The sequence below is a fragment of the Prinia subflava genome, chromosome 14 (genome assembly GCF_021018805.1).
Source record: "Prinia subflava isolate CZ2003 ecotype Zambia chromosome 14, Cam_Psub_1.2, whole genome shotgun sequence".
Classification (NCBI taxonomy): Eukaryota; Metazoa; Chordata; class Aves; order Passeriformes; family Cisticolidae; genus Prinia; species Prinia subflava.
The window spans coordinates 20650055-20791284 of NC_086260.1; the positions used below are offsets into that span (position 1 = coordinate 20650055).

Sequence of the window (141230 nt, forward strand, 5' to 3'; positions counted from 1 at the left end):
ACATGGGATTTCATCCACTGTGTGATGACTCATTCATTGGTTTGGACTCTTTAGCTCCTAATATGTGACATATTTTTGATTATTGGGTGAACAGCATTTCTGCATGAGTCTAAATTAAATGAGGTGAAAGGAAATAATTAGTTGTTTGTTTTTGGAATCATATTTGTAGCTGAGTTTGTGCTGGTTCAGCTCTGGGCTTGTTCTAGCAATGTGCGCAAGGGCAGGATGAGTTTCTGTACACTATGGTGGAGAGGTGATGAACATTTCTGAGTCAGACATCTAAACATGCCAGGGGCGACTTTGCTTTGTTTCTGTTGCACAAGGAAAATCTTTGCAGTGATGGAGCATTTGATACTTTCTATGAACTTTAATGACTGCAACATTTCTTGTGCTGCTGCAAACAATTTGAGAAACTAATTTTATGAGTGATTTTGTAAAATCACTCATAAAAATCTCATGTTCTTTCTGTAATAATAAAGCTCCTAGGCTGGAAAAAGAAACACAAATCCTCAGAAAGAGCAGCTCAGCAGGAGCATACTTCAGCTGCTCTTGTTTCGGGCATGCTCTCCCCTCCTGTGGGTGCGTCATGTCCCATGAGTTCAGCAGGAAGGATTCGTGCACAGGCAGAAATACCACCCCCAGTAATGCTCAACTACATAAGGAAAATGAAAAGTTTTTTAAACCTTTTCCCCCTCTTCCTGCCCCCAGCTCTGAGGGATGGGACGGGGACCATGGGAAATGTCAGAATAACTTTGTCGCAGTGAGCCGTTGTTCGGGCTTACAAGTTTTCACAGCCAGGAGCCCTGCCAGCAGAAATTTATGCCTCCATTTCAGCGGTAACGATGCTTCCCAGAGCTGTCAGCCGGCAGCAGGGTGGGAGGCAGCAGCAGGGCGTGTGGAGGACTCACCATGACATAACCACATTCCTGCGGCATGAGAAGATACTCCCAGGCCGCAGCAGGGGCAGCACAGCCCCTTCCTTGCTCCCACCCCACCACTGCAATTCTCAAGGCCTGGGGAGCGTGAATGAACCCATCGGCTGCACAGGCGATTTAGGTGATTTTGGGGCATAATGGCTGGAAAGTTGCCGACTGGAAATGGATCTGGGGATGTTGGTTGACAGCAGCTGAACATGACTCGGCATGTGCCCAGGTGGCCAAGGCCAGTAGCATGCTGGCTGTATCAGCAAAAAGGTGGCCAGCAGAACCAGGGCAGTGATTGTCCCCCTGTACTGGGCACTGTGGAGGCTGCAGCTCAAACTCTGGGTTCAGTTTTGGGCCCCTCACTACACAAAAGACATTGAGATGCTGGTGTCCAGAGAAGGGCAATGGAGCTAGGGAAGGGGCTGGAGCACAAGTCTCCTTGGGAGTAGCTGGAGGTATTTAGCCTGGAGAAAAGGAGGCTCAGGGGGGACCTTATGGCTCTACAACACCTGAAAGGAGATTGTAGCCAGACTGGGGGGGGGGGGGGGGGCATGTCCTCGGGTCAGTCTCTTCTCCCAGGTGTAACAAGTGATAGGACAAAAGGAAGCAACCTCAAGTTGCACCCGGGAAGGTTTAGATTGGCTGTTAAGGACATTTTCTCTACTAAAAGCACTGTCAAGCACCGGAATGGGCTGCCTAGGTCAGTGGTGGAATCACCACCCCTGGAGGTGTTTAAAAGCCATATAGCTGTGACACTGCAGGATACAAGTTAGTGGTAGCTTGGCAGTGCTGGGTTAATGGTTGGACTTGGTGATTTTAGAGGGATTTTCCATCCTAAGCGATTCTATGGCTCTATGATTTCACCGCCGTGGGGTTTTTTGTAGGGATTTTTATCAAATTAAACCATAAGGCGTTTTGCTGGGGCTTGTCCGGCGCCGGGAGCGGTGGGGCCGGCGTGAGGGGCGGGCCAAGCGGGTTTCCGTGGGCCGGCAGGGGGCAGCAGTGCCAAAGACTGTGTGGGCCGGTTCGCCTGGAGGGGGGATGGGGCCGCGGGCATGGTGCCGGGCTGTGCCCGCAGGGACCCCCTTCCCACTTCATCAGTGTTCCTAGGAGCTATGAGAGCGGCTGGATCTGCCGGAAAGGGAAACCGATCTGCCCCCCTCAGACAGCGAAGCCATTCTCCAGTTGTAATTGACCTGTTTGCAACTGCTTCGTCACCCCCTGCCACTTCGTTACTGGAACTTTGCTGCTGTCAAGGAACCTGTGACAGGATTTCTGCTTTGCAGAAGGAAAATTTGCTGTTGCTGTGAGAATCGCAGAAAACTTAGCACATCACTGCCAAGGCTGGCGAAGGAACAGAAGGAAGGCAGCCTGTCACAGGACAAGGAAGGGCTCATCCGTCTGCGTGGAGCTTCTAGGCTCTGGGCTGTGGCTGTGTCACATGTGGTACCTGTGCCAGCTGAGCACCAGCAACACCAGTGTGTTAACAGCCAGATTGGTACTTTTCCCACAGAACTGAAGTCTTTCACTCTGGAGTCTTTCCACCTACTGCTCCCAGAGAGACAGAGATAACACAGGTGCGCTGGCATATGCCCCACTCAGCCCCATGCTGTAAGACACAGTCATACCAGCTGCTTGCCAGCCAGTGATGGCTGTGCCAAAGGAACAAAAGTCCGTGCAAAACAGAGGAAGAATTTTACATACCAAGTTCAACAAAGAGGACATATATCCAGAAGACAGTTGCTGTGCAGAGAGCAGGACAAAGAGACTTCTTGGGGGTGCACCTGGCTCTCCTGGTGCATCTTGCAATCTGGGACTGTTTCTGGTCCCTAAAGGAGCCGCTGCCATCTCCCTCCCCAAGCCTGAGCCTCAGAGAAGCCGAAAGCAAACAAGGGCCCCCAGAGGCACCTGGGTGGCCACCATGCTCTGCCTGTGCAAACACTCAGTGCTTTGCGGAGCTCCTGCAGCCCTGCACTGGAGACATCCTCACTGCCTAGCCCCTGTGGAGCTTCCACATAGCACAACTGGCCCCAGTTGAATCAGATCACCCCCATCCTGCTGCAAACCATGTTATCAACAGGGCTGTAAAGATAAAACCGTTTACCTGGGGCTGCTCTATCTATAATTTACTCTTCCCTGCCCCTTCTCTAAAACCACTATTGCAGCAGTGAGGCAGCTGGAACTAAGGCACAGTGGCCACCCTCAAAAACGGTTCTCAAACCATGCCCCAACCCTGTTCCCTTTTTACATTTGGCTCTTGCTCACTCTGATTAGTAGGACTGGGCTTGCCAGAGCTCTGGTTTTCCCCCTTTGTGTCATACCAAGCTCTTGGTTGGTATTTGAACGTAGAGAAGCAACAATACTTACAAAGGCAAGGTTCCTTGCTTGGAGTGCCATAGCAGATGGCTAATGTGAAGTGCAGCACCAGCTGGTGCAGTGCCTGAACTGCCCTTTGAAATACACAGTTTCTTGATTGAAAAGGGTCTATTTTTACTTTTTGGTCCTTTTAGACAGCTTGTGACTGGGCCCATTCTCAATATTATCTCCCATTTCAGAACTACCAGGCACACTCCTGCCAGGAACAAGAGGTGCCAGCTGCCCAGCTAGCTCTACCAGTAACACCTTTCTGATGCCAACTTTTCCCATTAGTATACCTTTTAGTAATTTGGGGGGGGGTTGGGGGTTTTGTGTTTGTTTGTTTGGGGGTTTTTTGGTGTTGGTTTGTTTTTTTTAAGCTGGTGATTTTGGGCCCACTTCACAAAATCCAGGAATCATCGTTTTTAGAAAAGCAGGAACCTGGGAATTGTGGGGTTTGCCCTACAAGCCAAAGGCTGAGCCAGAGCAGAGTAAGGATCCCCCCAGGGGAGTCTCATGTTTTTTTAGGGAAAGTATACAGCCAGAGAAGATCCTAGGAATTGGTAAGGCATTGACTGTGCCATGGGGTGGGTTATCTATTCAGCTTTCTTCCTCCCATTCTTAACTCCAGTTTCTTTGGACAAATCCTCGCTGAGCTGTCTCTGGACACTCAGCCCCCTAGTTCATGCACCTCACCCAGCTCAGGGTTTTCCTAACCACCACCTTTCTCTTGCCTACCCTGCAGTGGTGTCTTCCATTTGTTCTGGGACAGCAGCAACAACCGGCCATTTTCCCCCTGTTGGTGCTTCTTGCACCCGCACACCCGCCCTTCCTCTTCAAGGGTGTTGCTGGGCAGAGCTCAGCAGCAGGACATTGTTATGCTGCAATATACTCATTAATAGCAGAACTGACTAACAACTATGCAGGGGGAAGGGTGGTTGAGGCTGGTGACTGCTGGCCACGTCCCAATGCTTTTCTTCTGCCTTTTATCATTCCTAATTCTCACCCAAATCAATGTGATGTTGTCCACAGAGGCCTCTGCCATTCCCTCTGCTTCTGCAACATGTTTAAAAACTTAGATTCCTTTCAAGCAGAGGAATTCCCCCAAACACATGGCCTCACATGTACATGCATTTATGGAGGAAGTTAAATTCTCTAATTGCTTGACTGGATCAAGCGCAGGCTGCCAGCACTGCACTGAGCAGCAGAACAATGTACAGCCCTTGTGTCCTTATGCACCAGGCAAGGCTTATCAGCCCCTGTAGGGGCTAATAAAGCAGCTTTCAAATGAGTCAGTAGACTTAAGCCTTCTTTTATGCAAGAATTCTGTCTGGGAATATTTTTGTGAGAATGTTTAAAAAAGACAAAGGAGCATGACTTCAGCTTTTCACAGAAAGCAAATCCACTTAAAAGTGCTTTTGGGGTTGGTTTTTCACCATCATGAGAACACTGCAGTGGAGACAGTAGAAGTGAGCACCCAGTGTCATGCCTTTCCTGTGAAATAGCTGGGATGTTGCGTTTTCACTCACTCTATGCACTGGCATTCTCACCTCACTGCTGCATCTTGGGATGTGTGAACCAAACAGACTCCCCCTTTGGCTGGACATACGTCAACAATTTTGTTTATGTCACAGAGAAGAGTTTTGGTTTGTTTAAAAAATATACAGTGTTCCTCTGGAAAGCATTCCTTCCTATGCTACATCCAGCTGTCCCAAGGAGGAGCTTGGCTACTGCTCTGAAGCCAAACAAAACCATTCATCTGTATCTCAAATTACAACAGCTCCTGAAGAGTAACTGGGAAACACTTGGAATTCTGTGCAGTCCGTGAGCTCTGGCAGATGTAAGATGCTTAATTCCAACTTTACACTGTCACTCTTGCAAACGCCAACTCATGGAGTAAAAGCACAAGAAAAGAAATTCAAACCAGGAGAAAAATGGGTATCATCTTAGGAAGAGAGCTCTGCTTAGCCTGAGTGCAAACACAAGCAGTAAGTAAGGTTGGAAGTAAGCAGAGAAAATGCCTAATGGGGCCCGTGCCTGCAGTATCTGCTAGGGGCAGGAAGCCCTGATTAGCTGCACACTGGTGCATTGTTTGGGTTTGTATAGGATCTGACTTCCCAGGTCATGAAATCAGATCCTGAGTTATTTTTTAAATGAGCTGCTATTTCAAATTATTTTTCAACTTTATGTTTGATATGTCAAGTCAAATTTATTTGGGTAAGCTGTGTTTCGCTCTGACACCCACAGTGCAGCCATCACCTCATTCCTGGTGCTGGGGGCGGAAAGCAGGCACTGCCATGGGGACATTTGCACTGCCAGGCATTGTCCTCAGGTACCGACACAAATTTGTTTGGATTTTGGAAAGAGAGATGCTTATACATGGCTGTGAGTATGTATTTTTTCATTTAAAATCAACTTCACAAATCAGAAGTAAAATTAAACACCCTGCAGCAGTTTATCAGTCAGAAAAATAGATGAACCAAGAAAAAGAGATGAACTTCGTAACATTTCCATGGAAACAAGCAGCAACGGTATTTTGGACAAATGAATTAGGTGAATTCCTGCATGAGACACTCCCAGGGAATGCCCTGTCCTTGCTCTTTAAGTATGTGCTAGATGGATTTCAGTTTAATTGTCTCCTCTGATTTCAGGATAGCAAAAACCACAAGCAGCCTTGCTCTTGGGCTGTTTACAAAACCAGACCATTAAATTCCAGCTGAGAGTCTCCCTGGGACCCAAGGCAAAAGCAGCACTGCAAATTCTGGCAAAACACTGTGTTTGCCAGATGGATGGCTGCTTTTGGCGCCAGTTTCAGCTTCTAGATATATATCTACATATATAATGCAGCAAGAACTCTGTGCAGAAGTAAAACCATGTTCTTCCAGACATAGAGAGATGAAAATTGCACCAGATACAACTGCTACTGGAAGCAACTGTTGCCTGAATAGAATTACTGAATATAAATTTCAATGCAAATTCTAGAACAAACACTTTTCCAGCATATTTCTAGAGATTTCTCTGCCTTAAGACATCCCTCTGTTTGATTTGGACTGAACTGCTGCTGCAGGCTCTCTTATTGCTGTCTTCCTTGGATAACAGAGGAGGAAACAGAAGATGGAAAATCTCAGAACAAGTTGTATCAAAGGTCCTAGGCAATATCTGTATAATGCAGAGCTTCTTTGCCTTCCACAGAATTGCTGTGGAATAAAGAAAATGCAATCCATATGATGCAATCCATTTGATTCATGCTTTAACTTGAATGGCTTGTCTGGGTTTGGCTTCACTTGGTAGAGATTGTGGTAACAAAAGGAGAGGTTTAATGACTACTTCATCAATTGAGAAGAAACATTTCTATTGTCTTTCAGAACCCAGTAAATGGGTAACAGGTGAAGAAAATGTGCTGTGTTTGGAAACCTTTGATACGGGAGGCTGGGAGGACCTGGCTGCAATGCTGAGCCAGGCTCAGTGCTGCCAACTGCATAGCAATGCCATTTATGGTCACTTAGTCATGAAATCTCTTTGAGTTACTGTGCCTGTGGCTTCTGAAAAGGCAAACCTTTAACTACTGTAAGCCTCAGCTGCTGTATCTTTAGCATTACTGGGTGCTGGGTTAGTGGATGAGCTGCCCTACGGGGATGCGACGATTAGCATCTGCACACTGGTTTAAATGTGCTACAATTTATTTTATGGCATTTGTTATGCATGGCTTTTGTTTTAATGCTCAGTGCTGTCCTGTGTTTGGATAAAGCTATTATGTGCCAAAAATTTATAAATAAAATCTCCTGATAAATTTGTAAGGCTACCCAGGTGCTACAGCCCATGGCCCGGTTATTCTTTTTCCAAGCCTTTGCCCTAACAACTCACAAGTTCTGATGGCCCCAGGGTACAAACCTTCAGTGTGCTGATGCTTTGAAAGATACCTTTAGAAAAGATGGAGGCATCCTGTTGGCTTTTCACCACACATTTCTGCTGAGATATGATACATCTTCAAAGACACTTGTGTGGGGTTAGTTGTAGTTTGGGGAAAAAAGTGTCATTGCTCCTTGTGTAGCAGCACCACTGAAATCTTTAGAAGGTGACATTTCTGTTGCACAGATCCTCAGAGAGGTGATAACTAAAGCATGACCTGCCAGGGGCAGAGAAAAGTCCTACCTGCAAAGATTCAGCCTAAATGCTCAGTCATAGCCGACCCCTGCTCTAAGCAAAGTGTGCAGATTGTGGATTAACAGTTGAAATTAATTCCAATTCTTGTCCTCTTACAAAGCAAGCTGTTGCTGAACAATGTGTCAAGCAGAGAGCATGTACAGTCTCCCAAATTGCTGGGCTCTCTCATGTATGGCCCATGACTTGGAGGAATCCAAAAACATATCATCACATGAGACTGTGATAAGTTGATTACCCTGAAACAGACCTGACTTCATTAGTCACCCCATCATGTGCTGTTCACTGATGTTAGCAAGGGCCCATGCTGCCGCTCCCCACACCCTTCTGCTTTTGCAAAGCTAGGCTTCAACAGACTTTTCCTCAATGAAACAGCTGGTGTTACAGCTGCCATATCCCTCTGCTGTTAGTATGCTCCAAAAAATCAATTGCAAGTGTCCACCATGGAGCCCCATGGTACCATTCTAGGGCCCCCAAGGCCCTAGATTAATTAGATTAAATTTCCATTAAGGATTGTCAATGATCCCAAAAAGAGCAGCAACAGACCTGCCAAGGCCAGCCAACTTTTATTTACCTTTACAGTTTAAACCCTGCTCTTAATTTTTTTAAGCCTACCAACAAAGCAACTCCCTGTGAATTCAGAGACTTTAATGCCATATTCTGGTTTGAGCGACATTCTGCAGTGACTTTTTGCTAAAAATAGAGCATGGCGTAATGAATTGCCCTTACAGTTTATTCCATTTGTGAAGGCTGTATTTTCAAACACAAAATATTCTGAGCAGTTCCATGATAAAACAGTGAGTATGTGGCAGAGGAAACCTTCTGCTGCTGAATTAAACAGGGTCTTTTTAAATTCAGCCTTGCAGTGAATTACCACAGAGGAAGAGTATTTTTTAAACAGTGAAAAAAAAATCATTGCTGTGTTTTTACAACCTCTTAAAATAACCAAGAAAGCAATGACAGTGTTCTTCCTTCCTTGTATTTGCATCTAGCAAGTAAATTAAGAACAGAATGGAAAGATCCTTGCCATACAGGAGAAATCAAAAGAAAAAAGTATCTACCCCAGAGCCCAGAGTTGAAATCTCCCTCCCTTCTGCCTATATACATACATCCACACATCTACTCATATAAATATGCACATAAGGTATTTCTGCAAGGCATACATTAGTTCATTTGTAATAATATACAGTACCAAGATGGTATTCCAGCAAGTACAGATTCATGGGTTAGCTTGTTTTTATTTTTCTGTCTCCTGATGAAACTTCAAACACAGGTTCACTTGTGTTAAACTGTCTTCCAACTTCATTTCAAAGGAAATACAGTTTTTCAGGTCAAATGTGACCCCAAAAATAATCTGATCACAGAGCAGTACAGAGGGACTCCTCTCATCGGTAGATGAGACTAGGCATTGATGCCCAGCCCTGCAGTTGCTGTCACAGCTGGATATCACATTTGTGGCCAGGCAGGTCCCAGACAGGGCACCTCTCCTGATCTCAGTCACCCATGCAGACGACGGGGTGCCGTGCAGGCAGGGGCTGCCCCTCTTTGCTTCCTGTTAGCCAGAAATCTTGATCAGACCATAGCTGTGAGGGTCATCTGTGACTGGGAAGAAAGGATCAAAACAAGATCTGTTCCTCAGAGCAGAAATTATTTTGCTTTTTTCATTCTCTTCCCATAAAGCAGTCTTTGTTTCCCAATGAAACAAAGCATGTCAGGATGCAAAAGGCTGAATTCTGATCAACAGCCCTGTGATGTGCAGTGGAAGGGCAACTGTGACACAAGTTGCTGTATCCAGACCACCAGGACCCCACCAATCCTGCATGGTCTCAACAGCAACAGCCCCGACTGTGCCACTGCCCTTGTCCTGAGTCTGACAAGGTGAGCTGGGCTTGTGTCTGTGCCAGCGCTTTGCTGAGCACTTCACATCTGTTTTAGTGCCTCAGTGCTTCTGATGGGATGGATGGATGGATGGATGGATGGATGGATGGATGGATGGATGGATGGATGGATGGATGGATGGATGGAGTGGTGGAAAACCACTCAAAGAAACCACTGTCCTTATGTGTGCAGAGCATGTCATTGCACAGTATATCATTGTGATGAAAATTTTCTTTGCTGGGTCTATGGAAAAATGTACTTTTATTGAAAATTTTAACTAAATACACAAGTTAAAAATAGAGGTCCTACTACTAATTCTGTCTTTTTTCCTGTGTAATTCCTGTTCATTGCCTTTGTTAAAGAAAAAATAATGTCTGAAGCTTCAACTGTCAGCATGGCACAGGCACAAAATGATAATAAAGAGTGTGCATTACTAGGTGTGGGAGTGAAAAGGAACGGAAACTTAATCATTATAAGCAATCAGCTAATCTGGATGTGGAATGGTTGCTAAGGAGTCCCAACCCAGGCCAAAGTCAATAAGCAATTAGTATCTATTAAAAGATGAAGTATAGGATGATGGGAGAAAAGTCCTTGAGAAAAGGCTCAGCTCCATGTTTCCAGGCTGCTTTCCCCTGGGCTGGACAAGCCTGCACTGACAGCAGAGAGCTGCTTGCAGAGGCACAATCTGCCCTGGCTGCAGCATCTCTATGCCCTGTCTCTGTAAATTCAAGCTCCCACTTAATGTCAGTTTTTATTTTAATAATAAAAGCAGCTTCCTGCTGTTTGGCTCAGTAACTTGAGGAAAGGGCAGTGGCTGCTCTGCCATGAGATACACCTCAACATCTCAGTGTACTAAATCTGATCTCTTGATTTCTTTGATAGTTTTAAAACAGGAGGCAATGCTGATTAGGGAACAATGGAAGTTTAGATATAACTCCACTTTACCTCACCTTCATATTTTCTTTTTTCTTAATTTATTGTCAACAAATGCATCTAATATAAATTAGTCTGGGGGAGGGATCTATTAGGTCACTGGAGAGAAACCATGGTGTGATGGTTTAGTGCAGGCATTAGAATAACTCCTTTGAAAAAAAAATAATTGGACATCCGTATTCTAATTTTCTAGCTGAGAATGACTGTAGTAATTTAATTTATTGATCGTGTTTTAATGGATTTGTCTTCTCTGACAGATACCTGCACCTTTCAGTGTGGCAGCCTTGATGTAAATAGGTAGACACACACACACTTTGCTTGAATCGGTGGAGCAGCTCCTGGCAGCAAAGCCAATACCGTAAGTGCGTGCTGGATTGGACTCGAGGGTGAGCGGGTGGGCACACGCTTCCTTCGGGATAGGGACACACAGGGACACCTCACCACAGCTTGCAGCGACCCAGTGTCATGAGATGTCTCGGCGACCTGCAAAAATTCAGTACGCAGCAAGGCAGCTGGAGCGTTCTATTGACTCTGCTGACATCAAATGAGTCAGCGGCAAGTCACAGCCTTGTACGTCAGCAGGGAGTGGCGCACCAGGAAATCAGTCACAAAAGTGGGGGGAAAAGCAAAGAACCACCCCCCAGGAATTCTAGAAGTTCTGTAATTCTAGAAGTTTCTGTAATTTCCAAATGGCCGATAAAATCGTGTCTGTCGGCAGAGGTTGCTGTCCCTCTGCCCCATTGCACCTCGTGTGAGCACTCTCAACCTCTCCCGGCACGGGCCGTGCAGAATCGAATCCCCCCAGCCCAGAGGCTTGGCTCTGCCGGCCACCCTGCACAGCTCTGCAGGCCCGGCGAGGGGTCACCCACCCGTGGCTGCATCCACCCGCAGCCGACACACGGCTGGCAGCCTGACCTGTGTCGCCTGCGTGGGACTGTGGTAGGGGTTTGCGGGTGGGTCGGCGGCTGTGCTCCTGCTACTACTGGGCTTCATTTGTCTGTGGGACGAGGGGGCTGCACCCCAGCCGGGCACTAGCGCTAGGCCAGCTGCGCTCCTGCCCCTGTCCGGGAGCCGCACCCCAGCCCCGTCCGGCACCTCGGCCAGGTGAGTGTGGGCCCAGCGTAGCCCCTAGCCCATCAAGGGCTCGGCCAGGCCGGGCCGGCCCCCGCGGGCCGGTGCGGCGGGGCGCGGGGTTGATGCGGCGGAGGGCGTGCCACTCCCGGCGGATAAAGGCCGGGCGGCGCCGCGCAGAGCGGTTGGGCAGCAGGAGCAGGCACGAGAGCAAGAAAAGGGCCGCTGCTGCGCGCCGCGCTCTGCACTCCCTCCCTCCTTCAAGGCTGCCGGGCGGGGCGCGGGCGGAGCGTAGCGGATCGAGGAGGCGGAGCAGGACTGGCCATGAGCACGCAGGCGCGGGGTCAGGGCGTGCGGAGAGCGGCCGATCCCGACGGAGAGATGCCCGCCACCGAGAAGGACCTGGCGGAGGACGCGCCTTGGAAGCGGATCCAGCAGAATACCTTCACCCGCTGGTGCAACGAGCACCTGCGCTGCGTCAACAAGCGCATCGGTAACCTGCAGCATGACTTGAGCGACGGGCTACGGCTGATCGCTCTGCTGGAGGTGCTTAGCCAGAAGCGCATGTACCGCAAGTACCACCAGCGGCCCACCTTCCGCCAGATGCAGCTGGAGAATGTCTCGGTGGCCCTCGAGTTCCTGGAGCGGGAGAGCATCAAGCTGGTCTCCATCGGTGAGTGTGTCTCTGGCGGGCCGTTTCGTTGTTTTCTCGTTTTATTGTGTGTTTTCCTGTGCTGGACTTTTGCCTGCGGGAACCATGACGGGGCTCAGGGCAGTGGGGGCTGCGGGCTTGGAAGCTGAGGGGCTTCTGCTGCTTCAGTCTTTAAAGAGCTGTGTGTGCCGTGGGGCTGCCCCACAGCCCGGCTGTCGGAGCTGGCAGTGAGCTCCTGTCCTCAGCGTGTTCCTCTTGATCACCACTTCAGAGGTGAAGCTTTGCTTTCAGGTCTTTCCTGAAGAAACCTAGTGCCAGAGCGTGTTCTCTCCCTGTGCAGGCAGTTCCTCCAGGCACTGGCCCTTCCAGCAGCCCGGCAGGAGTATGCGGCAGGACGATGCCACTCTAGCTGGGCGTACCTGGGCTCTGGCAGGGTGCTGGAGTCAGACTCTCGCGGCTGTGTGGAATAGCTGCAGCCGTAGGTGGTATAGGAGAGTGGGGAGACTTTGCTCACCGCAGCCCAGTAGATGATGCCAGTGTTCAGATTAGCATTGATACTTGCTTAAGCACAGTTGCATGTTTTGAATAGAATTGCACTTTTCTTCTCAATCTTTCTACTGCGGTTGGTTAGGGCAGGAAATGTTCAAGGAACCCTGCTAAAGCCCAAGCAATAGGTGCTTTGAGCTGCTGCCACCCAGGCTGGCATGCGATTTGTCTGCCCGCACCATACTGGAGCATGCAGTTTGTTTATAGCTGGTTTGGAGACTGCTGGCATGCACGTCGGATTGCGGATGGTCCCTTAGGAATTCATTCGGTGACCGTTTGGGGAATAGCTCAGGTGTGGCCACAACTTGGTCTGTAAAGCAGTAATTTGAATGCCTGAGAGCTCTCTGGGAAGGAATGTGAATGCCTTTTCTAGCTCTTTGCCAGATAACTATACTGCTTCCTGATGACTCTGGCCTCGATGAATTGCACAGCTGAATTTGGGTGACTGTATCTCTCCTCAGTTGTCTAAAATGCTTGGCCAAGGTAAAAGCTGTTTCTCTTCAAAGGTTTTAACTACAAAAGCAAGAAAATAGAAACTTATCCAGTTTGGGGGAGACCTGGCCCTCTCTGGAAACCTGTAGCTGGGTACCCTCTTCCTCTCTACTAATGTGTAAAAGCAGCTTTGGACAAGTGAGGACTCCGAGTGTCTGATTGTCCTCTCTGGGCAGAACAGCTAATGTACTTGGCAGCTGGGAATGAAGCTGGCACTAATTATTTACTTAGAGATGGATTCCCTTTGCTCTCAGTGGGGTTTGAATTGCAGCTGCTGATTCCTGGGCTGAGCTTTTGCTAACATCAGAGCTCACCTTTCTGTGACAGCTGCTGGACTAGCTCCAACACCAGGCCAGCACTCGCCTCCTATTGTATTGTTTTCCCTAAAAAAATGTTGTTGCTCCAGCTGCCTTCCTATTTGTGGAACTTCCCGAGGGTGGTGGGTTTGGGAGATCAAGGATACTCCAGTCAGGTCTGGTTTTCAGTGACTTCCTTTTTAGAAAAGCTGCTGTGGCTGCACAGCTCCATTACGTGGTTAGGCTGAACTGCAGGGTGTCTGTAATCATTTAAGACATGTCTGTTTGTTTTACAGCTTACTTGCATTGTGTTGGCTATTAGAAAACCAAATAAAATTTAAAAAATCCAAACCCTGAGAAAACTTGAAGCTTTGAGAGAATGGAATGACTATGACTGCTACTGCTTTTGCCATATCCCAGCCTCTGCATGAAGGAGCGTACAGCTCCATCAGTGCTTTGCCACCTGAGCTGGAGCCAAGGAGTGGCACAGGAGCCCTACTGTACAGTCCTGGATGAACCGAGCCTGTTCTGAAAAAAAAAGTTATGAATGCCCTTTCCAAAAAAGACATTCTGAGTGAGCCTTGCAGTGTTCTGCTAGGTTGAAGGGCTGAAGCCCTCAGCACCTGTCCTGCAGGTGAAGTGTCCTTTAGGTTCGCTGCCTGCCCCTGGTGTGTTTTTCACTGCAGGTCCTGAAAAACTTGAGGCTTCCTTTTTGTTTCTACTCTTTAGTCTCTTTTATGTTGTTGAACAAAACCAGGGCCATTGCAGACCCTGGAGCTGAAGTGAAAAAAAGAAACTAGTAAAGGCTCTAGGTGGAAAAGACCAGGTTGGTCTTTAGGGCCTGGGGTGTGTAGGGCCAACTCTGAGCCAAATCAGCTGGGAAAACCTGACAGCTGCGCTTGCTGTACTTCTGGCATTAATAATGCCATCAACCTCTGCTAAGTGGATGCAGTGCCTGTTCCAGTTATTATTTAACTTCCAGGAACTTCCTGGAAGCCATGTGTTATGGCTCAGCTACCGCTGCTGTACTATAACCACATTTTAAAACCTTTCCAGTAGCAAGGTTTTGGCATTCAATGTTTGTCTTTTTGAAATAAGTCTGCCTATACACAGTGTTTGACCACAACCCTTTCTAGATGCACATTAGCAGCCCAACTTCTCCTACTGCTGTTACCCTTTGTTTAGTCCCTGCTCAGAGTCTTTTGCTAGTTTCAGGAAGCTTTTCTTCTAGGCATGAAGTGTCTTTACTTCAATGCAAAATTGACTGCATGTATAAATCTACTGTAGAAAAGGCAATGAAGCACACTGTGATTAGCACCATCCAGCAAAGATGGGAGTGAATGCTCTGCAAAAGATGATTTGGGAGCAGGTGACTACATGGAGCCTTCTGCTCAACATGAGTTGGCTGCTGTGCTGCTCAAGTGTTAACAAGTGTTAAGTCTAGCTTTTTTTCCTTGCCTGCTAGACTGAGATAATTGCAAATTCCTGGGTGCTGAGTGGCATGCTGCATAACAGGCACTGAGAGTAGGATGCCAGGAATGTAGAGCACAAGGGCTTTGCTCTTGGCTGGCGGGGCTGAATCAACACTACGGAATACTTATCAGAGAAGAGAGGGGAGTTGAAGCTAATTTGGCATTGAGCTTGTCCCTAGAAACCCTGGTAACTGGCAATAGGAGTCAGCTGATCTAGCTTAGAAACAGAGGAGTTGGGTGACTGAAGCCTGGCAAATGGTTTTGGGGTGAGATCTGCCAAGTTGCACCCAAGGTTGCAGCTGGCCGGTCCTAGGTTGGTACTCCACTGCTCAGTTCCTGTTGGCAGTGTTCTTATGGCCACTGCTCACCCAGCAGCCTCAGATCACTAGTAGAGGGAGGATAGTTGCCAAGCTGCCTTGTTGAGTAAAACTGCAGACTTGGGCTGCTACAGTCAGATTGAGCAAACTGAAAAATGTGGTTTCTCTGCCAGGCTGCACTTTCACCAGGTAAGTGAGCTGACTTAGCTTGCCTCACAAAGGCAGGATATGAAGTGGCAATGCAAGTAAATGGATGGGCAGTGGCATGTCTGCTGCCATGGCAGTAGGATCCAGTGCTGGCCTTGGCTACAGCTGTGTGATTTGTTTACAGATTTGTCTCTGTGGTGGTCCTGTGTCCTGCTGCAGTGCCTGCAGGGAGTTAAGCTGTTGCAGGAAGGAAGTGGATGAGGATAGTATGGGGCTATAATCGTGGTCTTTTGGTACTTGCCTCATGGAGAGTTTGGTGGTGGCATATCCCAGCTGCAGGACTACTGACTAAACCTAACTTGTGCATTGGGTGGGGTTTTGGTTAATGACCAAGTACTCGATGCACACACTGTGGTCTATAGTGTGCTTAAGGTGAATGTATCAAGATTCTATAAAGTCTGAGGACCTTTTAGAAATCTCATTTTAGGAAAATAGTTGAAAACCACCTTTCTTCCCTCTGCTGCTGATACATTAAAGAATGACAAAGCAAAACCATACATTTCCAGAGGGAAAATTGTAAAACAGTAAATGTGTTGTCCTATAACGCTTAGAGCTAGGTCCTTGAAAATTGAAAAAATAAAATATGTTTTCAACCTGTGTACATTTAAGTGTTCTTCTGCCTCACTCAAAGTTGTATTAACACATCATAAGGAGGTACACTGTCTGCCACTTATCTGTGACTTCCCTGGATGCTGCTTTCTGGAAAATATCCAGTGTGTCTTGGAAACAGATTTCTGCTTTTTGGAAATATGACACTCCTTCCACTTGAAAATAATTTTTGATAGATGGGCAGTGGACCTCTTTGCTGGAGGTGGCTTCAGCTTTGAAAGGTGTTTGGTCTCCTCAGGACCTTCTCTTTCAGTCGTTGGACTGCTGGTCTAATGAAAAAATGCTTTTGCCTTAGCTATGAGTTCCAAGTTACAGGAGACTTTAAGGTAGCTTACACAGACTGTTCTTGCATTCTTTTACATATAAGTGGAAACTTGTAAAGTGATCAAACTTCGGTAAAATTACTTAGCCAGTTAGACTAATGTGCTAAACAGCTTTTTCATTTAAGGCACTGAAGGCTATGCCAGCTATTTAAGATGGACTGAAATCTTAACTGCTCCATATTCTAATGCCATGTCCTGTATTGACTTACATGGGGATATTTAAATCTAAATGGGTTAGGATGACTTTTTTTCTACCCTTAAACTGTAACTTAAGAATGTGGTTAGGCGTGTGTGTGGTCATGCTGCTATATTGCCAGCATTGTTCTGTGTCTGCTTCAAGCAATGAGAAGTAAAACAATGGTCTCTGAATCCCCTAGGCTGCAGATGAATTCTCTTTTCTCTCTGCCCTTCAGAAAAAGACTTTGATGAGCAGCTAGTTTGAGTCCTGAACAAGGGTCTGCTAAGTTTAGACCACTAATGCATATTTAGCAAGCATACCACGGTGAAAGTGTGTTGCTGGTGATGCTGGAGTGAACAGCCTCTACTACTGTGATGTTTACCAGGTCCCTGCCACCAGCATCAGCTGGCCCTGTCTTCTTTTGTTGCCCGGCATGATAGCTCATGAATATGTCACTTGACTCATAAGTCATTACAGTAAAAAAGACACAGAGCTCAGTGAACTGATATTTGGCTCCTTGGTGTGATACCAGTGTGCCTGAAGAGCCTGTCACAGTGGCTCTTGCTTACAAAGCATTGAGTGTGACTCTGGCTGTTGGTGAGATAGCCAGGCTTTCTGTAGACAAACTGTAGGTGCCTGCGGGGTTTTCTTGCTTTTTTTTTGTCCTCTGATGTGGGTCATTTTCTAGAGTACCCACCAATGGGGAGAAGGAGTGCATTATGGTAGTAATGGGTACACATGGTGGGTGGAAGTAGGTGAGGATGGGTAGCTGCAATCAACTTGGATGTGGCAAGAAAAACGAAATCGGATATACCAAGTGTGTCTCTGCCGGAGGAAGGAAATCCTGGTGTAGCTAAATGTTAACTGCTGTGGGAAGACCCAAAATATACATAGAAAAGACTAGGGGAAGGCATCACCTACTCTTGTGTGGAGATCTGACCAGTGTGCTACAGCCTTCACTGCATGGTACTACTTAGCTTGTTGCAGGCTGAATTCCTACTGATGGTCAAAGGTGGTGGTGGAACAGTATGTGTCTTTAGGTGGTGTTTGAAGGAATAAGAGTAGCAGTTTCATGAAAATACTGTGTCTGTGAAACGTGCTAGCTGCTTCCGTATCTTTTATTGATTGCTGTACCTGTCTGTCTGTGTGAGTGGTAAAAGTGGATACTCACCTCTTGCAACCCCCCACCAGGTGGGGTGAGTACAGCTACCCTTGTTCTTCCTGGGAACTTGACGTCGGGTTTGGAGTTGAGTCAAGTGAGATCTGGGGTTCTGTGGAATGGGCTAAGCAAGCTCTGCCTGTTTATTTGGATTTGTGCAATGAAACTCTAGTGAGTTTTCTTTCCCTAGGTTCTGCTGCTGGGAACTTGGCACCAATTTTCTTTCCCCACAAGGCAAAAGTTTGTGTAGTTGCACTGCTGCCTGTTTGCGTTCCTCCTAAGGAAGAACTAGTGCTCTGTAATCTAATAGGGAGGACTTTCTTCTAGGTCATCATTAGGAAATAATTCCCAGTTCTGTACTGAAAAGCCTTGCAGTAAGTGTATCTTAACCACATGGTTCTCTGGGCTCTGATGTGGTCTCTAACCTGTCAGCCTCCCTTGGCTCTCTGTCCCTCCTGGAACTAACTTTGAATTTTGAACATGCCTATATAGTATCTGGTACATCACACTGAGGATTGGATCTGCTGTAGTGGGCTTTGGGTTCATCTAATGGATTGCAAATCCTTGTGTAAGCACTATTCTGCTGTAACCAGTTGAAGTCTCAACATCCATAGTGAGATGTGTGCAGTGTCTAGTTCCTACTGTGCTTGTACATGGCAACTGGGATACAACCACTGCAAGAATAAACTGGATTTTTTGTGCTAGTGAAAATAAGCTAGGCCACTTCAAACAGCAGCCAAATGAAGCTTTGCTCAAGTTCCTGAGGAAGCAAGGGTTGCCTGGCACATCCTCTCTTGTGGTGAGTAAGGCAGCAGACACTGTCCTGGGCTGCCTGGGAGTGGGCAGAGGGTGGAGTAGCTGAATCCTGTCTCCCGTGGTGTGATGGGTTGAAGTTGTTTGAACCTCCTGCTGATGATATTGTGCTTGAAAGAAAACAGCCATGTCTCCCTGAGGGGTTTAAGAATGCCTGCACAAACAGCTGCACTGTCTGGTTACTAGTGGGATGCTTCCTCTGAGTCAGGTGATGGCCCTTTGCTGTTCCTTACAACCTGGAGAAGTAGGCAACTAAACTAATGGGAAGGAACCAGTAAATACAGAAGGCAGTCTCTTACTTTAAAGAATAAATTCAGCAGATACTTCAGAGTTAATTTGTCTGGGTCACTGAAATACAGCAAATTTTTCTGATCAGACTGGTGAGTTGGTAGTGGCAGAGCTTTGACCATCCAGGCTGTGGCTTTTCTTGCAAAGCAACAAGCTGTTTTCATCTAACAGCAGCAGCAGGTTGCATGAACTCTCCTGCCAATGTTACCCAGTAACAGCACAAAAATGACTGTGGGCTACAATGACATCATGGGCTGTTGTCCCTTCTCCCTTGCTTCAGGCCATGCTGTAAATCATGATGCATTTATTTGTCAGAGCATTGAATTACTCCAGCATGAGCTGGCCAGGCTGTGTGGCAGCACAGTTCCCAAATGATGGGTCTTCTGCGGGTGAGGTGGGCACAGACTGCCCTGCTGACACTCAGCCTGCCTGCTGAGAGGGGCAAATTGGGCAATGCCTGCAGCACATCCCACTGTCACATCGCTGTGATCGGTTCTGGCATGGTGTGGGTGCTGCGCTGAACAGAGAGCCGCCCTCTGCTTTCCTCATGCTGCTGGAGTGGCTCTTGCTGGCTCCTGCTTGCCTGGGTGGGGTGCAGGCATTTGCAACACTGGCTACAGCCCTGTGCATGGCTGCTCTGCTGCAGAGCAGCAGCTGAAGGCACTGGAGACAACTGCTATCCTATAGCTGGTGTGCTGCCACCTGTCTCTATTGAGTACAGAAGGCATGGAAGTAACAACATGACTCTCAGCGTAGAGCAAAAATGAGAGCCATCTTTATTTTCTAAATTCTCTTTTTATACAGTACTTTGGTACAATTCATATGATTGGTTGTTAGAGCCTACACGTACGCATCCTTGCCAGTAAACAAGTTGGAAAAAACACTACCTGCTGACGGTTTTTCACTTCTCGAGGATTGTTATGGTTCTTCTTTTATTCTTCTCAGGCCACTTTCTCAGGCCTGTGTGAAGGTATTATGTGGATGATTTCACACAGACACCACTGCTGCTTGATGTCTACAATTCAGACCATTGTCGGTATCCACAGCCACCCACTTTTTGTGCTGAAATCTGTGTGATGAGCTCTGGGCTGAGCTGTTATATGCTGCTCTGAAATGCCAACTCCTATCCTTTGCATTAGTGTTGTGAGCATGTCTGGTCCTGGGGGCTGCCCCAACCTGACCTGGGAGTAGGAAGCTGGTGACTGCTCTCCTCTGCAGCTCACAGCCAACAGCAATTTCAGGCTACCCTGTATGCTTGTGGCTACCTACTGGTTTTTATTATTCTGTGGCCTCTCTTGTAAGGAGACAATGTATTCTGTATTTCTGAGCCTATATTAAAATGCACTATCATAGTTGGTGGGCCCAAAATGAGTAACTAGTGAGCTATGTTGTGTGTATGTTTGCGGGCCCTGCAGCAAAAGGCACAGCGTATAGAACTGTGCTAAGCAAACACCCATGATATGTGCATTTGAGGGCTATTCAAACACAGAAGAGGAAATACTGTTCCCTTTGGCTAGATACTAACTTGCTCTATCTGTGTTTCCTTTAATTGGTGTAATTAAATGGTTTACATTCCCTTTTCTCACAATAACCTTGCAGTAATAGGTGCAGCAGTTTTAGTGGACTTTTGCATAGGCAAATACTGGCAAGCCAGGTCTTGGAACTAGTTTAAGTCTGAGTGCTAAGACACTGATGGGTACATCCTGGAGGTGAGCTTTGCCTTTGCGCAGATCCTCCCTTTTTTATAAGGTGAGTGGTAGGAACACGTTTCCCTGGTCTCAGACTACAGGAGCAAAGAGCCTGATCTGGGGTATATGTGCAGGGTCCTGCATTTGTCTTAAATGCATCTTCCACACTGGGAACTGACAGTATAATAAATACACTTTTTATCCATCATGGTGTGAGACACAAATCTTGGATTTATCTCTCTGTTTTTGATCTTTGCTACAGAACAGGAAATGCTGGCTTGGTAAACAAAATTGGTGTCTAGCTTGCACCTTAATGTTGTGTCACCATCACAGCTAGACAGTCAGTTTCTGTAGGGTTTCTCTGCAAAACTAGAAGTAATTCTGCTTGTCGGTCTCCCAAACAAGCTGAAGTCTAGGCATCTTTGAGCCTCCTTCAGCAGCTGGATGTTCCTGAAGGGCTGCTGTTTGCTGATGTCAGTAGCTGTTGCTGATGTCAGTTGCAGTGACTCTCTGAGCCGTTGTCACTTGCTCAGACATGGCTTGTTATTAAATTCCCTAGTGAGGGACAAGTTGGTGTCCGAGCAGACTTAAAATACCATCTGTAGGAAGACTTGGGATGTTAATCGTGTTGTTTCAGCTTTGTTCCAACTGTCGATTACCACTGTGGTTGCATGCAAATATCCTATAGCTCATGTAACCACTAGAACAAGATCAATGATCTAATTAAAAGTCGAATAGAAACAGCTTTAGTTGTCTCTGGGGATTATTTCTTTTGGCAATTCTTCTAGCCATGTAGTAAAAATGCAGCTATGAAGAAGCAGAGAATCTAGGCTGGTGACTGCCAGGAAAATTTGTGGTGACACTTGAAAGGGCAGTGACTTCTGGTGCCACAGCCTGAGCTCACCAGTGCTGGACTGTGCTACTGTCAGAAGTCAGGACAAAGACATGGATACTTTTAGAGTGGGAGTACAGTAGGACCTCTATAGTGGTGCCACCTTAATGCTATCAGCACTATGTGGTTATGTGTTCCTGTGCTATTTAGTGCTGAATTATGTAAATTCCATGGTATTAACATAGGATGCAGCATATCTACTGAACAACTGAACAGTGACATTGAACGTGGGTGGCCAAAGGGAGGAAGGTAACTTGCCACAGCCCAATACAGCTGCTTTGGAGAAGACCCTAGCTTGCAGAGGTTGCTGCATGTTGATAAAACAGCTCCTGTACCAATAGTACTTCTCTAGCCTAATCTGAGTGCTGAGCAGGAGCAGGGATTTCTAGCTCAATCAGGGTGCCAATGACCGAGTGAGTTGTCTACTTGGTGAGAGGCCACAAAGTCAGGTGACCTGGGAGTGCCTGCAGATCCCCAAGCTGCAGTGTGCCCTGGGGCTCCCCAGAGCCATGCAGAAGCAGGTGCAGCTCCCACGTGGCCAGTTATGTTTTTTGCATCCAAAAAACATAGAAGAGCCTGAAACAGTCTTCTAGTGGTCCAGGTTCTCTACAAAAACATGAGTGAAGTAACACTGATTGCATTCAGCTCACAGCCACTGTACAGTGGGGTGGCTCAGCACTGCCCTTGATACTGTCACACTGGATGATCTATGGCTGCTCAAGGAGCATTGCTGAGCATGCTAATGACTTGCAGACATCTGCAGTTACAGGGATAGAAGCATATGCTACTCCTGGACAAGGGTATTGCAAAGACCTTGTCCCAGAGAATTAACTGCACTGCCATTGGAATTCTAACTGGAGTATATCCCAGTCTACTGCTTTCTGGAGAGAGGCAGTTTGGAGCTACTCTGCAAGGGTCATCTCATGGAGAAGGTTTGCTTTGCTATGAAAGTACTGTGAGATGGAAACTTGAGCGAGGAGCTGCTAGTTCAGGCCCTGTAAAAATGTCTGGGATTTCCTGGGTGGAATGCTTTGCTGAATGACTCTTGACTCAAACAGGGAAGCCCTCAAGTTAGTGGCATAAAGCCCTACTTCAACACTTCATATTTTGCTGTTGTTTTATAGCCTAGCTCTGAGTTCGGTGTTTGAGTAAAGAAATATTTCCTCTAGATAAATATAGATAAATAACTGAAGAGAACTATGTCCCTTTGAAAGGTTTTAATTGCAAAGAGAAAAAAATTAGCTGCTTCACATATAGTGCTGTAGCTATTGGTTGAAAGCACTGCCTAAGGCAGAGGAAGTTCAAATATTTAAGTTAACCAGCTTTATTACTTAAACACAGGCTTTAACAAGGCTGCAGAATATTTCTTACTTTACCTGTAAGAGAAGTAACTCAGACTTCTGAAGCAGTACCTGGTTAGCGAGAGTATTTAAGCTCAAATGTAGAAACTGAAAGAAGCAGCCCAGACTTCCTCTGGGAGTAAGATAAACACCTATGGGGCTCTTGTGTGTGGATGGAGGTACTAATATGCCAGTAAACATTTTTCATGGTGAAATGGAGGAATTGCTAAAAATGGACATCATCTAACCTGGTAGGTATCTGGAAGAAGTATGGGAGATCAGGCAGAGCAGCATAGCTTGTGAAGTTGCTGCAACTATTCCAGCTTTGGAAAAATTCCCCCTAGAGCCAGTGCTCTACATTTTTAGTGTTGTGTTAAAAATGTGAAATACAATAGGCTTGCAAATGTGAATAATGTGAGACTGCAGATTAAAAATGGGATCTTGCAGCTGGTGAGGATTTGGTAATTGCCTGCACCCTTCTTGGTCAGCATGCGTGTGATGAAGTGCTGTCCCTGAAGATTAGGGAGAGACCTGCAAGCTTGTGAAGTCTGGAAACATTTGTGTGAAGCCTTTAGTTGAAGGGTTTGAAGTCCAGCCTCTGGAGAGGAAAGGTAGTAAACCCCTGAGCACTGGCTAGTTTGGAGACTGTTAGCAGCCAGAGACTGTTACAGCTGAGCAGCTCCTGACTAAGTTGGGTTAGGCTGATGGTGTCAAATGAGCATATCTGCCTCAGCATTTTGCTAGGAGAGTGTGAGGATGGCCCCTGAGCAGAGCCCTGGCATGGCGCAGGAGGGCAGCTCTGAGGCCTGGGGCTGGCGAGCCCATAGCAGCTGGGGTGAGATGGGGACTTGGACTATTCAGGGCCATGCAAAACCCTCACATTTGAAGCAAAGCTTTTATGTGCAGGGAGTGAGTTTGAGTGGGAGGTGGGAGCTATATGGTTTGCATGAGTGGATGTTACACAGCTGGGACTAATGTGTGCTCAAGCTATACCATTAATCTCAGATGGTCCTCTTTCAGGCGCTTGGAGACCACTTGTGCAGACTCTGCCTCTGCAGATTCAGCACCATGTTCCCAGTTGTGAAAGCTCCTCTCAAAACAAATCTGTCTGATAGTGGGTGCTACAGTTGGATGAATTACCTGGGCCTCAAGCCAAGCATCTCTTCCTTATGTTAGCGGCTTGTAGCTGAAACTGTATAAACACAGCGCTCTTGTGGGGGGGTGTTAAACACACAGAGCTCACATCAACATGGTGCAGGGGAGAGTCTTGTGTGATGTGCAGATGGAAGTGTGTTTACGGCTGTGTTGCACAAGCTTACAAAACTCTGTTCAAGCTTCACTGTTTCCCCAGAAAGAGTGGAGAGCATTTTTCCTTCAAGATGCAGCACACAATGTTTTTTACTTAAGAAGTGGCCTTCCAGGAAGAAAGCAACCCCATTCCTTCTTGGAGAGGGCTAGTCATGGTTTCCCGTGGAGGGAGAGGATAGCTGTCTATATGTGAAAGTTCATGGGGAATTAAATCCAGCTGGCTTACAGACAGAAGCCTGAAGACATCTTCATAATGGTCATGGAAACGCAGCAGTGCCTTCCAGGCCATGCATGTGTTTGTAGTGACCGTGTCCTGCACATCCTTGCTTAGCATGCAGCTGCAAGAAAGCAGCCTGGCTCTGTCACTCCCTCCTGCTTGACACTTACATGGCAATGCTGTGGTGATGGCTGGAGCTTGAAGACAGGATGAGGGCTCATTTTGGGTGTTTCATATCATCACAGCAGTGCTTACAGGCGGTGGCCTGATGAGACAGTTCTGGTGTTGGAGTGTGTGGGTGTTGAGCTACTTCTTGTGCTGTATATTTCTGTTGAATGAGTACTATGTCTGAATGTCAAAATGAACTGATAAAATTCAGATTTGGAGGGTAACTCCAAAGTGCCTGTTCCAATCTGTACTGAAGGTACAATTGCATGTCATAGTTTAAGCCTAGCCAGCAACTCAGGCCCACACAGCTGCTCGCTCACTTCCCTGTGGTGGGATGGGGGAGAGGATTGGAAGAGTAAGAGTGGGAAAACTTGTGTGACAGTTTAATAAACAAGACAAAACAAGGCATTTATTCACAACTTCCTATGGGCAGGAAGGTGTTCAGCCATCTGTCACATGTAATGGTTACTGGGGAAGACAGGTGATATCACTCCAAATATCCCCCCCGCTTTCTTCTAGTTTTGTGCTGAGCATGGCACCATACAGTATGCAGTATCCCTTGAGTCACTGAGGATCTGCTGTCCCCTCTCAATTTCTTGTGCATCCCCAGCCCACTCACGGGAAACTGTTGGGGTGGGGTGAGAGGCAGAAAATGCCTTGATTCTGTGTAAACACTGCTCAGCAGTAACAAAAACATCCTTGTGTTATCAGCATGGTTTTCAGCACACATCCAAAACCCAGCCCCATTCCAGCAACTATGAAGAAAATTCACTCTGTTGCAGCCAAACTGAGCAGAGCATGTTAGAGTATCATTACCTTTCCTGTTGCTTCTCAGGGAAATGGTTGGACAGAGATGGCTGGAATAACTGTCATTAAGCTACAGAGTAGCATGGCACCTGGGCTTATATGCTTTGAAATAAAGCCTGCACAGAGCAGTGCTGTTAGACGCTCAGAATCGGATGATAAAAACTGAGACAAACCACAAATCTCTTGCAAAGCTAAAGTAACTGGCAGGTTACTTTCTGATGTGTTACTAACCCTAGACCACAAAATGTGCTCCAATCCTCAGTACTTTGGAGCTGCAGTGCAGAGTGGATTTGGGTTGAGCTGTGCAGGGCTGCATGAATGGGGATTTCCTTTGAACAGCCCTGTGCACAGTGAACCACAGTCAGTGTAGCAATTCTGGTTTCAAGTGGAAAAATTGAATCTTGCTGTATGTTGTGGCCAAGGATTTCCCCAAACAATAATCACTTCTGATAATTTCAGATGTGTTGGGTTTGGCTTCACAAGTCCATCCCTTGCAGCTTTTGTGCCTGGCATCTGCTGCACAGGAGATGTTAGGCAGCCCTATCTGAATAGGCTCATTTATCTTGGCAAAACTTTACATGCTGTTTCATATAACTACCTTGATCTCTTCACCGTGTGAATAAACACGTTGTTAGTAGCACAGAGATCACTTTGGTGCCTGGAAAGCTCTGCATTATTAGTTGCTTCTTTGGTCTTGCTGAGGCATCTTTTTTTTGTAGCCCTGTCTCTTGCAATTCTTTTATTGCCAATGCCTGAGATGCTGGAGGGTGGACCTTTTTGTTGTCCCCTGTACTGAAGATTGGTAATACTCATTCACTAATACGAGATACAGCACAGTGCTAACAGCTTGTCAACTAATGCCTCTCTGCCAGCCCCTGGGAGGTCTTTGCATGAACTAGACAGGTTTTTGACCTTGATGAGACCTGATGTAACCTGCAAGATTTAGGATTACCTTAATCCTACAGAGGTGGCTACAGCACTCTTAGGCTTCAGAGACAATTTGTAGCTTTGTTGTGTCACTTGGCAGTATTCTGACACTAGAGTTGTTTTTTTCAGTTCAGCCTTTCTGATTAAGGCTTGGCTTTCTGGTTGTGTATGCACAAATTGTGTTGTGTGGACATGCGTTTTTTTGTTTGCACATGTGAATGAAACAACCTTGAGTTGATCAAACTCTTAGGTAGATGTTTCTTGTGAGGTATAGACGATTATACATTAAAAACTAAAATTTTACTGTTTTGCTTAAATTGAAACTCGTTTTGTGTGAATTCACTAGAGATGTTGCTGACTTAGGTGTAGCTATCTGCTCTGATGGGAAGCTGAAGCCTTCCTGTGCCATGGCAGTAAAGGAAATGACTCCTGGGTAGTGCAGACCTGGCATAGGGTCATACCTTTTTCTCTCCTGTCTCATGACTGGAGGAGGGAGGTGTAGTTTTTGTCATGTTACTTGGTTTCAAAAGTTGAGCCAGTTGTTTCTCAGCAGAGTGTGACAAAGGCAGGAGGATGCCTTCTTCCCCCTCCCTCCATCATTTAACAGAAATCAAATTCTGGTGTGTTCACTCCCCACTGCAGGGACATTCCTTCTCAAGTTATTCCTGGATGATTAATTAGCACTTGGGTGCCTTGTGTTGTGCTGTCCCCATGGCTTCATGGAGCTTCCCTCTCACCCGCCTCTGAACCTGGGGCTTCTGGTTGTGAGTGTCTGTGTGGGTGCTACCCTGAAGCCGTTCTCTACAGCCCCATCCTATGCTGCCAAGTGCTGTACAGGGGCTTTCCCAATCCACCTGGTGTCTGTGAGGTTGATGCAGTCAGTCTTGGCATGCTGTCAGCTATGTTGTCCTGGAGGAGGGGGTGCTGTTGAGTCGACCTGAGTCTAAAGGGAAGCAGAACTGTCCCATGCTGGCTTGGGCTCCCTTTGCATAGTGAAGCATGAAGGCTGGCTGCTCTGCCGCCCAGCTTCCACTCATTCTTCCCTGCAAACATGGATCTTTGCCATCAAAGGGGTTGAATGTCACCTGCTGGTTCGGTGGTGGTGCAGAATGCCTGCACTGTCTGTCCCTAGCATAGGCATGTGGGAGCAGCAGTGTCCCAGCCACTCCTGGGACCAGTAGCAGCACTGAGGGGTGTTGGGATGAGCTCAGCAGCAGGGAATGTGCTTTACTGGTGCAGGGGCTGTGCTCACAGGGCTCATTGTGGGGTGGTTTTGGCAGTGATGCTGTGGGCAGCGTCTTGCTGTGGCAGGCCCAGAGCCTATTGTGCAGCTGGCCATGTATGGGGCGGGAGCTGCAGGTGAGGCAGAGGGGTTCCAGGATTGGGGGAACCCCCTTCTAATGCCTCCTGTCCCTCGATTGCCAGGTGCTTGGCTGTACCAGTTCTCGAGACAAGCCAGGGTTTTGGGGTCAGTGTGGTGCTGGCGCCCTGTCCCACCAGGCTGGCTAGGGGCTTGCTGGCTGTGGACAAAGCAGCACTCATGGCAACTTGCTGCTTTACAAAGGCTGAACATTCTGATGGCTTCCTTTCTTCCCCCCCGCCTCAAAAAGATCTCAGATAATGAGCACAGCATTCCTGTATGCTGTTCAGCTGGGTATCTGTGCTGTAGTCCTGCAGCTGTGAGTGGGGACTTGCTTGGCAAGGGAGCAGCCAGGTCTGAAATAGTCACTGTGAATGGCAGATGTTACTGTTCTGTATTGTATCCCTGCTCACTGTTAATCCCATCCCAGCAGCATGCCAGCAGTGAAGAGCCCTCCTGATGCTTACAGACAATATTCACAACAAGGGTTGGATGTGCACTAACACCTGTCCGCGGCTTTTCTTGGATGTAAGAGTAATGTGTTTACCTTCTCATATCCTAACTTCAGATATGGCACTTAAGGCACTAGAAACCTAGGTGTGTTCAGACTGAAAGTATTAAGGAATTTGATCATAAGCCGCCCGCAGTTTGACTTTTTTCCCCAACCACCTTAACAATTCCTAATCTTGAAATTCTTGACTTATCCTTCAAGCCCCCTTGGGTGATTTCAGTTTCTCTTGGAGAAGCTGGGTTGGTTGCTGTTGCTTTTATGCTGCTGGTTTAAACTTGCTTTGTGTTATGCCTTTCTCTTCTGGATGTGAGATGTGAGTGGTCTCTGGGTACCTACTAAGAAGCTGGGCAGAACTATTTTAATCTGTTTTGCTCCTGAGAGCTCCACTGGTTTGATTATTTGTGTTCTTTACTGTATTAAAAGTCTGTGTGATATTTTTTCTTGCCAAAGCTATACTAAAATAACTGGATTTGAACTTATTTTTTCAGTTGCCAGCTCCACTTCATGCGATCCTTTTTAGAGGCCCAACATGCACAAATAGGCAGTACAGGATGGTGGATGCAAGAGTGGCCTGAAGTTCTCTGACATAATTGGTTTCAAATCCAGTTGAAGTAAACACTATTTTAATAGTTGAAAACCCCCTGAAGTGTAATGTTTAATATCTCAAATATGAAGATTTGTCTCACAAAGGAATCTTACTACTTTTTTTTTTTTTGATAACCAGTCACCCTGATAAGCCTAGAAGAAAATGGTTTCCATCCCTTGCAAAAAAATAAAACCCCATATTCTTTTCCATCCTCCTGCCCATGCCCAGATCACAACTCAGTTACTGTTCTTACAACCCTCCAGTGAAAAGTCATTCCTTCTCTGGAAATTCTACCTTGTAAAAAGCTAAGTGGATCTCTGAGTGTACATGGTGTATCACTTAGACTTCCTTAAGAGACACTTCCTCAGGTGGTGAAATCCCTGAGGCTCATCAGTAAAGCTGAGGAGTGGCTGTGCCTTGGCAGGATGTGGGGAGCTCAGCTAGAAGCCAGTGAGCTGAAAGCCCAGAGAGACTCAGGTAAGCTGGATGCTGAGGATCAGTTGTCCTGGAGGTCACAGCACTGCCTGCAAATGCTGCTGAGAAGCAGAGATGCAGTGGGAATGGAGAATGTCAGAGTCAGAGGCTGGCAGGTCACAGCTAGGTATCCACAAAACCAGCCTGAGTTCAACCAGCTCTGTGCGATAGGCACAGCCAGTGCTTCCGTGGGGTGAGTGGACACAAGCGTTGTGCTGACCCTGAGGAGCTGGGATGTGGACCTGGGCTTAGCGGACACTGGAGGAAATGGTTGCAGTATGTTCTCAAAGCACAGAGGAACCCCTGTAATTGATTTAAAGACATATTATCTCTACAGAGGGTGTTGCTAATATCTTTAGCAGGCACTGTAAGCCTGTGAACACATACTGTATGATTCAGCAAAGAACTTCCTTGGGCAGCTTGCTCAGGTGCATCTGTATACTTCTGTTTGGCATGCAGCTCTGCTCAGTGTGGTGTTTTCTCTGTTCCAGAAGATTAAGCCCTAATCGTTGCTTAATTTTTCTGTCCCATAGCTGCTATAGCTATTTAACAATAGGTGAGAATAATTAGAGGTGGGGAAATACTCAGACACTTAAAAGACACTAAGATCTAGAATTCCTACAGTCTCTTCATAACTGATCCATAACTTAGATGAACTTTGTGTATGCTGTACAAAATTCCTTCCATGCCTGGAAATAAGGAGTAAGGGCTGTTGGTGAGACTTCTCCTTTGTTTGTATTGAGAACCATGGATTTGGTTTCTCCCTACATATAAGGCATAAAACAAAAGTTTATATGGAAGACATTAAAAAATGATGAGGAGTATGACTTTTTGGAAAAGGTGGATGCAAAGATGTTTGCAACAGTGCTGGCTGTGGTTTAACTTCTCCGTGTGAAAATCAACAGCAAGGCTGTGTGAGATAGTGAACAAGCTGTGTTAATTGCAGCCTCAACCATGAAACTATTAAAAAAAATAAAATTCACTACTCAAAAGTTTCTTTTTCAGTCCTTCATTTGTTTTGCAATACTTCCACAGTCTGTATGATTAGCTTGATTTACTAAGGAAGCTGTCTGCTTCAGTAGCTTGTTTCCACTAATTGTCCAGCAGAGAATGACTTGCAGCTCTGCTATAGGGCAGAGTTTAAGGAACATTGCCACAGTTTGGGTATGCTTAACCTGAATGCAGAGCAGACTTGCACATGAGCAGAACATACTAGTCACAAAGTTGTTTATAATGCCTTTTTTTTTTTAAATTGTAGCATTATAGACCTAATAAAGGCCATATAGTTCAAGCCACATGTTCCAAGTAGAATTTAGGGATTTCTACTGGAGTAGATAAATATGTGAGCTTCAAATCAGTGCCAGGTTTCAATGCTGGCAATGGCTCCTGGGGCAGCTGTAAGCACAAATGCAGAGGACCAAGCATTGGCAGTTTTCTACTTGTTCGGTTGGGTTGGTGAGACTGTGCCTTCTGATCACCCTGATTGGGGACCCCGGCTAGCAGGCACAGCAGTCAGCTGGGGACACACCTCAGTGCCCTGGGGTACCGAGGGGCGGCTATGGGCGTTACCCCATGCACAGGAAGGCTGTCGTCAGGAGAAAGCAAAAGCTGAAAGAGGACTCTGCACAGTGGTATCAATTCAGGTCTTTATTGGTGACTCCAGGGAGCCCCTAGACCCAGGAAATACAGACTGTGCAGAGAGGCTCTGACACATGGCTCAGAGCCAACAGCCCCTCTTACAGGGAGGAGGATACAAGAAGGGGAACCACTCATCAGCCAGTGGGAGAAGGCTGGGGAGAGAACAGGGTACATAACAGACAACAAGGGTAACCACTGAGGGTAGATTAGGGAAGGGATCCTTCCTTTCCAGCCTATCACTTGACCCCCTTCTTAGAGCCTTCTAGAATAAGGGAAGTATATACACCAAGTGATGGACAAGGGATCAGGGAGGGGGTATGAGGATTGACATATAAAGGGGTTGGTGCAAACTCTTAATGATTACATCATAGAAAGGAAAAAATCTTAACAAGCCAGAACAAATACAAACAAACCACAACAGGCTGGGAAATTTCTTGTGGCCCAAGCCATAAAAATAGCAGACATTTATCTCAAAATCGTCATGTTGCTGGCTCAGACTAGTTACACTGCTAGCTGAAGCCCTGGTACTTTGACATCTTTAGTTTTGCTTTGAGGACTGTGATTTCAACAGTCCAAGTGTAACCTATTGTATTAGTATTTTAGTATAGAGCAACAGTTATAAATCAGTTTGAGCAGTTGAAAATTGGTTCCTTTTCAGGATTGAGACCAGTGGTATGTACTGATGGCCTATGGAATTGCCATAATCCATTTTTCGGGCTGGTTGCCACTTAGTTAACAGGGTAATAAAAGTGGAAGAATTACAATCTAGACTCAGAGGTGTGATGGGGGAAGCAAGTGAGTTGTGGTTCAGCCTGTTTTCCTCTTCACCCTATTAGACAGCCACTTAATAGCTGACTAGGAAGCAGGATACTTCTACATAAAACTTAATGATGAAGGCTATATATAGGTGCTTGCTTATTCAATACTATTTTTGATTCTGTAGAACAGCTTAAGTTTGGCTGGCAGGTTTTCCCCAGCAGTCAGCATGTACATCATATCGAGATGCACCCTGCCAGCAGGACTGCAGCAGTGGGCTGACAGCAGCCCTTCCCTGCAGACAGCTCCTGCCTGCCTGCAGCTGAACAAGGGCTGTGTCTTGCTGATAGCTGCTGCTATTTTGTTGATGCTGGGTTGTCATCTGGTACTTCTAGAGGAGGAAAGCAGCTGGAGGTGGAGAGTTGAAATTAAAATGCATGTTGGACAGTGTAGGTGGGAAGGAAGATTTGTGTTAAATCTGAACTTGAGCGTTTCTGTGGCTTTTGCATCTTGCTGGTTCAGGACAGCATGTCTAGCCATAAGAACTTGCAGACTGTCTGAAAGTGGTCACCTTACAGCATTCAAAGTTTTGGAGTCCACAGTAAGCGTGTCAGGAGAACTTGCATATCACACCCACAAAATTCTTAGTTCTAATAATAACAAAAAAACACAAAACCCACCAAAAACAGCACAAAATCCTCTTTCCAAACTCTTCATCCACTGGCTCTTCTAGATGGCATCTCTAAAGTTGCCTGTTTCCAGTTGAACTTAAGTCCTCCAAAGTACCGGTGTGAAGCAAGAGTGAGAGCCTGTGGTGTGGGTTCCTGCTTCTTACCTGGGCTTCCCATAAAAATGTGCCCTTTAAAAGTAGAAGTGCGGTGGCTGTCAGCAGATATGAGTCAGCTGTGCAGGGACTTTGATCTCCAAAGCACACATCTTCTACTGGGAACCAGGGAACATTGCTCTCTGACACACCTGTAAGGGCATTGCAGATGTTAACATAAGCACTGTGACATGAATAAAGTAAATAAAACAGATGACCATGCTTTCTCCAAGAAAGGTTACATTAAAGCTATCTACAAGGATACTGTAAAGAGTTGATTCAACCCTGCTAAATGATCTTGGTAGATGAGATCCAGTAGCTCGCTTCCTCCAAGCCACAGGGAAGGCAGGGACCACTGGTTGTCCCCTGGATGGAGAGGGCTCCTTTAACCTGTGGAAATGGGGCTGGTGCTATGGAGTAAACATGCTCTTGCAACTGAAAGCAGGCAATTTGTTCCCGTCCACCCAACTCATTGAAGTTGAAAGTCAAGTGCACTGGGGGTGATGGAGATGAATTGTCAAGGGGTTGGGCTGTTTCGTTCAGAGCAACTGACCACAAGTGTGCATCTCTATGTTGTAAATTTACTATGACCTCCAGCGGAGCAATTGAGAAATGTGACTTTAAAGGCTCTGTAAAGTGTTGATTGTGTGAGTAATAAGTATGCCTAAAAGTAATTTTTATCGTAGGGAAGCAGTAGTGGAAATCTGCTGTTTATGTAATCTGTTTTCCAGCCTGAGATGGCCAGGAAGTGTCTTGAAGCAGACCAGGGAATGGAGGGAATTCAGTGGCAAGCCAGCTGAGCTGGGTTACAAGCAGGGCCTGCAGTAATGATTGTTGGTGCTTAGGTGTCCTTCGAATATATTATTTTTCCAACACCATGGCAGTATTACACTGACAGTGTGCACTCAGAGCTGGTGGGGGATGCTTGCAAATTTGGTTGTACCAAGAGTATTCTCAGGGCTCCCTGTACAGGACCTGAATGGATGCATGTCTTCCTGGTTGCCCCTTTCATCTTAAAGCCCAAGATGCACTGAATATTTTTAGTCAATGAAAAAGGCAGCAGTAAAGCAGAGGCTCTTCTGGCAAGGCTGAGTGCTCATTTGGACCTGAGTTTTACAGGAGTGCATGGAAGATAAGCCTGCTATGAGCAGGACTTTGGTCTTCTTTTGAGCGTGGAGGGCTCTTTTATATAGCGATTGAGATTGTAAGCCAGTGCTGGGAGTGGGGTGCGTGTGAGAAGGGCATGCGGGCAGCTCTGCTGGTGTTGATAAGGTCTCCTGTCCTGCCCAGGAGTTCTTCTTCTCTACTTCCCACCCCAAATGAAAGCAGACAAGCCCTCCTCTTTAGCTTGGAAAAAATTACATCATGAGATCCCTATGCCTGTCAGGAAGCTGGGAGGCTGTGAGAGCATGCTAATTTGCTAACAAAGTGCAGTTGTGGCAATGGCACCAGCCCCAGAGAGGAAGAACTGTCCTGTTCCTGTGATGACCTTCTCCTGTTGTCAGGGCATCAGCCCTGTGCCCAGCCTCTCTGGATGACACTGGTGAAATGGGATATTCTTGCTCTTGTTGTCAAGCCTGTACAGGCTGTTTTTCCGCAGGTCAAGGACCACAGCCCAGCTGTGCCTTTGGAGGGGGCAGTGGGGTGCTGAGGGAAGCTTTGAAGACACAGCTGGTTGCTGCAGTAACCACAGTGCAACAACATATATACATTATTTATGTGCTATATGTATAAAATGAGCCATTCTTTATCTCAAGTAATTTGTGTGTAGCATTGTACTCAAGGTGGCTCTGTCCTGCTGGCATTCCTCCCTGGAAACGCTGGATAACTTCTTGAAATGAGCTTGCTTGTAGCATACTAGATCATTGCTGTGTCCCTCTAGTAAAAATGCTCATGTCGATATAAATCTGAAACTGAAGCTTGGAGGCATTTCTGAAGCAGAGATGAGTTGGCCATTGGTGTGCTCCAGCACCACACTGTGACCTGGTGGTTGTGCCATGGGGGTGGGATGAAGGAGCTGCTGGCACAGAGGGAGGGAAAGCACTGACCAGTTTGCAGGTCGGCTGGAAAGAGGGCAGAAACAGGTAACAGTAGGGCCTGTTTAGTTGTTGCTAGGAGACCCACTGCTTATTTGATATAGACTTTTACCTTGGAACCTGTAATTAAACCCCAGTAGGGCTTAATGACCCCATAGCTAACTACTGTGTACCTTGGACTGGACGTGCAATCAGCAGCCAGTAATCAAGTGGCAGACATGTATCGTAATCCTGTAAGATCAGTCAAAACTGGTGTTAAAAAATCCCATACAAGTAAAATCTGGGTAGAAACCAGATTCAGAAAGTCTGAATGCTATTCAAGGTCTGAAGTTACAGTATTATCTGTTTAGGACATACTGCTCTATTGCGAAACCATGTAAATATTAACCGCTTTGCCTGAGCATTCAGTTAAAGGATGATTACTGTTCTTGGTCACGATTCTGTATAACCACTTGTTTTGAAAATAAGTAGATCTTTTTGCATTGATAAGATGGTGCTGGATTGCTGCTGTGGTCTCTACAGCTTAAGAGGAACAGGTAAGGCATGCCCAGTGCGTGTTGGGCACCTTGGAGGATTTTGGCTGCTAACACTCTGAATATGAAGAATGCAAACCAGTTACAGAACACTTTTACTTTGCTAGCTAGGACTCTGTAAGATTCTTGTACAATAATTCTGGTGGCATGAAAGGGAGTTTATACAGCTGTAATTGTCTTTACTCCAGCGTCTGCTGCAGGAGCAGAAGGAGAGGAGACAAAACCTTCCAGGTCACTTGTAACTTCTGTTGACTGAAAAGGGATTTCTGTAACAGTTTGCACTTGAAATGGAGGAAAGAACCAAAAGAAGTGCTGTGCTGTGATGTTCTGTTGTGAATAAGAGGAATTGTCAGCGTGAGAGCATCCTGAAACATTGCAGAACTCTGGTTTGGGTGAGCTTGAAAAAGCTGGAGCTGTTAGCAGTGTAATTCAACCTGAGTAACAATTACAAGCTCAAAGGGAGGGAGGGCATTCAATCTGTGACTCATTAAAGCTGAAGTAACTTGCATGAGAATTTGCAGAGCTGTAGTGGTCACTTCCCAAGGCCAAACTGATGCAGAAATGCATCCTGCCCCTGCAGGATTGCTTACAAAAATGTAATCCTGATAACCCAGCAGCCTTAAACTTAGCTCCATAGTGTGTCTTAAACCAGAACAGCAGCATGGCCACTCTGGTGATAAATTTTTCTTAAGCTGGAGCATGATATAGAAAAGCCAAAGCTGGCTCTTCTGTTTTGTAGCTCTGAATTTGTAGTGTGAAGGGATGATGTCTTGTGTGATGGTGCAAAGGATTGTCCATGGACCTCCACTGCCCACTTTGCTGATCATACACAGGTCTTGATATATCCAGACCAATTCCAAACTCTGCATTTGCTTGTCTTCACTACATAGCAGCACTTTATTTTCTTCCCTAACATTTTTAAGGTAAATGATTGATGTGTGTGGGAGACATGTCTCTGTATATAAATGCTATTACCTAAACGATACTTTTATCTATGCCCTGAAGTGTATTGTGCCTATTGGGATGCTGGTTTTGTGACCCTCATCACATGCTGTTTGGCCTTTTCCATAAAATACAAATGCCATTACAAAATACCAGGTAATACTTTCCAAATCAAAATACCTGAGATCTTAAACTGCCACTTCTCCTCAGCTGAGATCATAAAGCTGAGGGGCATAAAGCTGGAGAGCACCGAGTCCTTCGACTCCTCTGTTTTCATCCTGTCTAATTCTTCCTGTGAGGAATGGTGTCTCTACCTGAACAAATGCCTATAGTGGCCTGGATCAGTTTTCTTGTCCTTGATTACCTGTGCTTGAGTGCAGGCACACTGTTTTAAAAACACACTTCTTTTCTTTAGAATGGCAAATAATCAGTTCCATGTCTTTTGTCTCCCAGATAGTAAAGCCATAGTTGATGGAAACCTGAAGCTGATCCTTGGCCTGATATGGACCCTTATCCTCCACTACTCCATTTCTATGCCAGTGTGGGAGGATGAAGGTGATGATGATGCAAAAAAGCAGACCCCTAAGCAGAGGCTGCTGGGCTGGATCCAGAACAAAATTCCTTACTTGCCAATCACAAACTTCAATCAGAACTGGCAGGATGGCAAAGCACTGGGTGCTCTTGTGGACAGCTGTGCTCCAGGTAAGTCCTTTGTTTTGATGGCTAGTGTTTTCCTTGCTTGTTGTCCTTGTGGCTGCTCTTCCTGTTGGGGGGAGGTTTTCACTACTGAGCTTGAGACTGGAATGAGGCTTTCAAGAAAACCATGAGAGTCCACAGAGACTAGCTGCAGGAAGCAGCAAGTTGTAAACTTCTTGGCCAAGAGAAATTCTGGCCTGTAGCAGAATATGTGATTGCATTATGGGAGGCGCCACATCTAAGCTTTGTACTGGGTGCGAGAGACAAAGGCACAAATGCTGGCTTCTAAATGGCAGAAAGGATTGTTCCCACGGCAAGTGCCAACAACCTTTCAACTTCAGGGTGCAGTGGGAGACTTCATGTGTTCTCCTGAAATAGGATTTCAGAGGGAGCACAGAGCAGCCAGAAGCTGCACACTAACTGAAACTTCAGTGTTTAGCAAAGTGAGGCTGAGCTGCTTAAGGCAAATAATTTGATGAAGTGGGAAAAAGGCAAAATTTCCTCACCTTCTTTAAAACAGCCTTGCTAGTGGGATTGCTGGTGCTTATCTAATGCAATCTGGGCTGCTGTGGCAAGCAGTTAAAATTTTCTTTACCAGATATGCTGCAAGAGAACCAGTGAAACATAAAGGATGGTAGATGTATTTGTGCTAAATTTAGAGTGGTAATCTTGTACAAGTTACCCAGAGAGATGGTAGATGTCCCATCCCTGGAAACATTCAAGGTCAGTTTGCACAGGGCTCTGTTGAAGATATCACTGCGCATTGCAGGGGAGTCAGTCTAAATGACCTTTAAAGATTCCTTCCAGCCTAAACCATTCTATGACTCTACACTGATTGTTGTCTTGCAGTTGTTTCAGTGAGCAGCGTGTGCTTGTCTTGTTTTGGTTACTTCTGCAAAACTCTGAGTGTCTTTCTGTGAAGCAGTGTAATGCAAGTGGATGTGGAGTTTATACTTGATTTCTTCAGCTGGGAAAGCAGCTTGGCAGATAACAAACAACGACTGAAATGTGCTTGCAGGTTTGTGCCCTGACTGGGAGACCTGGGACCCAAAGAAGCCTGTGGACAACGCTCGGGAAGCCATGCAGCAGGCAGATGACTGGCTGGGTGTGCCACAGGTAAGGCCACCAACACAAGGGCTGCCTGTGGGGAGCACAGGGCCCAGCTTTGGCCTTGTGACTAGCTGGAGTTTAAATTGAGGAAACCAGGTGAAACTGCTTGGATGTTTTGAAAAGTTACTCATGTAGAGTTGCCTGAGAAAGGGTGCACTGTAGTGAAACACACTATTACATTTCAGAGCTCTGGTTGTAAGATTTTATGTAGGTGTCTCTGCTGAAGACAGCTGCTGTTGCAGCATGTAAGGTAGGAGGAAAGGGCCTGTGTGGTGGTGCCTGATCTGTTAGTCCACAGAGTGAGTTTGTTTTGCTGCACTGAATTCCACAGAAGAAAAATGTATTGGCTTAGGAAATCACCTTCGATGATAATGTTCAAACAGAGAGCAATGTATTTACAAACTGGATTATTTTCATGCTGATAAAGTTGGGCAGAATTCCAGAAGTCTCTGAAGCAGCTTATAATGTGCAAGCAAGAGAAGAGACTAGTCACAAGTTTTACTTTGCAAGCCTTGCAGTTCAGAGCTGTACCATACAGGATTATGAATTACTAACTTTTTCAGTATCCATTATCCCCATGTCACTTTTCAAGGGGAATATAACTACTGTTGTCTTGCCTTGATGCCATTAAGTTTGTTGCTGTCTTTTGAGAACCCCGAGTAATCAAGGCACAAAAAGCCCCCAAACCACACTGGGACAATAATAAGCTTCTTGGTTTTCTTGCCTGAGATAATAAATGATGCACTGTGTATCAAAGGGAAAATAATGTAAGAAATCCCATTAGCATGTGGGAGTTTTGAAATCCAAGTCTGTGTCATAGTTTTGTTTCTTTGTTGACATGTGGTAACCAAGCACTGGTACAATATGCCTAATTGCACTGTCTTTCAGGTTATTACCCCTGAAGAAATTATCCACCCTGATGTGGATGAGCACTCTGTGATGACTTATCTGTCCCAGTTCCCCAAAGCCAAGCTGAAACCAGGAGCTCCTTTAAAACCCAAACTGAACCCAAAGAAAGCAAGGGCTTATGGCAGAGGTAAGGACTTGGTGAGCTGAAGCTGCATGGAGCAGTAACTTCAAAAACCTGGGTAGGGTTTTCTGCTTATGTTGAACTTCAGACCTACTGTAACTAACTGACTTCAAAGTTTCACTTGTATACTCTTGGTGTGGTGCCTGGTTTCAGAAATACATGGATATAGTCCAGAAGGCACTCCTAGTTCTAACATGTAAATTCCCTAGTCTGAACCTGTTCTGCAAGCTGCCAGCATTCCATCCACAGATGGAAGAAGTAGCATGATATGGGGCTAAAACATAATATGGGGCTAGTTCCTTGGTGTGGAATTCAGGCCAGCAGTATTGCTGCTGATGGGTGATGATCTAGCAGTGAGTGCTTCTTGTGATAAAGCACTCCTTAAAAGAAGAAAGACCTCATCATCTCACTGTCTCTCTGAGCTTCTCTGTAGAGACAGTTTTCTATTTCCGTTTCCCAGGCTTGATGTGTGTTGGAGTGGGCTAATTCTAAATTACTTACTTGAACTGATGGGTAGTGTTAAATACTTTGGACATGTACAAAGATGGGGTGGTAGCCCTTGAGACATTAAATAGTGCTGAGCCTGTGTTGGAAAGGCTGTATTTACTGATTGGAAGGACTGAAGGCTGAATTTGCTGATTGTCCATAGATGCTTATGCAACTGTATATCTATGTAGGCATTCTTATTTTTAACTGACCTTTTAAATTGATAATTTCATGTAACTATTGATGAGGTTCTATTTTAGATTGGTGCACAGTCCCAACTGAATAAGTAACAGATTTTTATCTTTAATATGCTTGGTATGTTGGAAGACATCTCTTCAGCATTACACTTGGCTCTCCATTCCATCTTAATTTTTTTTTTTTTTTTTACATTTGTGGGCTGCTGTTGGTCCTTCAAGATTTTTAGAATGAGTGCGTTTCAGAATTTGGTGTACAAGAGTCAAATGGAAAGAAACAAAACTTGATTTTTTTCTGGTTTTCTTATTTGCTTAGGGTTTTTTAAACTTGATTTTCCATTGAAACTTAACTAGTGGAATGAAGGGACATGGACTTTATTTATGTACTTAAGAGCAGTTGTTACAGTCAGAGTGGGTTTAGCACCTATCCAGCTTGGGGTTTATGTCCTTTGTTGGTGCCTTCCACGTCAAACCACAATACACAGACATATTTTTCAGGCCCTAAATGGTACATGGCTGATCAGCCTGCCTCAATCTGTCAAGTCTGCCTTTAGTCATGTTTTTATTCATTCAAAAACTGGAATTACTTTGTTGCTTGCTTTCATGTGTGTTCTGCTTTGGAGCCATTGTAATAGAAATTACTTCAGAGTGAGAGGCTCTTCTTGAAAGATTGATGTTTTCCTGAAGTTAATTGCCAAAACAGAGTCACTAGATATACTGATTGATAATTCTGACTGCTAAGATATGTCAGAACTGGAAGGTGACTCCAGCAGCAAGGAGTTTAGTCCTTGACTGAGCAGGGTCTTTTGTACAGGTGAGAAACAGGTTTTTGTTCTTTCAGAAAAAGATGACTGTCAAGTGTGAAGTGGGTCAGTAGTAGCTCTTTTTATTACCCTTTTTCATGTAACCTCTCTTCATAATCTCCCAACTAGAGTCTTAGCTGTAGTACACCACCCTGAGCAACATGGGAGTTTGTGCCAAGGACAGCCATGTGTAGAGATGGTGTGAAGTGAACCTTCAGAGGGGATGTATAGAGTTGTGCAGGTCATCAGTGGTGCACTAGGAGTTCTCATTTAACCATCCAAAGCAGACTACTGATAAGACAGTAAAATCTAGAAGATAAAGTGTAGGCTAAGAAAGTGTTGTAACTAATGGTGCCCTGGCTGAAACTGTCTTCAGAGGATAATCAGTCCTTCTCCTTGTGCTTGCAGAAGGTGGGATACTTAACTTGAATACCATATCCTAATGCTTGTAGGATGGACTGGAGAGACACAGAGCAAATTCTTAGCAGTTTCAGCTAGATGATAATCTAGGGCTTAGTTTGAAATAATTAATATGTCAATTGTTAACACCTTATCAGAATGCTCAGATTTCCTAGCAAAAACATGATCTTCCTTGCATTACTCTCAAGTTACTGTTTTCTGAAGATAAACAAGCTCAGGAATTCTGTTGTTCACAACCACTTCCTTTATAATCTGTCAGTTGCACTTTCCACTAATTGTACTATGGAGCAGTGCTGCCCATGATTTTATGAATCATCCAAGGAGTAATTGCCTTGGATGGAAGAGTACATGTATTTGGGCTACTCTGGAATCAGCAACTTTGGGAAGTTCTTCCACCCACTCAGTCTGACACCATCATGATGGATGTCATGACCTGGGATGGTGTACAGGGAGGTGATGAAACCCTGCTGGTAAATACGTGCTGTAGCAGGCCCTGTGCTGGGGAATAAGGAAACTGATTAAAAGTTATGTGGAAACCACACTGAGTAGCAAGACTTTTACGGTTGTAAGAGGTTCCTGCATGCCATTTGTACAGTGTACACTCTGGCCAGGTAGTCTGAGCAGATTTCAAAGAATATAATAGAAAATCTGAGCAGTATCTGTACAGCTGGGTTTTGAAAATGGAGTAAGATGGAGCATTGTCTTGCTTAAAGTAAGTCTTTTACTCTTTAGAAGGCTCTAGAGTAATGCCTTCACCTAAAGGCTTCCCAAAATTTCTCTCATGCCTCTTTAGTCACCCATCCTCTGGTGCAACATACTTAAACATTTAGCTGTGAAGCAGAGCACCTAATGAACATATCCTGCTTGCTGTCATCATCAGCCCTGCACTTGCCAGTAGCAGGGGTGACCCTCAGTACCTGTCAGGGTAACTTGATTTCACCTGAATCCAGATAGCAGCTGGGTTCCTGACTTGGTCAGAGATTGTAAATGAGTGGAATGCTGATGATTCAACCAATTTTTAAAAATGCTTGTGTGGTAAGAGGAGGCCTTATTGTGAGCAACATGCTCTGGGCAGAGGGTAATGACATGATGAGCAGGAGTCTGAGGAAATTGATTCTGATGGTTTGCAAGGGAGAATGGGTTGGATAGCCTTTGGGTAGCCTCCAAACTGTCTTCCGGGTTTTGTGACAGCAGCTAATAAGCTGTTCTGTACCTGTCTCACAGGAATTGAGCCTCATGGGAACATGGTGAAGCAGCCTGCCATCTTCACAGTGGACACCATCAGTGCCGGGCAGGGTGAACTCATGGTCTTCATAGAAGATCCAGAAGGAAACAGAGAGGAGGTATGTACGTTAAGTGTCTTGTATGGAAAAGTTAAATTGGTCAGAATGCTATAGTTTTTACAGTAACCCTCATCTTTCACAACTGAGTTCTTAACAGATAAGTAATCTAAAAAGAAATTATAAAATACTGTGTATCTAAAGTGCAAGAAACTTTAAGCTCTTCTTCATAATTGCCTTGGAAAAAAGTCATTACCTGCAACTAAGCAACACAGCTTCAGTGTCCAGTATTTACAGACCTTTAGCTTGACTGGCCAAGTACACTCTGACTTGCTTTTAGATAAGATACATCACTGAATCACTGTCTGCACTTACTCATTCTGCAAGAATGGCTAAAGCAACTATTTAGATGCCATGAATAATTTTGAGTTAAAGTGCTGGTTTTAATGCTTATAAAAACTTCTCATCCAAGTGTTCAACTTGATCATATTACAGCGTTCCAGAAAAATACAGCTGTACATTGGACTTGCTGTCTCCTCATTTTTGGCCTGCTTCAATAGAGCAATTAACAGCAAAGGAAGGGGCTGAGATGGGGAGAAGGTAGCTTTCTTCCTCTCTTGTAAAGACAAAACCAATGGGATGTTTTTCCACATGAGAAGAGGGGGATAGCAAAGATCCCTGCTCTCACAGCAACAAGTGTCTAACATTGCTGACTCTGGAAATAGATTGCAGAGTATCAGAAAAGAGTTCTCCTGGCATGTGTAGGCACAGCTTGATGATGGATGTGTTTTCTCTCCTAGGCAAACATAACGCCGTCCAGTGACAAAACCAAGACCTACTCAGTGCAGTATGTTCCAAGGGTTACTGGACCTCACAAGGTGGGTTTTGTGTCAATAACCAGTATTCTCTTGCTAGACACACTGCTCTGCTGGTTGTTAACATGAGCTTCTGCGGGCTCCCTGTTCACTGATGCGTAAGAGACACCCCAGGCATCCTGAAGAAAAGTTAAATTGATGTGGCCTTAGTTCTCTATATGACTTTTGAGCTGCTCCCTTCTCAAGGGGGAAAGACGTGTGTGTTGGGAAGAAGTGCATTGGTGTTTGGGTATCAAGTGCAACTCACAAAGCCAGTTCTGTTGGTTGTCACAGAGACGCAGATGAAAACAACAGGTTATTTCTATAAGGTATCTCTTTGCTGATGGTCTTGTACATTGTAGAGATTTTGTAGAGAAGGATTCCCTCCCTTTGTCCCTGAATGCCCATAGATGCAGGTTTATGATGAGTGATCCTGTTGCTTTGACACTTCCTAGGGTGGTTGGCCCCCACAGCCAGCCTGAAAAGATAAAATGCTGCTAATTTATTGCTGGATGGAGATCCACCTTGTATTGGCACATCCTGATTCAAGCTTCCGTGCTAGTGTGTCTGACTCTGTAATCAATAGAACTTTAAGGAGGTGGTCAGCAGTTAGCATGGATGCGGTGATGGTTGTGGGATGGATGGTCCCTCACCTCTGAGGGAAAGAGTCTTTGTGTTAGGAATGCAGGTGCTTAACCCTTTATGATGGTGATCTGAGCTCTACCTCTGCCTGGTGGGTCTAAGCTGATGCTCTTTGTCTCTAGGTTTCAGTCCTATTTGCTGGGCAGCACATCTCGAAGAGCCCATTTGAAGTGAATGTTGACAAAGCCCAGGGAGATGCAAGCAAAGTGACAGCAAAGGGACCAGGACTGGAGGCAGCAGGGAACATTGCCAATAAGCCTACCTACTTTGACCTCTACACAGCAGGTAAGCGGGATGAGTGATGATGGAAATCCTGCATTTCCTCAAATGTGAGAACCTAAGGCCTTGGAGAAATAAAAAAGCTGAAAAGTGGATGAGGATTTGTAGCCCCATCAAGCTCATAGGTGAAATAACAGCTAGGCTGCTCAGAAGGCTTCAGCTGTGTATGAAATATTTGAAGTGCAGAGCTGAGCTGGGGCAAGAGGGTGCTAAGCCTGACCCAGAAATTCGCCGCGAGTTTGCTGGATGGCAACAGTCAAGTTCCTGGCTGGTTTCTTTCTTTCTTTCTCAATTTAGACAGGAGTGTGACACGTTGAACATAAATGCGAAGGATAAACTGTGAGCAAACTGTAAACACGTGGTGTGTTCTATATTTGGCTCTACAGAAAGAACCTGCTTCAGTTCTACTTTGAGTTCATATGTCAATGATGAACTGGTTTCAACCTCTATTGTAATTATTAGAGAGCTACTATCTTCATTAGTGCATCTCCATCACATTATTTGTTACCTGCTATTAGGCCAATGCTGTAGCCTAGAGGAACAAGTCAATAAGATGGTACAAATGTTAATTCGTTTAGAACAATGTGAAACTACTTAGGGCAGTTACTTGTAGCATTTAAGCACCAAAACATGCTGACTGGCATATTTGAAATTGCCTTCTGCTTGAGGGAACTTAGGAATCAAATTAAATGTTATAGTGAGAGAAATACTATGTTCAGCCTCTAATTGGGAGAGGGAGTGGTCTGAATCATGTGAAGACATGTCTGGCCTGAAAGCGTATAGAAAACTGTTTTTGTTGTATGATGAGTTGAATAAGATGTGAGAGGAGCAGGTGTGTCTGAACAAAAGTGAATATATATAGTCCAGCAGAAAATCCTTGTCAGGTCAGCATTCATTTGTCCAATCTCTTAATCTAAACCACTTCAAAGCTTGAGAGATTGAACTGACTGGTAAAGCCGTGGGCTGATCTGTGATAAAGATGCTACAGGATGCTATCCATAGGGTAACCAGGCTATATGTATATTCAGCACTATGTTGTGAAACTCTGTGTCTGGAGCAGCAGAGCCCTGTCAGTTTGACTTCATGGAATGCCACCATGGTGCCTTGCCCCCTCCCTGCTCAAATGTTTGATTGCTGTTAGCAAAAGCTGAACACAGAGGCTGTGCCTAGAATTGGCAGCAGAGGATAGCTGGCTGTGCCCAGACAACTGGTGTACCCAGTCTGAAGCAGGGTACCTGTTGGTAGTGGGGAAGCCAAGGCTCAGCTGGGCTTGTTTCCTTTGCAGGTGCTGGTGTGGGTGACGTGATTGTGGAAGTGGAGGATCCTCAGGGGAGAAGCCTTGCTGAAGTTGTAGTAGAAGACAAAGGCAACCAAGTCTACCGTTGCACCTATAAACCTGTTCAACCTGGTCCCCACATTGTCAAAGTGACTTTTGCTGGGGAGGCAATTCCCAAAACTCCTTGCACTGTTCTTGTTGGAGAGGGTATGTTTTTTAAAAATGTGTGTAAATGTAGATGGCCACTTTTCTCCTTGGATGTGATCACAGAATATGCTTGGATCATGTCTTTTATATTCTCTGTACCTTTCAACACCTTGGTCCTGTGTCAGTGGGTCACCTGAGCACTCTCAGGATAAACCAGTGCTCTCTAACAGTAATATGGCTTTTGTTGCTAGTTTCTTTTCTGCCTAGACTTACAAATGTTAAGCTGCTCTTTGAATTTTTTTGAGTAATTTATGCAGCTATGCAGTGTCTTGCTGTTTTCCACCCTTATTCCTCAAATTACTGTATTTACTGTTTTCCTCCTTAACGTACACCTAATTTGCTTTCTGTTCCATCCTTACGTGCTCCTATGCTTTTAGATCTCTGCTCATCTCTCCTGAGCTACCCTCCATTTGTGGAATTTTGGACTTCACTGCTAATGGCTTCATAGTTGGTAAGAGGTGTGCAGGATGCTCTGTCATGTTTGCTTTTGTAAGCTTCTGGCCTGCAGCTTGTCCCAGCCAAAAGGATTTTTGGCTTTGTTGGGGTTGGGGAGGAAAGTTGCAAGTGAACTGAAGCTTTGTGTGACCCAGTCAGTGAAACTGGCTTAACCGCAGGCTGTCTGACACAGCTGTGTAAGTGCTCTGCAAGTTGTTCCCACTCCACATCAGCCACACTCCTGTGGGTTCCCACTGAGCTTTCAGAGCTGGCAGATGGCATACAATCCCCACTCACACCATCCGTTGTAGGACACGGGATGATGTTGGCTGCTGCAGAGTGGAGGGAAGGAGGGGTGGAGGGAAAGACCTGTAAGCTGTTGTATAATGAGTGAAAACTTAACAAGCTGCTTGGTAGACTTGTGCTCCTGCTGTAAGCACGGTGTGCTTGGGGAAAGTGCGTGTTTGGTTTACAGTGCTGAGAAGCTGTAGTTGTTTGTAAGTCTCTTCAAACCTCTCAGGTCTCTGGCGTTGAAAACCTCAAGACAGCTGGGATTGTGTAATTATTCCTAAGTGCACGTAATTTTTGTAGCCGCTCTGCAGGCCCAGAGAAGTGCTTTCAGTAAAGAGGCCAAGATAAGCCTAAGCCATGTGTTACCCTCCTGCCCCACCCTGCTTCAGTCTGCAGAGGGCTTGGTGACTTCGCTTCTGTGAAAGTGTGAACTGTGACAAGCAGGGGGGGTTTGATGCGACATCTTTTAACAAAGCACAGGCAAAACTCAGCTTTGCTAATAGCAGTTATCCCAGTCATGTGCTTCTGAAAGACCAGAAGAATAATAGTGTTCATTGGGGCTTATCTGCAAAGGGACCCTTCACTCCACACTGCAGCGGGCCTCAGCACGAGAGGCGTCAGGAAGGTTGTGTCTGTGGTCAATTTCTCTATGTGACAGCTGTGTAAAAGTCTTGTATTGATAACTGGCATTGAATTGGAAAGCAGCAGGGCTTCAGTGTTTGCAATCATTCTGAAAAAATGGTCTTGGAGGGGGTCAGTGTTGCCTGGCTGCACTGACTGCTACTGCCTAGAGCCAGGGGGCATAGATAGCAGCTGGGCAGACTCACGTCTGTCTGCCTTAAATGCTATAACCTTGTGCCAAAAGCTAAGCCGTGAGTGCCCTGAGTTAACATTAAACTAAAAAAAGTTTGTCCCAGGCTGGCTAGGCTACCTGTATGTTGAGAACAGAGACAGTAGTAATGCCTGAAGTTGCCTTGCAGCCTGCAACCCCAATGCGTGTCGTGCCACTGGTCGAGGTCTGCAACCCAAGGGCGTCCGTATCAGGGAGACAGCCGACTTCAAGGTTGATACAAGAGCAGCAGGGAGCGGAGATCTTGGAGTGACTATAAAGGGACCAAGTGAGTGCTGGGGTGAATCTGTGCTGTGCATGTGTTTTGGAGAAGGGGGAGGAGCAGGAAGGAGGTGGTGTTGTGATGGATGGGATCTGTATAAAAAGTCAGATTTCAGAAGGGTTTCATTCAGAAGGGTTTATTGGTTCTTTGTGTCTGTTGGGGAGGTTTTGATCTGCAGGGCTGGGTAAGATTATATCTGGTTTTAGTTCTTTCCATTTGATGCAAAGCAAATCACATGCCAGGTTCTCTGACGTTATGGAAATCCTGCTCTCATAAAGCTAGGAATGGCTCACAGCAGTATTCCTGATGTCACCAGCTGCTTGGGCACACAAGCAGAGGAGAAAAGAAACCCACAGGCTGACAGAGACCATCTCTGAGGTTTCATCCCTTGGTACTGAGCTCTGAATGTGGCCCTCTGCCTGGCAAGCTGGGAGGATGGGAGCACAGGGGCCACTGGCTCATGTGGCTGCCAGCAGCAGTCCCTGTGTGGTATTCTGAGCCCACCACCTCCCCCTGCCTGGGGCGCACTCAAAGGTGCATTGTATTGCCTTCACCTCCTCCACACACACAGAGCTCTGTGTGTCTTCATACAGCTGGGGGCAGGAAAGCAACAGACGTATCCATGTAAATTTTAGCATATTAAGCTTTTCTTCCTAAATCCTTCATCTTGAAGAACATGAAAAGTAGGCATTCCCTGCATACTTGTGGTTACAAAGTCTGAAAAATGTTAAGCTTTTTTGTTTTAACATACGACACACATCATACTGCAGACTAAGAAAATAAAACACAAGGGAACTCGCTAAGTCTGGTAATTTAAAATACTTTCTGCTGTATTTCTTCTGGAAGTGTTTGCTGTCTTTGTCCTAGAGGGCAGCTAGAACTAACTTCCCTTATAACCTGACCTTTTTTTTTTTCTGGTGGAAGAAATTTATTCTTGCAAGCTAAAATAAATACTAGAAAACATGAACTTGTCTCAGTAATTGAAAGCAGGACAGAAACTGTTAAGTTCAATGCTGAACTGATCTTTCAACAGAGGGCTTGGAGGAGTTGGTGAAACAAAAAGGCTTTATGGATGGTATATATGCCTTTGAATATTACCCAGCCACACCAGGGAAGTACGTTGTCACAATTACATGGGGTGGGCAAAACATCCCAAAAAGGTGAGTCAAAAGTAGCTTTTTGGGCATTTTTGTGTCATTCAGTGGGTTGTGTAGTTGGTGGGCTTTCAAAGCAATGCTGACTTTTGAAGAAGCACTGGGGAGACAAGTTAGTGGAAAATTGTTGTAACATTTTATTTTTAACAGCCTGGTTTTAGGCTACTATGGCTTGACAAAGCTCTGAAGGGCGATTTTGCATCAGTCTTTTTGACACAAAATCATGAATAAAAAAAATAAATAGTAAAATAATAAAACATGGTGGGTCACACAGCTTGGACTTTGTTGTAAGGTTTTGAAGGGATTTATTATTTCAGTGTCCACAGCTATAGCAAGCAGAGCAAGTATTTCACATTCAGGATTTGTGGTGGAAGATATAAGCATGTGATAGGTTGGATGACCTCTCTGCTAGAAGGGCACTGTTGAGTACTGTGCCACCACATGATAGCATCTATTAATTTGGAAAATCCAATGTAAAGTCTCATTAAAATGCCTGGGGGAAAACATAGATGCTGTATTTGTCCCCATTTCTAATACTATGCTTTATTTTTCTCTGGTAGCCCCTTTGAAGTTCAGGTGGGTCATGAAGCAGGTCCTCAGAAAGTGCGAGCCTGGGGGCCAGGACTGCATGAGGGAATTGTAGGCAAGTCAGCCGACTTCGTGGTCGAGTCCATTGGCACAGAAGTTGGCTCTCTTGGTATGTTACTTGACTTAGTTTCCCTGAAATATTTGTATCTTACAATGCTAGCCGCGAACTCATGAGAAACAATACATTTCCCAACAGTGAAAAAGCCATGTCTGTAAGACGTCGTGGCCTAAACACAAACATCTACCAGAGTATCAAAGGCAAGGCCTAGAGACAGGAGTGTGTGTGATGGAGAGTGTTAATCTGTGGTTTTGTGGGATGAGATCCAGAATGGAATGATGGATGATGAATTATCTCCTGTATTGCTAAAGAAGGATGACTGAGAGATCAGGCATGGTTATGGCTAACAAAAAGGTATTTGTAGAAGTGGTGTTAAATTAGCAGCCACGACAAATCTAACATGAAAAACCTACTTGTTCCTTTTTCAGGCTTTGCAATAGAAGGCCCTTCTCAGGCTAAAATTGAGTGTGATGACAAGAATGATGGCTCATGTGATGTGAAGTACTGGCCCAAAGAGCCTGGTGAATATGCTGTGCACATCATGTGCGATGATGAGGACATAAAAGACAGCCCTTACATGGCCTTCATTCGACCAGCTTCAGGAGACTTAAATGCGGATAAGGTGAGGCATGGGAGTTCACCCATGGCATAGCATGCCTTTGATGTAACTACAGTAGAGATGTTTCTAAAGGATTCTGGTAGCAGATTCTTAAACTGCCTCTGCTTAAAGCTCTGAATTTGCCAAGATATTACCCAGCCAGATATTCCCCTGCTTTTTCTAGTAACACTGTTGTGGTTTTGATTAATGCAATGAAAAATTGCTGGAGAATATTGCATGTTTCATGGGATTTGTGGAGGGGGGCAGGTCTTACATAAATCACTCAGTTTTGTTTCTCTTTCTGAACTGCAAACTAACACTCTTGAGGTGCTCTTTTAGGTGAAGGCTTATGGCCCAGGCTTGGACAGGACTGGCTGTATAGTGAACAATCCTGCTGAGTTCACAGTTGAAACCAAGGGTGCTGGGAAAGCACCTCTGAAGATGTATGCACAGGTAAAAACCCAAAGGCAGCTGTGTGAAACTGCAGCAAAAGAACTTTAATACTGTTTAGAAAAATCCCTTAAGTATTTCTACTCACACACCACTTAATTCTGGGCATGTGTAATTCAGTCAAAGCTCTGTGCTTTGATCTGTGTAATGTAGTCAGGCAACAACTGAAGACAAAATGACTGCTCTGAAGCGTATGAAGTACATGGCTTTGCTTCCTTACTTGGAGTCTCCTCAGCAAAGCAAGGTTTAATTTCCTTGAGTTGTCATTTGGAAGCACTGAAGTGTCTTTGAGCATGTGAATTTTCTATGTGTTGTAGGATGGTGTATGAGTGAGCAAGTGTTAGTTCAGGAAGACTTACAGGAGTGTAAATTGCATGTTTCTTCAGCATTTCAGGGCTGCAGTTCTGAAAAAAAAAACCAACTTGACACATTTTGGAACAGTCTTGAGCTATTCAAAGTATGCAAACATTTTTGAAGTACCTGAACCTTCTGCTTCTATTACTGCTTTTTAGGATGGAGAAGGAAACCCTATAGATATCCAGATAAAGAGCAAGCCTGATGGTGTATTTGCCTGCTCCTATGTGCCAGTTAAACCAATCAAACATACAATTTCTGTTGTCTGGGGAGGAGCCAATGTGCCCAATAGCCCATTTAGGGTAAGTATGGAGATGAATAGTTCTTAGTTCTAGCCAAATAGGACATTGGTGTTCGCAACTACTTGTTAGTACAACTAGGATGATAAAACCCTTCTGTGAACTTCAAGGAGGTGTGCCATTCTGCTCCATTTTTTTAGAAATCTATCCACTTGTATAAATATTTCTTTTTTACAAGTTCACATGGTGGTCTCCTATCAGCCCACCTGCAGCCGGGAGATTTGTGGCTATTCATTTGCATCTATTATCCTGTAGCTCCTCTCCGAGCAATGCTCTGACTTGGCTGTGATCTCAAGTGTGACAGAGATGTGTCATTCTGACCCTTGTGAATTTATGTAGGTCCTTATAGGTCAAGGGAGTCATCCTCAGAAAGTCAAAGTGTTTGGACCTGGTGTGGAGAGAACTGGCCTGAAAGCAAGTGAGCCGACCCACTTCACTGTGGACTGCACAGATGCAGGAGAAGGTAAAAGTAGGCTGGACTGTTCTGTAGTATCAGAATCACAGGTCATGCAAGGAGGAGATTATGTACTGTTCCATGCTGGTTTTCCATACTTACTGGAAAAACTTTGGGAAGCAGAACATTGCAGTGAGTTGTGATCTGATCTGTTACACTAGTTAACATGGTGACTCAGACAGCTAGAAATGGGAATGGTCTGGCTGTTTGGCTGGCAATGTCTGTACTGTCCAGTAGCAAAACCTCCACTTGCTTTTCCTAGGTGATGTCAGTGTTGGAATTAAGTGTGATGCTCGTGTGGTCAGCAGTGAGGAAGAGGACATAGATTTTGACATCATCCACAATGCTAATGATACATTCACAGTGAAATACTCACCACCTGCTGCTGGGCGCTACACTATTAAAGTGCTTTTTGCAGGAGAGGTTTGTAATATTTGTTTTGCAGCCTGCTGTTTTGAGAATCTGTTTATTTGCTCTTTGATCACCATGCATTTGCCAGTTCACTGTTGGCTCTTTCCATGTCAGCTCACATGCACTTGGTTTGGTCACTGTTTCTGTAACAGTGTAAAAAATGGAAACTTCTTTAGCAATGCTAGCATGTATGCAAGTGAGAGGAGTTGGTTGAGGACGCTGAAGTTTGTGTAATGTGTTGGACTGGCATAATGAGTGTGGTCTCCATGGTGGGGCAAGGCTGCCTTCTGAGGGAAAAAAACCTAAGTGACTTTCCAAGGAAAATAGGGGAAAAAAGTTTTCCTTACAAATAAAAAGCAGAGAGAGACAAATTTCCAGCTGTTAACTTTGCCCTATATTTTGAATTATACTCAGTAAGGCAATGTTTAAGTGAGGTGAAATTTTACTCAAGATGCTGGAATTAGAGCAAAATTATCTTAAATTTATTATCTGTTTAATTTTGACTAGTGAAGAAGTGACCTGGTTATTTTTGGAGTTACGTTTTTGTTGCAGGAAATTCCTGCGAGCCCATTCAGAGTTAAAGTGGACCCCTCGCACGATGCCAGCAAAGTGAAAGCTGAAGGACCTGGGCTGAACAAAACTGGTGAGAGCTGGGTTCATGTAGTATGACCAGTACTGGATCGTGAGGAGCTGTTGCAGGATGGTTGCAGCCTGGCTGAGCATTGCTGGGATGTAGCAGCAGGGTGGGGTGTCAGGCAGTTGGAAACAATGCCTTTTCCTTTGGCATTTTGGTTGACTGGGCTTTATTGGTACTGAATGCTTCTTGAGAAGAGTTTCTGTGTGTGAGCTGTGTGTAAATTAGAATGAACATTTTTCTTCAGGTGTGGAAAATGGCAAACCAACACACTTCACTGTGTTCACCAAGGGAGCTGGAAAAGCACCACTGGATGTGCAGTTCAGCAGCTCGGTGGCAGGAGCAGCAGTGATGGATCTGGATATCATTGACAACTATGACTATTCCCACACAATTAGGTACACGCCTATACAGCAGGTAGGTCTGACTCCTGTAGCTGTACAAGAGTGAACAATTCATGTTGCAGTAGTGCAATGACCTTCCTCCCTAGTACCTGTGCACAGAGGAAAAAGCAGAGAAAACTTGCCATGGTATCCTGTTCCTGTGGGTCCCTAACACTTGCAGTACAATGGGAGTTGGAAAGCAGTAATGCAGTTTTTCTGGTGTAGTTATGGATAGCTTCCCACTGGTTTCTTTTCTGTGGCAGAGAGCGATACTGGTGCAGTAGCACACAGCTCACATCATCTTTCCGTACCTTACCAGTTGAAGAAGAAAGGTGGCAAACCTTCCCAGACTCCACAATGGAGCTTACTGCTGCCACAGTCCTGTAGAGTTGGGGTTGTAGTGTACTGCCTGTCAGCAAGCTGCTGGTCTCAAAGGAGCTGGAATGCAAACCAGAGAAGGGACAAAAGAAGAGTTTGGGCGACACTGCACTAGTTCTCAGTAGGCAAATGATGAAGTTGGTGCCTTTCTAGCAACACCATTAAAGAGCTAAAAGTGGAAGCTCCTAGTAACTAGAAATATTTTTCCTTATGCTGTACTTGTATGTTTGTAAAGGGCCACTGAACACCAGAATGTGCAAATCTCATATTCGTGAGGACTTAGGTGCTCTGGTGCTGAGACAAACATTTTTTGCTCGTCTTGTTTTCCTGAACAACTAAATGCCCCAGGTCATCTGTCCCAGCTACCTTGAATGGAGCTATGTAAAAGTGAACTAATGAGGAAGACTGCAGTATTATTTAGCTGATAATGCTGGGTCAGAATTCTTGGAAGCACCATAAAACTGGCATTTGTTTTTCCATAAAGCAGTTGCATGATCTCAGGATGTGGCTAGCGTGCCTGTTTGGAGAGGCTTTGGCTTGTTTAGTCAGGGTTGGTATGCAGAAGGGAGCACTCCTCTGTACTCCATGTGTTCATGAGCAGTAGCAGATTGCTGTATTTCACCTGAAAATCACTGTTGAAACAAGCCAGGATGCCCAAATCAGATTTTCAACTTGGATCTTCCATCTGGAGAAGTACCATGGGTCATGGAAAAACTGTAGGCTTACAGGAGATGCTCGCAGATAACAGTGGGAGGAGAGCAATGGTTAAAGAGAGATGAAATAGACTGCTCAGTAATTAGAGTAGCCTCGTTGTCCCTCCATGCTGTGAGCACACAGGTTTTTCCTGGATGCCGACCTTCTCAGGTACCTAAGCAATATCTTATGAATGAGCCTGTGGATTCTTCAGAGCAGGGGAAGGATGGAGTAGGTAGTTAAATTCCTGAGGGGCAGTGTCAGTTGCAGAGCAGCCTTGGTTTAATGCTGTTTATTTGGCCATATCTATATCATGGTGTTGCTACAGCTACCCATGTGTGTTTTATAAAAACATCCAAAAATAATCATGAAAGCTAATCACTAGCTTGCATGAAACATCCATGATTATTTCACTTTTGAGCAGAATTGGCCTAGAATGAAAAGTAAGCAAACAGTGAATATAGCTAAAATATGAACTGCAGTAGGAGAGGATAAAAAGAACACACATCACGGGCTGGAGCTTGCCGTGGCTGTGCAGCATTCCAGCCAAAATACACAAGAGCATTAATCTTTCTGACTTGTAGAGCTTAAACCCCTGGTATTTCAGATGCTGTAATAATATGGCCTCTTTGCAGTCTTAGCTTTGGCTTCTCCGTGTGGTGGAAGGGGATACCTGGTCTGGAGCAGTGGGATATTCATCCAGGTGTCAGGTCTGAGCACTGGGAGGGTGGGAGACAGCCTGAGCTGGAGGCTTTGCCAGGCAGCTTGAATATAGTCTAATTAAATGTTGGAAAGAACTGTCTTTTTTGCTCTTCCTGTATTAAATAAAAACCATTTAGTACTTTGAAAGGCTGTAGTGGTGTGAGAGCTTTAGTGTCCATAAACCAGGAAGTTTGGCTGTGGCCAGATGAAAGAGATTAGTTGTGGTTATTTACTGCTTGGGTGTTGGTGTGTCTGTGCAAAGTGATGAACTGAGCTAACATGTAAATTCTCCAACCAGGGCCCTATGAAGGTTTTGCTAACTTATGGTGGTGATCCTATCCCCAAAAGCCCTTTCACTGTGGGTGTTGCTGCTCCTCTAGACCTAAGCAAAGTTAGAGTCAATGGACTCGAAAACAGTAAGTACCTGTGGGCTGGAAGTCTCTGAAGGGTCTCTGGGGTCTGGGTGATAGCCAACATGTCCTGCTGGAGCAGAAGCAGGCAAAATAATCTCCTTTTTAACTTGCTACAGCTGGGGATCAACCAGCTCTGACTTTATAACTTGAATTTAAATTTAGATTTTTTTTTTTTCTTTTTTTCTTTTTCTTTTTTTTCCTTTTCTTTTTTTTTTCCTTTTTTTTCTTTCTTTTTTCTTTTTTTCTTTTTTTTTCTTTTTTCTTTTTTTTCTTTTTTTTTCTTTTTTTTTTCTTTTTTTTTTCTTTTTTTTTCTTCCTTTTTTTTCTTTTTTTTTCTTTTTTTTTCTTTTTTTTTCTTTTTTTTTCTTTTTTTTTCTTTTTTTTTCCTTGCTAGGATTACATAGTAATGTGGAGAAAACGTGTTTGGGGTTTAGTCGTTTGTGGTGAACTTAGTTGGATGCTTCACCAGGCTCAGCACTCACTGATGAAATCTGTTTCCCTGAGGGCTAGATGGTTGTTCAAATGTATCAAACCGTTACAATGCACAGCATCATTCATACAGTCTTTTTGTTTTCCAAAAGTGGAAGAACTTAAGGCTGTGAAATATTGTTGCTTTCCTGAAATGAGCCTCTGATACTGTCAGACCACACCTTACACGCTTGTTTTCCCCTGTAGCTTTGTAGTGTCAATTAACCAAGGCATTTGATTTTGTTTGGGTTTTTTTGGTTTTTTGTTTGGTTTGGGCAGGTTTTATGCCTGCAGAGGAATGCAGACTGGGCAGGGCTCTGCCAGTACCTGCTCCCTAAGTGATATGAGCATGGGAGATTCCTTGGACCGCTGTCTGATACTAAGTAATGTAATACGGTCTTTGTCTTTTTCAGGAGTGGAAGTAGGGGAGGATCAGGAATTTGTAATTGATACCAAAGGAGCTGGTGGGCAAGGTAAACTGGAGGTTAATATTTCCAGTCCTATGAGGAAAGCTGTGCCATGTCTGGTGGAACCAGTTCTGGGTAAGGAGTGCAGCACTGCAAAATACATCCCACGGGAAGAAGGACTGTATGTGGTGGATGTGAGTTATGATGGCAACCCAATCCCAGGGAGTCCCTACACTGTGGAGGCCACATTACCTCCAGATCCCTCCAAGGTAAGCGAACAGTATAGGGCTGTAACAGCACCTGATACCTGAAACCTGAAAACTGAATTGTGGGCTATTGTATGAGACTTGGCTTGGACTTGGTCAAAACATACCCAGGAACATCCTTACTCAGAGTGCTCAGTGATTCCTTTTGCAGCCTCCATGACTTGTAGAATTCATTCCTGTAACACAGTCTACTTGGAAAAAAAAGTTGAACTAATCAAAAATATATATCTTGCATTGTGTGGCAAATTCAAGTATTGCTCCTAATTTAATAAAGTCTGTCTGATAAGCATCTCTGATGTATTAAGATGCTTTTTTTCTAAGGAAATATATTTCAAGAAAAACATGTACAGCCATCAAATATTTTAACATTTCCACCTTTTATTTCCCATGGCTATATAAAAACAGCTATGGTGAGATTATAAATATCCTTGCCTAGAAGTCTCTTTGGAGGAGAAGTACCAGCTTTACAGTAAAAATGGCCTGAGTGGCAAAGGAGACAGTGCCTTCTGTTTATTTTTAAGAGCCTGCTAATTGAGTTCCATATACAAGCAAGTCTAACTAGGAAGTTTTCTGGCAGTAACATGGAAAAGGCCATTTAGCTCAACTGCATATTCTCTTTTAGGTAAAAGCTCATGGTCCAGGTCTTCGAGGGGGCCTTGTTGGAAAACCAGCCCAATTTATGATAGATACCAAAGGGGCAGGAACTGGAGGTTTGGGTTTGACAGTAGAAGGCCCGTGTGAAGCTAAAATTGAATGTTCGGACAACGGCGATGGAACCTGCTCTGTCTCCTACCTGCCTACAAAGCCTGGAGAGTACTTTGTAAACATCCTCTTTGAAGAAGTTCACATTCCTGGTTCGCCCTTTAAGGCAGATATAGAAATGCCATTTGATGTCTCTAAAGTCATTGCCACGGGCCCAGGTCTGGAGCATGGTAAAGTAGGCGAAGCAGGGCTGCTGAATGTCGACTGCACGGAAGCGGGTCCTGGGGACCTGCGGGTGGACATGCTGTCAGATACTGGTTCCAAAGCTGAGGTCCAGATCGATGATAACAAAGACGGCACCTATGTTGTTACCTACGTGCCACTCTTAGCTGGCATGTACACTATCAAGATGAGATACGGAGGAGAGCAAGTGCCTAAATTCCCAGTCCGGGTCAAAGTGGAGCCAGCTGTCGACACAAGCAGAGTTAAAGTGTTTGGGCCAGGAGTCGAAGGAAAAGGTGAGATGAACTGTTATCAGAATTTGTAGGACTTGCAGTCCTTTCTGAGTATTCTGAGCGTTGAAAGTTGTAAAAGCCTTATGTTTCCATGGTGATCCTTGCTCAGACAGGACTCTCATGTTCCCAGACAAGTTGTTTATCATGCTACTTCACCAAATGTTTTGTTGTTGGAATATATGCACTTCTTGAAGTGACTCTTCAAAACATTTCCTGTAGATGTCTTCCGAGAAGCTACAACTGAGTTCACCGTGGATGCTCGACCTCTAACTAAGGCTGGTGGTGACCACATCAGAACACAAATCACAAGCCCATCTGGCTCCTCCACAGATTGTCTCATCCAAGACAATGCTGATGGAACATATTCAGTGGAGTACACACCGTTTGAAAAGGGTAACCTCGGGGTTTGTTTTCTTTTACTTAAAAGGGGAAAATCAAGAGCAAGCAGCTCTTCTGCCACTTTCATTTGGCAAACCCCTGAGGTCTGCCAGTAACTTGTTGGCATCTTTGCAAGAAGCCTGCCGGTAGAGGAGCTAATTCTACAGGAAGTAGCTCTATTTTAACTTGAAGAACTAACTTTTACGGGAACTTGTCTTTAGAAGAACAGTGTGTAAATGGAATCTGAGTTACAAAATCCTAGTGAAATATTTTGAAATGCAAGAGGAAACTCTTACCCATATACTGACATTTAAGTCTGTAGCATCTTGTAGATTTATTTTAAGTGATGAGCATATTTAGGGAATTCAGGAGACATTTCCTTCTTCTTAACAGGTCCACACACAGTCAGTGTGACATATGATGGTGTGCCTGTGCCAAATAGTCCCTTCAGAGTGAATGTTACAGAGGGCTGCCATCCATCACGTGTGAAGGCACAAGGACCTGGACTTACAGAAGCTTTCACAAATCAGCCAAATGCCTTTTTGGTTTTCACCAGGTGATGGGTCCTGTTTGATCTTGAAGGAGTATCTGAATGGGGGAGGAGTGTAGTGATGTATGCAATGCAGGATGCTAAGCTCAGTACAAATATTTATAAAAAGGCCAAGCTGTGTCCAGCTGATGACTGTGTGTCTACTCATCTACTCTGCTCTGCAAACATTCAACATTAGGGATTGATAGTTCCTAAGGAGAAAATTCTAGGAAAATTTGAGTGAGGTAGTTCTGAACAGCTTTGCATGCCAGCACATGCTGAAGGCTGAACATCGGAAGTCAGGATACCATATTTCCAAAACGGATGAAAGTGCAGCCAGAGCATGTGAATGCTACAAAGCTGCTTTAGAAGCAGATGATTCTAACAATGTGTGTTTCTGTCTTGCAGAGGGGCAGGAATTGGTGGCCTTGGGATAACTGTTGAAGGACCTTCAGAATCTAAAATTAGCTGTAAAGATAACAAAGATGGGAGTTGCAGTGCTGAGTATGTTCCTTACGTTCCAGGAGAGTACGATGTTAACATCACATATGGAGGAGAGCATATTCCTGGTAAGAGCTCTTGCTCAGCGGCTTTTAGAAGAGGGGAGAAGTCAAACTGTGGACTCAGAGTTCTCATTTGGCTGCATCTCTCTTGTGCTGTGGGATGTTGATGTGGTTTTGGCTTTCTGCTTTTCCTCAGAACTCAGGCAGAAAAGGCAGTGGCATTTGCTCAGATGGGTACAGATGAATGGGGCAGGAAAAGGGGCATTAACCCTTGACAAATAACTGGTACTATGCGCAAATGGTGTGTAATACTTTGGGAAATGAAAATTGGTAAGTGGATGCAATAAAGATCCCGTTCTTCAGTAAGAGGGGATGTTTCCTGTTGTTCCCATTCTCTTTGTTGCCATACTGAACTTAGTAATATATAAGGAAATGTGTTGCCTCCATGATACTTCATTTGCACTTCTGATTTCTTTCATGTTTAGTTTTTTTTCCTGAGGTGTGAGAAGCAGATTGTTGTCAGCAATTCTGTGAAAATGTAGAATCACCATTGTTACACTTCTGGCTTTTGCAGAAGTAGAGGGATAGTGTGGAGGCTGTGGTGTTCTCTTTCCTGCCTGCACCAGAGGGATAGTAATTAAAAAGCCTAAGGAAAAGTAGAGAAAAAAGGTCTTTTGTTCTCTGTAATGTTAACCTTGTGGTGTTTAAAACTGTGTCAACTTCCAGGCAGTCCATTCAAGGTTCCTGTGAAGGATGTTGTGGATCCCAGCAAGGTGAAGATAGCAGGACCAGGCCTGGGTACAGCTGTTCGAGCCAAAATCCCCCAGTCCTTCACTGTAGACACCAGTAAGGCAGGAATAGCACCTCTTGAAGTGGTGGTGACAGGTCCCAGAGGTAAGAACCAAAAGTATTCCCTCTGGCCTATATCTGTGTTTGGGCAGGTAACATGGTCCTGGCCCTGCTTGCAGAGGTGGCAATGCTACTTGAATGAGCATTTCCCTCTGGTCCTGTTCATCTGTCAAGTGCCCCTTGGCAGCTGACCCACATGTCATGCTGTGAAAGGAGAGCTGTTCCTAAGTCGTGCTGCTGGGGGACAGTGTCTTTGATGGCTTTAGCCTAATCACCTGATCTTCAGGGCTGGGAGAAGTGATACGAATAACCATCACTGGTGAACAATTGTGTGTTAAGTTTAAGACATCAAAAAGTAAATCTAAAGTCTAACGTGTGAAGAGTGACTTGGGAAACCTGTGTCAGTGGATTGTGGCAGTCTCTGAATCACAGTGAAGCTGCACAGTGGTCCCCAGAGAGCAACAGGGCTCTTGAATGATACTGTTAATGGTGTTTGCATTAACCTAGAAAGCTGTGTCTCAGTGGCACAGTATCTTGCCAGTACCTTGAGTACTGGCAGTATCTTGAGTACCTGTTGGCTGCAAGTCTCACTTTGCTGAGAGGTGAGAGCTGCCTCCCCACTGGAGTGTCAGGTCTTGCTGTGCAGGTACCCTGCAGGTAACATTTCTTTAATTCTAGCAGATGAGATGAATTCCCAGGGGTGGTGCTCCCCATTGCAAGCAATTTCAGATTTCTTTAAAGGTGGTCCAAAGGGTGACACTGAGACAGGTTTGAACTCTCACTAACTACTGGCAGTTTTGGTTCTGGGAAATCCGGTTGGCAACAGCAAGAATCATTTCCAGGAGGGAGTGGGAACCAACAATGTTGCTTTTAGGCTGTGCATGGCAACTATATAAATTTCTTTTCTGCTTGCTTTACTACTAATTCTTTCTGTGTTTTAAAGCCCACTTGTAATTGTAGACTGCTTTGTGTGTTGATCTGAACTGATATGTCACGTAATCTGTTGTAGATTTAGCTTAATACAAATTGAAATCATTGATCCTGCTTTCTTAGGTCTTTGGCAGCTTGCAGGGTGTTCTTGCCTAGGCAGCAAGCCTGCCTTTCTAAACACCTGATTGTGAAAGACTCAACTGTTGAATGCTACACACCAACTGGCTTTAGGGCTCAGTTCTGTGCGGTGAATCCCAGTAATAATAAGTAATCCTGTAAATGACAGTTGAGACAATTAAAAGCCTTAGTAATTTTCTGTCGTGAAAGATCTTCAATGCACTTTTAGCAATTGCTCTTGACCTAGAATGTACCAAAAGGCAGATCTTCCTCCAGTATTTTCATGCTAGCTTTTGTTTACAGCAAGAAGATGGGAGTCCAGAGAGCAGTGGATAAAAAAAAATCTATCTCAAGTCAATGGCTTTGAATACAAAATAAGGGAAACTGATCATTGATCCATGCCTGTTGCTTTCATTTAAAAAAAACAAAGCATGAAATTTGTTGCCAGCTGTAAATGAGCAGTGCATCTTGTAGCTTTGTGCAGCAAATGACTGTATTTTAATAGGAAAGCTGAGAAAATCATATGTTGCCTTTTTAGGAGTTGTGGGACCTGTTAATGTGGTAGACAATGGAGATGGCACCCACACAGTGGTGTACACCCCTATGCAGGAGGGACCCTACATGATCACTGTCAAATATGCTGATGAAGAGATTCCTCGAAGGTAAGGTGATGAGAGAAACTTTGGAGAACTGAACATTTAACAGTCCCATGTGTTGTCCCAGCACATGAGCACCATTTAAGGATTGGCTGTGGTCCTTTCTACTGAACCAGTGCAGCTCCTTGCACTACTTCAGGGTTCAGTGGTGTTTTGAGGCCACTGCACCTGCAGCAGACAGTGTAAGAAGGCTGTATCCACGTATACCTCAGAATGTATCGCAGCAATTATCAGCCATTGACTTGGGAGGAGGGGAAATAATGAGTTGCTCTTTTAAGTCCCTTCAAGGTGAAGGTGCTTCCCACATACGATGCCAGTAAAGTGACAGCAAGTGGACCAGGGCTCAGTTCCTATGGCATTCTAGCCAGCCTGCCTGTGGAGTTTGCTGTGGATGCTAAGGATGCTGGGCAGGGACTTCTGGCTGTACAGATTACAGTAAGTAACAAAACCAAGCAGGACGGGAAATATGTTTTCTAGGTGGGTGGGCATGAGTCTCTCCTTTCAGAAGTGGCCACAGCTTTATCCTAACATACCCAGTGTCCTGGAGACTGGGCTGCTGACTGGACCCTAAGATCTGGTACAGGAAAGTCTTGCACTCTGCATTTGTGAAGCTCTTGAGAGTGCTTTTGTGAAACTTCTATCTTAAAGTTGTCAGATGTGCTCTAGTTGGCTCTCACCTAACTTTACACTCTGCAAATGCCCAAAATGAAATAAGTAATTTTTTTGTAAGATTATGAAAATACTGGTATTTGAAATGGAGGCAGTCTTCTAGCAGTGTTCAGCGAGGCCATGAGGTAATGACAACTCTATCACCTTATAATAAATTACCACACATGTCTTCCTCAAAGTTGCCAGAAGTCATAACTGCTTAAGGAGATACTGCATGAATGTTTTGATTTATCTTTGTTACTTTTCTTTCTGAAGTTTCTGATGCTTGAACTCTGTGGCCTCAGCAAAAAGGTGTCTGGATAGTGGACCATAAAGCATATAGCTGAGCCCTGGCATGCCTAGGTCACAGTAAGCCTGGTTGTACTTGCCCTTCTGCATTCTTGCTCCTGTTGTGTCTCAATGCCTCCTTAGGTGCACCAAAGCAGTTGCCATTAATTCTAGCATGCAAGTTGCTCTTAAAGGATCCAAAATGCTTGTCAGAGCTCCCAGCCTGGCTGGGGCTTTGAAGATCAGGTTCCACAAGTCCTGTATGGTAGAAGTGCATAGGTGATCCTTCTGGCAGCATTTGTTTGCTTCTTATTCTGAGCTGTTGAATGTCAAATGTTTCACAAACCTTCCTGAAAAAAGTAATCTCTTCTGTGCTGTGCCTAAAATCTCAAGTCCTTTGCAGCTTATACTGTACCCCAGGCAGTGTTAAGCCACAAAATACAGAATGGAGTCAACTTGTGATTCCCTGTAAGCAGGCTTGGAAGACTTTATAAAATGCTTTGTGCTTTGCAGCTGATGAGAAATGGTAATTGAAGGGGCTACATAGACCTGCTTTTACCTGTAGACTTTGCAATGTGCCAGAAGCTGGATGCCTCATGCAGGAGGGATGACAGCAGATTCCAGTAACGCTTCTCCTGGCCCTCAGGCCTTTCAGGAAGCAGCTGCCCAAGGCTACCCACTGCTCACTCAGGATAGAGCTGCACAGTGTGAATGCCCATTTGTGCCTCAAGGACCTGGGAAGTGTTCTTCATTTCCAACAGCAGTATGACATTGAAGCCTGAACTTACAATTAATATAAAGTTCACTAAAATGGCTTGCTGTTCTTCTAAACATTCTCATATCAACCAAAGAGTAGTTAATGACAGCACTGATTATTTTATAGTGGTCTGATACCTTTCTGCTCTTAATATTCTTTTTTAGTTACTAGTCTTTGAGCAAAATATCTTTAAACTTCAAAAAGCTGCAGTTCCATGTCTGCTTGAGACCACCTAAGTATGGTTGTGAACAGATTTGATGCCCAGCTAAGGAAATTCAAAACCTTCATAGTGCTTAAATTTTCTGGTTTGCATTCCTTAGGACCAAGAGGGCAAGCCCAAGAGAGTGGACATTCATGACAACAAGGATGGCACTTACACGGTCACCTATGTCCCTGACAAAACAGGCCGCTATATGATTGGTGTTAAGTATGGTGGAGATGATATCCCGGCCTCTCCCTATCGGATCCGAGCGTCTCCAGCTGGGGATGCCAGCAAGTGTTTGGCCACAGGTGAGTATTTGCCTCTTCTCTTTGTTGTTGTTTGTTCTGGGTGTAAAGCTGCCTTCTGAGCATGGTACAATAGATGTGATGGATGTAGAAGACATGCTTGAGACTTGTGTAGTCTGGCTGCTCTTTCAGAAGAAGTGTTCCTAAAAATAAAGAAGTGTCCCCCCTGTGGGTGAGCAGGGATCTCTTGCAGGCCCTAGCAAAATCTGTCAGACTGCCTGGGCTGTTATAAACAGCTAGATGCAACTGTCTGATGCTTGATGCTTATTTTGGCATCAATAAATCTAGCTGAAAACTTCAGTGAGGTTGAATTAAAAATAGCGCATATGTGTGTGTCCACAGCATTATGCTCCTTGCACAGTAAGCATTGTGAGAAGCTTTTCATTGCAAGCTACAACAGATTTAATTCTGAGGATGTAATTAACTGGTCATGTGCTTCCATATTAGCAAGGCTTATTCAGACTGGGTGTTATTAGTGGGGGTTTCTGCCACTTTTTCTGTCTGGTCAAGATTGGCCTGGGTCTGAGCAGACTTTTGGGAAGGAGAGAACCTAAAGACTATGACTCAAAAAAGTCATTGCCTTGTTGTAGGGGACTGCAGATTTTTTGCTGTAGGAGCACACAGATTTTAAGGATGGGTGTTCATCATGTGGCTTTGGGCTGGTCATCGTGTCGTGCTCTGACCTCCCAGGAAGCTGTGGCAGGGAGCAGAAGTGACAGAAACTAGTTACAAGAATACTACTAAACATTAAGTCCCTTGATTGTAGAATAAAAAAATAAAGTAGGCAAGGCCAAATTGAACAGGGAAACCTAATCTGTAGTTGTAGATCTGTGAGAGTGTGTGGGCATTGTGCTGGACCTGTTAGAGTGTACCTGAGGCCTCTCTAGGAGCTGGCTACTTTCAAGTTGTTTTAAACAGAAATACTTTCCTGACACAATGGAAGAAAAAGAGATATCCTCTTTGCCTCAAATTTTGTTTAAAAGATGCCTTAATGGGTAAATCTGATACTCTTCCAAGTAACTCAAGTCACAAACTAGTCAAAGTAACTGAGATGGAAATTACTGCCAGATACCCACTGAAATTTCCCATTTCCAAAAAGTGCTTCTGATTCAGTGCTGTAAAGCTGAAACACAATCACCATAGGAGTAAGTGCTGAAATACTGCCAAGGTATTAAACCAACAAGTTCGTTGCCACTTGAAAATGAGCCATTTACCTGGAAACAAGTGAGGGTCAGAAGCAGGAGTATTCAATATGTACTACTGCAAATAAGACATAATAGTTCTCATTTAAACACAGTGTGCTTCAAGCTAGATCTGATTACCACAATTTTGGCATTGTTGCATGATGTTCTTTTTTTGGGATGTGTGGCAGAACAGTGGAAAATCGTTTGTGGATAATGGTGGAGGAAATGTGGCCATGGCTGCTACTGTGCCCTTTTGTAGCTGCTTGTACAGGGAGGTTTATGTTAAAGCAGTGCAGCCAAGTTGCTGGCAGAAGAAAGCGCCTTTGGCTGTGCATAAAGAAGTAGGATGATAAGAGTAAGGGTTAAGGCATTGTTTTCTTCAAACTTGGCTTTTTTCGTCTCTGTTCCCATTCAGCCTTTCTGATTGCAGAGGAGAAGGAGAACTGGTAGCCAGGTCTTGCATACTGCTGTGCTGACCAATTTTACAAATGTCCCTTGTTGTACATCTGCTCCCAAAACCACATCTGTGGCTCCCTGGGACCAATGTCTTGGTGCCATTATCCCCAGGCACCTCACAGGTGATCTGCCTGGGAAAACTGTCCTGTGAACACCTTCTGTCATGAAAATTTCCTTGTAGGTCCTGGAATTGCACCCACTGTGAAGACTGGTGAGGAGGTTGGTTTTGTGGTAGACGCCAAATCAGCAGGGAAGGGAAAAGTGACATGTACCGTCCTCACGCCAGATGGGACAGAAGCTGAAGCAGATGTTGTTGAAAATGAGGATGGGACTTACGATATCTTCTACACTGCTGCCAAACCAGGAACTTACGTGATTTATGTCCGCTTTGGTGGGGTGGACATTCCCAACAGTCCTTTCACTGTCATGGTAAGCCAGTTCTGCTCCCGAAGTACCTCCCACTCAGATTTCTGCTGCCATGTTTTATTTAGCAATAGGTTAACTATGTGTAAATGTTTGTTCAGGTGTTGATTAGACTAGCAAGAGCTAATGATTCCTTGTTCCTTGCAGGGCTTATTTTGAGCAGTCAATATAGTTAAGTGAAGTGGTATAGAAACCATCAGAGGATGAAGACTTGGCTTTTCTGAAGAAATTTGTTTTTCAGTTCCTGACTATGTAGTTCTTTATCTAAATGATGTCAGGGTGGTTGTAAGCAGCTTCTACAACTAATTATGTGGCCATTGTCAGAGACAGTGCTCTGCCTTCTCTTGTCTCCCACTTTTTATTAAGTTGATCCCAAAATAAGGAACGGTCTGCTGACAGATTCCAGGGAAGCACACTATTAGCTCACACTTAAAAATTATTTCTAAGTGCTAGTTAAACTGTTATAGCCAAATTCCCCCTCCTTCTAATTCCAATTCCATTTCTTCCTTCCACTGTGCAATTCTCCACATTTAGCAAACAATACCCCAGGCCCCCCAAGAAGCAGACTAAGTACCTCTCAGGCTTCACAGAAGCCCTTCTTGTGAAGAACATTGCTCTTGTGTTGGCAAAACAATTCCTGGTCCTGTAATCTCAGCCAAAGCAGCCTCTGGTGCATCTTGGTCCCTGAAATCACGGGATTGTATTTGTACTGAGTCCAGATGGAGCTCGCGGGCGAGTCTCCAGGGCCAGCAGTTCTGGCTCTTCCTACCTGTCAGCCTAGCAGATTGCTACGGGTGTCTGAAGATTTCCTTGAGAGATATTACTCCCTTGGTCACTGGTCAAGGTTCACCACAGGAAATGCCTCTTGAGGTCAGGGAGCCCATCCTGGCCAGCCAAAATTCCCACTTCCTAGCTGACTGATACAGTATGTGTTTGACTTCGGTGTTTCAGCTGGGGATAAAGAACACTGAAACAGCAGCATTTCTGTTTTGCGTTGGTTTTCTTAGTGGAGTCCATCCATGCAGAAATTTCCAGTGAGTTATCTCATTAGGGTGGTTTGCAGTGGTGTAAACGGGCAGGAGGGCTGGAGTGGCTGAGCCTAAGGGAGCTGCTTGCGTGGGTGTCAGTCCCGGCCATTTGTGTTGGGTTAATGGGAGAGATGGAAATTTGCAAGTCGTGCTCTTTGCGTGCCTGGTGAGAAGAGTGGCTGCGCCCAGGGAAAACACATTTGGCATCTTGACAAAGTCGTCCCAGCTGTGAATCAGAGGAATGGCTTTGCTGCTAGGGCTGGACATGGGCTGGGTCATTCACCCAAGTGCATGAGCCAGAGCAGCCTTACCACAGCAGCTGGCTCCCCTGCCTCCCAGCTGGTATGTCATGCTGCGCAGCGCTCAGGGACTCTCATCTTCGGTTTAAACCTTTCCCTTCCCTCATTGAGGGAATATCCTCACTGGATATTCAATTCCACCAGTGTTCAGGCACAGCTTTCTGCTTCCTTCCCAAGCGTCCAACAGCAGCACATACTGGCTTTGTCCCTTTGCTGTGCCACTGGTGGCTTCCTCCAGTGCCTGCGAATAGGGTCAGTTTCCCAGCTTCCCTGACTGGATCTGGGTCTTTGCTATGGCAAGAGGAGTGCGAGGGACTACACTATGGGAGGAAAGTGTTGAACTGGAAGGAAGCAGCGTGTTCTGAACTGTGGAAGATAGGAATGCCTCCATGCCAGAATAACATCTAATAAAAACTAACCTGCCTCTACCCCTGCCCAGGCTGTAGATGCAGATGATGTCGCCGCACAGTTGCAGGAGCCAGCGGGCGCTTCCCCCCCCGGATTCCGCCCTTGGGTACACAATTTTTACATTTTTCAGCTCCCCATCTGTGTTCCATTTCAGATGACAGCCTGTTTCTTGGGACTGCTTGATTGCTGTGGTCATTGTGTTCATTCTTTCTGTTTCATCAATTGTTCTTGGGATCCAGACCTTGTTTTTTCTTTGCTGCTTGAAGGGAATCTCCAAAAAACTCATGTAAAAAAATGAAGAGGATCATTGCACCCACAGCTTCCACTTGTGAAATGTCTGCTGTTGGCAAAAGCACCCTGCGTGCACTGCTTTGTTTTCCCAGTAAAATCACAGTGTCTTGAGTTCGGAGTCACATTGTGAAACTTGTTTCTTTTGTCCATTTTGTGTTGCAATCTTTCTGCCCCATTTAAAAATCACTTTCTCTTCCAGGCCTTAAGCAACTAAAACCTTTCAGATGGAGCCACTTTGGGTCTTGTGTGCACTACATTGTCTTTCATCCCTTTGTGTTCCATTTTTATCTCTTTGTTTTTTCCAGCATGTCTTCCATCTGTGCCGTGTTTGATTTGCTCTGCTCTGTGGTGTGGTGTTATAAAAGAGAGCTTGGCCGGACACTGCTCTGGTTGAGCTCAGTCCTTGGCTAGCTGCATTAATCACTGCACACACTTTTCTGCTTGTGCTTGCAGGGGAGGTGCTCATTTGGTTCTACCAGCCATTTTGAAGTGACTCATGTTTTTGCTTGCTTTAGGTTACAGAAGAAGCTTATGTCCCTGTTGGAGACATGAACGGCATGGGGTTCAGGCCCTTTGATATGGTTATACCATTTGCTGTAAGGAAAGGAGAAATAACAGGTACCTGGAGTGCCTCTCAGGGAGATTTATTCTTTTTGTTAGTGTGTTTATCCGTTTGCAGCTAGCAGACTGGGTGGTCTAGACCACAGTGTGCGTAGGAGGGCTTGTATCCTGCCAGCAACGTAGCTGTTTAATTTCACATTGAGTGGCACCCACTGAGGACGAGTAGGATATGCCCCTTCAATGGTTTAAGTGAGGATTCCTGGTGTTGCTGTGGCCTTCAGTGCTAGTCTGTGAGCTACTGCACTGTAGGGCCTGTTTATGCTTTTTCCCTTCTGGAGCAGCTACATGCATCCTTAATAAGCTCCATCATTTCTTTTCTGCAGATGCTATAAAGCAGTTAATTCTGCATTCCTGCTACATACCTTCTCCAAAGCAGGTGACCCCTCTTCTACATGTCTGGCAGCTGAGAGCATTGCTCCAGTAGCACCCTGGTTGCACTAAGCTCCTGCACGCAAGGCCTATGTCTTCTCTGCCCTCTAGCTCAGCAATCCCACCCCAAGCTCTGGCCTTTCCCAGCTTGAAGGAACAGTCAGTCTTTCCTTTTCAAAAGTGCAGCAGAAGAGGGAGCATCTTGCTACAAGGTAGATCAGTACGTTTTATGCGGCTTGTTATGAAAAGCTCCGTAGCTGCAGCAAACAGCCCTGCCTGTAGAGTTTGTAAGGTCACAGGACCATTTGCCAGATGACTACCACTGCCTTGTATTCATGTAGCTTAAGTAGAAAACATGTCTGGTTAGTGTTCCCATTAGTCTCTTATTTGTGCCTGTGGGTAAGGAATTTAACAATTTAAAATGCTTGTTTAAAATGGCTAGACAATTCTCTGTGGGTGGGAGAAGGGAAGCGGGCAGCTTGTCCTTCTGTAACTCCCATGGTGGCCTTTTGTAGGTGAAGTACACATGCCCTCTGGAAAGACAGATACACCAGATATCGTGGATAACAAAGATGGCACAGTAACAGTGAAATATGCTCCTACTGAGGTTGGACTGCATGAAATGCACATAAAATACATGGGAAATCACATCCCAGGTAAGTCTGACAAAACAGGCAATGCAAATCTGAGTGCAGAGTCCTGCTGACACATCTGCTGTCTGGTGAGGTTCTATAGCTGGATTGTACATGCTCTGGAAAGATCTGCTCAGGATATTTTACTGTTCAGCAGCCCTTTCTCTGCAAGCAGTCCAGAGAGAACTAAAGCAAAGAAGTGCCAGCACATATGAGCTTCCATTGTGGTTTAATCATACCAGCCAGGCTTAAAATGGATTTTGGTTTTGGGAAACTAGCTTTTGAGGCATTTTATTATGAAGAAGAAACATACCATTTTTTAACTACTAGATTTTCAGGCTGAAATTAACTGCCGTGGTGCTTAACAAAACTACTGGTTACAGTGTGTGTTTATCCTTAAAACTGCATTGGCAAAAATCTCAAAACTGTGGAGAGAACTGATTGGCTAAAATACTGTAGTTAGTCTTTACATCTGATTGCAATAAAATAAAACACACATGCATATTATGCTTCTTCCTGGCTGCTTCGTAACAAACAGAAATCACTGCCTTTCATTCCATTTCTTTTCTTTTGTCCTTGCTTCACCATCTCCCCAGTGGAAGCTCTGCCTCGCCTGGAGGCCATGGCTGCCCTGTGGTTTTCCAGGCATGCTGGCTTTGAGGGGCTGGGCAGAAAGGGGTGGACCTGTAAGAGGATGTGTAGACATGAGACAATGTCTTCAGCACTGTCTGAGAGGGACTGCTGGTTCTGTTCATACAGAAACACAGGATAACTTAGGCTGAAGTAGGGAGCTCAGTGATGCGATGCATGGTGCTGCTTCAGTCCCTTCTGCACTTCATGGATATAGCACCCCCATAGGTGCTGACCTGTCTGATGTATTGGTTCACTAAGGCCTTTACCCTGTGCTGGGATAGAAAGATGATGTGCCATAATGCTTCCTTCATGAAGATTGTCATGAATCAAGTTTTTGTCTCAGCTGCAAAATCTAACTTTGGGCTGAAGAGCTATCTGTGCCATTTTTTGAAACCATTATTGGTTGTTGGTGACTGTACTTTTTGTACTTGTGCACCAGCTTAGCTAATCTGAGGCTGGCAAATACATTTTTGGATACCCTTCAAATTTGCTAGTTCAGGTTCATTGAGTCAATGTGCTGTGCTAGTTCCTAATTCTGGGCTACCAAAATTCAGAATCAGTGCCTGAACGGAAAGCCTTCTTCTGAGTCATGTTCTGATTTAATGTGCTAAAACTAAACTTGGAATGAACAAGACCCTTTACAACATCCTTTAAGCTTATCTCTGGTAACTAGAGTAACACTTACTCTTCCATGAATGAATGTGGCACAAATTGTAGAAAAGTGGCTTTTGAGGATAGAAATGGAGGCTTATTTGGTTAAGTGCATTACAGTCACAATAAGGTTTTTCAGATACCATGTAATGAGAAGGGCATTCAAGAACATGGGTATCAGTTCTTGTAGTCCAGACCACTCATCCTTAAAAGTGATTCTTTTTGGTTTTTCCCCTTTAGAGAGTCCTCTGCAGTTCTATGTCAATTACCCCAACAGCGGCAGTGTCTCTGCTTATGGGCCTGGCCTCATTTATGGGGTTGCGAATAAACCAGCAATTTTCACTATTGTCACAGAAGATGCAGGAGAGGGTAAGTCAGTTCTTTAAACCCATCCTACCCTAAATAAGGAATTTCTTGGTAGTGTAATGCTCATAGGCTTTAATTTTACATTCATCTGTCCAACTATATATCTCTGATGTGACACAAATGACTTATGCAAATATCAGGCTGTAACTTGGAGTAAAAACTGGTTTATTGCCCCTTCTTGAGAGCAGTAGATGTACCTTGTGGTATAGGGTGCAAATTATTTGTTTAATTAAAAATAATCTGAAAGCAGCTTAAATGTAGTGGATGATGACTGGGTGGGGAATCACTGTTAGGTAAATCTAAAGACTGAATAGAACTGTCGCCTTAGTGGATTGGTCTGAGCTGGTTTTGCTGCTGTCCTTTGAAAATATGCATTTAAGCTCCATTTTCAGTACAAGGTACTGGATATTTCTGTCTGGACCAAATTTTTGGACCTGGTGTTCACAAAGATTTACAGAAGTGCCACTTTACTTTTTTCCTAGGTGGGCTGGACTTGGCTATTGAAGGACCTTCAAAAGCAGAGATCAGTTGCATTGATAACAAAGATGGGACATGCACAGTCACATACCTGCCTACTCTGCCTGGAAACTACAGCATCCTGGTCAAATACAATGACAAACACATTCCAGGCAGTCCATTCACAGCCAAGATCACAGGTATAAAGTTTAAACTTCTGGAAGCACATCATATTAAAAATTAACCTCGGATAGCATGGGGAACCTGGTTTGTGGCAGGAATGTGAAGTCCTCTGACTTGTTCTGCACTTAACCTTGTAATGTTTTGTGACTTGTTTCTCTTTATGTGTTCAGATGATAACAGAAGACGGTCTCAGGTTAAGCTTGGTTCTGCTGCTGACTTCATGTTGGACATCAATGAGACTGATCTCAGTCTTCTAACAGCCAGTATTAAAGCCCCATCTGGTCGTGATGAGCCTTGTCTTCTGAAGAGGCTGGCCAATAACCACATTGGTAAGCTCTGAGAGATTACTATGATAGCCTTTACTCCTGTTTCCTTTGCTGTGTAAAATTACTGACTTCTGTGCTCGTTCCCAGAAGAGTGTTGTCCAACCAAGTAGTTGATAGTGTTTGCTACAGTTGTCCAAAGACAGAAAAGTATGAAGAATGGCCTCTTGTCTTAGCTTGCATGTGACATACCAGGTTGCAATTGAAGTGGGTTTTGTCAGCTTATATGAGTGGCCTTGTGGTCCACTTGAGAGCAACACTTCAAGATGAGTAAAAAGAGTGCTCTCCCAGTATTTCATTTCTTGGTGTGATTAAGGCATTTAAATCAAGTATAACATGAACAAAAACTGAATAAATTTCTCACTTTTCTCTGCTTTGTAGGCATCTCATTCATTCCACGGGAAGTAGGAGAACATCTGGTTAGCATCAAGAAAAATGGGAGCCATGTACCAAACAGCCCTGTAACAATCATGGTGGTCCAGTCTGAGATTGGGGATGCCAGACGGGCAAGAGTTTTTGGACGTGGCTTGGTAGAGGGACGAACCTTTGAAATGTGTGACTTCATTGTAGACACAAGAGATGCTGGTTAGTTCTCTCACAAAGGGACCATGAGATGCTATTGAGTCTACATGAGAGCTCTTTCTCCCTGAGCATGTGAGCTGCAAAGCAGCAGCTGCTATTAAACACAGTCATTATTATCAGTTATTAACCACAGACAGTGCTATTAACTTAGAATATGCTTTGCAAGGTCTTTGTTATAACCAACAGGGACTGTCACTGGGGGTGGTGCTGGCTCTAGTATCATTTGGTATACAGCAAGAAGGAAATGAGGAAGATACTTACTTCCCTGTTGGTTTAATGTGGAGCCTTGGATAACTTTTTAGCTTAGTAGATAACTTTTCAACATTATTGAAAAAGAAGGGATATAGTCAGAGAATTTTAGTTGCCTCAGACTGATTAGGAGTACAGAAATGCCATTAAGGCATCATGCAACTCCCATGTGCCCATTATGATACAGACATACCAACTTGCGCCTGCTATGGGTTTGGACTATTTTATGTAGAGAGCAGAGATTTGGAAATTTGAGGCTAACTTATCCGTATTGTAGGTTATGGTGGGATCTCCCTGGCAGTTGAAGGACCCAGCAAGGTAGAGATCCAAACTGAAGATCTAGAAGATGGAACTTGCAAAGTGTCCTATTTTCCAACTGTACCTGGTGTCTACATTGTGTCCACTAAATTTGCAGACGAACATATTCCAGGTAAGCAGAAGTGTTGGGCAAATTTTTGATTAGTACAACAGAAGTCTTATCTGTCTGGAACTGTGGGTGGGCTGTGTGATCTGACTTAAACCGTAAGTCCCAAAGATTTGAGGAGGCTGTTCTCAAGCAGCAAGCATCCAAAACTGTCCTGGTTATGTGGGTGTGTTGGACTTGGGCCTGACTGTTAGTTGGGTATAAAAGTTCCCCTATGATCCCCTACAAGTCAGAGGAAGCTTTTATTTCTGCCCTCAGTGGCATGTGTAATAAGCAGAGGAGGAATGACTAGCTATGATACTTACAGGCAGCCCATTTAGTGTGAAGATCAGTGGTGAAGGAAGAGTTAAGGAGAGTATCACACGAACAAGACGGGCTCCCTCTGTTGCAACAGTAGGAAGCATATGTGATCTGAACCTAAAAATCCCAGGTAAGCAACAACATCCTTATCCCCAAAACTACAGCTTGCACTTGTGTAGCATGGGGTACTTGAAGCAGGGAGCATACGAACTTCAGTTTTGTAAAGATATGCTCATATTAACATAGCTTAGGGAAGAAACACTGGTAATATGTCTTTTCAAACAGTTAAAAATAAGCATAACCATGATCAACACATGGAGAAATAAATTCTGGTGAGGCCTTAATTTAATTTATTTTGTGTACAGCAGGCTGGAGAATGGGCTGCACAGCTTACTCTAGCACCAAGGTTTTAAGATCATGTTGGCTGTTCAATGTTTGTACCGCTGTCTGGAAACTCTGAATCGTGTAGGCCAGGCTTAGCTGGCTGCACTTATCCAGCCATTTCATCTGCCTCTGTAGCACCTGGGAAGCTGCAGCTGGCCAGGTTTTCTGCTCAGAAGCACACAACTGAGCATCTGTGTGCCTCTTCTGTTATTTGTACTGGGTAATCACTTGAGCTCAGGTCTGGCTTCCAAAACCCTTCGTCACTTTCTAATATGCATTTTTTTATTTTCTTCTTGCTAGAAATTGATTGTGCTGATATGACAGCTCAGGTAACCAGTCCCTCTGGGAGAAACTTCGATGCTGAAATTGTTGAGTGTGACAAAAACACCTACTGTGTCCGCTTTGTGCCACAAGAAATGGGGGTCCACACTGTGGATGTCAAATACAAAGGGCAGCCGGTGCCAGGCAGCCCCTTCCAGTTCACCGTGGGGCCACTGGGCGAGGGAGGAGCCCATAAAGTGAGAGCTGGAGGCCCAGGGCTGGAGCGTGGAGAGACAGGTGTTCCAGGTGAGTTCTCTGCTCTCAGTAGGCTCCAGAAGCTGCTGTGTGCAGGTCTGCAGTGCAGTGTTTTGGCTAACAGGAGCCTCCTGGAGAAACTGCTAAACAGTATCTCCCTGGGTGGTGGGATGAGCTACCATTTTTCCAATATACTCATGTGGAACTTTACAGTCTATTAGGAGGAAGCTGCAACCCAGCAATAGCAGCAAACTTACTCTTGTGTGTGCTCTCATGTGCTTCAACAGCTGAGTTCAGCATATGGACACGGGAAGCTGGAGCTGGAGGGCTGTCTATTGCTGTAGAAGGCCCAAGTAAAGCAGAAATCACCTTTGATGACCACAAAGATGGATCTTGTGGTGCATCATATATAGTTCAAGAGCCAGGTATGTCCTGAGACCAAATCACATGGAAACAACACTGATCGTGACTTTCAAAGAAACTAAGGACACTCATTGCTTCTCTTCTCTCTGCAGGCAACTATGAGGTGTCCATAAAATTTAATGATGACCACATTCCTGAAAGCCCCTACCTGGTTCCTGTCATCGCCCCCTCTGATGATGCTCGCAGGCTCACTGTCACTAGTCTTCAGGTGAGACATAAGGAAACATCTCTACAACTTACCACAGAGACTGATTTCGCCCTTGTTCTCCAAAACCAAAGTAGTTGTCCCTTCTTCTTAGTCATAGCCTTGTCTTGGTTGTTTCTTGTTTTCAAGCTCAGCTTGCAGCCAGAGAGATTTTTGACAGCTGGCCCCTGGGTAACTCTGGCTCACCAGAGTTCAAAGGCAGAATGCTCAGTTGAGTGTGTTACAAGTGATAACACTTGGGAATTACAAATAAAAGGCTCTAGAAATAGCATTGGAGGAACTAAGACATGTTTCTCATTAGCTAGGGAAAGGACAAGGAGAACTGAAATTTAAAGGTGACCCATTAGTGATCATGCTGGTACCAAGTTCCTCATTTGGCATGTGCATGAAGAGCTGCATTTCCATGGGTGAGGTAGCGCAGGGCTGCATAGCTAGGACATCACTGCAGCCTGGCCAGGTAGACAGATGTGGCCCCACCATGAGGTCAGGGTGCACATTTGCTCTGGCTGATGTCACAAAACCACAGAGTCACAGCTCAGATGATACATGAAAAGTAGTGAATCTCAGAGTGAATCACATCTTTGTAGCTAGTCTGGGCTCGTCTGGTAACCTCACCATATAATTTGTGTATGTGTGTGGTTACAGGCATTAAAATAGAAGTAACATTAAAGGCCTGACTGAAATCTCGAAAGCCAGAAGTTTGGATGTGAGACTGAGAATCTGTGTCTAAATATACTCTGCCTCAGTCCTCCTTGAGTGGTGATTAGTACTTCAGTTAAGGCTTTTTTTTTGTTATGTCCTAGCTGTGATCCCCAAGAGTTTGCCTGGGCTGCAGGAATTCTGCACCTCAGCTGTATAAATGTAAATGTGTAAATCATGACAGCCTGATCCGATAGTATCTCTTCTAACCAGGAGTTACAAGGGTGTAATTAGTCACTGTGGTATTGATGTTTGCCTTGTGTTTCATTTAAAGACTCTTTGACAGGAATACTTGCTTCAGTTAAGTCCTGGAGAGGCAGATAAAGCTGAGTGTTCTGTAACAGAGTCCATTGTGCAGCATCAGCCTCCACTAAACCCAGATCAGGGACTTGTTTATACGTTTTACCTCAGTTCTACTCAGTTGCATTTATTTCTCTCTTCAGGATTTAGTTGAAAACAAAATGAGGTAAAGTATGTTAAGTGTGAGATATTACTGCTGGATAGCTGCATGGGCTGTGCTGGTCGAGGACTACTGTGGCTCAGATGTGGAGCTGCCTCGCTGTTCACCAATGGCCTGACAGCACCACAACATCTGGTTTCGTGTTTTAAGTTACTTTCTCATGTTTGAGACATCTTGCGGTGGTGTTCTAAATGCAGCCTCTTGTGGCAAATATAAACATGCATATTACTCTTTCAGGCATTTGGATTATCAGAGGCTTTTCTCTGAATGAATCTGGCATGAATGAATGAGGTGAAAATGGAGCTATAGCTTAAGCATCCTTTAAATCAAGTGCCTGAATACCGAGGACTGACCTCGGTGATAATGGGTGACTAGTATTGTAAACATGCCTCTCCTGGATGTGATGCAATCATCTGGCTTCCAAAAACAGTCTTGTTACCATGGGAAAAGTCAGCCTAGCCAATGTGGGTGACTCCTGAATCAGCCATTTCCTAAGAGGGAGAGAGCTTCTGATTTGAGAGTTATTGCAAGTCACAACTTCATGCCTTTTGTTAAAATCTGAAAAATCCTCATGGTGAAGTGGTTGTTTCCCTGCCACAAATCTGGTGCTGTCTGAAATGAAAGTTTGAATTTGATAATCTGACTGTTGCATTCTCAGGAGTCTGGATTAAAAGTTAATCAGCCAGCATCCTTTGCTATAAGGCTGAACGGGGCAAAGGGCAAGATCGATGCTAAAGTCCACAGCCCCTCCGGAGCTGTTGAAGAGTGCCATGTGTCTGAGCTGGAGCCAGGTGAGCACAGCTTGATGATGATCAAAACAATTGCATGACCTCCCAAGCACTTACTGCCACAGAGGAAATTCAGTTCCTTTGACTTACAAATAATGTGTCCCAGGGATGAGCATGTTGCTTGGAAAACAACTTTTTGGTGTCAAGAGTTGTTCAATCAGGGTTATGTCCATGTTTTTCCATGAAGTGACTGAACCCCAGCTTGTGTAAGATAGAAGTATTTAAGTCTTGGCTTGCCAGTGAATGTACAGTGACATTAGTAATAAATATGATGTGGTTATTGAATTTAACCAGGGAAGAAGTTTATTTCTCAAAGCTATGCTTCAATCTTTGACTAATAGTTTATTTTTAAGTCACACTCACTCCTTCACATGAAATGTCAAGAAAACTGTCTATAAGTAAACACTACAGAAAGCTCAATACCTGTTTCAGCAATGAGCTTTTCTTTTTCACTCAAAGTCTGTATGGGTTATGGTCTGTACTGTGAACAGACAGCAGCTGTCCAGCTGGAGGAGATCAGTCTCACCTCTGAGTTAACATGCAATCAAAAATGTGAAATATCAGCAAATTGCTAAATGACTTAATTTGATGAAGGTGTGGTGTCAAAGCAGCACACTCAGCTCACTGGTAAGATTTGGCTTGCTCTGACCAGCTGATTTTCTTCTACACACAGCTCTCTCAGCTGCCAACAGATTTGGGTATAATTCCGTTTTCATGTTTATTGCATGAGTGAGGCAAATAAGTCTCAGATGACAGCTGAGATCAAGTCCTAGTGAACAAGGTGAAAAACCAAGCTGTAATACCTTCTGTGATAAATACAGCATTTTCTTGCTTAAATACAAGTTTAGCAGCTCGTGTAGCTGAGTTCACTTAAACTGGGACCAAAATACGTCAAAGGCTTTTAGAAGCTCAGATTGCTAATCAGCCCTGCGTTTGGTTTAATTGGTGGTTTAAGGTTGGACTGTTGCCTCTGATTTGTCAGAAGAGCCCCTTTTCCGTTGCAGATAAATACGCTGTTCGGTTCATCCCTCATGAGAATGGCATCCACTCCATCGATGTGAAGTTCAATGGGAGCCATGTGGTGGGCAGCCCTTTCAAAGTCCGCGTGGGTGAGCCTGGCCAGGCGGGCAACCCTGCCCTTGTCATGGCCTATGGATCCGGCCTGGAGAGTGGCACCACGGGTAATCCTTCTCCTACAAACCTGTTTGCACTTGGGCTCTGAGACATACAGAACCTATTTCTAGGCATACTTTTACATGACTTCACCTGCTAAGGCAGCTGAACTAACCCGAATTCTCTGCTGACCTGAGTGCAGGCTAATTTTGCTTTCTAGCATGCTCCTCATGTCTTATAACTATGACTCACAAGTCTGCAGCCTATACTGAGCCTTAACAAACTTAAACCTTCTGTAAATCAGCAACTGCAAGATGCATTCACTGCACTACTGGTTAGCAGCTGGACTACAGCTCTGCTGGTTAGCTTATCTCCACATCGGTGGTCTCTCAAGCTCCAGAGATGCTCTGGCTCTCTTCCACACATGAACATGACATCTGCATTGGCTGTCTAGAGATGAAGGAATCTCATTTAACTTGTGTTAATTAAATGGGTATGAGGGTGTACCCTGTTACCTTCCTTTTGGTGCTTGCACCTCTAAGAAATCTCAAGTGAAATGTAGTAGGATATGTAAACCCTAGGGGGAAGGTGGGTTGTTCTGTTGGTAGTGTGCCATGCATGCTCCAGATGCAGCATGAACAATTTCTTCTTAGAAATCTGATACTTCATTGTCTGCTGTGGCTGCCTCATCTGACAGTTCTCGACTCAAGAATGTAGGGTTTCGGGTTTGTTTTTTCATTTCTATGTTTTTTTGCACTCAGTAAGTATGAAAACATTCCCGGATATGCACTTTGATTTATTTGAGTTCTTGCTTGGGCCACACACACAGGCCAGAGTAAAATGATTATTTTTCTCTCCCTTTGTTGTCTAAGGGAATAGCTAGTTAATTTTATCCTATCCACTGCTGTCTCCTGTGGATTCCATTTCATACCTTTTTTCTCCCTGTGGAAAAAAAAAAGTACTGCAGTTATTCAGTCAAAGTTTCTGCTGTTCTAAAGGAACCAAGCAGTTGGTTTTGGAAACCTGCAGATACACTCTATAAAATAAAGACGTCGCTTGAGCTCCTTTAATAGGTGGAAACAAAAGCACTCATTAATACCAGCCAGTGATGCATCAGGGACTGAGGAATATTTCTTCATCTATAAAGGCTCTTGAGGTTGTTTTTAATCTAAATAGACTGTTCAATTTCAGCAAAGCTGCTCTGTGTCCCATTGTTGAATCCTCGCCATTGCCAAAAGCGCAACGACGTGGGAGCTGCTGAGCAGCGTTTCAGAACAATGACCCAGTGTAGGGGTTTCACTGGCTGAGCACCTGAATCATCCCCCTGGGAGGGCTGAGCGTCTGCAGCCTCCAACAATGCAAGCCTTCATCTGGAGCACAGGAAAAAGCAGTGCCTCTGGAGCAAGAGCTCTTAGCAAGAAGCTCTGACGCTTGCTGGCTCTGAGAATTAACTTCTCTCTAGTTGAGCAGGGCAATTCGGGCTGATGCCTGACCTCCCGGGGCGGCGGTGCCAGGGGGATGGGCTGCTGGAGCACTGGAAGAGATGGCACAATCCTCTGTGGGATCTGGGCTCTTCCAGCATTGCAACACAGCAGCCTCTTTTGTGGGGAGGCTAGAAACTTCTTAGTCCCACGTCTGCATGCTTCCATCACAGCAGCAGTAAACTTTCCCATGGCCATCCTGGTTTTGAACGAGCCCGAGCACTTTATTCCTCCTCAACAGTGTCTCATGTAACAGCCCAAAGATCATAAATATTTGACGCCAGAGATTGACAGTAAATTGTTTGGGGTCTGAAAGCCTTACTTAATTTTTTCTTGTGTTGCTGGCATTGTGTCATTGGCTTAGTATTAGCAGCAATAATTCAGCTGTGTTAACCAGATGCTGTACTTAAAAAAGCTTTTGTTTCCACAAACTGCCTGCAGTGCTGTTGTGAGCACTTCAAACACCCGTCTCCTCCAGGCCATCTCCTGCCCCTTGTATTTCCTGCTTTCTTGTGGGCTCTTCACTGCTGATTTGCAGTCCAGGCAGCGAGACAGCTGTGGGCTTCCCCCAAACTTAGCCATGCTGGAGCTGTATGGGTATGCACTCTGATGCCCAGCAGAAAAGCTCTTGTTTTCTCTCTAATCCAGTTTTTTGATACCAAATTACATTCATTTGAGTCCTGAAGGGCTCTCATGACCCCTTCTTCCACATAGTCACATAACCTAACTGGAGGAGGGAGCAGGATGGAGCTGGGGAGGCTGCCAGGAGTGCAGAGCTCCATTTGGGCTGGCCTGTGCAAGGCTGCTGGGGTAGATGTCCCTCCCTGCCTCCAGCCCTGGGCAGACTGATCTTGCACCGAATTACCCTTTATTTAATACCTGAGGCTGTGTGTGTAACGTCGGGTGTGAGGAAGAGTGTGTCTCACTGTGCTACATCTTTCTAGGACTGCAGTCGGAGTTTTTCATTAACACGACCAAGGCTGGTCCAGGTACCCTCTCTGTTACAATTGAAGGGCCATCAAAGGTGAAAATGGACTGCCAGGAAACTCCAGAAGGTTACAAAGTCATGTACACACCCATGGCTCCAGGAAACTATTTAATTGGAGTTAAATATGGTGGACCTAACCACATAGTGGGCAGCCCTTTCAAGGCAAAGGTTACAGGTAAAAAGCTAACTAGTATTTACTCTGTGCCTGAAGCAGATCATGTCATTCAGTAAAAACATCCTTCCGAGACAATGTGGTGTTCTGGTCTAGATGCCCAAAACCATGAGAAGCAAAACATTTCTTTCCATCACCTCCAAAGCCTAGATGAGAGGTCTCAGGAGCAGCTACAAAAGCAGTAGTCATGGAGCTTGGCAGCTTGACTCAGTGATGGGCCCATAAAATAGATCTATGGGGTTATATTAAGTCCCGATCTAGTGCTAGGGTCTTGCATGGGTAACAGGGAAATATTACTTATTTACCCATTTCTCCCTACCCTCAAAGCCTGAAACCTGCTTACCTGTAGCATGTGTTGCCTCTCTTAGTCTCATTTTGATGCAGGTATCACCTAGCCAAAGGTCAGTAATGTCTGGGAGGCATCTAGGTGAAGTGAGGAAGGGTAGTTTAGGAAGCCTGTTCTCTCTCCAGCACTGTGTTTAGGCACAGGCTGAAGCTCATCTTTACTGCTGCCCCTGAACTTGTGAACCCTCTTGCAGTGCCTGTAGCGTAGTGATGTTCTCGAGAGAGGGTGGCAGGGACTGTGCTCCCCCAGGCTGGAACATGCTCTGCTTTCAAAATGGGTTATTGCAAAATTTTACCTGCTTTTCTGCCAACTCAAGTCATTTTTGGCATTTGGTGATTGGAGCACAATTAACTCTTCTTAAGCAACCTGCTTTGCTTAATGAATCCTGAAGTTCCTGTTGTCCTTTAGCTGCTTAAGAGCTCTGGGATGGGATTGTTGCCAGCAGTGCTTGAAGATGTCAGCTTAAAAACGCAAGTAGGAAATAGTTCCTCTCCAAAAATGCAATTTGGATGCAGAATGCATGCTAGTCATTAGGAGAGTTTCAAAACATCCTTGTGAATGCCTTTCAGATGGGGTGAATCTGAATGTCAAAAACCTTTTCTATTTCCAGGGCAGCGACTGGTTAGCCCAGGCAGTGCCAATGAAACCTCTTCCATCCTTGTAGAGTCAGTGACAAGGTCATCAACCGAAACTTGCTATAGTGCCATTCCCAAATCCACCTCAGATGCCAGCAAAGTGGTTTCCCGAGGAGCAGGACTCTTCAAGGCTTTTGTGGGTCAGAAAAGCTCCTTCTCTGTGGATTGCAGCAAAGCAGGTATGGATACAGGAACCAGATTGATGTTCAGGGTTGGTGGTTTAGCTGGGCATTTTTTTCCCTAAACCAGCTTGCAGAGTTAAAATTCAGAGCTTGAGGTAATAATCTGGTACTAAAGAAAAATGCTAAATACTATACTGTGCTCAGCCAAGTCAGTCCTAATACAGAAGCCGTAAAGATGCTATTTCCTCTCCAAATGGCTTCGTCTGAGCCAGGTGCACCTGAAAGAACCACAGAGTTATGGCATGAGAACAAACAGGTTGCTGAACTTAAGCAACCCTTGTGGTGCATTGTAGCATGTAATGCACAGTGTTCCTGTAACCTTTTGATGGTCGTCATCATCATCTGGGAGCTCTGAAGTGGACGGATTACAAGCCAGCTGTGTCAACTGGCCCCTGCTATTAAGTTCTAAGGACTTGTAAAGCAATACCAGCTTGTTTTCACAGGCAGCATGGATGGCTCCTGTGCTCTACTTAGATAGTGGTAACCTGTAGTTAGATAGTGGTAACCTGTCAGGTCTGGCAAATAGCACAGATAAACCCTCACCTCTATGAGGTTGAAAGCTTTTTAATATAAAATCCCTTCTTATACTAAATTAATCTGAGGTATGGCTCAGCTACCAGTCTGTGAATTAAAATAACAAAATCCATATGTTACAGAGCCAATATATTACAGTAGAACCATGCTGCCTTGTTTAAGCTCAGGGATATTAACAGTTGTGTGTTTTGCTGTAGGTTCCAACATGCTGTTAGTTGGCGTCCATGGTCCTACAATACCGTGCGAAGAGGTGTCCATCAAGCATTTGGGCAGCCACCAGTACAACGTCACTTATGTCGTCAAGGAAAGGGGGGACTATGTGCTGGCAGTGAAGTGGGGTGATGAGCACATTCCTGGGAGTCCCTTCCATGTCACCGTTCCATAAATGTGCTGTCAGGTGGTCTCTGCATTCGCAGTTGAGATATAGGGTTGTACTGGGTGCAGTCGTGTTGCAAAATGCAGTTTCTAGATACACACGGCTCACATTTCAATAGTCAGACATAAACTCTGTAGCTGTTTTTACAAGCATTTCACTTCTATCCTACTTACCAACCTAATGTCAATTTATTTAATATCTCCTCGAATTATACCTTTGTAGTACTGTCCAGGTCACTGTTAATGTTTGGAGAATCATGTGGACGACTAGACACTAATTTCCTTTGTGGATGTTAAAGACTTCAGATGTTAATTGAAAACTGGAATTTGTCTTTGTAATTGGGTATCTTAACTACTGATTTTATCTGACTGGAGACATGACACTTTAGTTATGGAATATGACTTGGGCTGTCCCCAGTTCAAATTCTTTTCTGTAAAGAAATGAGGTAAAACTGGTACTATAATAGGTGCCTTTGTATACTTGATCAATTTTAATGCTTAACATTATAAAAAGCTACTATAAGTAGCTTTGCCACTCAAATTTAAAATGTTTCTGAAAATGCTTTGCTAATGGTTTACATTTAGAAAAAGATTGTCTTTTACAGCAAACCAAAAGCAGACTGAAAATTACTTCTTGTAAGCTTTCGGCCTCTCTGTGTTAATGCTTTGTAACTCTAGAGACAGGTAGCTTTTTGGCTAGTAATGCGTTTTTTAATGAGCTTGGGATGCTGGTGATGTTTCTGTAACTTTACAGGTAACTCCCCCACACTCTTTTCAATTTAAGAACAAGCCCTGGGTTGGTTGGGTTAATAAAGCCCCTGAACTTGCCAAGCCAGGCATGACTGTCACTTGTGTGACCCAGAGTCGCTGCAGTTCAGAGCATCATGGTGTGTTGAGAAGATGACCAGTGGTTTCCCTGGAGGCTGCAGGGCAGGCCAGTGGCTGAGATGGGGCAAAGAAGCCATCCTGGGAATGGGACCAAATCTGCAGTGGGACACAGGATGGGTCTGTGAAGTTACCAGTAATAGCAATACCAATAATAGCAATATAAATGAACAAACCCCTCTTTGGCACAAGGTGTTTTATTGTGTCTAAGTCCAAGGACATGCCTGAAGCAACTCATCTCTCCTGAAATCCCTTTCGAGCTGCATCAGGTGTTGCTGCTGAGGGTTAGGGAGTTGAAACTTCCTTGTAACTTGTCTGTTTGTCCTGGATTACTCCATACTGCTTCCCAGGTGCATATCTGAATTGCTGTCAGCTGCTTGGGCTTTAGTAAACTCTCCTGATGAGATCAAACTCTGCTATTTGGAGAAGATAGGATTTGTTGAAAACCTGTTGAGATGTCACTGTCCATCAGGAGAAGTTCATGCTTACAGTTCTGAATTATGTGTGGATGTACTACTCTCCAGCACAGTTACAGAGAAAAAAAGGAAGGCTGGGGTTTTTTTACTGTGCTTTTTTTGTGCCTTAATGTGAAATGCTCACTACATTGTCAACTAGAAAGTAAAAACAAAATAAACTGGAATGAAATGCAGGATTGTAAAATTGTATCTTATAACTTATTAAATAGAAGTGTTTGCTTCATTAAAATGTGCATGTTAAAAACAACATCGGATTCTTTTCATATGTAGTCAGTGAAGTTCAGACTGAAACTACACCACACAGCAGCTTCAGGCAGACCAAATAGCCTATGGGCTGTGCAGCTAGCCGTGAAAATTTGGGCAGAACCTCAACATCATTAATTTTTTCCCCTGAAACCATTTTTTTTTCTTTAAAACAAAATGGTAGAAGTGTAAGGGCATTATGCCAGATGGCATAAATGTGCAGGGTGCAATGGTTATGGTGTGGATGGAGCATTACACAGCTGTGCTGGTTTGCCCTTGTGCAGACCCTAGGCATGGGGGCAGTGCTGTGTCCCCGGAGCTGCCATCTGGGCTGTGATCCCGAGGCACTCCCAGCACCTGCTGATCCCCCGCCCCCGGGATCCCTGGGGTTGTTTGCAGAAGGTGTCTCCCTGCACCTGGGGCCAGCACCTCCAGGCACAGCCATGGAAACCAGCAGATGTTTTCCCAAACACTCTACTGCTGAAGGCCTGGTGAAACCTGAGATGCAGTGGCTGCCAAGGACTTTCCTGCCCCAGGCTTATCAGATTATTTCCTTTTTATAGTTAACTGTGTTTTATTAGCCTTGTGGTAGGTACCTCAGTGGGAGCCTCCTGTTCGATGTGTTTAAAAAAAACAAACCTGGATACAGCTGTTGGTGTGAGTAAACCTTGAGAGCATCTCACGTGTGTAACTCCTATACCACAGTCCACCCTGTGCTTGTCCAGCCTTCTCTTGCCTGTTGCCCCTTGCTTAAGTTTAATGACACCAGCTGAAATTAGAGGAGTTGTCTGTGAAGTGGATGGACTCTGGTTGCTATTGTGGCTGGAGTTAACTCCAGTAAAAACTGAGCTCTGCTGCAAGTGACCAACTCTGCCTGGCCTGGGCATTGACAGCTGTGGACTGGCCACAAAAATAACCTTGCTAAGGACAGCAAGCATGCCGTGGTGGTGGTGAGAAGAGCTTGGCAGGGTTTTGGGCAACAACATTCAGCTACCTCCAGGAGCTCTGCCAACTGAGGACTGACTGTGTTGGGCACAGGCAGTGCTTTGGGGGACATTCTGCTCTGCTTTTGGCATTTTGACAAAGGTTTCTAAGTCCAGTGGGTACATTAGCAGGCAGCTGTGGGGCTGGGGGGTGTCGTGTATGGGTTACTAGTGTCTCAGTGCCTCCTGCTGGGCAGACTTGCAATGGTACAGGATGCACTTTCTTCAGCCTAGGAAGAGGACTAGCATCACTTTTTTGCCTTTACTAATTTGGTTGAACTTAAGTTCTTTTTGTTTATAATCTCTCTCCTTGGTGGTGGTTTGCAGTAGGATTTGGCCACTTAGTACCTGTGAGTCCAACTGGGAACTTCATCCTTCCTCAGCTGGCCTGAGCTGTCCTGTGAGCACTGCATTAGATCTGGCAGTGCCCTGGTAGCCAGCTGGAGTCCTGCCTGCTGCTGACCAGTGACTCAGGGCAGCCCCAAGGCAGGACATTGCTACATGGGAACACATGCTGGGACCCATATGAGAGGTTCACTGGGTATTTTGGTGGGTGGAGGAAAGTAAGTCCCTGCAGCACAGCAGTTACCATGGGGTGGTAACTCCAGAGCATTCCAGCCCCCTGCCTGGTAATGATGGGGTGCATTTGTACATCTCAATGGGCAAAGGGAAGGGGTCCTTGGAGGTGATGTCCTGGAGCTCCTCACAACCCGTGCACACAGCCTGTCCTCGTCCTGCAGCTCAAGTCTGCCCTGTAACCATCCCTGAAGCCAAGCTGTGCTTGTTCCTGCCATATCTTGGGATCTTGCTGATTGCCCACTGGCCTTCTCCTTTGGTTTGGGGAGCTGTTGGAATTCCCTCTTCAGAGCCCTCTGGCTGTCCATGGCCTTGGCTCTGTGTTTCTGATGGCCGTGTCTGCAGCCAGCATGGCAAATACCTCTATACTGGGGTGTTGCTCAAAACTGAGAATTGCATTTTGCCTTGTGCAGCTGTATCTCTAATAAATTAAATACATGCATTTAAATTATTTTAATAACTTTAATTAGTTTAAATATTTAATATTTTAAAATTATTAAAATATACTATTTATTTTAATAATTCAACTTTTTGTCTTTACATGATTAATATTTACTTTAACTCTTTATATAATTAATCCTTGAATATATACACACACACATATATATATATGTATGTATGTAAAGGTGTTCCAGTACACTTAATAATTTTTTATCCGTGTTGCTGCAGTGGTCAGTCTCCAGGCCTAGGTCTGTACAGAGCACTTAGTGTGTCCAAGCTGCATCTCCCTTCATCTCCAAAATGCCCTGACCTGCTCTGACATCAGCCAGGCACATTGACAATGTGGGTGCTAGTGCTGTTGCTTAGTAGGGCTCTGGATTTGGTCAGATTATGCAAACCCTGTAATTACTTTTCCCCTAATTGTCTGTTGAAAGTGAGATTGTGAAATTTCTAACAGAAACTGCTTTTTTTCTCTACTCACTTTTAGCTTCTGTATTTATTTATTTTAAACTTATTGGACTGTTTTTTCTAATTAGTTTTTTTTACTCCACATTGAAATGTACTTGCAGTGCAGACAGTGCACTTTTTTCACCCGAAAAAAAAGGGAACAAACTATGTATCAATCATATGGAAAAGCCTATCCAAGGTGATTACAGACATCACTTGACAGAAACTGGGATGGTGTTGCCTGAAACTTTATTCAGGGAATGGCACAAAGCTTTTTTACACAGTGTTTTTTATTTGTTTGAGGAAAGACTCTTTCCATTTGTTATTACGACAGCTGGCTGTGCTATGCTCTCCTATGAGCCAAATGAAACTGGTTGCCCAGTTTGTCCTCTGCCACGTCAGGGACAGCTCTGGCACCCAAGGGATGGGGCTTTGCAAAGCTGCTGGCAACATCCCCAGGTTTATCTGTGCTTTGTGCCAACTTGGAGGATTTTTTTTTCTTATTTATTACATCTCCTGTCCAGCAGAAAGGAGTGTTTGGAATTTTGGTGCTGATAGCAGTGGTGCAGAGTATGCAATGGAGCACCCAGCCTTGCTGGAACTAAACCCACTAGGTACCTGAACATTTCAACATTAACTCTCAAACTCCCAAACTCCTCTAAACAAATGCTTACTTTTAAAAGTATTTTTTCTTTGTGTTACAGTAACTTAGATATATTTGCATCCCAGGTGCCGTATCTTCAAAGCTCCATCTGAGCTGAAAATACAGCAGGGAAGGCTACAGCATTTTTGTCCTCCACAACCTTCAGTAATGGTTAATATTCTCAGCTCCTTTCACTGAAGGTTATCAAAACAGCCCTGCTGCCAATCCCCCCTCTTGTGTGGGGCTGTTTCCCCAGGGCCTCCTAAGAAAAGGCTTTTAAATGGCTTTTCAGAATTTCTCAGACTTTCAGAGTTAATTTTCATAGTTGTGACTTTATATTGCCTGCTTAGAAGAAAGGTTGTCACTAAATCAGGTTGTATTTATAGCTCCTGTCGCTGTTAATTTGACTGAGATTTAAAGCACATTCTTTAAATGACATGAATGGAAGTCTAGCATATATGATTTAAAAAAAAATAGATTGATAGGAAAATATAATCTAGCAGGACCTAGAAGTATGTTTGACAGCTCTTTCCTGTGCTGAGCTGCCTTTCTGCAGGATCTTGGTACTGCAAATATTTACATGCCTGCTGAGCTGGAAGCCTGAGTCCTTCGGGCCGTGTGGAGGAGCTGGCCTTGTCAGGATGGGTATTTCCTTTTGACAGTGATGTCCAGATAGAGTGTTTTGTTTGGGGGATGGGATTTTGCATCTGGCTTCTCCAAAAATGGCTGGGGTCAGGCTCTCCTCCCAACAGAGAGGCACAGAAAGTCTTCATATCTCAATGCCAGCATTTGCAGAGCTATTCAGGGGAGGTTTTTATTACTTCACCAATATGGAAATCAATTCTTATAAATCTTTCTTCTCTCTACCAGAAAATTGCCCCTGCAAACACTGACAGCTGAGACTGTATTTAAAATTACACACAAAGTATTTAAACTTGTTTTTCACACTGGCTGGAAAAACAGACTGCAGAGAAAAGGCATTTGTGTTTTTATACCAGGTGAGAGTGCAGAGGTTGTGTCCCTGAACCCTCAGGACGATGGAGAAGAACATGGGCTAAACACAACTCAGGGAGGTTAAGGTTGATACTAGGAAAAGTTTTTTTCAGCCAGAGAGTGGATAAGCACAGGAACAGGCTCCCCAGGGAAGTGGTCACAGCCTGTCACAGTCCACAAACATTTTGACAATGTTCTTAGGCATGTGATGTGAATTTTGAGGTTGTTGTGTGCAGAGTCAGGAGCTGGATTCAATTATTTTTGTGGGCCCCTTCTAATTCAGGATATTCTATGATTCTGTGGTTGCAGAAAGAACCTCTGGTCCACATTGACTGCAGTTTTCCCTGGCACTGGAAAAGCGGTTGGCAGTATCTGTTACAGAGAGGGGATGGTGGCACTGGTGCCAGAACAGCCTCACATTTTTCCCAAAACCGGGTACAGACCACCAAAGAGCTCTTTGGTGGTCTGTCACTAAAAGACATCCCAAGTCAGTCACTAAAAGACATCCCAAGAGGTTAAACAGGCAGGAAAGGCTGTGGTCACTGCTGGACCAAGCCAGCTGCCCTTGTGCTCCTGGTGCAGGTATGACAGGGACACCAAGGAGTCCCAGGGGTGGATGTGCCCTGTAACCCGCCAGCACCTGGTCCTGGGAGCTGCTGCCGCCTCGGGAGGGTCATCACAGCACGTTTCCCAGTTAAATAACTGTGGGCAATGAATAACCAGACCTCATGCCAACATAGTGCTCCCTTTTTATTGCAAAATTCATTTAGAAACACAGTGGGCCCAAGGACTCCTTGGGGTCAGCCATGGACTGTCTGTAGTGAACGAAGAGGTCTGTGTGGAGAACGTGGGGTGATGCAGATGCATGAGCTCTCAGCTGAGGAGGATGAAATTCCTTTTCCTTGCCGCGGCTGAGTTTGCTGGTCGTGCTGAGGGGTCTAGTTGCGAATTCCACGGGAATCTCCCGGACCACCGGGACGTACAGTGATGCCACTAGAGGGGGCCCTGTAATAGTTCGTGTGTGCCTGGCTCCTCTGAGGGGGCAGGAGCCCTGCCAGGAGGGAAAACCGAGCTATTCTGGGCAAGGAGCTGATGGGAACTTGCAGGTGCTTTTAACGATCCATAGATGGACGGCGGAAAAGTGATTTTCAAATTTGTTTTTCTTCTGACTAGAGGTAAGAGAAAGATCACCTCCTGCTCTCCATCCCCCAGGCTTGCTTGGCAGAGAAAAGTCCTCACAGGACCACTGAGCTCTGGGCTACATGGGCACTGAAAGAAGCTTCCCGAGTGCCAGATGAGCACTCATGCCCCAGGAAGCCCCTGGTCCTCTCGTGGTCCTTTTCTGTAGCAGATGCTTGGTCAGTGAGTGGCCAGCTCCAGCCTGGGGCACAAGTGCTTCCCACAATCCCTCCAGAGGTTGTGGGAGCCATGAAACAACCAAGCTTGGACCAGCTGCTGGTATCATACTGATAGGCTCTTTGATTTTTCTCTTTGATTTTGCTGTCAATGCTACCAGCCCTGCTGTGTGACAGCACAACACAGCCCTTCTGGGAGCTGCAGCTCAGTTGTTTGCTGCACATCTGTATGTGGCCAAACATCTGTACATGTGTACATCTGGTCTGGGGCACAGGTTTTATGAGGAATAGCTGAGGCAGGTGGGGTTGTTTAGCCTGGAGAAAAGGAGACGGGGGGGGGGGACACCTTATCACTCTACAACATCTGACAGAAGAGTGTAGCCAGGTGGGGGTTGGTCCTTTCTCCCAGGTAACAAATGACAGGAAAGGAAACAGCTTCAAGATGCACCTGGGGAGGTTTAGATTGGATATTAGGTACAGACCCCAAAAGAAGAAGCCAGGTGGGTCCCTGAGGGGTTTTGTACCAGCTCTCCTGTGTCCTCATTGCTGCCAGTAGCTCAAAAAAAGCAAAAGGAGATAGGTAGAGCCTTGCTCTGGGACAAAGGGTCTCTCATCCTGTGGCACACGCAGAGAGGTGTCTGGGCTGTGGGTTAGTGGGGAGCAGTGCCAAGACAGGAAGAGAACATGAGCCCTCCTCAGGTGAAGGTGCAAATGGACAAACCTATCCAGTGATGACTGAGGCTGTAGGAAAGAGGCAGTCCTTCCTGGGCCGCTGCTGTGAGTTCCTGGGGGTTTGCCTGCCAAGAGACTTACACCTCCAGGGCAGTAAAAGCCTTCCTTGTGTGGGTTTCCATGGGGTGAGGGGCAGACAGACCTTCTGTAGGCTGGGGAAGAGTCTCTCTGTGGGGCAGTGGTGACCTTGGGTCTGCAGGAAGTGACAATGCCTCCAGTACCATGCACCATGGCTTTCCAAGGACGCCAGCCTGAGAGATTGGGGGTCTTAGCACTTTTTGTTCATCTGAACCCTCTCTGCTCTGTGTTCTCGCCTGAACAGTGCTGCTCAGGAGGAAACAGTTTTCCACTTCTGAAGAGCCTCTTTGTTTCTCTCCCAGCCCTAATTTGAGATCTGGCTTGCATGAGACAAAGTCTCTCCAGGAATTTTGGATTCCCAGTGCAAAACTTCTGTTTGATCATAAATAAAGCTCAAGAAGCCTTATTCATCAAAAGAGAAACTTTGTTCTGGCTGCAGAATATATTGAGGCTCCTGCAAACTGGAACAACTTTAAAAGCCCTTTGCAGTTGGGATAGCTGGGTAATGCTCCCCAGGGGGGTGGAAATCTAGAGACGACATGAACTGCTAAATATTTTAGGATGTAATTATAATATTGTCTAATGAATTTTTAAAGAGATGCACTGTGCTGTGAATAGGAGTTCAGGACACCTCCTAACCCCTATCAAACATACAATGTGAGTGTGAATGTTGTCTCTCTTCAGTGAATCCCACAAAAATGTGTCCCAGCTCTCCATGGAGGAGCATCATCTTGCATTAAGATGCCTCTCTGTTGGCCAAAAGCTCAGCATTTCTGCAAGATGAACCCTTCTTCTTCCCCAGGGTTTGAGTGCTGAGCAAGACTCCATGTGGTATGGGATATCCCTTGGGTCAGCAGGAGTCAACTGTCGTGGCTGCATCCCCTCCCAATTCCTTGTGCTTCCCCAGCCGTCTCGCTGGTGGGGTGAGAGACAGAAAATGCTCTGACTCTATTTAAATGCTGCACAGCAGCAACAAAAACATCCTTCTGTTATCAACACAGTTTTCAGCACAAATCCAAGACACAGCTCCATGCAACTGCTGTGAAGAAAATTCACTCTATCCCAGCCAAACCCAGCACACTGCTCTGGATCAACAGCCACTGACATCACTCCTGAGGCTGCTCTCTGGCCACATCTCCTCTTCAAGTGCTGGATAAAAACCTAAATATTGCAAGCAAGGATAAATATTTCCAGTAAAACTTAGTTGTAATTACAAATTTTTCATGACTGAATGTGTCCATTATTGCTTTCCCAGAGGGTGATTTCTTTCTCTGTGTACTACTCCTTTCGGAAAGCCAGGAGCTAGAAAGTGCTTACATAGACACAAGATATGAAGCCAGAGACACAGACTGATTTCAGCCTTCACATGAACCATCACTGATGTCAGCCAGACAGTGGCATCTCTATAAAAATCCCAATGTAAATATTTGTTCTAAATCAGGCTTTTTCCTTTGCATTGACTGCAGTGTGAGGGATCATATGAAATGCTGTATCACTTCAAGTTTAATTGCTACTAAAAGTTTGAGGACTTTTTGTCTGCCTTGCACACAATCCCCTGGGATAATTTTCTCTTGATTTAGTTTCTTTCCTCAAATTCTTCTCCCTGAACAGTGGGTTTCACAAAGACCAAGCTGTTTTCCTCCCCACAGAGCCTCTCTCACTCACCTGCACTCTCTGCCCCTTCACCAGGCAACCTGGGGTGCATTGATGAAGGGAGATGAATATTTGTCTCTACTAACAGTTGAATTACTTCTGCTCTCCAGATGTCATTTGTGTGACAGGGTTTGGTTTGCACTAAATACAGCCTGTGGGCTGAGCTAGGCAAACAGATTGCTGCATGATTACATTAAATAATCATCATTGAAGTCTGGCAGCACTGTCACCTGGGATCCCTAGGACATATCACCTGAGGTCTGCAGGTGGGCAGGGGTGAGAACCATCAAATTCCTGCTCCCCTTGCCTGGCGCAGTGCAGAAAAGAGGCTCTCACTGCATGTCCCTCTGTCCTTTCTTTCTGTCTTTCCCAAATCCCTGTATGCTGTGACCAATTTAAACTCCTCAGTGAGAAATACTCTAAATTCAGCAATATTTTACATTGCAGACCACCAGGTAGTGCCTCATGTCCCACTGGTTGCAGCTGTGAAGCATAAACACATATGCACACATACACAAAGGCACATACACATGATGCAAAAATTCTTTTAATCCTTCTGCCCCTGCAGAGAAATGGCAGAGCATTCTGCCTGTTCATCCATGGGAACATGTGGAGCTCCCTGCCTTTCAGGTGTTGCGGGTAAAGCACACAGAAGTATTTTAGCCCTGCAGTAGCTCCTTACATTTATGACCAGTACAGTAAGTATGGTGTGCTGCTTATAGCTGCTCTATTTCTGTATACAATGAAGAAAAAAGAGCATGAAGGTTTAATTTGCCTTCTCACTCAAAATATTTGAACTTTAACAAAATATTTGAGGATTTTTACTGAGTAAACATTGCACTTGTTGTGAGTATTTCTACATCAGTCTTCTACAAGTTCTGTTGGCATCTGTGTATTTCCATGCCATGTATCAGGACTTGGCATGCTCATGATCTCAATCAGTGGCTCTTCTTTGGTCTCCTCTTCCTTGAAAACTTTGATCTCAGCCAGTTGAAAAAGCCACCTTTTGCTTTTAGCTCAAATTCTACTGGGAAATGGTCGCTCACTCCTAGCGCCTGCAAGACAACAGCACAGAGGGTTGGGAGCCACCTGCACTATCTCCAAGCCCCGCCTGGGTGTGCAGTGCTTGGATGTAGGGAGGTGGCATGTAAGCATTGCATCTGTTTGGGAGTGATGGTCACCAGTGACCTGGTTTTACAGGCAGGTCTGTGTTCAGCACTGCCTGGACACTGCTGGCTCTGTGCTCCCATGTTAGTCCTTCCCTGCTGCTGCAGAGTCTGTGCTGTGCCTACCTGCTCCTCGGACATCTGAAATTCCTCCTGGAAATCAAAGATGTTGACAGAGTGTGGCACCACAGCCTGGATGAGCTTCTGTCCACTGACCACAATCCTGCAAGGAGCAAGGGGATGGGGTGCTGTGATGGGGTGCCTGACCTGTGGCAGCCACACTGCACTGAGCTGGTGGCCAGAGATGTGGCTCTGATGAAGTCACAGCTATGTGTAGTTTGTCCTTACCCATGGACTGCCCACCCAGAGATGTCAGCTCCTTTAGATGCCTCCTTGGCAGCCAGGCACATAAATATCTTGGTGTGCATCCTGGCCTTGGAAGCCAACATTCAGTGACTTCTGTCTAAACCCACCCAACAATGATGCAAATTTCAAAGCCCTGCTTTGGATACAAAAATCACAAGACAACTGGAGTATCACAGAAGTCCTGCTCAGACCCAGAAACTCATCCTTCAAGAGGACTCTGGGCTCTAATAGCCAATGTATTCTCGCCCCTGCTGAGCGAACTGCAGTGGCTGCAGGATGTCCTTGGACTTGCATGTCCAGGGCAAGGTGAGGTGTACCCTCCCTTAGCAGAACCTTACTGTGCATTTGTCAATCCAAATTACAAATAGAAGAGCAAAAGCCATGGTGCAAAGCTGGCATGGAGAAGGCAGCAGCACCTCCTGCCATGCATCTGCCGGGCTCCCTGCAGATGAGAAGTGCTGCTGGCTGTCCTGTCATCTGTCCCCACCTGAGCTGCAACGATGGCTGGTTCTGTGTAAATCCTGCCCAGTCTGGTCTGCAAAAGGCTTTGTGCTCCTGACTAGAAGCATTTGGATCACATTTCTCCTGGACACTGCTTTAACCTTGATGGCCTCATGTACATTTGTTTCCTCTGTTGGTCACTGACACCTTTTGATACAATTTTTCTCTAAGATTCATAACCAGTGGATGGTTTGGCAGTGAGCCCTTTACCTGTCATATGGGCATCTGGTGCTGTTCTTCACCGTTGTGTCATTTTTGTCACCAATTAGCCAAAGGAATTCAGAGTAAGTCCTCAGACGGATGTTCTTCCACTGCTTTTGGGGAACATAGCTACACCCAGCATTAAAGTCCCCCATGAAGATGAAGTTCTGGAAGGTAGGAGGGTTTCTGAATGTAAGCATGAGGACGGCTTTTCAAAAAAAGACCAATCAGAATTTTTATGCTCCATGGATGCACTGGGGCTTCTCCTTTCTGCTAGGCACATTAGGGCATGCTGATAATAATTTTATTAGGTGATGAAGTTTACTGAATAAAATGTGGAGAACTCAATGAAAATACACCAGAGATACTCAAAACCTGGGGGAACATTATCAACAGGTTTAAGGTTTTCAACTCTGAACAGTGAATCATGTAGCCAGTGACTCAGTACCAAAGCCCTTTTAGTGACACAGATGTAGCAACCAACCTCAACTTTCCAGCGCTGTTTGACATCTAAATACACATCATAAAGCTCATCAATCTCCCGCACTGCTGTGTCTGGTGAGGTGTGCAGAGGGACAATAGCAAAATCATGGACAGCTTCAAGACAAGGCAGAAGAACAGGAAAATGTAATGGTTAAACAGAGAATGAATCACAAAGAAACAGACTGACTTATAAGCAAAGGGTTTTTTCTGAGGAAGAAACAGCTTCTGCTCTGACTGTAGACCAGGGTGATCTCTGTGGTTGCAGTGACCCCTCCAGGCATTTAGTTGGGCCTTAGGAGTTGGGCCTTAGGAGTTGGGCCTTAGGAGTTATGCCAGTGCAGACAAATCCTGATCCAGCACCCACACAGTAACTGCTCCAAGCTATGCCAGCAGCATGGAATGCATCCACCAATCCACTGCCCATGGCAGCAGCAGAGGCTTTCCCAGCAGGGCAAGTGGGATTTCCCAAAGGCAGCAGCCCTGAAGGGAAAATGCTGCTCTTGGAGGGAAAAGCAATGTGGGGTCTGGATGCAGCCTCTTGAGTCCAGGCAGTGTTACTGTGCTGATGCACAGCGAGACAATGACTTTGTTCTGAAACACCTCACCGGTTTTGGGAGACTGCAACCAGATGACAAAGGGCTCTCTGGAGAAGACATCCTCATCCCCAGGCTGGGTGTCAGGGTACTGGTAGGTTTTTTTCACTGATACCTGATTTTGCCTGCAGCAGAAGGAATAGGATAGGAAATGTCACACTTGTGGCTCACTGAGATATGTCAAACACTGCTCAGACCTGGACCCTGGGCCATAGTCTGGGATGGGTACAGACACACTGGTGTCTGCTGGGATGATCTCCACATCCAGGCACAGCCCAACCCACCTGCATCTGCACAGCCTGCATCTCTCTGGCTCCCTCACAGCAAAGCCACCACGATGGCTATCTCCAGGGGCTGTGCCCCAGAGGGCAGAGGGGCTGGCTTGTTGGCAAAGGGGGCTCACCCACCTGTAGATGAAGGCATACTGCTCCTTGTAGCTGCTCCTTCCCAGCCTCTCACTGGCCATGCACCAGTACTCCTCCTTTGGCCCCTTCAGCTGACTGGAAGGAAAGTGATGTTCCTGAGTTTATTTCTGCACTCACAAGGCGCTGAGAGTGAGATAATTTTGCCTGTGCCCAGGGGTTTGGGCATTGCCTACCTGACCTCAGAGGCAGGTGTGCACAGACTCTAAATCCTTCTTAGGAGCTGAAGCCCTGCTTCATCACTTGTTCCTCACTGTCTCCCTGCTCATTACAGTCTCTGTGTCTCCTTCAGCTGGGTGTCATATCCAGCCAGCTGAATACTGCTATTTCCTCTGGATGTCTGGAGTATCCAGGCAAGCAACACCTAATCTAAAGCAGATCCAAGCCCTGCAGGAAGGTGGCTGTCCTGCTGCAGCCTGATGCCAACCCAGTAAGGGCATTTCCCCTTCTTTTTTTTCTCCTTTGGGAACCTCTCTGTAGCACATTGAATTTAAATTGGCTATGCTGATTTAAAAATGTGCTCTACAGTGGTCTGGAACTGCCTTTGCTCCTGTCCCTCAGTGAGACTGCCAGAGTCTGGTCCTTCCTTAACACTGGGACAGAGCCCAGATCCTTATATTTTGCCCCACTAAAGTGGCACTGAGCAGAGCATAGGCTCTTGCCAAGCAGCTTTCCCAATATTTGTCCATTTGCTCATGGCCACCCTACCTGGTGAGCTTCTCCACCAGGAGAGGACAAACACGGTTCTTGCTATCCTTTATTTCCATCAGCAACATGATATCACAGCGGGAAATGATCTGCAAGGGGAAGGAGGAGGAAGTTCACACATGTCTAGTTTTAGAGGATTACGAAGGGGTTAGAAAGAAGTGGTTACAGGCATGGGGGAAGTCCTTTGCGAAAAAAGTGGCAAGCAGCCTGGGACTGTGGGAGAGGAGCAGGGGCCAGAAAGTTTTTCTGCTTTCAGAGCTGCTGCATGCCCCAGCAGGAACTGGGAGAGGGAACCCAGGAACAGAATAGTTTCAGATTCAGTGAAAAACTTTGGCACAGAACCCTGAGGAGGAAGTGAGATGGGGAAGGGGCAGCAAAAGCCACTTCTGTGGGCCTGGTTCCACCATCACCACCACCGCTGGGCTGCTGCCTCTGCCCCACAGTAAGCATTCACCCGTCTCTGTTGCAGATTCCTCTGAAATAGCCCCTAGAGCCCAAAGAAACACCCTGTTTGAAAATGGGGTCCCGACACCAGGGGACTGCACACCTCAGAGGGACTGAAGGCTCAGCTCCCTCCCACAGCTACTGTTGGGATTCCCCATGGGAAAGTCCAAGTTACCCAAAGCACAACATTCTCAGGGGCTTCCCTCTGCCCCTGATTTCATTGCTCTTTAAACTTTGTGGGTGTTTTTTGACAGGAAAAAAAAGCCCCTCTTTGCCCCCTGAAACTTACCCACAATTATCTAAGTGACCCCAAAATTTAGTATATATTGCCTACAATGATGACAGTATAGAAAGAACAGTCTAGGAATGCAAAACCAAGCAAACCACTCTTCTCTGCCAGTTTGCAATAAAAGGAATACAACTCAACTATACGGTGCCATTCCTCATTTGTGCCATTCTGCACACACAGCCACCTCACTAATCCCAAGCCCCATGTGGCATCTTGGAGGGCATTTGCAAAGCTCTAAGTCTAAAAGGTGGTTCTTTTTAAAACCAGGGTTATTTTCAGCTTTTTGGAGGCAGCCTGATGGTGAGGGTTTGCTTATAGAAATTGGCAATTGGGTTTTTCAAATTTCTACCAGATCTAACATAACAGATACTATTTGCTGTCCTGAGAATAGGTTTAATTAGACAAGAATATCTGAGAATAACTAGTACATAAGGAAGGTAAATAATATATCACAAAAAAAATTTTTGTGGATTCAAAGTGAAAATTATTTTTACTGTGCATTGAGGTTTTCCTCTTTTCATAACTCAATTTCCAAAGGAAACAGTAAATATTTTTTCTGTTATATTCCCGTGAAGTCTAAAGTAACAACACACATTCTGTTCAACCACAGGCTGATTTTTACTTTTAAAGTATGACATTTTAAAAATAATTAGCTCTTTTTTTAACTTGATATTTAACAGTGAAAGACAAACAAAGTGCAAGATTAGACATCTAAGAAACCCTAGAAAGATCAGTGTCTGTCTCATCCAGGCAAACAAACGTACCTTTACCACAGCATCAACGACTTCAGGTCTGGCTATTTTAGTTTCTCCAAAAGACCTCACATTGAAGGAGCAGATTTTTAGGCTCAGACATGGGTTGAAATGCAAGAATGAAAGTAAGAAGAAGAGCAGCATCTTCACGGACGTGGGCAAAATAAGTTGCTGCGAGAGTGCCTATAAATATGTATGTGTGTGTGTTTATGCATCCGTCCCTCTATGGCTGGTTGGGAGGTCAAACTGAGCAGTCAGCTGTGTCAATCATGAACAGGAATCACCATTTCCTCCTTTCCCTCACTTCCATCTCCCAGCACAAAGCAGCATGGAGACTTTGAACTTCTGCCTGAGGGGAAAACAAGCTCTTCTGAGCCAGCCTCTGAATCCTGGCAGAGCAACAGCTCCCCCAGAACCCAGCATGCCTCTGCACAGGGAGACACTAGTTGTGGGATGCTTGCCATGACTGGGCACCAGCTGGGACCACTCTGGGCCATGCTCAACTAGGACCAGGCTCCCTGGGCCATTCCAGACCAGTGGTAAACACCAGGAGGTGGATGCTCAAAGGGTCTGAGAAGCAGCACAGGGGAAAGACTGGGATTTCTGGTGGGCACCAGAAGCCCATTGGAAGGGACTGCCAGAGAGCCACGGGAAGATAGATGATGCCCCAGCACTGCTCCTCAAACTCCTGGTCAAGTGTCCCCAGCACAGGAGTCTTGGTTTGTGCATGTGAGTCTGGCTGGTGCTGTGTGGTGGAAGGGGTCACACAAGTTTGGCTAAAACAACACCTGAGTGAGGATGCTGCAGATGGGATGGCTTGGTCCCCTGAGGTGGTTTTGCAGGGAAGCCACTCCCCTATCCCCTTAATCCTCCACCACGTGTCAGCCCTCAGACAGAGACACATTTGTTGACCCTCAATCAAATTATAAAGGCAGGAGGTGTAACAAGAGTTCAAGTTAAATTACATCTTTAAGTGTCTTGAATTTTTCTCTCCATGCTTACAGGGTACTTTCATATGCTCCCTCCTTTCTCTAGGAACACCCAGCCTGCCTGGACCTTACTGCCCAAGCAGGTCTAGCCAGAGCCACCAGGACATGACTACCAACACTGAAACAACCAAACAGGCTCAGATGGAGACAGCACAAAGCACGGCTGTCATGGGTTTTCACTGGCTAGATGTTAATGCACCCATGAGTATATGTTTTGCTTAGCAACTATTGTGGGATGTGATCAGGAACAGAGCAGAGCAGGCTCAAAACTTGAAAACAGAAGACAAAAACTTTATTACATTACATAAGAACAGAAATAGGAAAGAAAAAAACAACACCTTAAACACACACACAAAAGAAAAACAGAAATGAAAACTTTCCAGAGCATTTCTTCTCTTCCCCCTAATTTTCACCCCTTACACGTTACTCTCCATGGACTAAAACTTTGGGTTTAAAATCAAACAATCATTACTCAAAAAACTAATCTTTAATTCATCAAGGGAGAGAGGAGTCTGTCCCACACTACAGACTGCTCTTCAGGAAACACAGATCTACCTTTTATGTGTTTCTGTGTCACCCGTGGCACCACTTGACTGCAGTGGTGACACTCTCTTCTCTATGTCCAGTGCTCTCATCACTGTCCATGGGCTAAAGCTGCATATAGGGCTCTTTTTAAGGATGCTTGCATGCTGGGCTCTCTCTATTTTTTCCCCTGGGGCTGAGGGTTTCTTCTCTGAGGGCAGAGGGCACAACTACACCGTCTTCTTCTCTGCTCCGTTCACTTCACTGCAGCAAGTCGAGCTAGGCTACATCTACCCCAAAATCCAGTTTATGTTCAAAAGAGACTCAAGTTCAGTCTATGGCTAACATTATGCAGGAAAAGTCTAGCTCAGAAAGCTACTCCTCTCATTCTTTGCCTATCTAGGATTCTTTTCATCTTCTGACTTTATCATCTCGGTCCCAGGCTGTTTCTCTTTCTCTTCTGAAACCACTAGCTATGAGAGTTAATGTCTGGGAAAAGTTTCTTTCTGCCTCAGAAAGGGTTAACAGTTCTTGGCTCCCGGCAGGGGGCTGCAGGCTCAGGCACTCCCTGCTTGGGCAGCTCCCACTCGCAGCTGGGCATCTTCCCCCGTGGGGGAGGAAGGAAGGTACTTCCACAGTTTTCTACCCCTCTATCCTGGATGGGGCTAGCTCAGCTCAAAGCTAGTTCATTCTCTTCCCCCTGGGGCTCCAGCTCACCTCAACTCGGCTGCATGATTCTCTTCTAGCTCGGCTATGTGGTTCCCCTCCCCCACCTAGCCTTGAAAGCTGGGCAGGGGAGGTCTTGCCCTGCTGAAGCCGGAATCTAAAAGAGGCAGACCCTCTGGCAGTCCCCGCTTTTAACCTCTTGTGTCCTCGGAGGCGTGTCTAACCTCTCAGCGGCTACCCTAAGTGCTAGCATAAAACCTGACCGCTGATTGGTTTGCTCACAACTCCCTGAAAAATTCACTTCTCTCTCAAACTGAGACAACGGCAGATGGAAGGTCTCCAAAAGACATGGCACAGCTGAAAGCAGTGGGATCTAGGCTTGCTGGGGAGGCAAGTTATCCAGGGAATGTGCTGCAGGTGTTGAAATAGGCACCACAAATCCCTTTTGGCATTATTGGAATTTGGAGCACTGGCCACCAGCAAGGGACGTGTCACCACATTATCCCAGTGTTTGCCAACCAACAGAGCTACTTGGGGAGTGGGCAGGTGATCCTCCAAAATAACAGGGCTTAGGCGGTGCTTCCTCTACTCTGGGTCTCCAATGAGCTGTCCCCAGGCAGGAGAGGGTCTGGAAGGGACTAATAAAGAGAGAGGAGAGGGAAAGTTGCAGCCTTGGGGGACTTGGAGGGATGTAAATCTCCTTGCTAAAAGAGCAGCCCGAGCCAAGTGCTTGTGACAGCAGCTGCAGCTTCAGGGTCAGAGTCATCAAACTCAGAGCTCTCCCCATAATCAGGCTTGTTTTTGCTACCCTGGCATGAAAGAGTGTTTGTGGTGCCCATGAAGGTTCTGACCCTGAACCATGGCTGTCAGTGGTGTTGTTTATCTTCAGGGGCTCATCAGTTAGTGCTTTCTCCTCCACCCCAGGCATTATCAGGGGGACAGACAGCAGCCAGTCGACCTGTATGGGGTGACACAGGGAGCTCATGTTCCTTTCTGCAGCACTTTACTCCCTGTTTACTGCACTTTCTGTGCTTGTCCTCTTTGCTTCTTATCAGATCATAAAACATGCTTGATGTGGGTGCATGAACACTGACAGTTCAGGGCTGCCCTGCTCTTGCACAAGAAGCTGCTGGTGAAACACAGCCTGGGGTTCTTGTCCCCACTTGGAATGATGCCAGGTGAGTGATACACTCTCCAGCTGAGCAGCACTAGTGGAACATTCATTAATAAAGGCCCTCCTCAGCCTCTCCCTGATCCCAGGAGACTGGAGGTAGCTAAGGAGGCTGAGGGTAATGCAAAAGCCAATTTGGGCAAGAACTCTGAGCAGTGAGTAGGTGCTGCACAGGGCATTGTGGTGAAGCTTTGCTGATAGCCTGTCCTGGGTGCATGGGGCCTGTGGCTGGTGTGTCACTACCTCTGGAGCAGCAACTCAGCCCTCCATTTTCTTCCCACTCCCCAGAAGATGCTGTGGGATAGATGGGGTGAGATGTGTCCCTGTATCACATGCCTGCTTAAGGTCCCGATGGGACAGCGGGGTGTAAGGGTCCTGCAGCCATGTGGGAGTTTCTCCTCTTCCTTCAGGCACAGCTGCTTCCTTTTGCCTGTAGCCCTAGCTGCTTGTAGGGAACCCACAAAATTGTTTCTGTTGGCAGAGATCGACTGAGAGGATCTCTGAGGTTTCCTGTGCCTTCCTGGGAGAGCTTAGAGGGAGACACCACGGGGTCAGCCCACATCCCCTTCTGTTCTGGCAGAGGAAGCCTATTCTGGCCTTGAAGGGCAGCAATGACTCACGGGACACTCCACAAAAGGGGAGTACCCATGGGGTGCTTGGGTCTTGACTGAAGCTTCATTTCTTCTCTGCAGGAAAGATGTGATGTCTGTGTTCTGGTCAGGGGTTTAGTACTGTTGGGGGCACCAGTGCTGCTGTGCCCTTTGAACAACAGTCTGCCTGAGCCCAAATCTGTTGGGGTGTTCCTGCTACCCCATTTGACATCCCCATTAGCCTGTTCCCCCAAGGAGGAGATTGGCTCCAGGGAATCAGGGGCAGCATGGGCAGAGGCGATGTTGGGTGTGAGGGGCATTGTGGGGACCAACACCCCCAGGCTGGTGCTCCCCAGGTGCCACCACATCTCTGTTTTCTGAACAAAGGGGTCTCCCCTTCCATGTGCCGGGCTTTAAAGTGTTGCACGTTTCTTAATTTTTACCATTTCTACACAAATTGCCACTCTGTCAACATCTGCAATGACATGGGGAGATCCAGGAAGCGCCAGCCCCAAAGATACCATCCCCATAAAAGTAGGTTCCTTTGGGCTCTTGGTGACCTTATCACAACCATCAGGCAGAGTATTTTATCACAGTCTCCTGGACTTTCAAGTTAATAAGTGGCAAAGGACTTGAGCCATTTTGTATTGCTAAAGTTCATAGCTAGACTGCAGACCATATATGGTCATTTGGGAAGTGGTTTCAGTGCCAACATAATGGCAATAATTGTCCTGGTGTGACCCTTTGGCATTTCAGGATAAAAGTATTTGGTGTGCAAGATACATGGAATGTTTTGAATCAAATCTTTGATACTTAATTTTTATTTATAATTCTGAAAGGTAATTAATTCTACTTAATTAATTACTGTCAAGGCACAATTCCTTTGCTAGTCCAGGACTCTGATAGGGTTTTCTTTTTCAACTTATTATGTCAGTATTGTTCAGCTAGTGATTTGAAGCATGACAGCCCAGTCACTACAAGCTAGTCCAAGGAAAAATGCCTCATGATGTTTCTTGAAGGAGGCTGCTTAGCTGAGCTGTAGGAAAGCAGGAGGTAATCTGAAATACAGGCTTTGATGCACAACGACAAGATGAAGCTTTGAAGTTAATCCTCCATAAAGATATGGCAGCCACCAAATAAGGTTTTGTGCCAATAAGTACACCCGTATTGTTAGCAGTTAAAGATGTAATTAAAATGCACATAATATATGCATTAACTTTGAAAAGAGTCAATAAAGTATTATTTAAAGCTGTTATTAGGCAAGTAGGTCTTGTTTTACAATGTTCTAAAAGGCAGGAGTATTGTTCCTGTGTTTGTCCCAGGTTGTGCAATGAAGCCCCTGGAGAGTGACAGGGCAGCTGCTCAAGGTGGTGCCCAGAAGAGTTATTTACCCCTGCGCTCACCCAGAACTGCTGTTTGCAAAACAAGGTGAGCCGAGATCTTACCCCTGTCCTGGAGGGTGAATTTTGGTAGCTCTGTGTTATTAAAGTGGCACTGCTCAGGGCAAGGCCTTTCTCAACATCAGCTCCCATGATGTTGGGCTCTGGGGCATCCGCCTGCCCCAGCACTCTCTCATGCCCATAGTGCCCTGGGCATTGCTCATGTGCCACAGGGCCACCACTGTGGCAGTGGAAATAGATGGAGACAAGTCACCCTGGGAAGATGATTCACCCTACCAAGGCAGTGTGTAGTCACTTGTTATGATTGCAACAGCCTCACCATGTGCCCTGGGGAACCATCACCCAGGCAGTGGAAATTAACATGGAAACTTTTCATCTAGTGGAGCAATGCTGCTTCTCAGCTCGGTGAGGCAGAAGGTGGAGTTCTCCACAGCCATCCTGGACTGAATCCAGCCAGAGATTCCTCCTTCCTATGGAAAACAAGACTGTTTACATAAAAGTGTCTTGTCCTGGTTTCTGTGGCCATGCAACAGCGAATTCTGATTATTTTTAATTTTTTTTAACATGTGGTTGCTCTGATTTAGAGATATAATTTGTTTCTCACTGGATCATAAGTCATTGTTGTCATTGTTTGTCCTGCTCACAGGATCAAAGCTGTGTTCCTGTGCTGGTGGGAAGCCCAGCTCCTGACATTGGCATTAGGAATGAGTAATCTTTGGCTGAGGGCTGGCATAGCTGGTGCCGAGCTCCAAAATGCCAGCAGCCTCAGAAGGTGACAGGGGTGACTTGGTCCTCACCAGCTGCCACAGATATGTGATAAATTGTCTGTGGGCTGAGAAAAGAAACAAAATTCATGGGGCAGGTCAGTGCAGGCACTGGTTTTTAATTTGGGCTTTCCACATTGCAACCACCCCAACCATGGCCTTGTAGGGTCCTAAGGAGGTGCCCACAGAGCTGCTGGGGCTTTCTTTAAAGCCTGAGGATCATCTGCTCTCTGTGGGCACAGGGGGTCCAACCATGCTCTGCACTCTCCGCATTGGTCCTCCCTGTGCAATCTCGAGTGCCCAAGATCTCGTCCCCACCAGAGCAGCAGCCTCAGCCCCTTCCTGGCAAAGTGATCATGGCACTGCAAACTGCCTCCCTCAGCAGGGCAGTGACCTGTTGAAGCTGTGGCCTTATCCTGGCAGTGGCTGGATCAGAGGAGCCCATCACCACCACTAAAGGAGACTATCAAAGACTCTTCCCTGTGGCTGCACTGAGCTTGCAGGAGGGTTTCCTGCTTAGCTCATGCCATGTTTCAACACAAAACCACCACAGGTCTCTGCTTCAACTTCTCTATTTTAAGCACCATCATTTGCTATGACTGTATCCAGGGGCGTTCCCACCAGGTGGCCTGGAATAACCATCGGGTGGGTAATCCATCCGTTTGTGAGTCAGCACTGCCCTGCAGATGTCCCATGAGAGCATAAGTAAGTTAAACAAACAACTCCGACTGCAATCAATGTTTGAATGCTTATGAAATACCTCCCATGTCCACTTAGGTCACCTTAGTGAAAGCTCAGCTTGGTTTAGCCTAGCTTGATTGAGAAAGAAAACCCCAAACAGGCTGAGCTTCAACATCATCAGGCCACCTAACCCCTTTGATTTTTTTTGTTATAAATCTCTCCCGACAGTTCATGTTATCAAAAGCTTACAGTTATTGTAGAAAATTCTGACCTGGAAAGCCCTTTACACTATCTCACCTTCCCCAGCCTGCAAGACCAAAAGGACATCCTTTATCAGAGCACAGGTGGGGTGAGGACTTGACCCAGTTTGCATTTACTCAGGAGCTAATCTCATTTCCAATTTAACTAAGTTTTCTCATAATTTTTTTTGGCATATTTTAAAGGTACACATCAGCCTGATATGTGAGCCATGAGGGGGAATGAAAGTAAATTTGCTTACAGCAAAAGTATTCAGTTGGCAGTTTTAAGAAAAATCAGAGCAGATTTTAGAATGGAAGTTCAAATGCAGCTCCTGAGAGCAGTGTCATCTGTTGGAAAGGTGAAAGATTTGTAATCTAAGTGACAGACTTACTTTTACACCTGAAATAGGATTTTTGTAAGAGGGATGTTCTGATTTCAACCTTTGTGTCCTGTCCTTCCCATTGGAACATCCCTCATCACAGCCCTGCCTCAAATCTGGAAACAGCTGTCCCCCACCCCAAGCTTGCTCCCAGGCCTCATGCAAGAGAGCTGTGAGGTTTCTCTGTGGGGTGTAGCACTGCACTCTCCTTTGTAGTTCTGTGGCAATTGTATCCATCCTCTTAACATCCCTGTAGTAACTCCTGTTGTATCCACCCTTTTTGTAACCCTGTTGCTGCCGTATCACATCCCCTTTTTTTATCCCTGTTGCATCCCCATGGCAACCCCACTGTAAGAGTTCTGCAGCCTCATTGCATCCTTCTTGGGTCCCTGCTGTGTGTCTCTTGCAATACCCTCTTTTGCGTCTCACGTGATGAGGCTGTTTGCAATCGTAACAAGTGATTGCATGCTGCCTTGGCGGGATGAATCATCTTCCCAGGGTTAGGGTAAACCTAACCCAACCCTGGTCTAACTGCCCACTCCCTGCAGCCCACTAGCACCCCTCCCATACACTCTCACTAAAGTCACATCACATCCCTCGGTTGCCATTCTATGTCCCCTCTTGTACCCCCACATTGTCCCCCGAGCATCAATGTTATACCTTATACACTGCCTGCACTTCCACTGCAGCCCAGTTGCATCCCCTGCTTTAACTCCACTGAATTCCCATCACAGCTACACTGAATCTCCCATTGCATTCCCATTTCCACGCCTGTTGCAATTCCCGTGGAAGTCCCATTACTTCTCTGTAACTTCATTGCATCCCCCCTTGCATTTCCACTGACCTCCCTCTACATCCCCCCATTGTAGCCACCTTGCAGTCCTTGTCTCCCCGCGTCGCATCAGCAAAGCAGCTCTATCACATCTCCCTTTGAGCCCCGTTGTAACTCCCGCCTTTGCCCCTATCTCAATCCCTGTTTCACCCCAGCTGTGTCCCGCCTATACCCCCTTGGCATCCGGGCCCGCGGAGCCGCATCCCCGCCTCTCCGCTGCGCTCCGCGGGGCCGCACCGGCGCGTGGGGAGGGCGCAGCGGAGCCGCCGCGTTCCGCCGCCAGGCGCTGCCATTACGGCCCGGCCCGGCTCGGATCGGCACGGTGAGAGGCGGGGGGGGGAGGGGGGGGGCGGCATGCGGGGCTGACGGTGGCAATGACAGGACCGAGGGGGAAGTGAGCGGAGCGGGGGCCGTTCTAGCTTCCACGTCTCCCCAGTCCCAGCTGTGGTATCGCTGGGGGTGGGCAGAAGATCGCGAGCAAAGATGAAATCCAAGAAAAACATTAAAATATATATTCAAATATTTAATTAATTTGCCTTTAATTCCTCTCCTCTCCCAACAATTAATCATTTGGTGGCGAGGCGGTTGGAACAAGATCATCTTTAAGGTCCCTTCCAAAGCAAACCGTTTTATGACTCTTAAAGGATTCTATGGACTCAGCTGCTGCTGTTCAGAGGATGCTGTCATTTTGCAGGAGGAGGATGCTATGGGGGGGGGGGGGGGGGGGGGGGGAGGGTAACAGGGGGGACTGTGTGCTGAGAGAAGGGGCCAGGATGTGGCCCCCGGATACCCCTACCTCATCCTTGCCCAACTCTTTCCTACCCCCTCCCGAGGAGACGGCTGAGTCCCAACGCACTCGTGACATCAGATGTGCCGTGCATGCTCTGCTGCATGCATGTGTGGCAGGATGAGGATGGCGACAGGGTCCGGAAGGAGGATGGGCACGTTATGAGTTTCTAAACCAGCAGCTGACTCACAGCACAACCTGCTTGGGTCATGCTTTTCATCCACGGTCCCCACGCTGGCTGGCAGTGATGCTGATAATTTGTCCCTGGATATTCCCAGCCTGGGGTACAGCAGCAGGGTCAAGAACCAGGCCAGACTCTCTGGCTCGTGTTGGAGCCGTGTTGAACAGATACAATTTGCTCAGAGATATACGTTTGGCTGCAGAAATAATGATGGCATTTCTGCCATCTATAAATATATGAAGATGAAAGGGCACATTTCCTACTCTTGGCTCACCAGAGGCCAGATTGAGAGCTGGGTGACTGACAGAGAGAGATCTTTTGACAGAGATCTTTCAAATATGAATAGATATTAAATTACAACTTCACTGTGATTAGCACCTAAAGGATCCCATAGCAAGCTACACCACTGAGGAATCATAACAGTTGTTATGTCATAGTTTAAAGTCTATTATTTTTCTGGCTGCAGATGATGCAAGGATGAGGGAATTTCCAAGGAAAAGGATTCACTCGCATGTTTTGGGTTTTTCTTTTTACGTGGTTAGTGGTGTGAGTTGGGGCTTCTGGGAGCCCACCTCAGTCACTGAGGTCCCTCAAAGCCTCTATTTCTGCAGTAGAATCTTAAAATTTGTTGATGCTTTTTTGTTTTCAGATCTTAAAAAAAAATTACCATATGCCTAAATGTGCTGCTCAGCTTTCAGCTATTTAGTGATCAGTGAGACTTGGACTGTGCTGAGTGCAGGTGGGCTGAGCAAAACCCTGTGTGCAATAGCAGTTGTGCAGTCTAGTCCCAATGAGCACAGCCCAAGACAGACTTTGTGCCTGAATGTTGGCAGTGATGGCATACATGTGATGCCTGTTTTGTAAAATCCCTGCCTGGCCTTCCTCAGGGCTGCCCTGTGCATCAGCTGCCAGTTTCCTCTTCCAACCCAAGGCCTACTGCCTTGGGGTGGGTTTTGTGCTGCTGCTGCCTCTCTTGTGGGGCTTGGAAAAAAACTGAAAATACACCTCAGCTGTATTCTTGGGTCTTCCCAAGCCTCCCTGGAGTGACACACTGAGCTTGAAAGAGGAAAAATGCCTTTGTTCCATGGCCTTGGGAGCGTCTCCAACATGCTCTGTAGTGCATGTAGTGACCACACAGACCCCTTCCACTTGTTGGCCCCTCTCTTTGCAGGTGTTGAGACCCTTACTTGAATCTGACACAGGGGAGGAATAGCAAAGAAATGGAGATGTGGAGGCTCCCCTTAGTATCTGTCCTGGGACTGTACCATTACCTGGGGTGCCTTGTTTTGGGAATCCTCCCAGGTGTGATGCAGGCTGTGGTGGTTAGTGTTTGTTGCCAGTATGGGAACCAGTGCTCCTGGCTTGGCATCCCATGCCCTGCCACGTGCACAATGTGCTAGGTGTTATCACCACCATGATCACACATCATTTATCAGAGTTACCTAATTGATGTTTACAAGTTAATTTATGAAGTGAGTGGAGATCATTCAGAGAAGCAGTAGCAACACTTGGGGCCACTTGCTGTGATTCTTGGTCACAGGGCACCTCAGAATAATGAATGACCTGTGGTATGAAGACTTATGCCTGTTACCAGAGGGCTTGTTTTTTTCTTTAAACCCACAGCAGCTTAGAAAGCTTCTCCGTAGCTGGTAGTAAAGGACTGTGCCGGGACCTGGGGTGATGGTGCCTGGTCTCAGTGCAGGAGGGAGGGTTATCATTCCCCGATGGGCAAAGCACCATTGCAGGGCATTGCCACTCTGGGTGCTCCCCCGAGACTTTGGAGAGCCGTTGTCCCTGCAGCACTGATGGGTGCAGAGATGGTTTTATTGGGCAGGGGGTGCTGGGGACTTTGGTGTTTGCCCCTGACCTCATAGCTGAGCCTGCTGACATTTTCCTCCATCGGAGTTAGCCATGGAATTCAGTGATGATGCTCTACCCACGCAGAAGGAGGTTCGGAAGCGCCATGGGGCTCCCCGAGCATCCTTCCCTCCTCCATGCACCCGCGGCCAGCGGGGCCCTGAGGGAGGCCTGCCGGCTGAGCATGGCCGGCATTGGGCGCGGGGGCTCACGTGGTGAGTGGTGGCTGCCGCGGCCCTGCCGGAATGTTTCGGCGTGATGGGGACAGCAACCCCCGGCTATCCCTGGACCTGCGGCCTGGCAAGGTGGGGCTCTCAGGGATTTTCTGGCTTGGAGCAGCCCCCAGAACTCATGCCGCGTGGCTCCAGTGCACCAATTGATCATCCCCCGTGAATTTCACAGCCAAAATCTGCCAGCGAGTTCAGGCCGGCATTTTGCTGCGTGCCCAGTAATTTCCTGGAGCTGCACTTCGCTTCAGCCTATCTCACACAGGGAAGGCTCGGGGGGAGGTAGGGGTGGGGGTGGGGGGCGCACGGAGAGGGCTTGGAAAAGTACCTTTAAGACAAAGAGGAAGGGGATGAGCAGCAGCTTAGCTGGCTTTGTTCTAATAGTAGTAATCACCTGAAGGGCGAGCATGAGCCCGCGGCGCTGGGTCCGCGCAGCCCTGCCCGGGGCTGCTGGGCTCGGCTCTTCCCCGCCGCGGCTCTCGCTTCCTCCCCGATGGCAGCTGGCACTTTGCTCCTGCTTGGAACAAGTGCTCTCAGCGGGCTTTATGGTACAAAAGACCATATTTACATCAACAGGGGACAGGTCGGTCAGAAGGTGAATACGACACGCCTTGAAGGGAAGATGGTGGCTTAAATATCCCAAGCTCACTGGGCCGCCGAGCCTGAAAGGAGGCATTAAAACAGGACTGCGATTTTGACCTTGTTTTTTTCCTCTTGTGACAGTGTTTTCAGACACTGCCGCTGCCCACAGCGAGCAGGACTTGTGCTGAGAGGAGGAGGGGAACTGTGCAAGGTAAGCCGGGCTTTTTAAAGGCTTTCTCCTCGTTTAGCTTCCTAAAAGCGGTGTGGAGGTGGAGGCAGAGGTGGTGACCCCGTGCCAGGGAGGACAGGGGCTTTCACCATCCCGGGCGTTTTGCTTCCTGCAGCCTTCTCTCGGTATGAGTCACCAATGGGAACAATGGCGATTTTCTGTGCTCAATTGCTGCCGTTTTAGTGACATAGCAAAAGGCAGTGAGTGCTCGGGGGTGGGCTCCCTCGCAGCCCTGCTTGCATGGATAAGGTTTATCGGTTGCATAAAGTGTTTTTTTATGAACAATCCATGATGAAATCAAGGATCTTTCTACAAAATGTTAATTAAATGAATAACGACGTGTTGTTGAGGCTTGAAGACGGAAATGAGGTTTAGCTTTGTTAAGGAGGTGCCTGGTGGAAATATTTACAGTATTCCTCAAATTTCAGCTATTCCAGTTTTCCCTGGGTAAAGAGGGCAAATCTGGCTGAAGCTTCAGAGGTTCTGTAAACCATTTCTCTGGATTGTGTGTAATGTGAGGGTCCAATGTGATCCAGTGTGATGGTGTCTGGGGGCGGGAGGCTGTGACTGTGGTGATTGTGTTCCTGTTTCATGGTATCACATACCACACACACACCACTGGGAGTCTTGGAGGAAGCTGGAAAAAAAATCTGACTGTCCTGACACGAAGAAATGTGAAGGTGGTGATGGGGGGTGAGTTGCTGATGGGAGAGCAGGCATTGAGGACGTTTCGTTTTACAAATGTGGAACCAAAGTGCTAGTGCCGAGGAAAGGAGGAGCCATGAGTTGGTTTGCAGGGGGAATTAGAGGAGATATGTGTGTGGCAGCGTTTATTTCTTAATGAGAAAAATATATCCCAGCTGCCTGTGGTGGAGAGAGTTCAGGGACAAACGTGACATTGTGCAAGAGCTTGCCCTTGCTGCCAATGCCCTTCACCTGCTGTCCCTGAGACTTGTCTGAAGGATGCTGGGGAGCAGGGCTGGGGACCTGTTATCCACAGAAAGTGCAAAATGTGGGGCAGAAGTGAGGATGTGGGGGTGGGGATAAATTTGTTTCTGATAAGGGCTGGACACCAGAGTGCCCTGCCAAGTTGTTCCCTTCTGTTCCCGAGTCCATTAATAGGCTCTGCTTCCTTGATTAGTTGGTGCCTGTGCAAAGCGGTAATGAGAGCTGGGCTCAACCCATCAGTTCTAGGTCAGTGGTTGTGTGCTGGGGATTTGGGATCAGGCAGGAGAGAGAAGAGCTGGATGCCTGCCTCCAGAAAGAAGTGTGGAACCTGCCTGAAGCTGACCCTGCCTGCACCCATAGAGGAAAAGGCTGCCTGCACTCATGGTGGGGGGAAAGGCTGCCTGCACCCCTCGGGGGGCTGTGCTTCCTGTGTCTGCAAAGTGCCCCAAGGGCCATGTTGTGCCCTGTCATCCTGGACATGTTCCGTGCCTGTTAGGAGACTCATTGCCTGTTTGAGATGTGCTCTCCTGGGAGGATAACATTGCAGTAATTAGATTCATTAAGGAGCCAGAAGAAATAGGTGGGTTTTAAAACTGAAGGAGACTTTGCTGTGCTCCTGACTGATACCTGCCTCTTGCAGAGCTATTTTCCTCCTCATCTGGCAGCAGAGTTCTCATTTAGCAATGACTTGTCATAATTTCTGGTGGTTAACTTCAGAACTTTCCCTAAATGCAGGCAGGTGAGGCTGAGTAGTGAACAGCAACATGGACCTGGATATGCTGAACATGTTTGTCATTGCCAGCGGCACTCTGGCTATCCCCATCCTAGCCTTTGTGGCCTCATTCCTCCTCTGGCCCTCGGCGCTTATCCGCATCTACTACTGGTGAGTGCATGAGCCCCCTTCTCTCAGTGTGACACAGGGCTGGAGCCTGCACCCAGCAGGGCCCCACACACAGAGGTCACAGTGGTGTGAGCAGAGCTGGGTGTTCCTGCCCCTGATGGCAATAACAGCAGGTGACCTGTGGTCCTTCAGGGCCATGCCAGCTATATGCAGCTTTAAATATGTCTGGGAGAATAAAATGACATTTTTCTATAGCATTTCTGCTGCTGAGGCCTATGTCTGTCAGGGGTTTGGCTGTGCCAAAAGACAGTTGGCCAGGCTGCCAATGCAGTGCCAGCTTGCAAGATCTCTCCAAACCTCTTTGGGTTACTTTCCCCAAGGACAGGACTGAGACTGGGAAAAGCACTGCCATTGCAGTCTGTCCACCAGCCTGGCAGCTGTGGAAGTCTGGTGATCTCCCACCTCATCAGTATGGCTGCGGTGTGGGTGTCCCTGTGCTCACATGCTCCACCGCAGCTGACAGTCTGCTCAGCAGGCAGGGACTTTTCCCTCATCAGTAGTTATGGATGAGACTTTTCTCATCCTCTCTTTTTCTTCAGGAATGGATCATCAGAGAAGATGAAAGGATGCTTTTCCTTATCCCCTTGAATCTTGTCCTTTCTGATACCAGGAGGCAAGCACTACATCCTTCAGTTCTCCTTTGTCCCTGGAAATCAGTGATTTCACTGATATCACTGAATCACTGGCAGCTTTCCTTTCTGCGTTTGTTGCAAGAAAAAGCTGGAATAACTCCCTTCAGAAGTCAGGACAGAGTCTCATCCCCCAGCGTGGAGCAGGCAGCGTGTCAGGCTGCCCTCATGTGCTGCTGGTAGATGGTGGCTCCTACAGTTCAGCTCAGGAGTGTTTCCAAATCCAAGTGACCTCCTCTGCGAGGAAGCTGTTTGTCCACCATAGCACTCAGGTGCAGCAACAGGATGAAGCCTGTTTCTAAAGGCACTTTAATTAGTGTCCTTTTATTCACAGCATCTGAGAGAGGATGGAGCATGGGATGAAAACCCCAGTGATGGCATCATCACTCTGCAAAGGAGACCAGGCAGTGTCACAGCCTTCTGCTGCCCCGTGGATATCTGGGTGGTACTGGGTTTGGCAGTCAAAGTGGTTTATTTCTTTGGATATATGAGCGGCTGGTGGAAGCCAGGGAGGACCCTGATGGACTGAGGTTCTGAAGATGATCCCTGGAAAGCACTGAGTGAATGTGGTCAGGGTGAAGCCTTCAGCAGCCACGGCCAGGGGTGGCAGGACAGGGCAAAGGAGGTGCAGGGTTTGATGCCAGGAGCTTGGAGGAGACAGGGTGAGTGGAAGGTAGAGAATGCCCTGCTGCCTTTGTTCTTTAGGGGTTGCAGATAAGGAGCTGAGTGAAAATACACTGTGGGCAGGGCAGGTTGGTCTGTGTTTGGGTGAGGGAGGGAACATGTGAGCAGGGATCAGAAGGACTGTCTTCTCTTGAAGGTTGTGGTCCCACCATCTCTCTTCTAGCATTTCTGGCAGTATGGGCTCTTACAGGAGTAATTGCAATGCACTGTGTGTCATGGACACCTGTTTTGTTAGGGGGAGTGGACAAGAAGTGTGGATTTGCCCTTACTCTTCCTTTTCTATTGCCTTCTTTCAAAGTTGGATTTTTTTGAGGGTGAAATTGTTGTGTTTGCCCAGCAGCAGAGGCAGGACAGGTGCAGGCAGCATGCCATGCTGCTCTTCTTTTTCAGCCCCATGCAGCCCCATCCAGCTTTGCGCCACTGTTCTTGGGAGATCCTGGGGGAAGCTTCTCCCCTCTTCCATAATTCCCTGCCCCCTCCTTCTCCTCGCTGCCAGTCTGTATGTCCTCAACTGGAGCAGTCAAGGGTCATGCTGAGCCCCCCTCAGCCATGGCCTCACTGCTTTCCCTGCCACTAATGCGCCTTCCTGCCTGGCAGGATATCCAGGGCTGCCCCGCTGACCCCAGCCCTGGAACCACTCTGCCTGTGCTGCAACAGGGGTTAATCAGTTTAGCTGCTGCCACTAAGTGAGTTAACACCTTGTGAGGGATCAGTTCAGCTTTGCACAGATTATTTTGCCTTCTGCTGAATTGATCCATTAGGATCAGTTGCTAAAAATGTTATCATCTTGCCCATTGGTAGTTCACACCAGTGCCTTTGAGGCAAGGACTCTTAAGACACTTATTAGGGAGAAATTCACCTCTCCTTGTAGGACCAGCACAGAGCTGAGATGCTGCTTAAGTCTCACTAACTCCCTTGAAAAAGGGATTATGCTAAAAGAGGATTTCACTATGCATAAGCTTTGAGTGGGCAGAGAGGTTGGACAGTCCAGAAGTGTTGATGACCTTGCTCTTGTGTCTTAAATAAACTCTGATAGGGTGTATAAAAGTACTTGCTACTGTCTTGGCCACCAGGAGTAGCCCAGTAGTTGTCCTGACAAGGGTTATGTCTAAGCACAGGGGAAATGCAGACAAAGCGACCCCGTTCTCTGCCTTGGGCTGCACGTACACATCATGTGTGCAAAGTGTCACTGATAATCTCTGTCCAGGTCCTTCTGGCTGGCATCCTCTGAGCAGACTGCAAGCATATGCTGGCAGGAGCTGTCTGCCTCTGCTTTTAGAGAACAGCCTTAGGGTTAGCCTGCTGTCTTCTGGGGTGCTAAACCCAGTGTAAGGATGGTCTATTCCAGTCCTTTGTGTGTAAATACATTTTCAAAGGCTGTCTAGTTGGTCCATGGGAATTGGGTTTCTGTGGTGTTCCAGGGTGACATGGTTGTTTTGTCTGGGAACTGATGTGCTTGTCTGTGGGATGATGTACTCCCACTGGTGCAGGACTGTGTCCAAATAACTTTGTGACAGATCCACTTTATCCACCTGGGAGAACTGTCTCCCTTGGCCTGCCCATCCTGTACGCTGCCTTGCCATGTGTGCTGCCCCTCTCTCTTGAGTCTGTGTCCTCATACGAACCTTTGGGCATTTTCTCTTTTAGTAGTTATTTTGGCCCATTTCCATTGCTAAATGAGTTATTTAGAGTATTTTTTTTTAAGTTAAGAGACAGAGTGTTTCCACAAACCATCTGCAGTGCAGCCAGCCACCAGTACTACATGTGTCCAGGGCCCAGATCCACAGGATTAGTCCCAGTAGTCCCATTATGGCACCAGTGAGAGCCCAACCTAACTGGCCTTAGTCGGCCAACAAATCTGTGGCTGCCTTCAGACTTGTCACTTATATTGTGGCTGGGCCCTGATCTTGTCTTTCTTACTGGTGTTTTCTCCTTTTTTCCAGGTACTGGCGCCGAGCCTTGGGCATGCAGGTTAGATATGCAAACTACAATGACTATCAGTTTTGTTATTCCTATAGAGGAAGACCTGGATACCGACCATCTATCCTGATGTTGCATGGGTTCTCAGCTCACAAAGACATGTGGCTGTCCATAGTCAAGGTGGGATTCCATTTCTATCATGTTGCTCCTTACTGAGAATTGAGGGTCCTGGGCTTGGAGGCAGTGTGGGAGGCCCAATGGTTGCATGCACGGGATGGGATGACTGCTGTAACATGCTAGGAACACTCTGCTTAGCTCCATGCCCTTTGCTTGTTGTATCCCTTCACCCCTATAACATGCAGAGCTGCAAGGGAAAAGCAGTACACACGTGCTGCCTCCATGGGAAGCAAGTCTTGGCCATGCTTCATCATGTCATCCTTGGTACATGAGCTGACTTGTGCACGAGCAACCAAGGCTGCCAGGAGGAGAGTGACCCACCCTGCTCCTACCTGGGCTGCCCACTTGCCATCCCTGGCAAGTTTCTCTGCACTGTAACCACTCCTGGTTTGTTTCTTCAGTTCCTGCCAAAGAACCTGCACTTGGTATGTGTGGACATGCCTGGGCATGAGGGCACGACCCGTTCGGACTTGGATGATTACTCCATCAGTGGGCAAGCTAAGAGAATACATCAGGTAAAGCTCCGGTATCACATCACCTCTGCAGAGGGATGTGGGGACATGAGGGATGTGGGGACATGAGGGATGTGGGGACGTGAAGGATGGTAAGCTCCATGAGTCTGCCTTGTGTGGCCTCGCTCTCTCCCTTTACAGGCAGCCAGAGTCACCAGCGTCAAGCTTTTGAATTTAATTTCTCTAATGACCTGAGCCCATAGTGTTGTTTCCTCTCTCCTAACAATGCTCCTTCTGCTCCCTGACAGTTTGTGGAGTGCATCAAACTGAACAGAAAGCCCTTTCATCTGGTTGGTACTTCCATGGGGGGAAATGTTGCTGGCGTCTATGCTGCTCAGTACCCAGAAGATATTTGCAGCCTGACTCTCATCTGTCCTGCAGGTGGGCAAGGCAGGGGAGGCGAGACAGAGAGAGGACAAGCAGAAGCCAGTGCAAAAGCCCAGGGCAATGCTGGAGGCAGCATAGATGTGTAGTGCAAAGCATTTAGAAATAATTTGTATTTACTCTGGAAATCTCTGGCAAGGCACAAGAGAAAATCACAGCTTTATGCTGACTACTCTTCTCCAGAGGTATAGTGTTTGCCCCACTGTGCTTTGGTTAGAGTCAGGACTAGGACAAATCGGACAAGTTCTGCCCTGGAGGAAAATGTCTTTTCACAGACATTTTACACGGCATGTCTGCAGCCTCTCAGTTTAGGAGAGGGAATCAAAACTGCAATGATAATGGCCTCCCCGTCCTGGCCTCCTGAAAGCCCTGGTGTGCTGAAGGCTTGGGGCTTTGGGAGCTGGAGAGCTCTAACCTCCCACCTTTGGGTGCCTTGAGTGGGAAGAGCACTTTAGGGCTGGGCTCAGGTCAGCAGGGTGTCCCGTCTACCCCCTCCATCCCCAGCATCCCCTGGACAGGGGCCTCAGGGATGGGCATGACATGCTGCAGGAGGCATAGCGGGCAGAGAAGCCTGCCAGGGAGGCTTTGCTGCATCCCAGTTGTCATAGTAGCTCCTTTCCCCTCCCACACAAGGAAAGTGGCTTCCAAATAAGCACTAAGGAATGAAACAAAGCAAATGTTACCTAGCTACCAGGCTCTGTGGGCATCAGGTTCCTACTTCCCTCTGGGAGAGGTGTTGACTGCCTCTCTGACTGTTCCTGGATGTGAAACCTCCATAGGGGGGGCTGCAGAAAGGTTTAAAATTAAATTGCTGGGGAATTTTTCCTCAGTGGTGCATGCAGATGAGGCTGCTGAAATTTTCTGTCCAACCCTGTGCAGTGGCAGTCTGGGCACTAGGGTTCACATCCAATGACCACATAAAAAGAAGCTCTATAGCTTTTGCTGAAGCAGTAATGCATGTCTACACTTCATGCCATGCCAGCCTGCGGGGTTGGTGGTGCCAAGCCCTGGAGCAGGAGGGAGGCTGGGTATCTCTGCATGCATACTGAAGTGACTGTATGTACAAATGTTTTCTTCCTCTCTTTATAAAACTTTATTAAAGAGTGAGCAGGCAGGAAGCCAGAGACAGGGATGAGGGAGGTCAGTACAAGGATGTTTTTTTGTTTGGGCTGTTTGGGGGAATCTCATCTGGGTTTCAGCTTGTTCACCCCTTCTCATTTCACCCAGGCCTGCCAAGTACCACTGACAACAAGTTCATAAAGCAGCTCCGGGAGCTGCAAGAGTCCAAACGCATTGACAGGATCCCTTTAATCCCCTCGACCCCCGAGGAGATGGCAGACATGCTGAAGCTTTGCTCCTACGTTCGCTTCAAGGTGCCACAGCAGGTGAGAAGCCAATGCTGGTTGTGGCAGCTGGGAAAGGGGGCCTTGGAGGTGGTGAGCAGGTTTGCTTCTCCCTGAGCCTACATACTGGCAACTGAGGCAACGCTGGGAGTAGAGCTAGGGCTGCCAGCCCTGCTATCACCCAGACAAGACATACCCAGCCCCACTCCCAGCATTTTTCCAGCACTTTCTCTTTAAAACGTTCTTTTACTAGCTCCCTCTGGCAGTCCCTGCTGGAATTCCTCCTCCCGTGAAGTTTTTGGCAGCAGGCTGGGATGTAGAAGGATTTTTTAGTAAATATGGCTGGCAGGAAGCAATAAATAACTAAGGCAGCTGTTGTCTGATGTGGAGGGGGATTTTTCGCTGTTTTTTAAGTAAAAGTGATGGAAATGTTAATTGCATGATTGTCAAGTGAGAGGAACTTGTGAGGAGCTGGCTATTAAAGTAGTTTTCCTCAGGAAATCTGGAGTGAGTAGATTGGAGAGTAAGAAAAAAGTGTAAGGTACTGCCAAGACCTTTTGCGTTTTTGGCAAAAGAATACAAGGAAGAAAAGTGCAGTCATGGCTGAGGTGGCTGCTGGCCAGAAGCAAAAATCAAGTCTGCATCATAAAAGACAATATTACTTGTTGCTGAAATATATGTTGCTTAATTGTGGTTTCAACAGCCCCACATGCTTAGGAAGAAGCTCATGCTGAGGCCAGATTTGCTTGAGTACTCTTGGGCATGCTCAGCCCTGTGCAGGGCATGGGTTCCCTCCAGCAGCTCTCCTCTGCTCTCCCTGCAGATCCTCCAGGGCCTTGTTGATGTTCGCATCCCACACAATGAATTTTACCGGAAACGTAAGTGCAAGGTGGCAGCCTCCTCATTAGGCTTTTCAGCAGGATCCCCAGGGCATGGGGACCAGCTGTTCTCAGCCCCCATGTCTGTGGCACATGGGTGGTTCCCAGCATCTCCATGCTGTCTTGCTGTGGGTGGGAGGGAGCAATGTCATTAACAGATATGGGGATACACCTTGGTCACTAGTAGCAATGCACTGCCACCCCACTGCCACCTCCATGGTGATGGGGTTGCTGCTTCATCCTCGCCCTTCCCTCTGGGTTCACAAGGACCTATGAGGAGATGGTTTGGCTGAGGGCCCTTCTGCAGCTGGGCTTCGTGACAGGGCAAGGACAGCTCATCATCTCTGCATGTATTTCCCAGAGATCGTATACTGGCAGGACTGGCCCACAGGGCCCCCTTTGAGAAGGGAAGGCAAAACATCTCCCTGTAGGACTGACTCTTCTCTTGCCCCACTAGTGTTTTTAGAAATCGTGGATGAAAAGTCCAGGCACTCTCTCCATGAGAACATGAGCAAGATCAAAGCACCAACACAGGTCATCTGGGGAAAGCAGGACCAGGTAAGCAGCCCTCTGCACATTCCCCACAGACCTGTCTCCATCTCTACCCGTGCCCACCCATGGGGCAAGGTGGGAGCTGTGCTGCTGAGCTGCGCACTGCTCTGCGGGGAGCTGGCACATGTGTCTCCATCCCTAGTGGATTTAGACACAGGACCTCAGCAGGATGATGGATAGAAAGCTGACAGCCAGATTTCCAGAGGGAGGAGATGGCAGTGCCAGGGCTAGGGAGTGCGAGGGGGCAGGTGAGGGGGTAGGTGCCAGCACCAAAGCAGACAAGGGCTGGGAAGAATAAATTCAGCAGAGTTGTCCTGGAAACTGGGAAGAGATGTGCTGATTGTGGGCAGGCTTCTAGGCAAAATCTTAGGGTTTGTTTCAGAGGCAGAAGTAGGAGGGAAGGTGTGGGAGGAAGCAAGCTGCAGGCATGCAGAGGGCTCTATAAATGCAAAGATGCAAATGTTTGCTTGCAATGATACCTTTGCATTGAGACAGCAGCCAAAAAGCGTACAAGAGAGTTCCCTGCTGCATGCTGAGACTGGCCCCGTGCAGCCTTCCTGCTGGCATCACAAGGACTGTGTTTGCATCCCTGCTCCACGTCTTGGTTGGACCCCAACAGGGTTTCTGTAGTGTCCAGCAAACCCTGTCTCTGACTGGGGCAGTGACTGTTTTTTCCCCTGCCATCCAGGTCCTGGATGTTTCTGGTGCCAGTGTTTTAGCAAGCGCTATTCCAGACTGCCATGTGTACATCCTGGAGAACTGTGGGCACTCAGTGGTGGTGGAGCGGCCCCGCAAGACAGCCAACCTCATCCTGGAGTTCCTGGCGCTGCTGCACAGCATAGATAACAACAAGAAGCAAGCATGAGTGTGGCAGGGAGCCAAGTGCCCATGCCAGGTTAAATTGTAAAGTATTGCAGCTTTGATACGTTCTCAGGGATCTTGTACAAATCGGGGTCAACGTGCCAAAGTCCCTGAAGAAGGCAGAATCACTGATACCTAAAGCTATAGCATCACCGGCACAGCAGCCTGGGGTCATTGAGGAACCTCCATAGATGCAGGAACAGAAGCAGAGTATCTCCCTTTTCTACTTTAGAGGTAAGGTAGAAATGAGCAGAAATCAGCCAGTGCTCGTCACACAGCCACCCATCTTACCTGGGTTACCAGCACGTAGTTGTTCATGACATTTACCTAAACTATATGAAATGTAGGAAGGAGAAAGCATCCTGGACTGAGACTTACAATATTTTTACTACTTAGGATCCATCGTGTTGCATGCTGCTGTGCTGTAAGAGAACCCCCAAGTGCTCCAGGTGTCTGCTTGAATGCTCTTTGTGTAGCTCCTTATCTCATGATTTATGCAGAAAACAACAGAAAACTTCATGTGTGGAAGTCCAATGACTGTATGTACAAAAATGTTTACACTCTGAGAGGGTTTTTCTAAATCTCTGAATAGCTCCTGTGTATTTGTAATGCCTTAACGTTGCCCAGGGAGTGGTGTCTGTGCACAGCCCATCTTGCCCAGGGTTGGTTCTACCTGAGGGTGAACACAGCCAGTGACAACGGGGTGCAGGCAGCAGTTTTGCCACCGCTGTGGAACCGGGGCAATGGGAACCGCCCAGGGTGATTTGGCCCCTGAGCCTGAGTCAGCAATAAGCCCATGGCCAGGGTGTAATTCAGCCACCTCGGGTGAACTTTCGTCTCAGCTCCTCTATCACATTGTGCTGCTGAACACCTGGATGTAAATAATGATTTTCTTAATGAATTCTGTGAATTCAGCAAAAGCCAGTGCCACTGGAACAAGTGTGAAGGGTGGAAGGGGGCTGTGTGTGTGACCAGCACAGGAAATGGTGAGGAGGGGTCAGCTCACCTGCAAAGTGCTGGATGGTGGTGGGGACAGGTACAATGTGCTTCTGCATCCTCTCCATAACTACAACTCCTGACCAAGTGAAACTATAGGTAGAAGGAGGCAATACAGGCAAGCTGCACTTTACAGCAAGGTGATGTTCAGGGATGGATCCTGCTCCTCTCCAAGTGTGGCCCCTCACTGCCTGTCCCAGGGACGGAGTGCTGGTCCCTATCTCAGGCAAGACCGTGGGTGCTGGAGGGCAAGGCAGTGTGTGGTGCCCTCAAAGGCAAAGCAGCAGGTGGCTGTCACCCCTCAGTCACCCCCAGCCCTCCTCAGGGGGTGACAGTGGGTGACAGTTCCCCCTCCACTGGGAACACAGGCTTGTGGTGCTGACAGCTTCCTGAGGTACCCGGATCTGTACATACATCTGAAACTCCCCGTCAGCTTCTTGGCTCTTTTTAAGAGAAGAAACATTGTTCTTTTAGAAAAATGGAAATTTGCTGTTAATTGCTTGGTTATTGTTTCTACTACAGGAGTTGATTTAAAAAACAAAATTGCTGATAGTTTTATGCTGTAAAAGCCAGAAAAACTTGTTCGGTATCTATATGGTTTCTCATGCCACAGATTGCTGTATGCAAAGGATTTATATGGCTATTAAAATCGAGTGATTTAAGGAGTTCATGGTGCAATGACTATTTTTTCCCTTGAAGAACATGGTGGCTGTGGTGTGGGATGATACAGGGGTCTTGCTCTGCTGCTTCTTTCCTCCCCACATTTCTGGGAGATGCAGGTTTTGGTTCAAGGAATATTTCATAATGGAAAGAGAGATGTTGAAGCCCTGGAAGGCTCAAGTCTCATTTCTTTAATGACAACACACATTTTTATTTTTTTTTATTTTTTTAGGAGGAGGTGGCACCAAACACTCAGGAAGGAAAAGAAAACCTCAAGGGGCAAGGGAATTAGGTTTTAAGCACCAAGAATCCTCCTAAAACCTTTGCAAGCATGTTAAATACTAATTTCATCTACTATTGCAAGTCTTACTGAATTCATACATGGCGCTAGGAATGGCATGACATCAATTTACAGGCAAAAGTATTTGCATTTCTCCTTTCCCCAGGAGGCTCTTGAGGCTCAGCAGCTGCTCCTCAGTTTGCCCAAGGAGCTGCAGGGAGGGCTGAGGAGCATCTTCCTGGCTTCTGATCCCCCTGCCTGTGCCCTGCCACTGCTCCACTGCTGCAGTGAGGCATGCATGAAGGTGACCCTATTAATGATCACAGCACAGAGGTGGGAGAGGGCTTCTCCCCCACAGATAGGGGCTGAGGTTGGGGTGGTTCAGGGCATCTGCATCACATGTTGCAGCCTCTTGCAGTTCAGCAATAAAAATCCTCAGGTCTATATTGGAGGGTGCCCAGACTGGCCCCACAGCAACTAAGCCTACTGGAGAGGCAGGGATGTAAGCTGCCTGCGCTTGCAAACACACCTTATTGCTGCTCCCATTACCCTTCCTTTCCTGTTGGCAGCCAGAAAAGCCCCACACCAAACAAGGCTAACTCCCTTGGTTTTAGCTTCTGTCCCCTTGGCACTGAGCCCCCAGTGAGCCCTGGTAACCATCCAGATACAGGTTTCTCTAGGCTGGTTATGGAGCTTGGGAAGGGGCAGAGGCTTCAGTTCCTCCTGGTTGGTTTTTGTGTCTTAAGGAGAAAACTGATGGAACCATAAGGAAACTACTGGATTCCAGTTGTGGCAAGCCCCAGTACTGGGAACCTGTACAGTCAGAGCATCCTGGTGTGTCAGGAGGGAGGAGGTGTACTTTTGGTTTGTCGCCCCCTGTATAAGCATTACTTTCCTTGTAACCATGTGGCTAAACCAGGTCTGTACTGGGGCTGGGCTGGGTTGTGAGGTTCATAGAGGTAAAGCTCCACATAAAAACTAAGTGAGGAGTAGGCCCTTGATTGTTGCAGGTCTTGATTAGGCTGTTGTACTGTATCCTGAAAAGAGGCTCTAAAACACAACAGGGCTGGCTTGAAATAAATCTAATACTGCCTATGAGCAAGTTGTTTTGCTGCCGAGCACCTAAGTCTGTGGTGGTATCTGCTCCTGGAGTGTCATTGGGAGCAGGAGGAACAGAGCTGATGGCAGCCAAGTACCTGGGTACTTGGTGTGTGCCCAATTGGTGCTGAAAGGGAAAATGTGATGCCATGAAACACAGACCTTCAGGGAATCCTGCGCTGGGTCTGTTCCACACACCTGCAGACATATGCTTGACTGCAGTGGAAAAGCATCTTTCTCCCCTTTTTCCCCAGCAAAGGAGATTAATTAATATTTTCTGTCTTGTGGGAGGGTTCCACCAGCACAGGTCTGCAGAGAGCATACTCTGAAGGGCAGAGTGATGCTCAGAGGGTCTGGCACTCGGGTATGGGTGCTGTTGTGGGTGTTCCCCACTCTGGCAGGCCACCATTCAGCTGAATCTTCCCCTGACCCAATGTGTGTTGCAGTCCTCTTAGACACATTGTTTTTCCCATGGAAGCCTGGATGAGAATGCCCTGGAGCATGGCTCCCCTCATCCACTGTAGAGGGGGCACTGCAGCCCCAAACCCCTCAAACCCCTGTCCCTGTAGTGAAGTAGGCATGTGCTGCCTGTGACTGCCTTGTGACATGACAAGGGTCCCCTGCCAGGGCCCTCCAGCTAAGACTTGCAGAGAATGCAAGAAAAAAACATACAGGATCTGGCAGGGGGTTCGGGTTTAGTTGTTTTTCCTTCTGGGAGGCCGTTTTCCAAACAGGAACCTCTTGGGGGCGGTTTGGGGTTGTTCATTAAGCACTCGGTGACTTCTCCCTGCCATTCCCTGCCCGACAGCGCTGCCTGTCTGCTGCTTCTGCCCGCAGTTCCAGAGATGGAGAGCAAACCTTTGTTTTCCTTTCATACGGAGAAAGCAGGCTTCCAGGCTGATATGAATCTTGCTAAGGCTGTTTCACTATATCCTGGAAAGAGGCCCCAAAACACAACAGGGCTGGCTTAAAAAAATAATCTAATACTGCCTCTGAGCAAGCTATTTTCCTGCTGAGCATCCAGGTCTGTGGTGGGATAGAGGTGGTGGGAGAAAATAGCCACAGAACAGGGTGCTCTGACAAGGTGACAAGGGCTCCAGTGGTTGCCAGGAGTCAGGCACACAGCAGCCAGTGCCATCTCACCCCTCTCAGAACCCCACTCTTTCCCAGAAACCTCCATTTCGCTCTGGAGAGCAGGATCTACACCCAGCCCTGGTGTGCTGCTCTATTGATTTTGTTTTGTTGTGTTCTGGGAAAGCTGCACAGGAACACTGGGTGAGTGGGCAGGTTTCTGGCAACAGCGCTGGGATTTTTGCTTCCCTGTGGGTTTGCACAGCGTTCCTTGGCCTGGGCTCTGGCTAGCCTCTGTGCAAGTGACCTGCATTCCTGGGTGGATAATGCAAAGTCCTCTCAAGGGGCAGGCACATTCAGCTGCAGGGGAGGCTTCACTCGGGTCTGCCATGGCCTCTGCCTTTGCCAACCAAGTATTGGGAATGCCCAGGAGAGCTTCAGTACCAGATTGGTGTCTGTGCACTGAAGGAACAGCTTATGCTGCTCCAAAGCCATTTCATGGGATAGTAGTAATGTAGAGCTGGGAGAAATCCTCAGAGACCATCCCTAGATCATCTCCTGCATGAGCCCTGGATGTTCCCCCTGGTCTTGGACACTCCACTACAGTTCCCCAGGAGCTGATGGGCTCAGAGGGCATCCTAATGAAATAGCCTGTAACTGTGTTGAAATTTAAGCTTGTTACTTCTCCTATTCCCATCGGATGCTGGCAGAGTGTTCACAGCTCCCTCTTTCATGTTCACAGATCTCCTGTGTTTAGAATAAAATCCTGCAGGCTTTGCCAGCTGCCATACCTGGAGGGATAATGCAGGGCAGCTGGGCACAAGATCTGGGCTTACACTTTGCTGGCTTCAAACAGCGGGTATCTTGCAACAGTGTTTTAAGGGCAAACATCCCAGTCAGTTTGGTTTAAAATAAATAGAAACAATAACAACCCCTCCACCACCCCCACCCCAAATGAGGTAGCTCAGCCTATGAGTCACCCTTTCCTGCAACCTTGATCCCCAGCCTACTTTTGCACACTGGTTATTCATACCTGGAAGCAGAATACTGCATAAGTCTTTCCAAAACTACATCCTCCTTTGCCCACCTTTTTTTTTTTTTTTTTTTTTTTTTTTTTTTTTTTTTTTTTTTTTTTTTTTTTTTCCTTTTTCTTTTCCCCCCCAAGATCGTCTGTATTCTACCATTCTACCCTCGATCACATCCCCTTAGGGCAGTCTCAGCTGAGCCACTGATGGAGCTGTGGAAAACCTTCCTCTATCTCCTTCCTGTTCCACAGGGAACCACGGGTAACTAATGAAAAGAATTTGCTGCATGTTTTGCAGCCATCTTGTAGGTTGAGTTAATCTTGAGTGTCTTTCTTTCTCCAGTGGGAGTGACAGAGTCTTGCTGACCAAAAATCCTACTAAAGAAATACAGTCCTTGCTGCCCTCTCTGCTTCTGGGGCCTGTTGTCCTATTGCAAAAGAAAATTGATTTGGACATGACTAATTCTTGTTATTGACCACCCTGACCGTTTCTAAGTGCTTTGTACTTCCGTTCCCAAGCTGTTTGGGGATGCCATAGGGACCAGATCCAATGCCTGGAACATATTTGCCTTAGCGTAAATAACCCTTGGTGGTATCCATGAGGTTGGGAAATATTTGGAGTCCTGCCTTTGACCCTGTAGGCAGGAGAGGTCACTGGCTTGTTTGCAGGTCCAGGTGAAGGCTGGAGGACATGGGGCTGCTTGGAACTATGGTTATTGAGAATGGGGACCCCAATGTGCTCATGCGGTCTCCATCGTCGACACCCGTGGCATCCCAAATTTCACCACCCTAGCTCTCCAGCAGTTGTGGCGAGGTGGCACCAGGTGGCAGCAAGGGACAAGCACGGGGAGCTGCTGCAGCACTCTGAGGGGAGCAGAGAGAGCCGTAATGCTGCACACTCTGCTCCAAACTGTACCCAGATGGGGTCCAGTTTGTTGCTTGGGGCTGATGCCCAGGCAGAGTCTGGTCTCTCCGTGGGAGCTGGGCCCTGCATGTGTCCCCAAGCCATGTGTAACCCGTCAAGGCCAAAGCCCAGCATTCCTGTCTCATGCTTGGAACTGGTGCTCTTGGGGTCAAATTCTCTCCTTCCATAAGACGATTAGACTTTGAAGTTTAAGGGCAAGTCATCCCCACAAGGAATTAAATAATTAACCTGTTTTGCAAGAGCCTCAATTTGGCCTGCAAGCTAACCCCTCCGTGCTCCTGGGGATGCTGTCACCAGCTCACAAATGTTGGTCTTGGGAGGGGGCTGATCTGAGGGATGTGAAAGAAGAAAACTACGTGGTGCTGGGCCAGGCCACCACTGCTGGGAGTAGTGTCAGTTCATGTACCCCATTCTAGGGGGGCTGGAGGAGATGAGGGTGGTGCATCTACCCCCTTTGTCCCTGGAGAAATGATGTCAGACCTCCCATCCCACAAGGCTCAGGAGAGCCCATGCAGCATTCTCCTCTCCTCTCTGCATCTCTCTTCAGAATCCACTCTCCTGCCAGCCGTTCATATCTGAGCAAACAGAGATCTGTGGTCACAAGGGCTCCTGCAATTTTCCCTGCAGTGCTAAGAGCTACTGACCTGGATTCAGACAGGTGGGAGATATACCTGTCCACAGGTTACCTGGCAGTATTCTCTGTCTGAGTGTCTGACTTTGGTTTAGCTGTGTTTGAACCCCAAGCAGGTGGCTCTGGGTGGAGGCCAGTGTGGTGCCAGCACACAGAAATGGGATCAACAGCTTCTTTCTGTTGTGCAACTGCTGCACGGCCCACATAGAGAATTTTTGAGAGATTTGTCAGGGCTTTTGTTTTTTCAGTTAATATTTATTTGCTTGTTTTGGGTCTTGCTTTCACAAACAAGGAATTTAAATAGTAGAGGCTGAGAGGGGGCAGGAACCTTGCCTAGCCTGCCCTGAAGTGCTGTGTCCTGCTCCAGGAGCTCCCTGTGCCCACCCCAGCTGCCCTCACCTGCCCAGCCTTGGCTTCCCCTGAGCACAACTCCCCAGTCCCATTGGCTCTGGAGCTGGGATTCTGGCACAAACATTATGTACAGTTTTGCCTTGCAGCCCGCACGTGTTTCTGCTCTTACGTAATAGTTCAACCCAGGGTATGAGTCCACACTTCCATCCCCTACACACACAGGGCTCTGGGCTTTGGGTACCAACACCCCTGCTCCAGACCTTGTGCTGGAGGCAAGGGATGGCTGATCTCGTCCCACTTGTGTAGAGCCCCACGTGAACCCTGTCCATGGGGCTTCAGGCTCCTGGCCGGACAGGACTGAGAAGTGAGCTCCAGTCTGCTCTGAAACCTGCCAAATGCCACTTCCCTATTCCCCACTTCCAGTTTGGTTCTCTCCTCACTGGTCCTGGGGTGAAGCTGGGGACAGGAGTAAGGCCCAGCAGTGTGCTCTAACCAGCATCTTTCTAGCAAGATCCATATTTACTGGATTTCAGGCATTTTCTCTGTGTGTACCCCTGATGTCACTGTCTTTCTTCTTGTGGTTCCCAGAACAGGCACAGGGATGTAGGGTGTGGGCATCGAGCATCCTGAGCTGAAGCTGTGTGTGATGTGTAGGGACAAAGCAGGGAAAAGTTGCAAAACCCAGCAGCCAGAGCAAGAGATGTGCAGCTGACATGCTGTTCATGGTTCAGAGGGCATCAGGGCATGGGTAGCATTTGAAAAACAACCCCAGGAGAGGCTGCTAATGCTGGCAGGAGCCTGGCATCCTGGCCCTTAAGGAATGAAACCCACATGCTCATGGTGCCATTGGAACATGTGCCATCCCTGGGCTGGGGTGCTCTGTCACCAGTGGGACAGAGAGCAACCCCCCAACCCCCCCCCCCCCCCCCCCCAATCTCCATGTGCTAGGCACCAAGAGCTGGTGGTATCACCAGCTGCGGAGAGTGACCCATATGTGGCTGGCACTGAGGGCCTGTGAGATGGGGCAGGCGCTCTCCTTGGCCTCTTCCTCTTGGGTAGGTGCCATGGGGAAGAACTGCTCTCCTCTCACTGCCTCTAGCCCTTCCCACCATGCCAGTGGCCCACCAGTGAAAGGCAGCTCCTGGGAGGTATCCATGGCTGGGTTGGGAATGGTGGATCAGATGAGGCAGTGAGTTGCTGTCTGCAAAAAGCTTTTTCTGGCTGTTATTTAGGTCATTCCAAGGGTCCCCAGGAGCCAGGTGACTGTTCCCTCATGCTGGGCATGCCAAAAACCAAACACTTGTCACTTGACTTCATCACAGGGCTGGGACACTGCTCTTTCTGGGTTTGCCTTTAATTGAGTGAGCACGATGCCTACCAAAGATCAGCTCGGGGTCAGTTCCTGATCTCCCAGGTGCAATCCCATGCCAGGCAGGGAAGCAGGGAGCCTGATATCTTGCCCTGATGACTGGTGGAGCCTGACATCTTGCCCTGATGAACGAGGGAGGCCACCAAGGGCTGACAGGCAGTTGTCCAGGCACCATGCTCCTGCCTGCTCAGGGCTGCACAGGCGGGACCATGTATTTAAAACTCTGTGTGTCAGCATTGGGGTTGTGAGTCGCTCCTACACCCAGGAAGATTATTGACTATGCCAGTGGGTTCAGCTGGAGTTGTTCACGTTGCTTCAAGAAACTGAGGGATCCCCAGGAAAGGAAGCAAACTACTGCAGTGGCATCAGCCATCTCCCGGGATAGGAACATCACACTGCTCTGAGAGCACAAACCCTTAGGGAGACGAATATGAGAGAAGCCCTGGAAGGTGCCAGGCTCTCAATGGTGGTGCTGGGATGGACTGAAAGAGTGGCAGAAACCTTTGTTCAGTCCCATGTATGTTTTCCCCATTATAAAGAGCACAACAAGCTTTCTTGATAAGAGGTGCCATAAATCAAAAGCTGAACCACAACCAGGATCTCTCCTGAGATGTTCCCTCGAGTCCCAGGCCGCAGGGATGGGATGTGATACTGGTGTTCCTCTGCAGCATACTTGTGGTCATCAAAGCTTGGTCGCACCATACTCACACCTCTCCTTATGCTAAGGACAGCTGGTGTCCTGTCTCCTTCCCTTTCTGGAAGGACAAAGGTTGGTAAGTGGTGAGAGCAGGGCTTCCCTGTTTCCCTCCCAGATACCAGCAGCAATGAGGTTCTCAGAGTTCTTTTGGGGAAATCAGAAGCAGTTTGTGTAAGATTTAGTCATTGGGGATGGGGATCAGCCTCCTGGGACCATTACTGCAGCTGGAGTGACTCTTCACCTTTGTCACCAGTGGGAGCTGGCTCCACATTTCCAGGCTCTGTGCCACCTCCCTGTCCTAGCCCCATAGCCAGACAGAGGAAAAACACAGAGCACCCATTAGCATATTAAAGGAGCTCTTACTTCTCAGAATGCAACCCCACCCTCCTCCCAATTTGTGCCGTCTCCCTGCCTTTTAGAAAAATGGGTTTTTTTCCTTTTTGCAGAGAACCCCATAGCTGGGGTGAGGCTGCTGTCCCTCGAAAGCGGCTGACCCCCTTCCGGCTAGAGGTAACCCCCACACCCCAGCAAGTTTGAGGACGGAGGGAAGCTGCCCCGAAGGAGAGCTGTCCGGGCAGCAATCTCCTACCTCATTAAAATGTGAAAAGAAGCAGCCCTGTCATTGTTCGCTGTAACTGCCTCCTTCAGCAGGAATACCTCTGCTGCAACCAGGACAAATGCATATGCATTTGTATATACAAATAAAACCGACCCTGTGAATCCTGGGAGGGTTTTTTTGAGAAACTGCACCCCAAGACGAGAAGCTAGATGCACCAGAGGAGAATTAGATCGTGCCCTGGCCAAGCAAGAAGTGGACGCACCCCCTGGCCTGGTTTGAAGATTCACCATGACCTATGAGAAGTCTGAATGGAATGGGAACTGGCCAGCTGAAATGACTGAGACAGACTCAGTCTGGGAAACTCTCAAGGTTTATTTCCTGAAAGTAAAGAGCTGACTCTGCACACTGGTGACAAACTCCCACTGCTCTGCCTTCTGATGGTTGACCAGAGAGGATTCCTAACTGTTCCTATGGGAACAAGGACTCAGCATCTACTGTTGATGAACTGGGACAGCACCTGCTCCTTTGGATGGCTGCAGCAGTGTGGAAAACTCCGATCGGACCCTGCAATTCTGCTGATGACTTTAATAAATAGCTGATCACTTTAATAAAGAGCTGAATGTTAATAAAGGCATATGCCCTGTTCTTTTCAATCACCATGTCCTTCAGTAACCTGCTTCAAAGTAATTCCAGGCCAGAGTTGACAACACCCAAGACCTGGTGCCGGACATCCATCCCCTTGCAGTCCTGCCAGCATGCCTTCAGCATGACCAAATATTGACCGTTAAACTTCTCCAAGCACTTGAAAAGCAATCTTGTGGCCACAGGCTGTGCTGACTGGCACCATATGGAGTTACAATTGCCCAGAAATTGCCTTTTTGAAAGTTTATTTGCAACTGCCGGCTGCTTTACCTTGTCTCAGCTGTAGGACTGACAGCGAATGAAACAGATCATTGCCTGAGGCAGTTGTTCCTGAAATCATTTTAGATGTGGCCAAACCCAGTCACATCATCACCTCTGCATAATCAGAATGGAAATATAAAATCTAAAAGCAAATATAAGATATTATGGCATTACAAGCACTGGCACCCTGTGGGGTGAGTCTGGCCTGACCTGTGGCATCCTCTTGCTTCTCCCAGACCCTGTCCTGCTAGGACCCTGTGTCCCCAGGGTTCATGCAGAGAGCTGAAGCAAAGGGAATATGCAGTCACAGAGAAGCTATCTGCCTCCCCTCCAAAACTGTGGTTTCACTGGTGCGTTTTAGAGGAGAACATGGTGACTTCATGAGCTTTCCCAATGGAAAAAGCTTCCCTTGCTCTTGCTTTGGTTTTTCCTGGTGGCTCTCTCTGCTAAATGCTGCCTTACAGGGTGAGTTGGTATAATTTTTTATATTTTTAGATGCCTCTCAGCCCAGTGTCAGGACTCTGTAATTAAAGGAACTGTTCTGGCAGTTGGATGTTGCCAAGCTGGAGCTCTTGGTTTGAAACCGCCTCCCCAGAAGTATGTGCAGCACCAGCATCCTGTCCCATTGGGGGGGGCCATGCTGGGGGGGACAGGATCCTCTGGTCACCTGCCCACCCTGTCAGGAGGGATGGAGGGGCTTGAGAGGCACAGACATGATGGGCTCTAGTTTTTTTGAGACCTGAGATTCTGGAGCTGTGGGGTCCCTGTGCTGTTGCTCCCTCAATAAAAGTGGCAGGCAGAGTGGCACAATGGAGATCAGTGCATCAAGGCCTCTTCTACTGCGTCCTCTGTGCCCTCATTGTATCCAGACTGTGTCCCTTCTCCAACCCCACCGTTGGGGTCATTTGTCCCAGAACCTGACTGTGCCTCGACAGGTTAGGCAGCGCCTGTCTGAACCAGCAAAGCCTATTTCCCTTCAAAAGCTGAGAGATAAACCTAAAAATAACTTTGTTATCTTCCACTTAATCCAAATCAACATCAGTCTCAGCTATACCATGCATATGTCAAGGTGGGTTGCAGGGTGTGGAGCATGGTCCATGGGCACTGTCCCCTGTCAGGGGCTGACCCCACTGCAAGGGGTGTGTCTCCACACCAGGCTGCAAAGCTGCTGCTGCTTTGGCCCCACCATCCTGGCCATGCTGATAAGGGCTGTGCCCCCAAGGGAGCTGCATGACAGCAGGTGCAGAGGCTCTGTCCCATTGCAAAACAGGTCCCAGATATAGCTGCATAAACAGTATCCCATGCACCCTCCCTGACATGAGCCTTGCCCAATGTGTTACCCAAAAATCCTCTGGCACCGGAGGTGTTGCTGTGTGGTTCCTACTCAGCCTCCTCCTGCCCATGGTCTCACCCACACTGATGTGCTGTGCCATCCAAGGCTTGCTGCACCCTGCAGTGCTCCATGGTTACCAAGGGTGAGCTCCTGGTGCCCTGTAATTTAAATACTTTCACCCCAGAATTTGGCACCCCTGTGCCAACCTTCCCCATCCCCAGGGATGTGTGTGGAAAGGTGCGTTCTCCCAGCTGCAAATTTTTGGGATTTTTGGGATGGAGGCAGCAAAAGAAACTGTCTGAGGGGAACATGGTAGGGCTGGGTGGGTCAGTGAAGGGGATGAGCAACTAACTGGGAATTTGGCATAAGAACCTGTGCTGTTTCCTCCAGGTCAGGAAGAAATTGTTACACTGGTTAATCTCTTGGCTTAGACAATTGGAACAGCCAAACTGGGACAAATCCCTTCTTTTGCAACTGCATGTACTGGCTGGGAATGGGTACTGTCCCCTCTTAGTGGCTTCAGGTTCACCAATTTTGACCTTTTCCTGGCCAATGCACCATTTGTGTGACAGTTTGAGTATCTACCAGAATTGTACTGTGAGATAGGATCATGAGAGAAACAAAAGCAAGCCCAAACTTAAAGGTACAAAGATAGATTTATTAACACACACTAAAAGAAGAAAATAAGAATCAAAATGAAACTTTCAAAACACTTCCCCTCCCCCCCCCAAGTGTTTACTTTCCCACTAACAACATAAAGAGACAAACCTGTGATTTTCGATCAGTTTCACCATTTAAAAATAATCTTTCATCAATTCTTTAGGGAGAGGAGTCTCTCTTAGTTTACCACAGAATTTCCCCCACTGACAACCTAGAACAGTTCTCTTGTGGGTTTTAACAGTCACAAAAACAGTCGCCCGGGGAAAACCTGCTTCTGTGAAACCCCCTCCCATTAGCAGTTTCCTAAGCTGCTCTCTTCTCACTTCACTGGTGAGAAGGGCTTCTCATCTCTCTCTCTTCAAGCATCTCATAGGATCACAAGAATCACAACTACTAGTTCAATATCACTCAGTCTATCACAGATACCTTTGCTCAAATCCACAAATCTGAATAATCATCTCCCCAAATGTATATTTTTCCCATGATTTAAAGGGAACTCTACATATATATAGTTAATTACCAAGGCTCAGTAAGAGAAGTTCAGCCTAAAATGGCAAACTCCTCAATCCCTTCTCCCAATAGTCTTTTCACTCTCTATTCACTGACTGTCCATGCTGTGTCTCCTTACAGTTCAATCCCTTAGTCCTTTTCCTGTCTCTCAGGGAACGGTTAGAGCTCCGGAGCTTTCATTTTGTGCCAAGAAGGAGTTAAAACTTGCCCAGGCCTGCGGTGGTCATGTGATCTCTGCCAGGCGGCAGCCGCTAGGATTACAAAGCCGTGCCCATAGGAGAGGCTCAGAAACGGTGGACAGGATCTCAGTAGTTAGGTAGGCTGATGGATGCCTCCCCCTCCACCCCTAGGTCTCATCCAGGGTGGCCCAGCTCGGATCTGCTATCAGAGGCTGCAGCCTCCCCTCCCCCTTGCTGGCAGCTGGTGGGGGAAGGATCCAGGGGCACAGACAGAAGCCAGGCCTGGCTCTCTCCTCCAGTAAGGAGGAAGCGGTGGGCCCGTCGGCACTGCCGGCCCCGGGTCAGCTCCTCACCAGCAGGGTGTTTTACAGCTGCCGGAAATCCGATCCGGGCCAGGAAGGGGGCATATTCTCCTCCCCTACCCCAGTTGGGGAGTCACCAGTCCCGACACCTTCCCGGGAAAAACCTCGCTTGGGCAAGGGCCGGCCGGGCCCGGCCCCCTGAGAGCCGGGGCCAGGGTACCTCTTCCGAGGCAGGGAGGAAAAAGGCAGTTTCCCAGGATCCTCCGATATTTAACCCTGTACGTTCACAGAGACGTATGCCTTTCTAATTGATTTGTCAAGCTATAACTTCCTGGCCAAAACACCACACCCTCACAGCATGGCCATCTGTCCTAATACAAATCACCGGGCGGTGATATCAAGCTGGCACATTTTACACCAGCTCCAAGGTGTGGTTTCCTTTGCCATGGCTGGGTGATGCCTGATGGTATGGCAGCCACATATCTGCCCACCTGTCTCTCTCCCCAGCTGCTGCAGATTGGGAAACCTCAGTGGTGGTATGCTGGATGAGGAAAATGATGCAGTGATCTGCAGTGTGCCAGTGAGGAGCCCAGCCCTTGTCCTGGCACCAGCTGCAGCAGTGCAGGAGAGACAGAACAGGCTGGTACTGTACCAGCTGCTGTGCCACTGGCCAGTAGGTTTGGAAACCAGACATATAGGTGCTGATGTTGGAGTGATACTAGAGCTTGGAGCTGTTTTGGGGCTCAGGGTCACAAGCAGCCCTTTGCAGGCTTTGCAGAAGTGGCAGGGCAGGGAGTCCATGGTGTCCCCAGTGCCTCATGCTGGGCCCTGGCCAGTGCCCTTGTGCTCGCTTCTCTGAGCACTAAAAGTAACCATCAACATCAAAGAGGGTGGGCGTTAAAAAAAGAGAGGAGAGGTTTTGTTTACTTTAATCAAAAATAATTTGTGGCAACACATCTTCTTCCAAGGCAAACAGTGCAGGACCCTGTCTGTGCTAATTTGGGAAACTGAAAGGGAGTTAAATAAAAACATGAACGTCTGACAGGGAAACAACTGGCCTCGTTTGCTAAAATCGAGACAGGGATGCCAGTGAGCTGGAGAAGCTGGGGCAGGTCTGGGAGGGAGGGGTAAAATCCAGGGCAGCAGGTGGAAGGAAACCCGCTGTGCTCCAGCACTGTGCAATAAAGAATGATACACTCTGTGCTGAGCCTTGCGTCAGCAGCCAGGTCTGACCTGCATCCTGGGTGGGCAGGACTAGGGTGCTTGCAGGGAGGGGATCTGCTTGTGTGCTATACAGGTAATTTATATGTCTGTCTAATTTATATGTGTGTCTGCCTACTGTGCTCAGGACTGAAGCTTGGGAGCCAAATGGGCCATGTGGAGACACACAGACCCACCCAAAACTGATGTGTGTGGGCAGAACTACAGGAAGAGAAGTGCCACCTTCCACCACTCTCATGATACCCTAAATGGCTGTTGTTGTCCCCAGCATGGATGTTGGCACTGGTAACATGTCACCACCCTCTGTAGCTTTAACTTAGGGGTTGGCACACCCTGGGGACCCCCTTGCAAAGGCTGCAGAAGGATGTGGGGTGGTGATGCCCCTTGTCTGGCAGCAGACATGCTGTGGGAAGTGGTCCAGGTGCTGCTGCTGCAGGACATCCCCTTCAACTGTGTTTCCGGTGTAGGTCCCTTGTGTGCCCCAGGCAGGCAGGAAAGGCCTGAGCTGGGCAATGCTGCTGTGCGGTGCAGAGCAGGCAGCTAAGCTGCAGCAGAGGTGGCTCCAGCTCCCCTTGCTGTGAGGTGAGGTGGCAGAAAGTGCAACCTCCGATTGATGCTGAGAGTCACCACAAGGCTCCTGAAAGGCCTCCAGCGTGTCACTGTGCCGCTGGCACCCGCCCACGGAGGTGTGACCACAGGGAGCCAGATAGGAAAACTAAGCTGCTTTAATGAGCGCGGTGATGTGTTTGGGCAGCAGGGAGGAGTCTGCAACATCCCGTACCTGCTTGTGGAAAGAGCACAGGCTGCCCTGGGCTCCAAACCTGTTCTGGCAAGTTTCCATATGCTCTGAGGGGGACCTGGGAAATGCCCCCACTGGCAACTCTTACCAGGAGCTGAGGGTCTCCCCAGTGCTTGCAAAACACTGACAGAAGCCCCTGCAGTGTGTTGAAGAGCATATGACCAAATCGAGCCTGATGGGGCAGGGCAGGGATGAAAAACCAGCCAGCAGGTTTTCTGGGGCCGCTTCTGTGTGGCTGCTGGGAGATTCTCCATCAGATACGGTGCTTGATCCTGCTCAGCTCCAGCCCCATTGCAGCTTTCCTGTGGTCAAAAGCAACTAAAATTTTGCCTCTGGGGCTAGCACTTCTTAACACGATGGTCAGCAGGACAAAATAACTTTGCATGATGGGACACCAGGGTACCAGCACGAAGGGCCACAGAAGCCTCATGTCACAAGCACTAGAAATTGTTTCTGAATTAATGATGGAGATGAGCCTTGGCTGTGCAGGGACAGGGGTACATCTGGTGAAAGGGTTTGGAACTACAGAGGACGTGTCTTGGGAAGGGGTGAACTTCAGCCCTGTATTTTCCAGCAGAAATGTGCTGTCTTGACAGTCAGGATCTGTCAGTCAAACCGTTCTTGCTCAGGATTTTCTATGTTGGCATGGTTTGGCTTCATGTCTTCACCTGTTTTCTGCAGAGTGGGGAATGTCGCACCTCTCAGAAAGTGATTAATTGCTTTGTCTATATTTTTAGTAGAGTCTGAAATTATCTGAAACTGGACCAAAGGGGAATGTGGCATCAGGGAGGTCAGAACCTCAGGCGTAGCTGGTTGAGCTGCACCCTGGTAAGCATCCAGCTGGATCTGCAGGAGCAGATACCAAGGAACGCAGGAGCATGTACAACACCCGAAGCAAACAGACTACCCACAAACCCCAGATCTGCACCTCTGCTAATGGCAGGGCTGCATGGCTCTGGGGGTGGCTGGCACAGGTCAGTACTTCAAAGAAAGCATATGTACATCTGACCATGCCAGCTGCTTAAAATAACTGGATAGCAAGTCTGTTTAATGCAAGGAGAGTAAAACCAAGGCAGTTTCTCACTTTCTCTTTGGCATAGTCCTAAACTAGAGGGCTCCAGGACAGCTGTGCAGACATACTAGGCAAGCTGCAGCAGTGCCTCACCAATGTCATCATAGTCATTTTTCATGGCTAAACCACATACACTGCTCTGATGGCTGCCCATGCCTGTGTCACCCCAGCCTAACTCCTCTGGGGTGAATAGAGGCTGATGTCATTGTTAGTAATATGACACATGGGCATTTTCCCCAGGGGCATTTCATTGAGAAATTGGACTGAGGAATGAAATGACCTTCCACTAAGTACAGCTAATTGCTAACTGGAGCAGGGAGTTGAGGGGTAATGGATCAGCCCTGATAGATAGAGGTGGGGCAGGGGGAAGGAGGGAGCCAGGGTAATTTGGCATTCCTTTCCCATCCTGGTAAATTTGTAACATTTTCCAAAAATAAGTGACTCAGCCCTACATGACTGCTCTGGACAGATGACCCTGGAGCAGGTGAGTTCCTGTGAGAAGCCATTGGCTGGCTCCAGCATCAGATGGCTGTGGAGGGGGAGCATTGCAGGATTTTTTCCTGGAAAATCATTACATGTTTGACTCAAGTTGCCCTGAGACAAGCAAGCACAGCCTGGTCCCCACTGAGCTGCACAGCAGGGAGGTGACGTCCCATTTGTTGGGATCACCAGCCTGTGTGGGACACCATTGCCTCCCTCTGCATCAGCACAGTGGGATGTCTCATAAACCACAATTAAATGGTTCCTGCTTAGCTCAGGACATGCAGGACTCCATGCCGGGAAGAGTTTTGAGTGTGCTGGAGCAGAGGGTTTGGGTACTGCTCTGTGCATCACCAGCCTAGGGGGGTGACTTCTATGTGGTTTCTCCCCAGAACATTGGCAGGTGACAGCCAATTTTGTCTGTTCCCCCTCCCTGCTGTGCCCTAGGTGTTGTGAGGGTGATGGTAGATTCCTGGGGGCCCAGGCAGTGGGCCTTGCTCCTCTAGGGATTTCTCCCCCTGTGATTTCTGCAGAGAGCTGAAGGCTTTGAATTGCTGAAACCGGTACAGCTGAACCCAGCACTTGCTCCTGCCCAGTTATGTATACAGGAGAATACTGGTGTGCGGACATGGGCAGTTGCTTCCTCTCCCCTGCAAGAGCTCTTGTCCCTGGGCTGGGGAAGGTTTATTTCCTCAGAGAAATTATAACACATTAATTAGGTAATGAACACAGTGGGCTGAGGTTTGGGTTTCACTCACTCTGGTGTCAAATGGAGGTCAGGCTCTTGGCTCATCCCCTGCCCTCATTTAAGGGCTGTGCTGCCTGTGGCTGTTAAGAGGACAGAGGGGCATCTCTGCTGCCTGCCCTGTGCTTGGCATGGGCAGGTGTTGGGGCCTGGCACTGGCATTCATGGTATGGCTGTTTGTGGTGCAGCAGCTGCTCCTTGGGGTCTCAAGGATGGAGAAAGAACACAGAGGATCTCCAGGATCTCCCCCACCATTCCAGTACAAGGCATGGGGGACTGTACAGACGTTGGGGTGACCCCAGAATCAGGTCATGCTTGTGAGGTTCCCATTTTTGCTGGTGAGGAATGTGGCACACACTGTTAGCAGGCACAGCAGCAGGATGGCTGCACACCCCTGCCCCCCCCCCCCCCCCCCCCGATCCCAGCATACCTACAGCAATTTTTACAGCCCAGAAACATTTCATTGCCAATGCCATGGTGTAGCAAAAGTAGCAAAAGTTCTGGCATTAACTATGGCATCTTCCTCATGACCTGGAAAGGTGCAAGGAACCAAGGGCTGGTGCTCATTAGTTCTTGGGGACTCAGATGTGCAGCCAGACTTTACCCTGGGATGCAACCTGGTGATATCCATGCATAGCCACCCCAGCCTGGATGGAGAAGATCCATCTGCCCTCATGAAGGCTCATTGCATCGCTGCTAGTGTATCCACTCATCCTGCAGCTCTCCTCTGTCATTTTAAAGTGTTTTCTCCATTGCTACACTGTTATTTTGTTCTGAAAGAGAAATTGCTTTGTGTCCATCCTGCTGGGAAGAAGCAGAGACACCCTTCTGCTCTCCTGGCTCCCTGGTGTAAGGAGGCCTTTCTTTTCCCCTTTTATTTTAGCACTTTGATGTCATCATAATTTATTTTTGCAGCAGAGTTGTTTTCATGATAAAATGGAAATGTTTCTCATGGGTGGCTTTAGAATGAAAGGCTGAGTGAGGAGGCTAAAAATAGCATCATGTGAGCCTCTGGCTGTGTGAGTGACTAGGCTGGGCAGAGGCTGCTTGTTGAGCTGGCGAGGGGACTTGTGGTCCCCAGGGTTGTGTCCAAGGAGATCCTTGCCAATGGTTAATCCTTGTCTCACTGGAGCACATGGCTAGTTCACCAGCCAAGCTCAGGATTGCTTTTCACTGGAGCTAACCTTGGTTATGCTGTATTAGGGGCAGACATCCCCTCTTCTGAGATGTGGTCCTCCTGAGATGTCCCCTTTCCTTATGTGATCTCTTGATAGCTGAATGAGGACACAGAATCCCCACAGGAACATTGCAAATGGCATGGGTGCACAAGGCAGGACTAGTCAAAGGATGCTGAAGCCTGCAGCTTCTCCCCACCTCCAGAAAGGAGAAAGTCAGGAGCTGATGAGCAGGATGAAGCTAAAGAACTGTAACTGAATAGGTGGGTCTTCCCAGCCTCTGCCTCTCTCCCCAGCTTCAAGGGCTGCCTCTGTGGGAGTTGGATGTGCCCTGAGCAGGATGTGGCTGTCAGCCTTTATCCACTGGAAGTAATGCTGCGGGGGAGAGCTCTCCCAGTAATGTCTCTCATTACATGAACTGACTGCTCCACTAGAAGGAAAGTTCATTCCTGTTTACCCTGTTGACTCATCTTCTCTCTCAGATGTGGCTTATTATACGGTGCTATAAATAGGGTTTGCTCCTGATTACATGTGCCCTGCTCTTAACGTTTCTTGCCCAGGCGTGACGTCAGCAGAGAGCCTGCTGGCATGGTTGTGTAACATTTCGTTATGGCTCTGGGAAAGAGAGTGGGTGAGAATGAGTGGGAATGAGCTTTTCTGAGGCTGTCTCCTCCTTTTATTTTTGTTGGCAATAGCTCTGACGGTGCCTCTGACCAAATCTCATCAGCATCCCTTTCTGCTGCTCACTCACATCTCTTCTGTCTTTCAAGCGCTGACCCCAAAATCCCGCTGCTTTGTGCCAGGCCCTACTGCCTGGCTCCCAGTGTCCTGGAACTGCAGAGCAGAACCATTGAGGCTGTGACCTTGTTCCACAGTTGTAGGAGGATAGCTTGTATCATAAGGTAGAGCTATCCACACCTGGGCCTCAAACTAGGCCTCAGACCAGGCCTCAGGCCTGGTCTAGCAGGCCTCAGTACGTTCAGCATACGTACTGACAGATAAACTTATCTACTACTAAGGATGTCTTAAGGTGGTAGTGTCACTAACATAGAACAGTTACTGGGATAACACGGTGGCGACCTTAAACTGCAATAGCTTACATACTTCTGTATGTTCACCGCCTATCACAATGCACCTGCTACTGTAAACTATTCGCTCTGTACTTAACCGGCCATCTCACAGAATAAAGCGGATTACGTGCTTAGAACCATATTGGTGTGGACGCACGTTATTCTAGTCCCCAGTCTTTCCAGGGTTCCACGTCACACAGTAGCTGTGTGCGGCTGGGCAGCATAACAGATCCCTGTCCTGGTGGACAGACAATGCAGTCACTTGGTGTCCTATGCTTCAGTTGCATATTAGCAGAATCCAGTATATTTCCTGAGGGTGGCTTCAGAGCCTTGTAAATGTTTCATAAATGGCAGGAAGATCATCACAGGAGCATTTTTTGCTGTGTAGGTGCACCCAGTCACCCTGCAGCCATATCTAACAAGGAGGTGCCAGGCTGGCTGCCTGGCACAGCAATACTCCCAGGATGCATCAGCACATTGCTCAAAGGCATTTGATATAAATAGATGGGCGGCTCAAACTGAAAGCTGTAATCATGTATGTACCAGCACGAGATGGGAATGGGTAAACACAGGTGGCTGCTGTGTCCACCAAATGCAGCTCAATGATACCACCAGCATCTCACAAGTGTGGCCCAGTGACACAAATATCCTCAGCACGGCTGCGAGGTAGGGAACAGGATGAGCAAAGCCTGCAGCTCTGATAGGATGGCAGAGTCAGCAGAGATTATGGGGCCTTTGGCCTCCTTGTCCTCCATACAAATCCACACCTGGGAAGTTAAGGACATTGAAAATGATGGCAGGTATTGAGCTGACCTTGACAGTGAGCACTGTGGTGCCAGGGATGTCTGCTTGGTAGCAGACATCTGTAGACTCTCTGTAGAGTTTGGGAGCTGGTGGTGCAGCTCCCAATCTGAGGCGCAGTGAAATCGGCTTTTTACTGAGAAATTACTTTCAGCTGCATGCAGGCAGGGTCAAATTGCAGATGAAAGTCAAATATTTATGGCATTCAGATTAGCACAGTGATCTTCTGGGTTGGGAAACCTTGAGCACTGATTCCTATGTTGAACAGAATATTGGCAAACTGGTGGCCTTGCCCTGCTCTGGTCTTGCCACAGAGAGCGTGGACCAGCCTTGTTTCCCAGTACTGTCGTTGAGGGATACCAGTTCCCTGTGGGTGTTTGATGTCAGTCACAGTGGGTCAAAGTTCTGGGTCATGCTGCTAGGTTTTTAGGGCCAGGAAGAACAATGATCTTCATTACGTGGATGTGTTCCATAATAGGGACTATTGTGATTCTCACATTCCTTGGTCACCATTTGGGTGGTTAATTACCCTTGCTCTTAAGTAAACAGATAATTGTACCTTATTGAAGGGAGGATGTTGAAGAGACAAGATGAGGTGTGGGCTCTGCTTATCTCAACTGCAGGAGCTCCTCTTGGACCTGCTATGCAGGGTGAGGGCAGATGGCTGATATACTAGGAATGGTGCTGCATCTCCATGGTGCCACCACTGAAGCTCTGCCTTGAACCTCCTATGACACTTTGAAGAGCCTGTCTCTGTGGATCCAGGGTGATTTTTGATGAATTTGCATGACTCAGTGAATAGGGAATTGATCACTTGCCAGGGGTGGCATCACCAGCAAGCGTGAAAGAAGTTTGATGGGAACAACCAGTATTTATTGAAGTGCTGGCACTGGAAGGGAAGCACCCTGGTGACAGCTCTGTAGAAGAGGCTGGGACTGGAG

General features: G+C 46.8%; 3 protein-coding genes across 11 annotated transcripts; 2 read left to right on the forward strand and 1 right to left on the reverse strand.

Annotated features, from left to right (window-relative positions):
- The first annotated feature begins 11513 nt into the window (after positions 1–11513).
- FLNB (filamin B) lies at positions 11514–83670 on the forward strand. Of its 3 annotated transcripts, XM_063411872.1 has the most exons (46): positions 11514–11994; positions 36133–36381; positions 37394–37491; positions 38374–38521; positions 41643–41761; positions 42499–42576; positions 43317–43479; positions 44759–44956; positions 46663–46800; positions 47828–47954; positions 48509–48645; positions 49023–49216; positions 49532–49645; positions 50155–50298; positions 50635–50758; positions 51012–51172; positions 51713–51803; positions 52042–52211; positions 54249–54366; positions 55245–55507; positions 56127–56724; positions 56941–57114; positions 57493–57655; positions 58037–58197; positions 58858–59025; positions 60566–60689; positions 60962–61118; positions 62697–62886; positions 64705–64952; positions 66713–66787; positions 67488–67590; positions 68478–68618; positions 70119–70247; positions 70727–70900; positions 71054–71212; positions 71588–71791; positions 72315–72467; positions 72769–72891; positions 73446–73712; positions 73949–74086; positions 74177–74292; positions 76107–76239; positions 77241–77417; positions 79775–79993; positions 80947–81150; positions 81885–83670. In XM_063411872.1, exons 1-46 carry the CDS (start codon positions 11646–11648, stop codon positions 82070–82072), a joined length of 7869 nt encoding a protein of 2622 aa, XP_063267942.1. In that variant the 5' UTR covers positions 11514–11645; the 3' UTR covers positions 82073–83670. The 3 variants fall into 3 exon arrangements, with proteins under 3 accessions (XP_063267942.1, XP_063267944.1, XP_063267943.1); XM_063411874.1 differs by lacking the exon at positions 79775–79993; XM_063411873.1 differs by lacking the exon at positions 66713–66787.
- Positions 83671–92072: 8402 nt separating this feature from the next.
- Positions 92073–109340, reverse strand: DNASE1L3 (deoxyribonuclease 1 like 3). 2 transcript variants are annotated; one of them, XM_063411499.1, is made up of 8 exons: positions 109173–109340; positions 96008–96096; positions 95285–95377; positions 94890–95002; positions 94286–94398; positions 93811–93968; positions 92860–92956; positions 92073–92622 (listed from the first exon to the last, which is right to left on the reverse strand). In XM_063411499.1, the coding sequence occupies exons 1-8, from the start codon at positions 109338–109340 to the stop codon at positions 92506–92508; spliced, it is 948 nt and encodes a 315-aa protein (XP_063267569.1). In that variant the 3' UTR covers positions 92073–92505. The 2 variants fall into 2 exon arrangements, with proteins under 2 accessions (XP_063267569.1, XP_063267570.1); XM_063411500.1 differs by lacking the exon at positions 109173–109340 and adding an exon at positions 97505–97764.
- Positions 105918–121039, forward strand: ABHD6 (abhydrolase domain containing 6, acylglycerol lipase). Of its 6 annotated transcripts, none has more exons than XM_063411493.1 (10): positions 105919–106048; positions 109502–109571; positions 111273–111420; positions 114695–114851; positions 115250–115363; positions 115609–115741; positions 116972–117129; positions 117911–117965; positions 118423–118523; positions 119206–121039. In XM_063411493.1, the coding sequence occupies exons 3-10, from the start codon at positions 111302–111304 to the stop codon at positions 119380–119382; spliced, it is 1014 nt and encodes a 337-aa protein (XP_063267563.1). In that variant the 5' UTR covers positions 105919–106048; positions 109502–109571; positions 111273–111301; the 3' UTR covers positions 119383–121039. The 6 variants fall into 6 exon arrangements, with proteins under 6 accessions (XP_063267566.1, XP_063267563.1, XP_063267568.1 ...); XM_063411494.1 differs by lacking the exon at positions 105919–106048 and adding an exon at positions 108736–108856; XM_063411495.1 differs by lacking the exon at positions 105919–106048 and adding an exon at positions 109223–109373.
- Positions 121040–141230: the final 20191 nt, after the last annotated feature.

Bases quoted from the DNA above. Each gene is read 5' to 3' on its own strand.
- FLNB (XM_063411872.1), top strand. From the start codon at position 11,646: ATGAGCACGCAGGCGCGGGGTCAGGGCGTGCGGAGAGCGGCCGATCCC. The intron at 50,299-50,634 runs GTAAGTATGGAG...GAATTTATGTAG, and splicing joins TGCCCAATAGCCCATTTAGG to GTCCTTATAGGTCAAGGGAG. The intron at 58,198-58,857 runs GTAAGAGCTCTT...GTCAACTTCCAG, and splicing joins TGGAGGAGAGCATATTCCTG to GCAGTCCATTCAAGGTTCCT.
- DNASE1L3 (XM_063411499.1), bottom strand. From the start codon at position 109,340: ATGGTCTTTTGTACCATAAAGCCCGCTGAGAGCACTTGTTCCAAGCAG. The intron at 95,378-96,007 runs GTAGGGTGGCCA...CTTTCCTTCCAG, and splicing joins CTGGTGGAGAAGCTCACCAG to TCAGCTGAAGGGGCCAAAGG. The intron at 92,957-93,810 runs GTAAAGGGCTCA...TGCTCCTTGCAG, and splicing joins ACCAGATGCCCATATGACAG to GATTGTGGTCAGTGGACAGA.
- ABHD6 (XM_063411493.1), top strand. From the start codon at position 111,302: ATGGACCTGGATATGCTGAACATGTTTGTCATTGCCAGCGGCACTCTG. The intron at 111,421-114,694 runs GTGAGTGCATGA...CCTTTTTTCCAG, and splicing joins CTTATCCGCATCTACTACTG to GTACTGGCGCCGAGCCTTGG. The intron at 117,966-118,422 runs GTAAGTGCAAGG...TTGCCCCACTAG, and splicing joins CAATGAATTTTACCGGAAAC to TGTTTTTAGAAATCGTGGAT.